The 144,179-nt window shown below is 25.9% G+C and overlaps 7 protein-coding genes across 8 annotated transcripts; 3 read left to right on the forward strand and 4 right to left on the reverse strand.

Moving 5' to 3' along the window:
• Nucleotides 1–8,474: 8,474 nt before the first annotated feature.
• LOC145841350 (E3 ubiquitin-protein ligase rnf168-like) lies at nt 8,475–9,512 on the forward strand. The gene has a single exon (XM_082948712.1). The coding sequence runs from the start codon at nt 8,475–8,477 to the stop codon at nt 9,510–9,512; it is 1,038 nt and encodes a 345-aa protein (XP_082804838.1).
• Nucleotides 9,513–13,569: 4,057 nt separating this feature from the next.
• On the forward strand, nt 13,570–27,987 carry LOC145840592 (uncharacterized). Of its 2 annotated transcripts, none has more exons than XM_082947899.1 (13): nt 13,570–13,739; nt 14,357–14,448; nt 15,664–15,786; nt 16,558–16,679; nt 18,649–18,702; nt 18,986–19,124; nt 19,878–19,993; nt 20,499–20,657; nt 22,555–22,634; nt 23,632–23,690; nt 24,247–24,356; nt 25,767–25,938; nt 27,212–27,987. In XM_082947899.1, the coding sequence occupies exons 1-13, from the start codon at nt 13,603–13,605 to the stop codon at nt 27,322–27,324; spliced, it is 1,476 nt and encodes a 491-aa protein (XP_082804025.1). In that variant the 5' UTR covers nt 13,570–13,602; the 3' UTR covers nt 27,325–27,987. The 2 variants fall into 2 exon arrangements, with proteins under 2 accessions (XP_082804025.1, XP_082804026.1); XM_082947900.1 differs by having other exon boundaries at nt 27,245–27,987.
• Nucleotides 27,988–34,835: 6,848 nt separating this feature from the next.
• LOC145841351 (ubiquitin conjugating enzyme E2 B-like) lies at nt 34,836–35,252 on the reverse strand. The gene has a single exon (XM_082948713.1). The coding sequence runs from the start codon at nt 35,250–35,252 to the stop codon at nt 34,836–34,838; it is 417 nt and encodes a 138-aa protein (XP_082804839.1).
• Nucleotides 35,253–40,993: 5,741 nt separating this feature from the next.
• LOC145840593 (tryptophan 2,3-dioxygenase-like) lies at nt 40,994–47,507 on the reverse strand. The gene is made up of 11 exons (XM_082947901.1): nt 47,419–47,507; nt 46,696–46,762; nt 46,319–46,415; nt 45,402–45,538; nt 44,699–44,760; nt 44,205–44,280; nt 43,928–44,146; nt 43,540–43,680; nt 42,580–42,685; nt 42,183–42,273; nt 40,994–41,494 (listed from the first exon to the last, which is right to left on the reverse strand). The coding sequence occupies exons 1-11, from the start codon at nt 47,436–47,438 to the stop codon at nt 41,314–41,316; spliced, it is 1,197 nt and encodes a 398-aa protein (XP_082804027.1). The 5' UTR covers nt 47,439–47,507; the 3' UTR covers nt 40,994–41,313.
• Nucleotides 47,508–54,393: 6,886 nt separating this feature from the next.
• Nucleotides 54,394–58,101, reverse strand: LOC145840595 (uncharacterized). The gene is made up of 5 exons (XM_082947903.1): nt 57,912–58,101; nt 57,717–57,806; nt 56,321–56,452; nt 55,254–55,352; nt 54,394–55,164 (listed from the first exon to the last, which is right to left on the reverse strand). The coding sequence occupies exons 1-5, from the start codon at nt 58,081–58,083 to the stop codon at nt 55,037–55,039; spliced, it is 621 nt and encodes a 206-aa protein (XP_082804029.1). The 5' UTR covers nt 58,084–58,101; the 3' UTR covers nt 54,394–55,036.
• Nucleotides 58,102–66,856: 8,755 nt separating this feature from the next.
• On the forward strand, nt 66,857–86,456 carry LOC145840588 (5-oxoprolinase-like). The gene is made up of 33 exons (XM_082947892.1): nt 66,857–66,964; nt 69,348–69,439; nt 69,725–69,916; nt 70,681–70,806; nt 71,009–71,115; nt 71,766–71,881; nt 72,177–72,309; nt 73,481–73,593; nt 73,701–73,789; nt 73,906–74,023; nt 74,586–74,640; nt 74,701–74,783; nt 75,149–75,276; nt 75,464–75,576; nt 76,166–76,254; nt 76,603–76,673; nt 77,664–77,821; nt 78,132–78,282; nt 78,485–78,644; nt 78,912–78,999; nt 79,711–79,777; nt 79,939–80,049; nt 80,144–80,245; nt 80,384–80,558; nt 80,654–80,763; nt 81,286–81,513; nt 81,701–81,835; nt 81,964–82,113; nt 83,493–83,567; nt 84,135–84,217; nt 84,419–84,579; nt 85,509–85,609; nt 86,043–86,456. Exons 1-33 carry the CDS (start codon nt 66,883–66,885, stop codon nt 86,184–86,186), a joined length of 3,906 nt encoding a protein of 1,301 aa, XP_082804018.1. The 5' UTR covers nt 66,857–66,882; the 3' UTR covers nt 86,187–86,456.
• Nucleotides 86,457–91,728: 5,272 nt separating this feature from the next.
• On the reverse strand, nt 91,729–93,270 carry LOC145840596 (uncharacterized). The gene is made up of 2 exons (XM_082947904.1): nt 93,146–93,270; nt 91,729–92,888 (listed from the first exon to the last, which is right to left on the reverse strand). Exons 1-2 carry the CDS (start codon nt 93,233–93,235, stop codon nt 92,427–92,429), a joined length of 552 nt encoding a protein of 183 aa, XP_082804030.1. The 5' UTR covers nt 93,236–93,270; the 3' UTR covers nt 91,729–92,426.
• Between the last annotated feature and the right edge of the window lie 50,909 nt (nt 93,271–144,179).

Genomic DNA, 144,179 nt, shown 5'->3' on the forward strand with positions numbered 1-144,179 from the left:
AGTTAACTTTCGTTTTATTTTAGTTTACATTAGATTAACTACCTTATTATGAATCTAAAATATATGAAAAATTTAGAAGTTTTTTAAAATATTCAAATTAAACTTAAAACATTTTGTAAAGTAAATATTATAATATAATAATTTAGACTAAACTAGAATACAAAAAAAATAGATGTAGTTAAAAAAAAAAATTATAACAAATTTGAGTAAAAAAAATAATTTTTGTGTATTTTTTCATAATTTAGAAAAACTGCAACTAAAGATATAAAAATATTAATAGTTTATAATCACTTTTAACCAAAAAATGATAAACTTTTACTCTACCTTACAATACAATCAACATAAGCAACACACCAATTTTTCCCTAAAAGTTCCTTACAAAATTTAATTAAAAAAAATATGTTATATTTAACTTATGCTTTAAATATTCATATAAACCTTTTTAAGTCAAATAAAAATAGACAAACATTAGATTCAATTGTACTTAAAAAACATAATGTCTATACTGTTAATTTTATCAAAGAAAACATCGGCAAAAGTCTACAGAGACTAAGCCTAAACTTTTGTATGCTGTGAGACAAGCTCAAGCTAAAGGTTTGATCATAGCTACTTGATCATCAGACTGCAAGTCTTCAGTAGAGTGAGACCCGGGTTTTGTCTGATTTTTAGGTTGCAGCTGACTCAGGTCTCAGTCTACCGAAGGTTTGTGGTCTGAAGATCGAAATTCTATAATCAAACCTTTAACTTGAGCTTGTTCATTTTGTATATGAATACAAAAATAATGTTTCGTTGATAAAAACATTCTTTATTTGAAAGTTTTGTATTCCCCTACCGCAGGGAGTTTTTTAAATACTGACCGCAATTTGTTTTTCTAAGTAGGATCAAGTTGCTTCTAACTTTTATAAGAATTACTTTTAGCTAACTTACTTATATTGATTTAGCTAAGTTTCCATCCGATCCGACTATTATCTTATATTGATTATCAGAGAAAATAAAAGTATGATTCTGTAAAATAAAGTTTTATATAATAAGAAATTTTAGAAAATTACCAATTTTAAACTTTTAGTTTTAAAACTAGTGTTTCAACAAGAAAAAAAGAAGTGTAAATGATTACTGATAAAATATCAAGTACAAACTAATACATGATTAAAAGAATATATAAGTTTTAAAACTTATTTTGACGTATTAAAACAACATAAATTAGGTGTTTAAAAACTTTAAGTTAAATACAGTTTATAACAACTATTTTGAAAAATAAACCTATTTTTAAATTCATATAACCTAAGAAAATTGTTGTCAAGTTTTTAAGAGGAAAAACTGTTTTTTTTGATTATAGCAAAGTTATTACACGGATTACTATATATTTCAAATTATTTCTTACGTGATTTTTTTTAATTTATAATTTTACCTTCTTATAAAGTGTTACACTTTTTAATAAATATCAAATAAAAACTAAATTGATTTTAAGTCTTTTAAGGTTCTAAACTTCTAACTTTAAATAAATTTTTCAGACGTGTATAACTATATTTTTCAAATTTTATTCTTTACGGTTTATTGCTTAATGTTACAACAACTAGTCATTCTTAATAAAGAACATTATAGCTACTTGAACAAAGTTGCAAAAGTCTTGCAAACTTGGAAAGCTAAACTTGATATTTTTCATTTTATGCTGCCTAGCAAAGTAAAATAAGAAAATGTAATAATTTTTGCTAAATAGCTCAAAAGCTTTAATTACTGATATAAAAAAGTTGTAAACATTGTAAATATTTTTAATAAAGAACTTAAAAAATGTTTTTCATGTCGGTACTAATTTTTCTTTCACGATAATTAGTTTTTTATTTGAAGGTATTAATATAAATTTGTTAAACTTAAATTTAACTTTTTATTTGTTATTTGTCTTAATTTTTTTTCTGGAGTACTTAATTTTAACTGTTAAATTAAAAAAAAAATTAAAGTTTACATAACTAGTTTGTATTTATCGATTAGTTTTTACTTTGAACTGTTTTCTTATGTTATTTACTAACAAGTTTACTCTCACATTTAGTTTGGTTAGCTTTTTTTTACAAAACTTTATTGTTATTTTTTTAGGGTTAAAATTTTTACTATTGTGTTAAGTGTTCTTTAGTTTTTTATAAATCTAAATGACGAATTTAGGGTACAACTCGATGACCCAGACGTCTTTTCGTACACCCAGGTCCTGAAATCAAATTTGTTTGAGAACTTTACTTTATTTCTCGTTTTTATTTAATAAGCTTACCTTATGTTACGACAAATAGGCTAAAATATTGATTTTGGATTTTCATTATAGTAGAGCTTAATTAATTATTATTAATATTAATAAATAAATTTTAAATTTTTTAATGTATATTTTACTTAATACGAAATTAAAAACTTTTACAATTTCTTTGCGAAAGATTTATTCTAGTAAATCTGACTTGTTATGTTTAGCTAGATAGCTATGTAGGTTGGGTGGTGTGTTACTGAATTTTATTTAGTATCACAAACGTATAATTCCCTACGTAGAAAAAGTTTATTTTAAAATTATGCAAAATTTTTCAATTGTAGAAATCTAACAATAAACAAACAGAAAATTTCCAATATAAGATATTTAAATCAAAGCTACAAAAGATCTATAAATTTAATTAAAAAAATTAGTTTGGTAGAAAAATACTATATTTTGAAGTCAAAATTGTACCTCAAATGGAAAAATAAGTTTAACTTTAATAACTCTTTTTTTTTGTCATATACACAGGGTTGCCACAGATTTAGGTTATTTTAGGCTAGTTGGAAATTTATTTCAAACTAAACTCGTGCTATTTTGAAGTTTTGTAAAAGTTCAGGCTAACTCAGACTAGTTTAATATTTTTTTAGAAACTAAGTCCAAATTAAAGAAGTTTAAAAAATTATGTTGAAACTTAATTACAATTGAGTTGATTAATTCTTAATTTTAATTTTTTGACTTTCATTTTGCTTGGTTAAACTCAGAGAGTTTTTAAAGCCCTTATTAACACCCTCTACCATCAGGCCACACCATTGTTTCCAGATTTAATTTAATTAAAAGCAGGGTCATGCTAAATCACTTTTGAAAGAGTCGTGTAATGACAGTTTTTGTCTGTTTATATGCTTAAAATTTTCTGAATGTAAGTTTTTTGTCTATTCAAATGCTTAAAAATTACAGACTTTTTTGAGCAGATTACCAAATTTTGATTTTCTTTCTAAACAATTATTTGACTCTTAAAGGTAAAATGTCAGTAAGTAAAATTTCTTGAAAATTAATGAATTCATTAAAAAAACTTAAGAATATTTTTTATTTAGTTTTAAGTAGTCTGTTGAAATTTAAATTGTTTGTAAATAAACTTAGGTTTTGCAAGGAAAGTGTCAGTATTTGTATTCCAGGCCATGTTGTTTCATCTGGTTATAAAACTAACTTATATTGGACAAAAAAAGGTTAGGGCAGAGTTTTCTAAACATATTTTCTTAAACACCCCTTTGACATAAAAAAATTACCCCTTTTTCTAAATATTGTCCCATTACTAACTAATTACCAGTTTACTTTTTCTTCTGCTTTCCTAACTAATATCCAACTCCCTGATAGCCAAAATCTCCCTAAGAGTAGCATTGCTCACTTTGGAAACATTTCAGTCTAAATCAGTCTAAATTGAGAAACATCATGCTAAATTTGAAAAATTTTGCATACAAACGCTGTAAAAGCTTCACAAGTTACAACAAACAAACACTTGGCATAGTAGCATTAGTATTCTGGCAACTTTGGGCAGCTTTGTTATTGATATTTTAATTTAATAGTTACTACTTGCTCTGCTACTTTATTTTTGCAAATCTTTGAATGTTGATCAATTATTAGGTAACATTTGTAGCTCTTTAATACATAAAGTAATTAAAATTTGTTTGAGTGCTGAAATATGATGATTTCTAAGTATTTATGATGATAACATAACCAGCTTAAATTGAAAAATTAAATTTAATATAATTAAATTATACTATAGATTTTATTGTAAAAAAAAATAGAGGTCTCTACGTTATAAAACTAAAATAAATTTATTAAAAAAAATTATTAAAGAGCTTGTTAGTACTTAAAATTAAAATTTCTTAATAAATATATTTAAAACTTATAAAAAGTGAATTATTAGTTAAGCAATTGGTTAAAATGTGGAGTAAAAACAAAACTAAAAATTACGAACCAAAACAAATTTTAATATGTTTTAAAACCAAATGCAGCAACTTACTTATTCTGTACCAAATTGAAATTTAAACTCAAAATGTTTACAAGTCAGTTTACTTTAAATCAAAGCTGCATCAAAAAAAAAAGTGTTCAAAAATTTAGTCCAAGCCTAGTGTACAAAAAAACCTTTTGGTTATCAAGTTATACACCATGATTCAGTTTAATGTCATGTCCAGGACAAAATGATAGTCATCATAATACTAAAAGTATGTCCAGGCATCATAATACTAAAGGGTTGTACATTGGCATTATATACTTCTATCAGTAAAGCTGATTATTTTTTTATTAAGCAAAAAACCATGCTTACTTTCAGTTCTGCACATATGCTTTTTTAGCTCTTTAAATTATTTTATCTTGATTTTACTCTTTTATAAATGTAATTTAAATACGGTTTACAGTCATCCACTTACAAGAACAAACTGTGTGGATTCTTTCAACCAACTTTAATCAATTAAAAACCACATATAACTAAAAAATATGTATTGCATAAACATGTGCAAATTAAAAAATGATGGCAACTCTCCTCAAAACTATGGTCAATAGAAAGGTTTAGAGCAGTGGTCTTCACGGTAAATCTTTGCACACTAAACTAAAATTTAAAAAAATGTGCATCCTAAACTCAAAACTCCCAAAAGATATGCCTAAAACAATTTTTTTTTCTACATCAGAAACTCCAGAAAATATTAACTATACTCTTTTTTTTCTTTTAACTCATATTTGTTATAGTTTTTTAATCATAAACTCATTCTAACTCAGGCTAGTTTGATGCAGTTCAGGCTCGTAGTAAAGATATAATACCATCACTATAAACAAGGTATTAAGTATATAACATAAAATTGTTAAAACACTGTATTCTAAAATATAGTCTATTATCCTTTAAGTTACATCATTGTATTTAAGTAGAAATTTTAAGTATTTAATTTAGATAATTTATTTAAAATTAACAAAATATCAGGCACACTGACAGGAATCGTGTATCAATAATAGCAAGGTGACCATTTAATTTTGATTTTTAGAAAACCCAATCTGAAATTCAAAAATTTAGCTTAAAACAAATCACTAACACTTGAAGCAATAAACCTAAAATTTTGTTAGAAAAATGTTAAAAGCGTGAGATTTTACTAATTCTTTTTAGAAAAACATTAAAGGTTTTTGAATATTTGTCAAAACGTTTTAGGTGTCTAATGATATAGGTTAAATTGATTTTTTTAATTGTGAACTACTAAATTAAATACATATATGATCCAAGAATTAAACATTCATAAACTAAAAATATATTCTATAGTTTACATTATGCTTTATTATTTTTTGTTTTAATTTGTTGTTTTACTGAAGCTTAATAAAAAATAATTAAAGTTAATATTGTTATCAACCAACATGTCTTATAAGTATTAGGAAATTTTACGTAATAATTATTTAAAAACTAGTTTTAATGTTATATAATGTCTTAAGAATGGAAACGGGTCAAATATGCACAAAGGACACTTTTACACAAAGATAGTTTTACACAAAGATAGTTTTGCACAAGGGGCCACTTTTGCACAAAGACACAGAGGTTTTTTTTTGTGTCACTTTGAACAAAAGTGTCTTCGTGCCAAAGTGACCCTTAGTGCAAAAGTTTCCCGTTGTGCATATTTGACACCTACATCTTTAAAATAGTGATTGTTACCAAGCTAATAAACTGCTGATGTAGTAAACTAATATGTAGAAACTCTACAAAAATTCTTAGTAAGGTTTAATTTGAAAGCAATAACTTACTGTTTTGAATATAGTACTTTTCTATTGTTTTTAAACTTAATATTTATCTTAAGTTTAACCTAGTACATTTTAGATATATTATTTATTTACATAAAATTTAGCAAAGTATCAGACAAACTTTTAAACTACTTTAAATTGTAAATTGATATTAAAACTTTTTGTCTTGTTTTTGGCTTTGGAATAACCTCATGACATAGACTTTAAAGAACTTATTGAGAAAATTAATTCAGTTTTTAGCAAAATAAAATACAATTAAATATTAGTACACTATATTTTAACTGTTCAAAATATAGTTTTAATTGTTTGCTAATAAAAGATCCTAGTAAAGTAACTTCACTGGAATATAAATAAAAACAAATTATACAGTAATCTTCCTTTATTCTACCAACATATGTTTCTGTGTGTCAACGAATCAACACACTTCAACTGGGTTCTGTAAAAAAATAATTACTGTAATGAGAGAATAGAAGCATAGAATAAAGTAGGTGTATATATGTTTTCATTAAAATAAGATATATTCTACAGATAATAGTTATTAATAGGTGAAATACTTAACATTAAATCCGACTGTTATAAAATTATATGATATTTGTAATTATTAAGTCTAAAATAAATAAGTAAGCTAAATTATATGTTCGTAAATTATATGTTCGTAAATTTTGATTTAGTTATCTTTCCTATTAACGTAAGTTGTTTGTTTATATTATATTTTGTTGTATAATTTAGCTTACTTATTTATTTTAGACTTAATAATTACAAATATCATATAATTTTATAACAGTCGGATTTAATGTTAAGTATTTCACCTATTAATAACTATTATCTGTAGAATATATCTTATTTTAATGAAAACATATATACACCTACTTTATTCTATGCTTCTATTCTCTCATTACAGTAATTATTTTTTTACAGAACCCAGTTGAAGTGTGTTGATTCGTTGACACACATAAACATATGTTGGTAGAATAAAGGAAGATTACTGTATAATTTGTTTTTATTTTTTTTATACACTATATTTTATTAATTTTATCAATTAAAAACACCTTTCTAAGTAGGTTTAATTTTAAATTTAAAATGTACAATATTTTTTTTATTTTGAACAAGGAGGACATAATAAAAGGAAAGCTTAAAAATCCTGAATATTAGAAGTTTGACAAAAATATACCTTTATTTGATTAAAATAAAAAACTTTGAAAATTTTTAATTTACACCATTTGTGATTGCATTAGGTTATATAATAAAGGGTTATATTGTTTTTTTCAGGAAAATGAAACTTTCAATGGTATTGAGAACCCTTTATTATATAAGCAAAAAATGTCCCTTTGTGCAAAACTATCTTTCTGTAAAAGTGTCCCTTTGTGCCTATTTGACCCGTTTCCATTTTTAAGACATTATATAACATTAAAACTAGTTTTTAAATAATTATTACGTAAAATTTCCTAATACTTATAAGACATATTGGTTGATAACAATATTAACTTTAATTATTTTTTATCAAGCTTCAGTAAAACAACAAATTAAAACAAAAAATAATAAAGCATAATGTAAACTATAGAATATATTTTTAGTTTATGAATGTTTAATTCTTGGATCATATATGTATTTAATTTAGTAGTTCACAATTAAAAACATCAATTTAACCTATATCATTAGACACCTAAAACGTTTTGACAAATATTCAAAAACCTTTTATGTTTTTCTAAAAAGAATTAGTAAAATCTCACGTTTTTAACAATTTTTCTAATAAAATTTTAGGTTTATTGCTTCAAGTGCTGGTGATTTGTTTTAACCTAAATTTTTGAATTTTAGAGTTGGTTTTCTAAAAATCAAAACTTAATGGTAAACTATATATCAAGCCAAGTGGTTATATTGTTTCCATTATTTTTAAGAATGTTCTCTGAATTTTTATTAGTATGCGTTTATCTATTAACCAGAGAGTTTTAACATATTTAAAATATTAGTATGATAATATAACAATAGTATTAATAAAAAACAATTTAGCAAAATTCACAGCAACAAAGTAAGGTTGAAAGTTTAGAATTATCAAACTAAATAAACATTTTTATAATGTTAAAATAAATATTGTAACTAAATTTTAGATTTATTTATAGCTATATATCTGTAATAGCAATATAAATAAATCTAAAATTTAGTTACAATATTTATGTTAACATTATAAAACTGTTTATCTAATATAAACTTTTACACTTCAAGAGATCAACAAAAATTTTGTTTTACACTCATTATACCTGCTTGCTGAGGAAGCATTTAAATGTACTAAGACCAAAAATCACAAAGAATAATTGAAATTTGTAAAGGAAAATTTGAGAAACTTAAATATTAAAATATTTTCACCAATTTATTTCATTTAATTTTTTTTTAATTAACAGGTTGAACAAATATCTATAAAAAATAAATTAAAAAAAATCTTACTTACAGTTGAAACATTCATTTCAAAATAGAAAAATCCTTCATGGTTGATAAGCCTTCTCTAGAAGATTTAGGCTGTCCGATATGTCTGGAGATTCTTACAGAACCAGTACGTTTATGTTGTGGACATTATCTCTGCAAAGTTTGCTTCGACGGTCAATTTGAGAAAAGTGATTTTCGCTGCCCTCTTTGCAAAGTGAGACTGAGCTCTTGGGCAAGAAGAGTGAAAGGAAATTTTGTGGATAAAGAAAAATGGAAGTTAATTCAAACACTATATCCTAAGGAAGTTGAAAGTAAGCTTAATGGTGAAAGCAGTGATCTATTTATAAAAGGTTGTAGAAAGATTTCTGAAAAGGGAGAAATAGAAGCAGAATACAAAATTAAAAAAACTAAGTTTGAAGAAGAAAGAAACAAAGAAAAAGCTGAACAAGATACAGCATCTGAAAAGCTTATCAAAACCTTGTTAGAAAATGAAAGATTAGCCAACATTCAACTTCAAAAAGATGAGGAGTTTGCAAAAAATCTGGATTCTCAGCTCAATTTTCCTACAAACTTAAGTAATAGTTTTTCTGAGAAAGTTGATAAAAATAGAAGAGTTTCAACTGTCGCTAGTACCCCCACAAGTGCTAGTATTGACAAATACCTTAAACCATCTCCTAACAAAGATTTTTTTAAATGTCTAAAATCACATAATAATTCAGAGAAAATTTTAAAAAATGAAAATATTTCTGCAAAATCTAGTTTACCTCACAATGTATCTGAAGAAGTCATGAAAAGCTTGTTAGAAAATGAAAGATTAGCAAGTGTTCAACTACAAAAAGATGAAGAATTCGCAAAAATTCTAGACTCCCAACTTAACTTCCCTAATAACTTAAACAGTAGTTTTACTGGAACAAACTCTCAAAATGAAAAAATTCCTGCCATTTCAAGTTCACCCAAAAACGCATCTATTAATAAATATCTCAAACCCTCACCTAGTAAAGATCTTTTAAAAGGTATAACTTCAAAGAAAATACATAAACAGCCAAGCTCAAAAGCAAAATTTTTAGGAATTAAAAAGTTTTTTTCTAAACAAAATTAAATTTCAAGTGAAATGTTCAGTATTGAACATTAAACTTATCGAATTTTTTGTTGTAATTTTTTGATAACAAGTATAACTGTACTAGTCTTCTTTAAAAGCAATTAAAGTTGTTTTATTGAATTTTAGTTAAAAACTTATGAAAGTTTGGAAAACTTAGAAAAATAACTTTAACCAATCATTATAGTAAATACTGAGTTCTTTAGCTGTCATTAATATAGGTAAACTGTTTTTTATTTTTTGTTTTTTTCGTTTGTTTCGTTCATTAAAAATGTTAAAAAAATTCCATATCAAGTGATTGAATTAAATGGGTTTTTAATGTACAACTTACATAGTAGTTTAATAAAAATTTAAATTTTATCTACTATATACAAAAAAAAAGTTCTTAATCATACAACAGCTAGTAATATGATTTTTATAAACATATATCATATTTTAGTATTCTCCAACTTACTATTAAATGTGTATAATCCTTATTTTTTTTTTAACTTCATAACATAATAAAAAAGAACATTTTTGATAATTAATAAGTACTTTTAATGTACAGTTTGCTTAAAACTTTTTGAATATTAAACTTTTCTTTAAAATTTTCACGGTTAAGTTTCATGGATTTTCAAAACTTATTGACAAAGTTATGTAAATTGTATTAGTGCTGGTTTCCGTGAGTTGTTTTGTTAATAAAATAAGCTATGCTAAAATAATACTACTTTTAGTTAAGTCGAATCTAATTGTTTAAATATTTGAATGTTTAAATTTTCAGCATAAAACTTTAAGTAAATGAAATAAATTGTAGTTTAATTAATACAGTTTTAGTTTGATTTCGATAAGTAAAAAAGCTACTGTTTTAAAAAGTAATTAAAAAGTTAGAGGTTGTGAATTATCAATACAAAGAAGCGTTAGTACTGTTTTAATTATATAAGGCTTGAGAATTATTGACTAAAAACAGTAACAATAAGCAATAATTTTGGTTCAGATCAGACCCTGTTTCTCTTAATTGTTTTCAGTGTTTAAGTCTAATACAATGTTTTATAAATTATCAAGCACGGTATGTTCATAACAAATATAATAGAGATTATTAAACTGGAAATTAAATAGATGTATTTTAATTTTCAAAACCACTGAGGGGGGCCATACCAGTTAATACTTAAAAATAGAATAATAAAGTTTTATTTTAAGTATAAAATAAAATGTGTAAAATTGTAGTTATATTTTTGTTTTATATATAGTTATTTAGATTTTTCTGTTATATAAATGTAAAAAGTAAGACATCATATTTTACTTTAAATTTTCAAAACAAAACTTGTTTAATTTACAAAGTATACAAACTAGTTCATTAATTTAAGTTTAACTAAAAGTTAAATCAAACCGGTTACTTTTTTAATTAGTGGCTTAATAGTTTCTATTAGTTAAGTATATTTTAAAAATAAAGTATTTAAAACTTATGAAGTATTAAATATTTTTTGATATATCAAAAATTATGTTCATTATTTTCATTCATGTTACAGATGTGCTACTATAGCTGTACTTCACTTAATAAAAACAATATTATTAAACAAGTTTAAAGAATTTATATTGTAAAATATAAACAATCATCAATTGTAAGACTTCTACTTAAAAGTTAAACTAATTATCTATGTTGATTGAGTTTCAAGGTTTTTTAAGTATTTATGTAAACTTTAGCATTTAGTTAACACAATAAAAAAATTACTTATAAATCTAGTTATTATTTGATAACAGCTGTAATAACAAACAATATTTAAAAGCATCTGTTATAACTGAATTTTTGAAAGCTGAGAACAGTAAATTATAAAAAAATTTTTACTAAGTGTACAACTTAGTTTTTTATCAATACGTTTTTACCACTAAGACTTCTTACACCTAACAAAAATTATCTTTTTTAAAATCAGGTTAAGAAATATTTAAATTTAGAGTGTTTATGAACTTTACTGTACACACTTTAAACAATCCTAAACAATATGCTATTCTAAGAAAAAAAAAATTCCAAAGCTTTAAAACATAACAATTGCAATAGATAGATAATAGAATATATAGGCCTTAAAGTATTAACCTTTTAAAAGTAAAACAGGAACAAATTATCACTTAGCAAATTTATTTTTTAACAAGTACTGTTCTAAACTTATAAACGAGATTTTTCACGGTAGCTAGCTTGTTCTAAAACTAATGTGCAAGGTTACTAAAACAAATAAAATAACCTTCCGCTCAGTAAACAAGCTTCTCAGATAAACATTTTTCTTGACTACGCACATTTGTGTTATAAATTAATTTTTTTTATTTTTTTTATCACGCTTTTTTAAGCTAAGTACAAGTGATTACTTAAGATGAAGATTACTGTACTTCAAAGTATAATACAAAACCTGTGTATTTTAAAAATGATTAGTTTAAAATGTTTAAGTATTTTAAAGACAATAAAGTAACTACTATGCGTGAACAAAACATGTTTTATGGTTCTAATTTCAGTCAAGCGTTAAAAATATATCTAATAAGTTAACTTCTTTCTTTTACGACAATATACGTTTATTCAACAAAAATAAGTTGGTTTAATATGTTTTTTAAATTAAACTTGTAAAACAGTACAACCAAACTAGTATACTAAAGTCTTTAAGTACCTTGAAATTTTCATCAAGCTGTCTAAGTTTGGTTTTCTTAAAAGTCTACCAATTTCTGCAGATCATTTTCAACTAAATACTATCTTGATCAATCTTGTTAATGTTTTCATTAATAAAATTATAACAATTGAAAACACACTAAACTAATTTTTGTTTCTTAGATATCTGATCTTTAGTACTCAATGACGATTGACTATATACAGTCAATAGTCTACTGCCTTCCCTATCCGAATTGTTATAAATAATATTGAGTTTAACTAGCCAAGCAAAATAGTTACTTTTTCTAGTTTCTAGAACAAACTTTTATAGACAAAAACTATAACTTGTTTTGTATTTAGATTTATTTTATTTTTCAGTAGTCAACAAAACAAAACATTTCTAATGATAGTTAGTTATTTTCTTAACGACATTTTTTTTGAATTTTATATAAAGAATAAAACTATTAATATTTTAATAGTGTTATTTAATTTAGTAAGGGTTTTAGTTTGTAAACACTACAAATATACTAATAAAAGTAAAAAAAACAAAATAACAGGTTTATAATATGGAGTACCGATATCGATTGTTCGTTTTCTCAATTTACTTAACATATTTAAAAACTTGGTCTACTTGGACATAAATAACTATCAAAATTTCTAGAACTAACATTTTTGAAATGATTAAAAATATTTAAAAATGTATAGTAGTTGAAAAAAAAAAAAGATTATGAGTTATGAACAGTGAATTTTATCTGAAACAATAATAAAACCATTGTATGGTAGATGAAAAGGCCATAATCAGTTTTAGTTCAAAATCTGATAGCTATTTAAAACATAATTAAAGAGTGAAAAAAATTGACTAAAATATTTTAATATTGGAAATAAGTTGAAACAAGAAAAATATAAAAATATGGTTTTGAATTTACATTAAGTCTAATAAAAAGTAAATTTCTTTATATTTCTAAGATCGTGTAACCAAGTCTAATAGAGTTTTAATTTAGTTGTATTTCAAGTTATTTTAGGAAACAAAACTTTATAAAACTAACTGAGATAATATCGCACACTGAATACAAAACAAAAATTAAAACTTAACTATTTTTACTTATCTTTTGTAAGATGTCACACGACAACTATAGTACAAATGTATTAATACCACTCAGAACCTTTTATAATCATCATACGTTTGCTATCTTTATCTTTTGGTTTCTTTTAAAACTGACAATCTACTTGATTTATTAGTTTGTTTATCTATAAGTCAAAATTACTATTGTCATACTTGGTACTTAAGTAAAAGTTATGTTAAAAACGGACTTAAATCAAAACTTGACTATCTTCGCCCTCACATCATTCTATAAAAATGTTAAAAGCAAATAACTTTGGGTTAGTCCCGTATCTGAAGACCACACAAATTATGATAAAGAGAAATACACAAAGCTCTTCATGGTAGTAGTAGTGGAAGTATCAAACTATTTTAGTAAATATTAATAAATGAATGACTTTTCAATATTAGAAATACCAGCTGGTGACAAAGTTATTTCAAATGAAAAGCTTTCTTTTCAAGAAGCTCTTCAAACAGCTCCACCTACAGCAGCCAAAAATCCTAATGTAGTTACTGTTAACACAGAGTTAGTAAGCTTAGTTCCTTTATAGTTTGGTAATTTATACTTGGTTATTGTTTATTTAACTATAATAAAAATCGCTCTTAATATTTGGTCGTAGGACCTGGTGCTCAAAAATACCCATTCAGTTATTGAATTGCACACCACAGATACCTTTTATTTTAATGTTTTGTCCAGAACTAATTATTATTACTGTAAAAATATAGCATTTTTTTCAAATGAACAAAAAAGTTTTACACTTCGGTTAATTAAAATCCTAATAAAGATAAATGAAATAAACCACACATGATGCAACACACTTGCTTTTTCCCAGAAAATTTATATTGTTGCAAGGGGTAGAGTTTGAGACCAATTATTTTTTTACCATTAAAAAAAAACATTAAAAAAAAAAGAAATTATATAGTTTTTGAGATAAAATACATTTTTAGTAATCATCACTACTAGTACTTCTATTCAATTTAAAATTAAGTTAAAAGTATTTTTTATGGCTTAAACAATAGACAAGTTTCTTTTTGTTAAAATCAGTCAGATTTTACCCTTTGCAACAATAACATTTTTGATATCCTTTTAATTGATATACATTACACTTCTAAAGCTTAAACTGTAAAATTAAATAATTGTAGGTTTGATTGCATGTCATGCTGCTGCAGCTATGCTCAAGGAGAAACCGTATCTAGCTCTAAAAATCACACCAATACGAATGCTTCAAATTTGAGTTAGTAATTTTTGTTTATAAATACCTTTGAAGTTAGTTCAGATAAAATATAAAAAATAAATTTTAGCAACAATGATTATTAAAACGAAGCAAAAGCTTTATTCGTTGTTTTAAAACATGATTTTTACTTATTGTGGTTAAAATGTAATTTTTAACACTTTGGGTAAATTAAGTAGGGCTTTAAGTGTAAAACATAAATCAGTTTTTATAGAACATAAATATTTTAATTAACTTTAAACTCCAATACAAATGTATGAACCACAAATTTTTGTTAATTTTCTTGAAAGTTTCAAATTTCATTAAAAATCTATCTACAATTTGGTTAAAAAAAAAATTCTAAAATAAACAATTTTTTATTCAAAAGTTAATAAAAATTTTTCAGTTTCATTATGAATTGTTTAAATTTTAGTAACAGACTAGCTGTAATACAAAAAAATTGGTTAAAAAATTAAAGAGAAGATATATTTAAGTGTGACAGTTATTTTACATCATGTAAAGTTAGGCTATTTACAAGTTTATTTAAACTTCTTGCTACTCTAAAATTAAAAGAAAAACTTTACTTATGTTAAAGTTATTTTGTGATGCTAAAGCAATTTTTTGTATCTTTTATAAAGTTTAACTTTAGCTATGATAAAAACTTTGACATCTTAAGTTAATTTGTTGTTATTCGTTTAATAGCTTTAAAATCTCAGTTATAATTTTTATTTTATTTGTGTTCTACCTTTAATTACATAATTAATAACTTATAAGCTCTTAATAAAATTACAATACTATTTTCTTCAAATAGTGACAACCCTGTTAAGTAAAACAATTTTATTAACAAAATTATTTATACAATGACACACTATATACAAAAAACAAAAACTACATATGAAATTACTTTTACCTTAACTAAGTAAATAGTTTAATGATTGTAAAAGACTTAACTTTTATAAATTTTATATACATTATGAACATAAAACTAGTTAGTACTTCAAATTTTAAGCACTTTAAAGCAAAAGCTTCCAATTTCTAAGTAAAAACTATTTTAAAATTAAAATGTTTATTAGAGTTTTATAAAATAAAACAATATAAACTTTAGGTAAAGGTTTTTGAGAAAACATAAACTAAGCTAAAACGATAAATAAAGATAAAATAGTAAAAATATATTATAACTATCTTTATTTGCATTAATTTTGAATAAAAATTTATATTTATGATGAATATATTTTACAGCCAAGAAGACTTTTAATGCATGTTTGTCATCAGCATGTTATTACATGTTAGTCATTATTTTCACCTTATTCTGTTCTTTTCTCATCATCATTGAGGTATTACTTGACACTGATGTACTTGAAGGTATTTACATTTTGTAGGTTTTCATGAAAAAAGAAGCTTTTTTTGAATACTATCTGATTATAAATTTGATTTCTAATTGATTTAGGTTCTTTTAGGTTTTTGTAACAAAGCACTTGAATTAATAGGTTTAATATTTAATATTAAATGTTTGTTATTTTAATCTATAAAACTATGATTACAAAAGTAAGGTATACACTTTGAAAATAAAATGTATTTAAACTACTTTCTTTTACTAATGAATAAAAAGTTTTTAAATTACCCTTATACTGAATATCAAAACTTATCAATTATTATCAAGTAAATTTTTAAATTAAAATAAACTAACTTTGATATTTTTTAATTTAATTTATAGCATCCTAAAAGTTAAATTATGCAATACTATATACAGTTTTTTTATATAAGTTAATTGGTAAAACCCTTTTAAGTTTTATGTGCAGTAAACTATCTCCCAAATAAATAGTATAAAATTATGTACTAAAAGCAAACAAAATTAATTACAGAATAGCATTAAAATTGGTTTTGAATTGAATTTAAGAAAAACTATTTTTGTTTCATTTCCAATATTAATTAGGAACTCTTTTTTTATCACTAAAAAATTTGTTTACAGAGCGTTTATTATTTTTGAAAAACAAAATATTAAAAATTAATGTTTGTTTTATAACTTTATAATTAAAATTACTGAATGCAGAATTATTGTTGTTATGATGTATTGAAAAAGTTTTGTTTTTTACTTTTAAATAATGACAACTTATTTTATTTTCAATTGCACAGTAACAACTGATGCAAGTTTAGATTCATCAACACCTATACCTGGTGGAAATCAAGCAACTTCACAGCTCTCCACCGTTCTGCACTGGATTAGTTTTACAATACTTGCACTGTTTACTTTTGAAGTTAGTTGTTATACAAAAAACTCCCAAGTTTCTTTAAAGTTTATTGTTTAAAACATGTTACTTGTAATATTTAATGAAGAACTGTTTTGTAGTTACATCTGTTTTTTGAGTTTTTTAAAACTACATTTTATTTTTTGTCAAGTTTAGATATTGATTAACTTTTTATCTAATGAAATGTTTTCAAAATTTCGTAATGCGTTGTTCATTTTAACTTATTTATTTTGTGCAACTTTATTTTAATTGAAAGTTGTTAGCAACACGTTTTGATAACATCACTTGTTGTTATTGAATTTTGTGGTTGTCTGCACAATAAAGTCTAGGCTTTGGCTGATGACTATCACCAGTTTTCTGTTTTTAACTAAAAATAAGTATAAAGTAACTTCAGAAATATTAGATTCTATCTATCCGTTTGCATATTGAACATATAATATAATTAAAAAAACCCATAGAAAAAAGCTGTCTCAATTCTTTATAAACAAAACAACAGATTAAGAGATATTTTGTTTCATTAAAACATTTTCAATTTTGCTTATTCATATAGAATCTATTCAATAAGCAGAATTGAAAATGTTTTGATAAAGCGAAAGATATCTGTATCTGTTGTTTTTAAGAAGTTGAGACAGCTTTTTTCTATTGTTTTTGAAACTAAATTCATTGAATATTCAAATTATTCAAAGCTGTCCAATTTCTAATATAAAAAAGGCAGACTACCTTCAAACCATTCATTTTTGTATACTGTATGTAGAAGTCATTAACTTTTACCATAACTAGTAATGCTGAATGTATATTTTTAAATATAATAACTTCTTATAGAACCAAATTCAGTTTTTAAGGTTCAGAAAATTACAAAATTTGTAAAAGTATTTTTTCTGCGTGTTAAGGGATTAACACGCTTTAACGGAGCTCTGTAAAAAAATAAATAATATAAAATAAAAATTTTAATGTACACATTATATACCTACTTTAGCTTATATTCATTCCTTACAGTATTTATTTTTTACAGTGCTCCGTTGAAGTGTGTTAATCCGTTAACACACAGAAACATGTGTTAGTTAATAAAAGAAGGATACTGTACAATTTGTTTTTATTATATATTCCAGTGAACTTGTTTCGCTAGGAACTTTTGTTAACAAACGCTTAAATTTATATTTTGAATAGAAAAAGTTTTTTTTTTTTGCATTACTTTTATTTTATTGTTGAGTACGCTAAAAATAATATATTTAGTTTCAAAACTTCAAACATTATTAGCTATTTATTTAAATGCATAACAGATATATAAAACACTCTCCCAAGTTTTTTTGTGATAGTTTAATACGTATTTCACTACTTTTCGTCAGAACCTAACAGTAGAACAAATTTAAAATTATGAATGGTTTTTAAACAAAAAAACAAAATGTTAAAACTAACTAAGTAATTTGCGCAATAAATAATCAGTGTAAAGTAATAAATAATTAAACTCAAATACTACCAACGGAAAAAAAGAAAAAAAATACTTTAACTAAATAAAGACACTTTGTAATCGAATTCCTTTTGTTTGCACAATTCTGGTTTCTCTAAAAATATGGAGATAGCCTACAACTTCACGAGATTAAATACACTATTGCAAATACACACTAGCATGTAGATGTTCTTTTACCCTGGTTTTTAAGTGCCTCGAAGTCCGATATAGCTCTTTTCTCAAGAGCAATTAAACTTGTACACTATACAACTTTTGTCTTGGTCTGGTATCGGATCCTTCAACTGAACTTTTAATAACTTTGTTAGTTTTAACTTTTTGTGTTTTTGTTTAAAAACCATTTATAATTTTAAATTTGTTCTACTGTTAGGTTCTGACGAAAAGTAGTGAAATACGTTTTAAACTATCACAGAAAAACTTGGGAGAGTGTTTTATATATATGTTATGCATTTAAATATTTAGTTTGGTTGTTTTTTATTATAAATGTGTTGCTTAAAAACAATATTTATTTAGACACTAGCTCGTGTTTACTTGTGGAGAATAGAAATACTTCGAAATCCTATTTCTGTTAGTTATCTTACTTTACCTTGGAACAATAATGGTTTTTTATGAAAGAAATATTTATATTGCAATAAAAGAATTAAAATACACGTAGTTTAATACCTTGTTTTTTGTTTAAAGTTGTAATCTAACAAACAAACATACTACTAATTTAATTATTTTTCAAGTATCTTTTTGAATACTTATATATAGTTGGTTTTAATAACTCCAATTTTATAATGCAATATATCAATATTTAAAAAAAACGGTTTTGTTACTTTGTAAAAAAATTAAAGACTGTCTTTTACAGTTAAGTGATGCAGCGATTGTGATTTGTTCGTTCGTTGTGAACTTGACAACTTCGCTAGCGGTTGGCACACAATCTCCTTGGGACGCCATCTCGCTCATAATTGTCTTCAGATGCATCAGGGTTTACTCGCTATTAAACTGTTAGTTTATAAATTTATTTAAACAGAGTCTAAGCTATGAAATATGTGACAAGATATCGTTAGTTACAAAGTTTAATAAATTTAAAGTTAAGCAGCAATTACAGCAAAAAATAAATAAAAGGAGAAAAAATTATATTTTGCATTTAAAACTATCCAGTTTTTTTTCCTCAAAAAAAATGTATAGTTGATCATTAGATTTTATAAAGTTTCTATTTTCTTAAGCTATTATTTCTTGTACTGTTGTAAGGTTTTAAACATTTATATGAATAATGTGTACAAAACTGTTTTATTTGTTTTTATTTTGCTTTACCGGAAGTTAGTTATTTGTTTCTAATAAAGTTTTTATATTTAATAAATTATTATGGTAGTTATTAGTTTAAGCTTTGCAATCTAAGTGTGCTTATTGTTTAAATATTCTTAAAACATAAACATATAAAATAAAGTTTTCAGATATTTAATTTTAATTGTGTACAAAATTATCTAAAAATATGTATTTATAATTTTATAGATTAGTAAAACATGTAGTTGGCAACTCACTTGTCTAGAAATTTTTGATGTTATATATAGGGCTAGAACTAAGAATTATTATTTGGAATGTAAATAGTTAGAAAAACACCAACTGTTTTCAAATTTATTTCTATAGAAACTAATACTACACAGTTTTTACAATCTGTTATATAAAGCTAAATTTTAGTTTAGTTTTCACATAAATTAGGTTTAATCAAGTAAAGTAAAAAAATATTAATTAAACAGCAAAAAAAGAATTAATGAAAAGGAATTATTTGAACAATGTAGAAGTTCTACAGATAGATTTATCAAATGCATTACTGAATAGTGTCAAACTCCAAAAACAGATAAAAGATAAAGATGTTAGAGCTGAATACACTTATAAAAAAAGCAAAATAATGTCTTCAATAATTAAATAAATTTACAAAAAAAACCTAAATGTTTATTATTTCAATTAAAGTTCATATTTTCGAACTCTTCAATACTTTTTTACGTTATACATAAAGTAAAGTAGCATTGATAATTAGTAGTTAATATTTTACTATTGATATACCTAATTTTTTAAAACTGTTTTTTTTTTAAATTTGAAAACCTTAAATACTTCTCTCTATTTAAATTATTTTCAATTTAAGTTAGTAAAATTTCAGCTCTACATCAAAACTAACCTTTGAGTTAAACAAGCGATTGCTACTGAGCTATCTTTTTGTAACCAATAAATTTAAAACTGCGCTACAACTTTGAAACTAAGTAGAATTTGGAAAATAGTAAGCTTTAGTTTCAATAAAAAAAATTTAAAATTTGTTTTAAATAAGATTTATTTAATATTTTTGATCTTAAAAAGTAGTATCAAGTTTTTTTTTTTTTTAGTTTGAAATAAAGCAGTACATATCACATCTGAGTGGTGGAAGCTTAACAAATGACGAAGAATTAAAAAGTGTAATGGAGACTTCAAAAAACACACAAGCTACAAGTGACTACCAGAAACAACTAGAAAAAGCTATTGAAATGAGCAAAACTGAGTACAAAGTAATTTTTTTTTATGTAACTTATGATTTAAACAGTAATTCTAAAAATTGTAACAAGAATGCTTAGTTGATCACTTAAAAAAAATTAACACTAGATTTTTAATCACATTTTCATTACAACTTATAAAGGTATTCTACCCTGTATGTTTGCATGAAAAGTGCGAAACTATAGACAAGCTAAGCTACGTGTTAGGTGTTGTAACTTAGTTTAATTTTCTTTTATAATATGTGGTCATATTTTGCTATACATTCATACATAGCTTGATATTTTTATATGACCATGTTAGAAAAAGGTTAAGGTATAAATAAAAGATGTATTTGTAAAAATGGTTTAATTTGACTAATTTTTACGATAAGCATTGACTTTTACTTTTTATAGTATTGATATTAAACAAAAGTTAAGGAACAAACGTTATAATATAAATTACTCATAGTAATAAATGTTGTGTATACATAATGATTTAACGTGCAAATGTTATGTTTTTTAAATAATTGTGCATTTTTTCTGACTTTTTTTCAATAAATAACTAGTTTAGAATTAGAAGACTCAGTTGGATTTTTCAGAGAATAAGTTATCTATTAATAAGCTTAGTCCTTGAAATCTTCAAAACTCTAAAAAAATTATTTATTAGAGACGTGTTTAGCTTAGTAAGCATAAAGTTAAATTTATTTTTTATAAAGACCTTTTTTTTTAATAAACTTTAACTTTAATTCTAAATTCAATTTTGCGTTACTTGTAGGTACTACAAAATTAGTTAGGTCGTATTATTGACACTTAAAAAAAAACTATTTTTGGCTTTTATTTGAAAACTTTAAGTACAAACTACAAGTCAGTTTTTATAGAATTCAAAAATATCATTTAACTTTTGAGATATTTTATTTTTTGTAAAAAGTTTCCGATACAAATGTATGGATCGCAAATTTTTCGGGGTCAATTTCTCGGAAACTTCAAAATTCACTAAAAATCTATCTCCTCCTTCATTTTTCAAGCAATCTTCTTAAAATTTTCATGAAATGTTCCTTATATTAAAAGGAAAAATAATTACTTATGAATTTTAATAATTTAAAAAAATAAAAATTTTATCACAGAAAAAAAAAATTACAATTTTTTTTTTAATTCCAAAGTAATGTTTTTTGTTATTGTATAAAGATTAGACTAAGTTTGAAGAAGATTGCTTGAAAAATGTAGGAGGAGATAGATTTTAAATGAAATAGTCTTTTTTCGCTGTTTTAAATTTCCCTTCCCATAAGGAACCTATTATGCGGCCCGACTTCGACTGGTCATATCTCAAAAACTAATTCGATTTTTTTAAAATAATAAAAAACATTTTGAAGCTTGGAAAAAACTTTATAAACTAAGATCAACTCGTAAAAAGCATGGCTAACCCCCTATCGGCTTAACTTTCTACAATTCTTTTAAACCAAAATTTAACATAAAAACTTTATTTTATTTTTAAAATTTTGTTTTTCTTATAACGGCTATCATTTTCTATTTCTCAAGAAAGGTTTTTTAGAAATAAAACTCTTTATTGTTCAATTAGCTCAAACGAAATCGCCACAAATTAAGATAAAACATTTACAAACCGACACATTCTAACACCATACTTATATGCTAATATTCTAAGAGCGGCACTAAACTAAAGTTTCTAAGATGTTTAAAAATTTTTGTCAACCTCTATGATGTATTAAAATGTATATAACTAATATTTAGTTTAATAAGACAACGTTAGGTGTATAAATGTTCAGTTTGATTACACTTAAATTTTATTTTTAGTTTGCATAAACCTAAATACTTATTGCTAAAGGCTTATATTTAAAACATTTAACTTGAAAAATATTTTTTTAACACCACAATGATCTATAGTGTAGTTTTGATATTTGAAATATTTGTACTTCAGCAAACTGGGGTGACCAATCGAGCGTTTCAAGAATACAGTAGTGACGTCATAGTACACCATTCTGAAGAAGACTATAAAAAGTTGGTAAATTTATGATTTTATGAAATAATTAAAACATGTAAACTGTTATATAAAGTTTATATTGTTATAAGTTGTTATAAAGTTTTAAGTTTTATTATTTTAAAATCTAATTGAATTAAAAACCGACATTTTTGTTCGGTTTCTTAAGACAATTTTGAACTGCTTTTTAATGTTTTTGTTAGAAAAAACAATTATATTATCAAAATAGTAATGTACTATATTTAAAGATTTTGTTGTAAATGTTCAAATCTCGTTTGTAAGAATAGGAGTAACAACATAAAAAATAAACGATAAAAGGGTTGTCTAAGACTTAAAAATAAATTCCGAAAATGTTTATTTTTAATTGGGATACTTTTAAAAACTTTACTATTGTAAGTATTCCAATACTCTTGCTGAACTTGATAAGTAAATTCTTATTATTTAGTAACTTATAAAATAAAAGTCAACTTTAGTTCAGTAATTAGGCGTAATATATATATATATATATGTAAATTTATTCATTATATACCTTTTTATTGTGTTAAACTTTAAATAGTAGTTTTAATATTTTACTATAAACTAAGCACTTTACTTTGAATAAAGAGAAAAATTAAAAATTATATTGAACTTTAAAAGAATTAAAATAAAGGTTAGTCGTTTAAAACATGTATATATATCATAAAGTTTACAAAAAAGTAAATAGTAAAAATGAAAAACTTACAAAACCAAAATCTAAGATTTGTAAATAAAATGAGGTATACATTTTCATTATAAAATAAGTCTAGAGTTATTTAATAATTTTAAAATATTTTTTTCTGCTTATAAAGTTCTCATAAATAAATTAGTAATCTAAAATTTTTTTACAAAAGTAGATTTTCCATTAAAAAAGCTGCTTTCAGTTTTTTAAACAGCATATAGTAAGTATAAATAATCGATAAAAACATTTTTTAAAATGTAGTTTAAAAATTAATTAAGTTAATTAGAAATTAAAAAGTTTCAATTAATGCACCTTTTCAGTTTGAAAAATGTACAACCTGGAACTAGCAATCATTTAAAAGCTTACAACAAATTACAGGGTTAGAAATTTATAATTGTTTTTTTTTAATTTTTACTTCGAACTTTAAAGTTCTATTGCTACAAAATACTTATGTTTTTGATTTAATAAAAATATATAATGTTTAAAGGTTATTCAACTGTTTTGTTTATTAATAAAACTATTTAAAAGTTTTGTAATTTTACCTTTGTAACTATTTTTTTCGTTAAACAACACTTAATTAATTTACATAAGAAAAAAAAAAAAGAATCTTATAATAAAGTTTTAATTATATGCTTTATTTAAAAAAATTGTTTTTAGATTAATAATCTAAAAATTTTACCAATAAAGATTTTGTCTTATCTAATATCACGTATAAAAAAGCTAAATTGTAAAAAGTTGTTTTATTTCTTTTTATTAATAGCGTAAAATAAATTAGTTATAAATTAAGCTAATATTTAAAAATATACAATGTAAAGTAATTTTTAATTTTAATATGTTTTAAAATGTTTTAGTTAAATTTTAGTGTTAAAAACTTAAACTACCTTAAATTTTGTTATGCATTTAAACTAACTAAGGTAAGTTAAGTTTTTATACAGATGATAGTTTTTCTGAGGAAAACGAAAAGTTGATGTTATTTAAAAACTCTCAAAATAACAACAACAATTCAACAGTACAATGTGTTTTGAGTCAAACTGACGAAGCAAAAGTTAGTTCTTAAAATATTTTATTGACATGTTTGTGGGTATATAGTTTGTAGAAAACACTTTTTTTGTGTTTTTTTTTATGTTTTGTGTCTAATGTTGTGTTTTTTTATACTACAACTTCGCAACGTGTGCTAATACTTTCAAAGTATTTTTTTGTAGTAGTAGAATATATATTCAAACTTTATCTTATACTACATTTGAATTAAATATAGAAGTTCGGTAAGTTAGAATTAAAAAAAAAAACTCAAAAAAAGTTTAGGGCACATTTTCAAATTATTAAAACATTTTAAAAGTTTTTTAGATAGAATAATGTTGTACGTAATTCGAGAAATTTATACAAATAGACTTATACGAATTTTAAATTGCAGAAGCATGAACTTAAATTTTTTTAATTTAAAAACATTATTGTACATAAGAGATTGTCTAGTTGTTTGATGCTTATAGTAAGTGACCAGGCTTATAAGAAAGTTCTGTAGATAGTAAACTAAAAAAAGATGGAAGTTTGAGGTCATGCAATTTAGAAAAAAGTTTTATTGAAAGACCCAAAGAGATGAAAAACTAGTTTATTTTGTTGGCTTTCAAATTTAAGGAAACATACTCATAAATTTGATTACACATATCTTTTTTAAGATGCATAGTTTATATTAAACATGTACTTTATAAAATGGTCGAAAAACTCTTTGCAATCTAAACTTATAAACATTAAACGTTTTGTTAAACTCTAAACTTAAATATCAGTTAAGGCTCTCAGTTCTAAATATGTAGGAAATTCATTTATAATTTATAATTTAATGAAGCAACAATAAAATTGCGTTTACTGAACAACATACTATAAAAAATGTTTCTAGAAAGTATTTGTTTTAGTTTTATTTTTCACTTAAAGTTATTGAAAAACGATTTATTTCCAAAGTATTTTTATATATACATATAATACTTTAATGAAAGTTTTAGAAAAATTATTATCTAAGAAACAAAAATAAAAAGCATTTATACGTCTCTTAATTTTTATTTTTAATTTTTTTTGATAACTTTTTCTTCCATCAATATTTAAACGAAAAGTCTGCGACTTGCGTAAACATTAAACATTAAAATGCTTACTTTGTATTATTACATATAAATTTTGCCGGATAAAAGAGGAGAGGATTTCATTATTTAATTTTTTATTAAATGTAGTATTACATAAGAATACTATTAATTTTTATAATCTTTTAAGTGATAATACACATAATGTTTCAATTGTATTAATTAAATGACTTACAATATAGAAGATAATTCATTTTAAGCGTAAATTCTTTATTTAATGTGTAATGTTTTAGTGCCACGCCACAAACTTTTATTCGTACAGACTAAAGTTTATTGTATCCCATCTATTTTGTAAAAACTTGACTAAAATAACAAATAAACATGGTCAGGGCAGCTTGTCAACGCCGAGGAGAAGTGGCAAGCTGGTCAAGTTGCAGCCACAAAAACGACCGACAAACGCCCAGTCCAGGTGGAAAATGCGAAACCTCGATTATTCGGACATCAGCTCGGATGACGAGGGTATCGGGTCGGCTTCAACCAGCATGAAGAATTCCTTGCCTGGTTTGTTTTGTTTGTTGTGGTTTAAACTTGTTCTGTTAGCTTTCATCCAAAAGTTTATGATAGTTCGTGTGGACTGCAAAACGGTAATGTGTTACAAAAATAATTTAAACATACCTAACTAATTGTTTTCGATTTTCAATATATATTAAATAAAAGTATTCTTTTACGTAGTTTTAATTAATTAACCTAGAAAAAAACTAATGTGCTTAATAGTTTTTTTTAAGTTGGATGATAGAACATGGTAAAAAACTTGTAAAAAATAACTAAGGCTTTTTTATTGTTTAATTAAGATTTGAAATTGCGTGTGTTTACAAATTGTCCAACTTAATGAATTTAATATCTAAAGATAGTTTATTTATGCTCTTACGTTAAAGTCCTGTGTTATTCTCAAAATATAACTGAACTACACGTTTTACCTTGTTTTTAAATGCAAGCTTCATAGAAAAAGCTTACATGTTGTTTTATAGTACTTTATTTTCTTAAATTTCAATAAAAAAATTTAAAATACTTTTTAACATAAATTAAGTTTATACAAGTATATATAACAAGAGCTAAATTTCAAAGAAACCATTATCTAGTGTAGTAATTTGTTTTTGTAAGGTAAACTTAAATGTATAAAAACGTTTCGGTAGTTACTACAAAAGTGTTGTTTGCACAATTTAAAAAGTTATTTCAAAATTGTTTATGATCATTGTTTGTTTTGTAAAGGTAAACAAAGTTTGTTAATAAATTGCTTATATTTTAATATTTCAAGACTAAAATTATTTTTTTTCAAGCAAAATCAAGTTTATCAAATGAAACAAAAAATAACATTATTTGTTTTAAGAAGTGTTTGTGAACAGGTTTTTCAAACAAATGTTTTTATGTAATCTGGTCGTGCAACATTCTGTTAACTACATTTACTGAACAATTACGTGCCGAAAAATTGACAAAAACATCAATTAACTATACCTGCAACAAAAAATTATACTTACCTTGATATTTAACATTTAGATTTAAATTTTTAAAAAAGCTCAAAATTTGTTTGATAATGGTTTTTTTTATAAAAGACAATAGTTTGTTCCCAATAAGTAAAAATAATTTTTATTTGATAAGTTATATAGTTTCTGTTTATTTTTTGATGCATATATTAAAATTAAAAGTATTAATAATCTCATTGTTAAAAACTAAAAAAAAGACTATTACGTTAAATTTTATCACAAATAAACATTGTTTTATAAATAAATAATCAAAATGTGTTAGTGCTATTGTATAATACTTTTAATTTTTAAAGCCTCGCATCTAATCAGTATAAACATTTCTGAAGATAGTTCAAAAACAAATGAAGCCGAAAAAAGTACAGAAGGTGTTAATATACCAGTTTCTACAACCACTACATCAGTCTGATGAAAATGAATTTGTTTATTAGCTTGCTTTTGTTGATTTTTAATCAATTTTTTAACGCACGATTAGTAAATTGCATTAACAAAGCCATTTAGATTATATTATTTTCACAGTTTGTTTTTTAATGGTAAAAATAAAAAATAAAATGTTTGCAAGTAGTTTTTAGTCGTATTAACTTGGCTGCTTATAATTATGTATTTTAGATTAAGTGCAGTTTTTTTTGTAATCATAAAAATAATATTGCATTTAATTTTTGCAGTAGTTTGTGATAGAACGTGTATAAAAGCAAATATAAAATTGTAAAAAATTATTTCTTATAGTTTGAAAATTATTGTTAGATGTATTTTACAATTTTAAATTTAAATTAGGTTGAACATTGTTTTCTTGTTTTAAGATTATTTTAGAAAATGAAAAACCCAATTCAATCGCTTTTTCATGATCATTAAAACGTTCTTTGGTTTTGTTTTTTTAGCCATACATTTAATAGAACCTCAAAATTTGTATTTTTTGAATTACGAAATTTAAGAAATCCTATATGTTCAGATAGATGTTTTCATTATAATTTACAAAAAAAGTTTATAGTTTGCTCGCTTAAAATTCGTAGAATTGTGCATTACATTTATAAAGATTTTGCTTTCTTTTTTTTGAATAAAACAATTAATGTTAGTATTTGTGTGTATATTTGTGTGAAGGATTTATATTATCAAAAAAACACAGTATATAAATTTACTAATTAGTATTCTATGATTTGTTATTTCACTTTGATTTTTTTCATATTAGATTATAAGTTATGTGTATGTTTTTATAGGAAATGAAGATTAATTTGTTTATAAAGTTATCATTACTAATAGTTAAAATAGCTGTTTTGTTGGCATTATATATTTTTTACTTCATAAAAAGCTCCAATCCTAGTTATTGCCCTACAGTAATTCCTGTTGTAAAATTCATGTTTAAACAAAACTAGAATAATTTTTACGTAAAAAGAAAATATATAGTAATGCTTATTGTAATTTAATTTTAAATTGTATTATTAACTTTTAATTAGTGATCTACCGGACCCAAAAAATTAGTAATCGGCCAAATTAGATTCCGGATCTTATTTTAAAAATAGTGTACGTCCGAATCTGAATATTATTTAAAAATTAAAATCCAGCAGGATCCGGATCCTGGTTTTATTTTGAAATTAAGATCCAGTCGGATCATATAAATCTCTCAAATTTTTATATAATATCTAATGAAAGTTTCATAACTATCCTAAAATACGCCTTAAGCTTTTATTTTTTGCTGTTTTTATGAACTCTTGAACTTCTAGTGTAAGTTTTATATTTTCTCGTTATATCTAGTGTAACTTTCAAAGTTTTTCTTAGAATTTCTAGTGTGACTTAAAATACTCCCGCAGTATCTAGTGTAAGTTTTGAAACTAGCTTGAAATACCTTTAAGACTTTTTTCCTCTTCATCATGAACTCAAGAATATCTAGTAAAAGTTTCAAAATCCTCAAACATGTCTTTTACATTTTTTTTTTACAGAAAAAACTAATAAACGAATAAAGTATATTCAGTTACCTACCGAATCCTTAACATTAAGATTCAGCTAGATATGGTTAATATTTTAAAAACAGGATTCGGCCGGATCCGATTTTTAAAAAATTAATATCTGGCCGGATCCGAACACTAAGATTCGGTAGTACACTAGTTTTAATAGTATGCCAAAAGTGACTTCGGTAAAGTTTTTGTGTCAGTAAGATACATATACTGTTAATATTAAGTACTTTCTTTTGATAGCTTATAAAACCAGGCTGGTTTGGCGAAAACTAAGTTCAAACTTATTTTTTATTATGTATAAAAATAAACAAAAGGTTGATTTTAAATCTAAGCCAAAGGTTGATATAGATAAAAAAAACTTTAATTTTACTATCTTGTAGAAATTTCATTTAATTATTGAAAACTCTTTATACTGTAAGCTGATTATAACTAAAATCAGGACAGGTTTGTTTTGCACGAGTCGTCAATTTTGCACGGAGTCACTTTTGCATTGACGGTCAACTTCGCACAACAAATACATCAAAAGATAAGCCATTATAAATTTAACAGTCTATGTATAAAAGCAGTCATCAAATTTTGCGATAAATTGATCTATATTATTATAAAGTTTATTAGAACCTATATATCTACCCAATTAGAATATATACATTAGAACTTTTACAACCTTTGAAGAAATTTAAAAGAAATATAGTTTTGTAGATCTCTAATTATAGTCTATTGGATATTTATAGCATTGCGCGAAATAGTAAACGAAACTAATAGGTAGCTTTTTTAGAGTATTGTTGAAATTTAAAGGCAATTCCCCTAATATTTGATGAGTCAGCAAAATAAAAAAGTTTTTTTTTCATATTTTTTTTTTTATTTATTTGAAACTTATTTTTTCGATAAATTTTAGACATGTTTGGGTAAGGTGGGTTAGGGATAAGGGTAAAAAAAAAAACTATAATATTTGCTGACTCAGCAAATATTAGGGGAATTACCTTTAGATTACAATCGGACCTCTTTTTTTAACAACTAGAATCACCGGCTGTTAATAAAAAGCGTACAAAAGTTTAAACGACTGTACACTTTATTAGTATAGTATACTTAGTTAAGTACGAGTAAAAACTAGTATAAAAGCATTTCAAACATGAAAAATTACAGATAAAAATGTAGGTATTGTATGTTTAAACGTTTGTTTAGTTATTAATCCTTGTTTTTAACTTTTATATTTTTTCGAACTTTGAGCTTGTATTCGAGAAATGGTAGTTGAGTAGGAAGCTGCAAAAGCACGAAAGAGCCTTTTATCAAAAAGCTTTTCCAGTTGTTACATCGACTTATTGTTGTTTCGGAGTTAGACAAAGCTATAGAATACGTAAAATTTAAAGTTTTACTAATAAAAACGTATTACCTTTTTTGTTAAAATAATTAGAAGTTATACTACTTAACAAACAAACTTAAGTGTGTCAGAACAAAATTTATCAACGTATAACCTATTATGCTTCAAGTAAAAAACAACACAAGTCAAAAGACTTTAAGTTTATATGTCTATTCGGTCTTCGAGAACTAACCCCTGTTGTATATTACTACCCTCCCATTAAAGCAAAACTACATTTGGATTAAGTAAAAAAAAAACCACCCAGGGTCATTATTTTTGCTTGATTTTTTTTTTCGTTTTTTTACTACCACTGTTACCCCCAACCCATACCCTTGGTCGGTTTTTTTCTTTTTATTTATTTTTTGTATTTTATTAATTTAATGTTTTTTTGTTTTATCTATTTTTAATTCCTTTTTAATTTTTTTATCTTTCACTTTCACTGTTACCCCTGACTCTTACCCTTGGTCGGTATTTAAAAAAATATTATATATATTCTTTTCGTGCAAAATTTTCACCAGTGCAAAATTGATCAAAGTGAAAATTATTTAAAAATAGTTGTTTTTTTGATAAAATATATCTGAGTTCATTATTCTTACTTGTTCAAACTTTCGGGGTTATTATTCTTACTTGTTAAAAGCTTGGGTCATTTTTATACTTGATCCCTACTTTTTTTATAAGTAAATAAACTTAACAAATGAAATTACTAAACAATATTTTAAGGTTCTTGTAAAACGAATTGTAAAGCAGTGACACTCGTATATATGTAAAGATAGTAAAAATTGATAAAGAGTACAAACACGATAATACAAATCTAAATTCATAAAATCAACAAAGAATTTATTCTTAATATGACGATTAAAAACTGATTCACTCTATGGACGGACAGCAAGCCCGACTGCTAAACATTATAAGAGTTGCTATAAAAAAAGTTTTTTTTTATGATATGTGATTAAGGTTCCTTACTTAAGTTTTTTTAACAATAATTCTTGGAAATAGTATTGTTTTCTTTGAAAATAGAGTATTACTACAAATTAAATTTCATTGTCTAATGACTTACTTCAATTTAAATATATTTTACTTTTTCTCATGATTTTTAAAAGGTAATAAAAGGTTATAAGCAATGAATAAAGATAAACAAAATGAATCATTGTTTAATTTTCTGTAATAAAATTTTTTTCGATAAATTATTTTTAGGATAGTACATAAAAAACTGATAGAAAATTACACAACTTTTTCTAAAGCGACCAGCAACACATTTTTATAAAATTCCAAAAGTTATTTTTTAAAATCGTATGCAGTTTTTTAGTTCATTATCTAATTCATTGCTTATAAATTTTTATTACACTCTTTAATAAGAAACTAATATTTCATTTCAAAGCACTCCGTTATGAAACTATAATTCAGTTTATTTGTTTATTGATTAATTTAATTTATTAATTAATTGTTAGAATTCTATTTGAATAAGATTTTTGTATATAAGCACTGACGAGGTCTTTGACCGAAACTGAGTTTGCATTAAAAAGTCTTGAAAGAATTTATTAAATAGTACTCTTTTATAAATATTATTAAGAAATATACGTAACAATAATCGAACTTATTTTCGTTTATTTTTATTAATTAGAAAAAAGTTCTCGTTAAAAATTTCAATTTTTGTTTTAGATATTTTGTCTGTTATTTGAAAAGAAATTATGCACACTCTGTCTCCAATGAAGCACTTGTTCGTTTGCAGTTTTTTCATGGGCGTACTGTTTCAGTTTTTGCTTGATTAAAGCTATGTGAAAACCAGTAAAAGAGCGTAGATGAGCAAAAACTCTATCTTATGAGACAGGAAAAGTTTAGTTCATTAAGAGCGGTTAAAATAAAAGCTGAAAACCTTGAAAAAAAGTTTCGTGCTTTACGTAAACTGCAACCTTTAAAAAACCATGACATTAAGAAAGCAAATGGTGGTAAACTGGGAAGCACGTCCTATAAACCTCTTCCTGCGTTAGTAGATCGACTTAATAGAAAAGAAAGCTATTGCTCCGTGTCGTGTATCAAAAAGTCTCACTGTGAAAACTGTTTGAAAACTCATAACTTTGTTGAAGACAAGTCAGTCTCAGATTACAGAGATGAAAGAGTTCGAGAGCTTCTCTTGAATTTCAACCGTAGATGTTTACGGGATAGTAAAATAAAGAAAGCAAACAACAACTACGTTGTAGAGAAAAACGAAAATAATCAAATAAGTACTAGTTTCAAAACTGTAAGCAATTATATAAACAATTATAGTGATCCGCGAAAAAAAGCAGTTTCCACATTAAAAAAGTTTCAAAAGTTAGCAGATGATGACGATTTTTTTTCCGAACTGCAAAAAGCTCAAGACGCTTCGAAAAAAGCATCAAGAAAGTTTAAATATCAAAAACTAAAAACTAAAGTAGCCCTGCCGCCGATAAGACAAGAGCCTTTAAAAAAGACTGCTAAAGTACCCATAGAATTAAATAAAGTTAACATAAAAACTTCAAGGGGTTCAATTAATCGTCTTTGTAGAGTTCAACAACCGAAAGTGATAATGGCGTTAGAAGACAAAACGGTTTTACAAAGTGAACGAAGCTTGACTGTTCTACCGATGTTGGGTAAAACCAACTTGAAGCGTGCTTCAATGGTTTCATCTTATCACGTGACAAATAGCTGGAAAGATTTCACGACCACGAAACCAATGCATGAAGTTTTGTCTGATATAAACTCCAAATTTAGTAGTGGGAAAATTTGAAAATCAGAAAATTTAGAAAACAGACCATATTAATGTTTAATTATGATTTATTGTCGTAACTATATCTTATTTGCTTACAGATTTACTTTAGCAATTTTTTGAAACAAAAATAAAGGTGTACAAAAAAAAAATATTTGTCATATTATCATGTTTTAAAAGTTTTAATATGTAATAAAATGTATGAAAGAACTTCATTTTGTAAATTCATATAATTCAGTTGTTTTATTTTTTATTTTTAACTTTTAACGCTTATAAAAACAGGTTACTTTGTGGTTTACTTGTTTATTAGCATTTTGAAACTTTAAAACATAATAGCTACTTAAACTTAGATAAGGTTTGAAGTTCTTGACTGAAATCTCGGTGAAATAACTTATATAAATATAACTTAGTTAAATACCTACAACTTTTTTTGTTTTAATTTAAGCTTAAATCTACATAACAATTCTAAAGCGTTTTATAAAACACTCGTTAACTTTTGAAACTATAAAAAATCTCTCTAAAATGTCTTTTGCCAGTTTACAAATTAATTTTGAAGTTCATTAACAGAATAATGAAGTTTTGAAGAATTTATACAAAAAAAAATCTAGTATGCCTGATAACTTGGTTTTTAATTGCAGCTTATCAAAATTGCATCAAAGTAAATTAAACAAACACAACTTAACAACGATACATCACAAGATAATAAACGGAGTATATTCTAGTACTTAAAATTAAACCATGACTCGTAAAAAAGAACGTCTAAAATATGGAATTTTTTTGCAAAGTTGTTTATGTGGGCTACTACTAAGAAAGTTACGTAATAAGATAATCAAAATATTTTCTATGATGGTTATAGAAAAAATATGTGTAGTTGTGTCAAACTGCACCTATATTAAAGAGAAATTCGATGAAATCAGTTTTTATCCTTTTGAAGTTTAAATAGATAACACAATTTCAAAAGAACTTTAGCACTCGTACACTAGCTCGATTTGTTATATTTTATAATAGATTTGTGAAAGCAATTCTTAAACCCAAATTTTTTAAGTATTTTTTTTTCAACTTACGGGATATAACTAATATATTCAAGTATTTTATTACCATGTAGCTATATAATTCTCAAAGAAAATTCACTAAAATAGCTTTCCTTTCTAGAACTTTATAAAAAAAGTGTTTTCTATTATATGCCTATAGTGAATTAAATTTGCTGATAAAGCTGTAAGCCCTATTAAGTATACCTTTTGCTTACATCTTCAAAGATTAACTTGATTTAAGTCGAACAGCAATTTTAATACCGTATAATTTTGCTTATTCTAACACCAAATATCAAAACATTTTGAGCGAGTTTATTTTTGACGTTCAATTAATAATGAAACTTGTTAAAAAATAAAAACTTATTTAAATGCAATATAAGATATTTATTAAGTATTTATGTTCGATAATATTATGCTACTTATCACATTATGCACAAATTGTAAATATTTAGTTGAAAAAAAAGCATGTTTGGTTTTACTTAATAAAATCTTGAATATAATTTTCTTATTAACTGAACAAAACTTTAAATGAATCTATAAAAAAAAACTATAAAAAAATTGCTAATATACGATATTTAAAATAAACTAATAGATAGACTAACGAGACATTTTTGAGGTTTATTTTTTATTAAATTCATACAACTTTACCATTTCACTAACAACTTTACCCGTGGCCAGTTATTTGACATTAATTTTATTTACGTGTTACCTTACTTCACAGATATTAAATAAGCACACCAAAAATAGTAATTGTTGTTTCACACAAATACATGCTAAAAACATAAACACAATTAAACAATCGGAGGTTTGAAAACAAACCATAATTTTCAGGCTTATTTTGAAAATATTACTTGTATTTCACTCCAAAGCCTTTCTTTTCCTTCCAAGCCTTACAGACTCAATAGTAATTAAACTGCGCACTTTCAGGAAAATATCATCAAACTTAAAGCATTCATCCCAACTTCCAAAAAAACTTTCAACAACTTCCCCGGTTTCTTCGTTCACGCTCCGATGCGAAACTTTGGTGACAAATTTCACTCTGGGGGGTTTCGCGGGGTAGTCATCGGGAAACCTGAAGACCAACTCGAACTCTTTCAGCTGCTCCTTTTTCGCGTCAACCGGTCCCGTCATCGTGACCCGAAACGTCTTCCAGTCACCGCTCGAGCGTCGCATCGTGATGTCATCTGTGACGTAGTACGTCGGTTCGCCGTCGTAACGAGCGTACGACGTGGTGAACTCGTCCAGGTCTTTCCGGATTCGTGCCTCGAAACTCATTTTTAACTCGCTGAAAAATCAGCAAACTAGTTGTTGTTTATTTTTAGACAGGAAAAAAAAGTTTTAGAATTGTTTATGGTTGGTTATGTAAAGTAGTTAACATTTTAATTGGATGTTATTTAACTTGAAAAATTTCAAAAACCCTTACACTTTAAACACCAAAGGTTATTTGATTTTTTTTTGTGTAGACAACACCTTATTAATTTAAAAGTCACAGGAGATTGATTTATCTATGCAGCTTATGTTAGGATTAACTGGGATAAAAAAAGAAAACAAAAAATATTCTAGGAGATAAAAGATAAAATACTTAAGTGAACACTTATGACTATATTAAATGTTTTAAACAACAATTTTGTTTTCATTGAAGTTAGTTCACTCTAAAGAAAGTTTTAAATTATGTATACCAGACTGACATAAATATATACTAAGTAAAAAGTTGGATAAAATAACATTAGTGTATTTTAAACATTAAATGCTTTTTTTAGACAGTATGTGTACTTACATACATATTTCTATTATTATCTTTTGTTTTTATAATCGAGAATAAGCTTTTTGACTAAATAATAATAAAAAAATAATATAAAATAAATTAAGTATTATTTTGGTTATATACTGTTATCATAAAAGTAGCAGCTTCTGTATTAATACCAAGCTTCATTAAAACTGTTGGTTTTAAATGTATATTGTTATTTTGAAAATTAGTATTTAGGTAAACTGTTAATTAAAAAAAAATCTGCATACCAAATAGTCTGACAATTAAATATGAAAAAAGTTTTGAAATAAAAATAGATTTAGTATAGCACTCTGGTATTTAAAAATTTCACTTAGTATATAATAAGAATATACAAAACTTTACTTTTTTAAACAGAATGTTTTACATTCGATTAAAAACATAAATTTGTTATTATAATTGATATCGGTTCTGTATGACCTACTTTTATAATCAAAGAAAATAAAAATTGGATCAAAAACATAACTTTAAGCAAAATGTTCTAAATACTAAAGTATACTTACAAATCAATTAATTTTTTTAGTTCACGTTGCAGAAAAAAAAGAACTAATACTTTTTTAAAACATATTTTTTTCTTTTATCTAAGAATCGATGTTTTCATCTACATAACAACTTTATCACATAGAAAAACTACATTGAGACTTAATCTATAAATTTTCAACAGCAAATGTTAGAGCTTTTGTAAAAACTTTGCGTTTGAGGTAAAATAAAACAAAAAAAAATTAATAATAACTAGCTTCAGTCAGTAGATCATAACCGAAAGGTTTTTTCGTGCACAAGGTTTTTGCACAAAATATTTTTGGCGTTTTTTTTGTCGTTCAATAAACATTCAATAATCAAGTTGTTTACTCTTTTGAATATTTAAATTAAATTTGTTTTAAAAACGGTTTATAATAATATATATCTAAAGGAAGTGTTTTACAAAAAAAAATATGTAAAACATATCTTTAATTAGATACTTAAATGTTAAAATTAGACTTATAAACTTTTGTTTTAGGACATCTTAAGAGTAACTACCGCAGGTGTAATTCTTTTATGAATACGTTAATACAATTTAACTCCTTTAATTTTGTAACAAACTAAATTTTAGTAAAAAAAATAATTGTAAGTTTCTTAATTTTTTAAAGTAGTTGAATATATTTTTTCTATATATATTGTAATACTAGTCCTTGGTAAGACATTAAAATGTACCAGTGGTGTATGACTCGATAACCGAATTGTTTCTTTTGTACACATAGTCCTTGGACCAAATACTTTGAGCACTTTTTTGTCGTTCAATAAACTAGAAAAAAAATGTGGAAAGCAACTTTAGAATTGTTTTTTATTGTTATCGTAAACAGATTTCTCATTCTTAACCTACCTAGTGTAAACAAAACACAATCTATGTTTGTTAAATTGAAGTTAAGAATGTTTTATTTAAAACTTTGCAAATAAGTTTATGAGTAAATATTGAGTTTAATATCAATAATCAAGTGTACTTTTTCGTTACAGAAAACATTTAGCATAAAACTAAAAATTGTTTTGAGAGTTAGAATCAGTCCCGATCTACGCGTTGCCAAATGTTTATTATCATTAATTTTAACTTAAAAATAGCGTCTAACTATTGAATTAACTTTTATCAAAGTGTAAAAAGACTCTGAATTGTTACATCCTACAGACCTTATAGCCTGTGGATTCATAAAATTTAAAAGGTTTATTATTACATTTTACTTAACATCATCAGTTTCTCAGCAAACGAAATTAAATCAGTAGTCTATGTTAAAAAAAAAAGTACTAAACAAAAAGTAATAAACAATATTACCAGGTGTTGGTTGTAGTACCGGTTGTTATGTTGAACGCTAAATGAGTTGCAAAACAAGTAAAAAAATCTTTGTCATAACATTGTTTCTAGCTATGTTTAATTTTATAACTTTACTTTTATTAGAAAAAAAATTATAAGAGAAAACATTTAACACCAAACGAGCATAAAAATTATTCCATAAAATGGAAAACAAAGTACAAGTAAAAAAAAATATGTTTCGTTTATTACTTTGTAACAACTGTTTTTTTTTTACAGTTCTACAAATTTGTTGATGAACGTCGACTAAATCAGTGACTCTTAAGTTTTTCAATAGCTGATAACAGTAAAAAATTTTGAACACTAGATATATTAAACTTATTGTTTTTATTAAACGTTATACTTAGTTAGATAATATTTATATTGTACTAGCTGTTACAAAGTAAATCTATATTTTTTGGGAACTAAAAAAACAGCTATTTAGGTTAGCGTTAGAGTATATTCAAATGTTAACTAATGTTGAACATATTTTCACAACTCATTAGAATTTATGTGCCTATAGTGCACAAGTGCATACTTTAAAAATCACTGAATTAAGTAACGGACAGTTTTAGAAAGTTATGACAAATAAGTACTAAGTAACCTTAAAGTTCCTAAACGAAAAGTAAACACATTTATAACAACTTTATCAGAGAAAGAAAAATAAAATTAATTTTTTTATAAAAAAATATATTGTATTAAAGACACTGGTCAAAGATACATTATAGTCTATATCATGCGTTAGAAATCTTTGTTTAAATGCTAAAATTTTTAAGTCTCAAAATAAGTTTTTTATAAAACGACAACAAATATTAAGTAACGTAAGTATAAAAAGATTAAGCATCTAAAGTAAAAACATTAAGTTCACCAAAAATAACTGTAATGTTTTGTCGATAAAGTATACGATGTAAAAATCAGATATTAATTTAAACAAGTTGGTACATAAAATCTGGTTTGTGAGCAATCGTAAAGTTGAAAAAAAAAATACTAGAACAAATCATAAAAACTAAACATATAATATTATCTTACTAAGACACTATGGATAAGCGAACTTGAATTATGATTGAAAGTTTATTTTTTTTTATAAGACAAACTCTTCCTTAAATAAAAAATAAAAAAATTCATAAACTTAGTTAACTTTAATATAGTTTATAGTTATATTAATCCAAGTACCACTGTCTACAAAAATCTAGACGGCCTTAGTCGTTTAAATTAAAGCACTGTAAAACATTTTCTAATTTAAAGAATATATCAACATAACTAGCTACTTTTTTTTTGCTTTAGGAAATATTCTAAACTTGAAAATTTACAAAAAGAAACATTCACATCATATACACACAAAACTTAAAATAATTTAGATAATTAGAAATTTGTTGTATAAGTTTCTTATCAATTGTTTAAAGGTAGTTAAAATTGTCTTAAAACTTATAAAAGTATTTTGGTATCCAAAAGTTACGATTATTCTTTTAGTTTCAAACCATTTAGTTTGAATAGCTAAAAAAGCTTTTTCAACATGCATATTGTAAAGTACAAACATATTCATACTTAATGACGTTTTCTATAAAACGTTTTACTTTACAAAAACAACAATGTCTATGTTAGTTTGTTATCTTTAAATCGTATTCTAATTAAAGTTTAAACTACTGAGTTCATTGTTTTTTTTTAAGTATGTAATATTATAGTGTAAAGTTAAATGCACATATCTTTAAGATTTCTTCAGACACTGTAATTTGCATAGTTTACGTTTGCTATCCTTTACAAAGTTATTTTTTCGAAATGATAAACTAAACATTTCTAACTTCAACAAGTATATTTTTGAACTATAGCTACAATAGTACTTGATTGTCACATTTGTAGTTTTTATATTATATAAACTTACATTACATAACTTTTTGTATATTATATAACCAGCAAAACGTAGTTAATATTTTATTAGCTGCATAGATAATTAAAATAAAAACAGCTAAAATCTAGATTGAAATACTACCAATCTAAAAATGATTTTTTTTAGAAACACTATAATCTATAAGTATATTCCAACCTAAAATTTTCAAAAGATGCCTGTAAATAAGCATTTATTTAATTCATAACTTTAAAAAAATTACTTAAAGAACTATACGAAAAAATGAAATAGAAAAATATACACTTGAAACTATAAAGTTAATGGTAATTTTTTTTCTGTAAAATATTTTGAACTTATTTATTTAGTTGTTTAGATCAGGTTGTCAAAACGTGTTCGATATAACACTCTTGAAAGCGATTTTAGTTATAAGGGGTTATAAATAGTAAAGTTATGCATAAGAACTAATACAAAAGACAATAAAAAAAAATTCCAATGGGGCGATTTTGATTAAGAATTTGAGAAACGCTGGCTTAGATACTAAAATTTATTTATTTATTGACTTTTATTTAAACAGAGTTTGGTTTTAGCGAATGTAAAGGCGTGGAAAACTAATTGAAAGATGAACTGTAGTACACTTACAAAGACAGATATCTTAATTAGCTCGATTTCGGTGTATCAAAAAAGCTAAAAATTTAGGTGCATTAAGTTTAGAACTTTTATAAAGAATAAAAATCCGATCAAAAATAAAAACAGCAAGACTTCCCAAACTGTCTTATCTGGCTGTGTGGAATATAAACTACTTATCAAAATGTCTACCAATGCATATGAAATAATATTCGTTCCAAGTTTTTTAAATAAGTTACGTAATAGCGAATTTATTTAGGAAAAAAAGGTTTGTATGGTAAAAGTTAGTAAGACTAGGTTAAAACCAGGAGTATGCAGACTTTTATAAGTTGCAAGCTACTAAAAAAAAGTTGTTCGCTGCCTTACTCTTTGGAAAAAAAAAACTTTTCCGCAGGCCAAAGTTGTTTTAAATATTCGTAGTAATCAATAAGCTACAAGTTTGACAAAACAATCGTTATAAACATAGTTGTTTATTGCATGACAAAAAAAGCGCTTAAAATATTTGGTAAAAGACCTGGTGCTTGAAAAAACCTTTCGATTATCGAGTCGCGCACCACTTGGATACCTTTTAACGATCATCTTGTCAAGGATTAGTCAACATATATAAATCATTAAATAATAATTACCAAACTTAGACCCTAATTGTAAGTAATTAATAAAAAAAAAATGTTTTGAAAAGTAAATTTTTGACTAAAAAGATTTAAACTTAGTTGACTACAATTTGCTGACCCCTAGTTTTAACTGAATAGGTAGTTGGTAACTAGTTTGAATATTAATATCATATAAGTTTCTAGATTTTTATTACAACAAAATATAGTTTTTGCTTTGTTAATGATAACTAACTTTATATTTATTCTAAGTTATTTTTTATATGCTGCATGATTATCGCTTGTAGACTTGACTGCTTTATTTATGAAACTTTAGTTAAACAAGAAAAAATACACTGATAAAAAACAAAAATTTTGTTAAATTAATAAAACTATACATAAAAATGTTGTCAATATTTTTTTAATTGAATTTATGAACTAATAAAAAAGGTTATAAAACTATTTCCATTTACACCGATTCACTTTATTTTTCTTTAAAAAAGATTTTTTTTTCTTACTAATAGTCACACTTCTGAACGGAAAATTTACAACTTATTAAATATTTGTTAACACAACAAAAAACTTTAGCAGTCGTCAAACATCAATAGTCAAGTTTAAAAAACAACAACATTGAGATATCAAAGCTTAACAAAGAAAGACATAGAGAGTTTTAAATTAAGTTAAAAACTTGCTTTCAATTTATCCATCCAAGTGGAAAACTGTATTTCGTTTTCACTTGATCTTTCAAAGTCGTGAACTGACAAGCGTCTTTCAACCGCTTTGGGTAAAGCTGGTATGAACTGTTTTGGGATTAGATATCCGGAAAGTTTTGAAAAATCAATAAACACTTTGTAGCGGTCTCTAAAAATATATAAGTTATTCTTTTTTACATATTTTATATAAACATACCAAAAAATTATTCTCTTTTTACATAAAATAAAACATTAGTTTTAAAGTAAAACTGTAAGTTAGATTGTTTTTTGTTAATAAGAAATTCCAATCTGTTGCTATTAAACAAGTTTTAAAGAGCTGCTTTATCATAACATAACTACTGTAAGGTATAACAATTACTTTGCAGGTACAATTTTAGGTTCTATACATAAAAGGCAATATAATAATTTGTGTTTAATTTTGCTAAAAGTACTTTAACGAAAAAATAAATATTAAACTATGAACTTCACCACACGACCAACAACAACAGCATCAGTGAAATCCCATGACCAGATGTTGGTTTGGTGTTGCTGGTCTTGTGATGAAGTTATTGATGTGAAAAGTACAAGTTTTATTGATGTTAGCTGGAATAAATACTGCGTAAAACGAAAACGTAAAACAAAATAAAACAATCTCTTGACTATAAAGACTAATTAGTTTAATTTAGTACTTACGAAACATCGCATTTGTTCTTAACTGGTAGTTTGTTTAAGTGAAAGTTTAATTTGAATATAACACTCCAACATATGATATTTAAAAAAATCATTTAAATAAAAAACTTATACCGATCCCCTAACAAACTTTTCACAAAAATTTTAACCAATCACTTGTTACTCACCCGCATGTAGCTTTTAAATATTGGTATCCTGATGAACCGTAGGATCCAGAACCAGTTCCAATCATCTTTTGCACCATACAAGTATGATTAACTGTAAGTTGAAAATTCAACAAAAGTAGTCCAATTTAAAAAAAATTGATGTAACTCTTCATATTACTTAAGTTTCAAATATTAACAAAACTGTTTTGGTATTAAGCAATAATTTTAAGTAAAATATTATACACATTATAAAATTGATTTAAACTAATCATAAAAAAAACATGAGTTTTTTAATAAAAATATTTTTTACACAGCACATAAGACTTTACTAAACACGTGAGGTAGTATTTAAAAAAGAACTTTTCTAAATTGAAAATATAACACATTTTTTGTTAGTTTAATTTATTATTTTTCTCACATCTGAATTTGCAAAACTGAGAGTCAAGCTCCATAAGGGTTTGTATAACTTGGTATGGAACATGGAAGCGAGGCTCTTCGTTGTAAGTTAATATCATCAAAGCCCCCTGAAAAGCAAGCCGTCTAAATACATCGTTTAAAATACTTGGAGTTTTAGTACTGAAGCATTTATTTTATGCTTTCAATCAAATATTTTTAAACGGAGAAATATGTAAAAAAATTGCTGAGTAAATTAAAATAAAACAACTACAGTAATAAATATATATTTGTTACATTGCACACCTTAAATTAACTGCTTCCTAAATAAATATGTTTTTTTTTGTTTTAAATAAGGCTAATCAAATAAATGTAGAGTTACATTTTAGAAGTAGACTAAATTTGTTAGAAGGAAATTTGTTGAACAAGTATCCATTTATATTTTGATACTTAAGCTTTAACGATTCACTCGCTTTCAATTATAAACAAATGATTAAAGCATAATATTTTTTAAATTTAAATAAAAATTAGTACACTTAAAAACTTTGATGACAAGTTACGTTATTATTTGTTTTCAAAAAAGTATTTAAACGTTCAAATTTTTATTTCAATCAAATTTTTCTATCTGATACCAAATGAAAAAAAGAGTTATTTATAAAATATTTGCTTTGCTTATACTTTAAGTGTGCAACATGTAAGTTTTTTAGAAAACTTTTATTTGAACTAATAATTTTTATAGCGAAAAAGACAAATTGTAAAGCCAGTTTTGATTTTCATTAATATACATTCATTTCTATAATTATTTAATCATTTAGAAAAAAATAACTTTAGTATGTAAAATAGAATTTTAAATATAAAAATAAAAATTAAAAATAAAAAACTTTAATCATAATTCAAATAAAAATAAAATGAAATTTATTTTCAAGTATTCAAATTCAAAAAATACTGTTGTCATAAGTTATTGAAAACTACAATTGAAACAAACTTGCATCGCCTTATAGGAGAGACTTCTATCCTTTCTAGCTAATAACTCTTCATATGAGCTTTTGCACAAAATCGGTTTGAATAAATCTTTTGTTTTATTGACTATGTCTAATAACTCTGTTTTTTCTTCACCAATCTTTGTCTTAAAGTATTCATAAAAAAATAAGGACTTTAAAAACATACCTTAATTGTTTGTTAAACAGTATTTTTCTGATTAAAATTCTTTTGTTGTTAAAAACAAAAACATAAGTCTAACTTAAAAAAAAAATCTAGTTTTACTTTTCTAAAAACTGTTGTCCGCAAAACTTTTAGTTTAATAAAGATATAAATACGTGTCAAACATCATAGCATTACGTACTCTCTCAATTACAACTTAAGTTACAGCCTACCTCAGCTCTTTCTTTGATAGCATTTGTGGAAGACTCGACAGAGTCTCGAAATCTGTCAATAAATTTGAAATTGTCTTCTTCAATACCTGGTGTTCTACTTAACCAATCATTCACGTAATCAAATAAGGACATTTCGCTGTTATAGCTTTCCAAAAGATCTCTGTCTTTTTTAATAAACGCAGTTCTATAATGGTTTCCTTTAACGGAAATTCTTATTTCCTAAAAATAGGGATAGTTTAGGATTTTTTTGCATAATTATTAAAAAAAGCTAACTAACTTCTTTAACTCCCAGCCTTATTTCAAGCAGTCTAAACTGGAGGCTTTGAAATCCAGAAGCGTCTTCAAGAAAGTTTCTTAAGTTTTTTTTTTATGATAAATTTTTATAAACTGATAGGGTTTACTAAAAAGACCACTCTGTGAATGTCCTTGTATTTTCTTAACAGTTCTTTAACTGTTATAGCTGATATATTTAAATTAGAGCAAAACTAAACTATTTTATAACAACTTTAACCTTAGGTTAAGTACATAAATATAAATTACCTTTTTTAGATTTAAATTAAATGTCTTTTATTTCGTATATAATTTTATTTTTAGACCATAAAAACTCGTATAACAAAAAAAATATAATTAATAAAACTATTGTTTTTAGTTTTAACTCTAGGCCGACAGTATAACAAAAATAAATTCTATATTTTTATATAATAGTGTATAATCTAAATAAACTTAAATATTACTTTTAATTATGTTCTATAATACAGTGTGAACTTTTACCTGAAGTCGTAAAACTGCCGGGCTGTCATTGTTTCAAGAACTGCAAATTGACCATTTATGAGCTTTAAAATTCAGTTTGACGGTTATAATAAATGGCTAGTTACACACTACTACTAAACTAATGAAACTAGACTAATGCATATTTGTAACTACTTAAAACTACTTTAATTATAAATTTAACGAAATAACTGTATAATAAGGTTTTGATTGAAAAAGTTTTATTTCATATATTATCTACTTAAAATCAAGCAAAAGTTAAATAGAAAGTTTAAGCTCGTTTAATACTAAGATTACGTAAAATTAAACTTAAATCTTTACAAAAACTTCAATATGAATATTTTTGTATAACTTTGTGTAATTTAATCAAATAACAACAGTTTATTATCATATTATTATTAATAAAATGTTTTTTCCCAGTGAAATACTTGTTATCTAAAGTATTTAAAAAGATTCAGCTAAAGTTATTCAAACTTTGACGTAAATATTAAAGATTTATAAATAAAAACTCAAATTTAAAATACTACTCGTGTTTTAAAGATGTTTCAATTTTGATTTTCTAAAACATAAAAAAAGGTTTACCTAAATGTTTTTAGTTCAAAGCTTTTTTGGTTAGTTTAAGCAGGTTATATACAAGAAAAACTATTTAACCAACAACGTGCTAAAGTTCAAAATCACAACTATTCTTAAGATATGAGTTAGAAACCTTTAATATTTGAACAATCCTGTTAAGTCTTGATATAATCTTGATCATGTTTCTTTCTTGAACGTTGTCGTTTTCACGAAAAATATCAAACATTGAGTCGATTTCGAATAGAATTTGTTTGAACCAAAGCTCGAAGGCTGATTAAAAAAATAGTAAAAAAGTTCGATAATTTCATGAAAAATAGATACAATCTACAAAGTAGAAAATTATTTAAGTTTTTTTTTTAAGCAGGTAGTAAATATCTACTATTTTACATTTTATCGCTACAAAAATTTAATAAGCAGTTTTAACTTTAGAGAACTACAAAAGTATGTTTAAACTTTAAAGTTATTTTATTTTAAGCTTCACACAAATATTAATAATCGAGCAGGGAAGGCTAGAATTCAAATATAAATATTGTGTAGTTTTGAATTATGACCATAAAAGTTTCATAAAACAAATACAAAGTGCATTAGTTTTGTAAAGTGCACTAAAATAGTGCTATGTATTATATTGACAACAATTTTAACTCTGATAACTCAAATTCTGTCAATTTAATTCTGAAAATTTAAACTTCTACACTTAAGTTTCTGAGTTACTGTAAATTATCATAACTTTTAAAATTCAATTTTATTTATATTTTTAATTTTTTAGTTGTTTTGCAAGAATTTTAATTTTTTTGAGTGAAAAATAGTGAGTCTTAACTAAACTTAACTTATTAGAAAGTTTAAACTTCTTAATAGGGGTGCAACTGAAAGTTTAAACAAGTTTAGCCAGCTTAAAACATCCTTCCTGGCAATAAATCGCTTATGAATCTTTTTTGACTAATCCTCAAGATAAATAAAATAGTTTAACGAGTCAAATTCACACTTTATTTTTAATTGTAAGTTTAACTTTGTTAAAACATTAATGAAATTTGTTACATAATTATTAAACACCTTGGTGAGTGATTATGAACAACATTTCTTCATGTACGATTTCGCTTGTTTCCTTGCTTCTACTGAGTGGTTGCTGACATGATAGCAGCTTGTCCAGCTGAATAGTTTGAACAAAATTTAAGTTATTTCTTCATGTTGAGTAGTTTAAGTGAAATTCATTAAGTTGTTAATTAAAAACTGATAGTTCGGTTAAGCTGATTTAGCGTATTTTTGCTTTCTGTATTTCTGTACATTTGGTAACATTGAATAAAAATAAATAATTTGTGTAAATGAAAATTAACACAGGTTGAGAAAATATAATAAAATTTAAGTAGCAAACATTTTCTTAAAACATATTAAATAAGATTAATAAAAGTTCTAGTATACAAAAAGCTTACACAAAGATATCTGTCATAAGTGAGCCAGTTGTCTTCGTCATTATCCTTTGATATTTTTCTACTTTTTCTATTAAAATCGTTAACTTTAACATCTTGCTACTAAAAATAATTGCTTTAGTACGTTATCTAGAAGTATTAAAAGAAAAAGGCTTTTGTTTTGTTTTTGTATGAAACGCACTAAACAACGTTTGAGTTCGATTTATCGTCTAAACGGAAAGTTTAAATTAGTTTAGTTTAGTATAATTCTTTCAACAAACCAATCTACAAGACTACTTATGAAGTTTAATAACGTCAATGGAACCTTAAAATGTATAATCTAAATGAGTTTAAAAATTACTATACTATTCTAAATAGCGAGAAATATATAAACTATATAAATGTATTAATATATCTAACTGTAAAGTTATGGTGGTTATTATCAATAAGTGACTTTTATTTTGTTTTTTCTTCGATTATTTTAAATATTACCTATAGTCTCCACACAGTAGTTTATTTCAAGTTACGTTTTTTTTACTAGCTACTTTCAATTTTTAAGTTTACATATACTTTTTGTAAATAGAGAATTTAACTAGTAAGTTCTTTGCTAATGTACAAAAGTTTCTCGTAAAAACCTTAACTGAATTTAACAATGTTAAAAAAAAATTACATGTACAATAAACCAAAGTCTATTGATATAAAAATTATGATCGATATAAACATGTTTCATTAAAAAAATTCACTAACCCTTTAAACGGACAAGACATTATTTCAAATTAGCAATCTGCAACAATCAAAATGAAGTGTTTTAAAATCCCTCATAGCGTTTATATACTTTGTTGTATGTCATAAATGCGGTTGTACAGAATTACGTACTAACAATATATACACTAGATAGCTGAGTTTAAGTGTAAAGTTGTTTTAAACGATTAGACTGGGCGGGGTGGAAATATTACATTCCAATTGGCTCTAATAAACAAATCTCTTGCGAAATCGGAAAGTGAAACGAACTGATTCATTATAAAAGAGAGCTTAGTATTGCTGTATAAGGTTATATAGTGTAAATGTTTAAATATAAATTTACATTATAATACAAAACAACAATTAGTTTAGATCAGCTTTTTTTGCATTTTCATGCTTTCAAAAATTTTAGTTTATACACTGTATACAGCATAAAAAATGTTTACACAATATTTAATATAATTAAGTTTTTACCGTTCAAAACCCACAAATTTTAAAATGATTTGTTGTAATTGCGCTACTTTGTGAAATTTATCTCGTGATAACTTTTACTTTCTGTTTAAATAAAATCTGAAAGTTTATGTGGTATTTTGATCAGTAATTTAGATGATGAATAAGAATGAGTATTTTTTGAACAATAAGTTTTAGGTAAAAATTTATTATTAGAAAGTGTTGAATAAAATATATACCTGACTATATTGCAGTTTTAATCTTCAAAAGTATTGTTTTTTCAACTCACATATTAACACTAAACACTAAGTAACACAAGTATAGATACTACTTTTTACTTCTAAAATACTTTTTTCAAATTTATAGAACAAAGTGTTAACTATGTTGTACATATATCTATGAAAAATTAAAACTTAAACATAAAAGTTTAAGAATAAATAATATACTTTGTACAAGTATACAACTTTTACTCGGTCACTTGTATTACTATATTAGTATACTATACATTTTAAAACTACGTAAGAGACTACATAATAATGACGACATATGTATAATAGAAAATAATTAAAGTTTGGTATATAAATTTTAAAAGTTAATTTAAATTAGGATTCGTTCAAATTATTAAAGTTAGAAAAGTTTGCAGATTTAACGAGATAAATTAGTTATAATACGTAAAAATTTTAATATTATAAAAAAAACAAGCAATTTTATTTCAATCAAAAGTAGTTTTAGTATCAAAACAAAAACTTGTGCGTGGTAAAAATTACAAGATATTTACACTAATATAAAACCTGAATATTGTGCAATATAAAGAAATTTTTAATTAAGCATCATATCATACTTTTGTAAAATCACATGATTTTAATTAAATTAAACCTAAAACTGTTTTGTCTAAAAATGAATAAACCACTGGATTTTCGAATTGAATAAATTATGATCTAAAGACACACTTCTGAAACAATCTTTAAAATTTATAAATTTTCATCTTAAATATTATTTAAAATTTGAGTTATCATTTTAACTTACTTTAAAAACAACAACTGTTAAGGTTTACTTCTCTAATAAAACTAAATAATTAATTTAAAGTATATTATTTTGATATTGTATATAATGAATAATATTTACTCAAAAATAACTGTAACTTTTTATGAAAAGTCTAATTTTTTTTGCAAGCGATAAAATGCTGACATGGCTACTTTTTGATTAAAAAGAGATCACCAAAAGTTATTAATATGTGTTTTCATTAGAATAGAATTAAGTAAGCTCCTAATCTGCAAAAAATAAAAAATATTGTTGAGTTAATTTTTTATAGACAATAATAAAATAACTATAAACTGTAATACTAATAAATGATTTAAATCTTTAAAAAAATACTAATATTTCTAATATGTATTATTCAAAAATATTATAAATTGTTTTGTTATATTAAAAAATGTTCATTTATTATTGTATATAACTAAAAAATAAAAACTCTTAAGTATATTGAGAATATTTAATGACCAACATACTATAATTTTAAAAACGTATAGGGCATATGAGCTGCATAATTTAGGAAATTACTTTAAAAATAAAACACTTAAAGGTATACCGTCTGCTTTTTTTAAAGAAAGTTTTGACAACTTTATAAAAGCTCTATTTATTCAAACTTTAAACTGTACATTTTTTGACTCAATAAGGGTTTCCAAATATAAATTTTTTAATACTTCAAATATATTCACAAAGATATATGTTTTAAAAAATATAAAGTAATTTAATACTTTTAACTAGTAACTATATAGGTCACACAAACTCCCTAAAAAAAATAATTAGAGCTGTTCTCATCAGTTGAACACAATGCTAATATGAGATAAGATTTAAAACTTGTATAGCAACAAAGTAAATAAACAGTAATCAAAAACGTAATAAAAGGACAAAAGAAATTAGCAACTATTGAAACTAAATAAAATTTTGTTTAATTACAAGTCCTGGACAAGACGTTAAAAGGTATCCGTGGTGTGCGACTCGATAACCGAAAGGTTTTTGTGCACCAGGTCCTAGATCCAAATATTTTGAGCGTCTTTTTTTGTCGTTCAATAAACTATAAATTACAAAAACTTACCTCTAGTTACAGAAAGTTAATAAAATTACAAAACGTAAATTATTTAGAAACAGTATAATCAAATCTTAATACTGAAATAAAATAGTTTTACTTAATAAAATACAAATAGATTATCACTTGAAAAGGAAATATAATGTTTTACTTCGAAAATGTTTGTGTAAAATCATATAGAAAAAAAAGAGTAATTAATGTATATACTTGCAAACGGTATTTTAAATTTTCAAATACTTTCCACAGGAGTATAAAATTTAATAAAATCATATTAATTTTGTTTATAAATGGAACCGTATATATATACTAAATATGCAGATTCCATATTGATAAAAAGTGTTTATTTGTAAAAAAGTTTACACAAAAAAAAATCAAAATTGTTTTCGTCTTTTACGATTTTTGTTGTGAGTTGTAAGATTTGACTTCAAAAAACATGTAGTAATCTCATTAAAAACACTTTTTTTTGTTCAAAATAGAAAATTGGCATTAAAACTTTTTACGTTTTTCACGTACTACTTCAAAACTTTTCAATATCTAGATAAAAGATCACAAAAAAAACACTGAATTTAAAATTCTTTAAAATAGTAAAGTATAAAAACATAAACACTATAAGTTATCAACTATAGATAATTCTAAAAAAAAATATTCAAAAGTGTAAATATTTATGATAATAAATCGTATAAAAGTTAGTTATTTTTAACAGGCAAAATAATACTTTATATTGTTAGTACTACAAACTATTAATTTGGCACTAAAATAATAAGCTGTATCTATGTTATTATTGCGACTAATGTTGAAATAAAGATTCTAAAACGTTTATTGTTTCTATGTTGAATAAAAAAAAAATGACAACTATTCTAAGTAATTTTATTTATGGAATTGGCTTATTTTATGTAATTAATTTTCTATGTTTTATGTTTAACATTATTTTTGTATTAAAGTAGTCAAAGTGAACTATGTACTTGATATTTAAAAAACACAATTTATTGCTAAATGCGTAATATCGGTATTTCAAACCTAATGCTAGTTAAAATCTTAAAATGTAACTTGAATACTAAGGCAAGTTTGCAATTAACACGCTTTTTTATTATTTTTTAATTCTAGATAGTTTTTGTAAGAATTTCGAAGAGAGTTAAAGATAAAACAAAAATTGTGCTTAACAATTACTTACCTTAATACTCAATTTAGCTTAAAAATTATTTAGAAACATTAGATTTGAAAGACTGATATTGCATCGTCAGCAATAAACTAATGCAAAATTATATATTGCAATAATAAGAACTAATAAAAAAAACTTGAAAGATTGAAAAAAGTATTACAAAAAAAACTTTGTAACATCCTTTTAAGTAGCATTAAACAAAAATGAAACATTATTTCTGTTTTTTAGAAGCGTTTTCAAAAATTAAAATTTATGTGGTTAAAAGTATAACTATTTTCTTTTTGTTTTTATAGCGTAATAAAACTTTCGCTTGACCTTTTAGTTTAACAAACTTAATTAAGTCTTGTTTTGGCTGTTTTAATAATTAAAGATTATAGAAAAAAAAACTTAGCATTTGTTTCTATATGCTCTCTTTTTAATTTTTATTCTAAATTTATTTTTGTTAAGCTAAAGTATTACATCTGCCGAAATTTTTATCATCTGTTTTAGCTAAAATATAAAAACGTATTAATTAAATATTAAATACGTTTATATGGCTTTGATTGTTCAGAGTTGTAGATAAAAAAAAATAATTCATAGTAAACTTAGAAAGTAAGTAGTTATCAAAGCTATAATACTTTTGGTTATACAGCGAAGTATTTTTTTTTTAATTAGAAATATTACCCTGAAACACATTGCTGAAAAATAAAACTTATTTACGTCCATGGACATTAATGTACAAATTTTTTTCCGGTGAATAACTTATTTAAAAAATGTAGCAAAACACATTTCATTTTTTTTCTTAAATTTATTTGAGCACTTTGGAAGTAAGTCTTGTCAAAAATTTCACATTACTAAATTAAACTGAATTAAAGTTAAAATAAAACTATACAGTAGTTTAAAGTTTTGAAGTATAAAACAAAGCAATAATAAAGTTTAAAATTAACTAAATGCTTATACTAAAGAACTTTGCTGTACTAATAAAACGTGTTACATTAAAATAATAATAAAATAAAACAGCGATAGAAAATAAAATAAAACTACACTTTAAAAAAAAATTACGCGAAATCAATTATTTTAAAATTACTTAATAAAAGATTAAAATTTTAGTAAGGTATACGAACTTTTTCTGCTTACTTAAACGTTGCCTTAAAATTTTAAATGCATAACGCTTCTAGAATATGTAGCTGAAAAGTTCTCTTTTTTATAATTTTTCGCACACTCATGATTGTCCAACAAATTTTGCCCAATCGCCGAGAAGTGTTTTTTGGAAGGTTTCTCCGAACGACCATCAACCAAGCTTTTCAAGATTTCCGAAAATATCTATCTAATTATAAGTATGTAAAAATTATAAAAAAGAGAGTTTTTCAGTTTTAGCGAGAGCAGAGAACTCTTTTCAGCTACATATTCTAAAAGCCTTACGCATTCAAACTTTGAGGCCCAGTATATGTAAGCAAAAAAAGTTCGTGAACCAAACTAGACTTTTTAAATCTTTATATTAAGTAATTTTAAAGTAATTGGTTTCGCGTAATTTTTTTTAAAAGTTTACTTTTAATTTTTTATCGGTGGTTTATTTTAGTTTGATTTTAACCAAACATGTTTTATTAGTACAGCAAAGTTGTTTAGTATAAGCATTTAGTTAATTTTAAACTTAAATATTAAGTCATTTTATATTTTAAAACTTTAACTTCAGTATAGTTTTATTTCAAATTAAATTCAGTTTAAATTAATAAGATACAATTTTTGACAAGACTTACTTCGAAAGTACTCAAATAAACTTAAGAAAAAAAAGGAAAGGTTTTAGGTGTATTTTTTAAATAGGATATATATGTCTAATGTTTCAAAGTTTAAGAATACGGCTCTGATGTTTTAACATAAAGCAACCGTTTGTTGGTATGATCTATAACATCAGCCTTGATTTAAAAAAAAGTGTAAGGTAAATCTTTATTTCATACTAGATAAAAAATGTCACATAAGATTAGTATTTTATTTAAATAAACTTAATTATTGCGAAATATTCGCGAATTAAATGAGGTTGACTCCTCCAGCCCGTCAAGGATTAATTTGTTTACATCTCGCCCGCCGACTAAAAACGTTGCCTGCCCAGCCCAACAATATATGTAAGTAGCAATAGTTAAAGTTTCAAAACTACCTACATTTCTTGATAATATTTAAACAAAGTCTGTCATTTTAGAAGGAGATCTTTCTCCAGCAAAAATGCGAGTAGCTTTTGTTAAAAACTTCTATGAAAAGCTACCATCAGCTTTTAAAATACTTCAAAATGTTTTGAAAAAAAACTTGCAAACAACATAAAGTCTCTACTATACTTAAACGACAAGCTACACTAACAGACTTGTTTTCAAGAGCATCCGGGTCTGAATAAATTTTAATTGAATTGTTTTTTGTTAAATATCTAAGTTTTAATACAGCTTTTGTATATAGTTTTTTGATTTATGATTCAATCATGGGGCAGGCAAATATAAATTTTGATGATCAATGTTTACGTTTATATAAATTTTAACACAACTATAATAAATATTTTTTATTCTTATGTTTTAATTATAGGTTATGCAAATGTAAATTGCACTCTTCTTTATTATGTTAAATAAACTGTAACATGTTTTTTAAAGTATAAAATTTGATACATAATTTATGAGTTCAGAACTTTTTATCTGATTCCTTTAGTTTTCGCTATATGTATACTAAATACAAAATACTGCATTAAAATAAAATACTACTACTACTTCAAGTTAATTACTTTTTGAAAATTAGTAACAAAAAAAAATTTGAACATAGCGTTTTTTAGTTAAGAAATGTGTACTCAACCGACAGGATAATGTTTAATAAATCGATTGTATGCTTGTTATATTTTTATAGTTTTAACGAATTGGTTAAACTTGTGTAGCTAACAGCCGTATACCTTTTTTAATAGTTAAACTGATTTTTTTCTTTATGTTTAAAATAAAAAAATATCTATGCTTTGATTAAAGTACCTCAATTACTTACAGAAGATTTTAACCCTATAATTCTTTTTGATACTTTTATAAATTTGTATTCTAAAATTTAGTTTTATTACGCGACATACAATTTAGTTGAAAACGCGGATTAATACGTTTGAAATATTTTGGATTACAGCTTTAAGATTACGTTTTTGATTTACTAGATGGTCATTCTACGTAAACTAAAAATATTAATGAAATTAATTTTTAAGTTGATTTTAAAACTAAATAGTTTCGAATTTTTTTATACATTCGAGGATTACGACAAAGTATTTAGATATTGAAAGTTTCAGATTTAATTCAAAGTAGATATTTTTAATTAAGTATAGATATATTGTTTAAACAAAAACCAAAACATTACAAATAACAATAAGAAGCTGAGGTAAAAAGAAAGTTTAACTGACATTTGAACATAAAATAAGTTACTTTGATTTTAAATGTTAAGTTTAAGTTAAGTACATAGCAGATTAGAAAATTATTTAAAAATATTTAATAAACATTTAATATTACAACAAGTCTATATTTTTTGATTTTATAAAATTAAAGGTACAAAAACTTATGAAGTAGTTGATAAATTTATATAAACAACTTTTTTTAGATTAACTAAGAAAAAAAATAAAATATATGTAAAGTTCTAATAGGTTTCTTAATTTCATATTGTCAAATGCTTTTTTTGACAGATTAGTTAAAGACTTCTAAGTATAAGGCATGTCCTTAATTTTTTTATGCTAATAAACATTTTTCCAGTGTACTTATATTTTTGTTTGTTTTTTACTATCTAAAAAGTATTGCAAGTAAGTATTAAAAAAGTTTATATTAATTAAACAAGTTAACTAGCTTTTTAACAACAACATTTATTTACCTTTTAAAATGATAAACTTAAATATAGTTACTATAAATATTTATTTGTTACGCGACTGTTATGAGTATAACTTTTAATATGTTTATTTACTCTTTGCCGTATGACAGGCAGTTAGCTACCATGCATTGATAGCAGTCTGGATGTTTGATTTTTATCTGACGCGGTCCTACATCGGACGGACAGTTTGCGCAGTTTTGCTGTTGGCATTCGTTTCCTGTTTTTTTTTGTTCGTTTATACAACCTTATAAAATAAATTAACAACATTTATAAAACCATAGCTTTACTAAAGATGCTTGAACGAACCTTGTTTGAAACAGCTGTTTTTGCAAGTCAAGCACGAATTACCTTCGTTCTGTCTGCAATTCTTTTTACAAATCTTCCTGTCGCTTACTGAAGTTGATGCTGCAACATATTTCAATATATTAATTGTTTGAACTTAAACTAAGGGTAATCTTCAAATATGTTTTAGATACAGTTTAAAGACATGCATTCAAAACAATATTTTAAGAATAAATAAGTTTTGCATAAATGTAGTAGTTAATGTAAAATTTTAAAGAAAATATAGCAAATTTTGAACACTTTAGACTGCTCTGATAGAAAATCAGTGAAGAATTACCTCTTAAAGCTTTAAAAACTATTTTACAATAAGTTTATTTTTTTTAATTCTATATAACTAAAAGTATAAACTCTTTTGAAATAGTTGGTGAATTTATACGAACAGCTTTTTTAAATTAACTAATAAAAAAGAAGTAAAATCTATGTTAAGTTCTAAGAGGTTTCTTTAATAAACATTTTGAAAAGCTTTTTTTGACACATTTGTAAGAGATTTCTAAGTATAAGGCATGTCTTTACTTTTTTTATGCCTTTAGACTTTTTACCAGTGTACTTATAGTTTTTGTTTGTTTTATTGTATTTATTTTTTAAATTAAAAAACAGCACGTATATCTTAATTTATAAATCTAAACAGTTTAAAACATAAACAATACCAGACCATAATTATAAGCTTAAATTTCTTTTTCGTGTTTTAAAAACTTGTATTAATCTATTTGATATTTTAAAGCTAAATATTATTTAGATTCAAATTTACAAACAAGAAGCCCTTTATAAGTTTGAGACATCAAAAATATACTTATTAAAACGTTATCAAAATAAAATTACTACCCTAAACCTATTAAGAAACTGAGAAAAACTACTTCTCGAATTACTGGTGATAGATAATTGTTGTGAGAAGATTGCAGCTTATATAAAAAAATATTTTTCAAGTAAAATATCAGTTCTTTTTTTTGAATTATAATAAATCTAAAAAGCAGTAAGTTAATAGAATTAAGTAATACAATAAATGTAATATCGAAAGTACATATATTTTTTACTTGTTTTGCATGTTTTTTTGCACTCTTTGAAAGTATTGCAATCATTCATACATTTGATAGCACAGCCAACGCCAGGCCATTTTTTTGCTTTGTTTTTAGGCATTTTTCGGTTTACTGGTAAAGTTTGGTTTGCTGAGAAAAAATAGTTTTGTCAGAAATTAAAGAAGTAGCATTATACCAGTTCATTTTATTTTAATTAAAAAAAAAACAGTATATATAATTAATTATACACATCACTAAAGTAAATATGTCTATGTATTATCACCTAAACAAATGAGTAACGCTATTCAATGTTGTTTTACAAAGTTTTATTGCAACGAAATGAGTTATCAAATTTTCATGTAAGTTGGATGTTATAAGTTATTCCCAAAAATAACAAGTTTTTTAATGAAAACCTAAGGAGTTTAATTAGGCCGGTAAACTGCAGCCCTAAGTGAAGGCCTGCAACTGAGCTAAATGGAGTCAACAAAGCAAAAATTTCTAGCTCGCCACGTGCTTATTAGTCAAAACCCTAGTAATCTAAGAGAAAGCTTAAAACTTTTAATAACAACAGTTTTCAAACGTGTATTTTTTTGCATTAAAGTACATTGTAATATTTTATGTTTATTTTATTACGTGTTAGCTTCTATATATGCATATACATATATTCAAGCCGAATATAAAACTTTTGTTTAAAAGTTAATTTTTATATAAAAGTTTTTTTATTAATAAAAATTACTGTGGCCTTAGTAGAATTTTTTTCTGAATATATGTTTTATTCCTCCTAAAAGGATACCGATCCCTGAATTAAACTATCAGGTTCTGACTGAATAAAAAAACCCATTTTCATTATAAGTAAATTTATGACTTTACAAAAAAATATTTAAACTTTAATTATTTTGAAATTTAAATACTTTTAAAGTTTCATATAAAAAAAGTTTCTTTTTTCAAAATTAAGGTGAAATGTTAAATTAACTATTTAAAACAAATATTAATACATTAAAAAAATGTTTCATCAATAAATTTGTCACAACTTAGTTATTGTAAGCTACGACTTTTTTTTACTATAAAGACCACACATTAATCCTGTAATTTGTACGTTGCTTAGTATTTTTTAAAAGCAATAAGTCTTGTAAAATGATATAAACTAATTTTTAAACTTATTTAAAACTCAAAAGCTATTTTAGATAAGTACAAAAACAATCTTTATGTTGTCAGTTTAAAATAAACACTTTTCATTTAAAATGAAACAAAATTAGGTGTCTACTTTGAAGTTATAACTAACAATATAAATAATGCTTATATTTAGTGTTACGAAACAGCACTAGATGTCAAAAAAAAAACAGATTAATTCTATTTACTTCTAAGAGCATAAGTGTAATAAGTTCTATAAAAAAATACAGTAAAAATTTCAAACTTTCATTTTTACACACTTGTGAACAAGTACAGTTAGTTGCTTCTTTTCTACAGCTCTTTTTGCACGATAGCTTTTCATCCAATCTGGACTCTAGTTATGTATTTTTTAATGATACAAATTTATTTATTAACTAAACTCATTATTAAAAGTAATACACTTGTTAAAAATATGAAATTAGTATTTCTGAAATAAAACTTGTTTTGCAGTCTTTTTTGCATTCTTTAAAAGATTCACACTCTCCTTCGCAAACGAAACGGCAGCCTGGTTTTTTTTTGTTTTTATTTTTTTTCCATCCTCCAGCTAAGGTTTGGTCCGCTAAAAAAGTTGCTACCAAAAACAAACAGATAACTATTGTAAAATGTTTCATTGCAGTTTTTTACTTAAGAAACCTGTAGAAAATAAAAGCTGGTTAAAAAAAACTATATTCTTTGCTTATGTGAGAGTATTATTCCAAAATAGTTTAAGATAGCAGAAGGTATACTAACTTTGGTTAAAAGACACCAAATGAAACTTTTCCGAAACAAAACAAACTTATTGCAACGTCAATATTAGGTGCAATGACTTCCTTTAGTAGCGTGATTTATGCCTCATTAATTCTCATTCAAGTGTGCAAACACTGTTTTTGCAGCAAGCTTAAAGTTAATAACTTATATTTTTCAAGAAAGTAACCAATAAAGCTTGTTTTTAAATTTTCTCAAAGACGACTTTTTTATGCGTTTAATCTAAGTTTGATATAAAGACAATTATATAAACAATATTTTTGTCACAAAAAGTCTATGTATAGTTTAAAAACACCTTAACTCACATAATCAATTTCGCAGAAACATAGGTATCTATTTATTTACCATATGCAACTTAGAATAAATGTATTTAGGCTTCTCATTTTTTTTTTAAATTTAAAAAATGTTTTCAAGCTATATAAAATTTATTTTCTAAGTTATAGATGTGTTTGAAAACATTTAGTTGAAGAAAGTTTAAAAAATATATTAAAAGTATTATGACTCATGAATATAGGATTTAAACAAATACGATAGTTAGAAAATAGCAAATCACATCAAACTTAAGTAAAAATATAATATTTCTTGATGTTTTTTAAAAGCAATAAACAAAGATCTCTACTTCTAAAAAGAGAATCAATATAGTTTAATTTTTTCAAAATTCTATTAAGTAAGCAGCGTTTGGCTAAATGAACCCATTAGTATCTTTACTTAAGTCTAGTTTGCTATATTCTAAATATCGTATTAGTTAAAATCCTATAATCAATAATATATTGAATAATTTAGTTTGTTAAAAATTCTCTATCAACTAAACATTTCTAAATTTATTTATCACTTGAAAAATAAACTTTGTATAATTTTGAAAACGTTTGTGAAACAAAAAAAAGATTAATCTAAACACATTTATTTATGTTTGCAAATTGTACATGAATACTTACAAAAACCTTCCTATAAAAGTACATATACTTCTAAAAATTTGAACATAAGTCACTCATTTAAAAAAAGGTTTATTAATTAATTTCGTTTAGCGCAACCTCAGAATAATCTTGCTAAAAACTTATAATATTATAGTGTAAATTTAGTTATAAACAATAATTTTGAAACTTCTAGCATAAAATAGTTACGTCATAAAGTATAAAAATCTGTTTAAAAGGTTTAAATTAGAATTGAGTTAATACTTAGCTGATTTGAAATAATTTATTAGACAAAATTGACGAGTGTGAAGTAGCTGGAATAATTTTTTTTTAAATGTCCAAACTTTGGATCTAATTATTTTCCTTATATTAATAGCTAATTAGAATTTTTTTTTATTCTAGAGAACGGTCCTTTGTCTAAAAACTATAAAAATATTTTTTTAATTGGGGTTTTGGTTTTTGAGTGGGGCCCCTTAGAAAAAATTGTATTTTTTTATTTATTTTTTATTTTTTGAGTTTGAGTAAAAAAAAAATTATAAAAATTTTTTTTTAACTTCTTAATAACATGTTTATAAACGGCTATAATTTTTTTTACTAATTGTCAATATTTTGTACAGTTTGGCCTTAATTGGGTTTTTTTATGAACTTTATGAATTATGAACTCAAACTCATAAAATAAGAAAATTCATAAAAAAAACCGATTAAGGCCAAATTGTACAAAATATTGACAATTTGTAAAAAAAAACTATAGCCGTTTATACAATTATTATTAATAAGGTTTATAAAAAAAAATAATTATAATTTTTCTAAAAAAAAAAAACAATTTTTTCTAAGGTGCCCCACTCAAAAACCAAAATCCCAATCCAAAGATATTTTTTTTAGTTTTTAGACAAAGGACCGTTCTCTAGAATAAAAAAAAAAGTTTTTAATTAGCTACTAAGATAAGAAAAATAATTAGATCCAAAATTTGGACATTTAAAAAAAATTTATTTCAGCTAACTTCACACTCGTACAAAATTGCTATAACAAAAACATTTAAGAAATTTTTTACCTGTAACCAGTAAATATTACGGCAATTATCAACAGAGTTGAGATGTTTCGCGCCATCAATAATAATTAATGAACTTTACCGCAAGATCAACAACAACAGCATCTGAGACAATCCTACGACCGGTTTCGTCCTAATTAGGACTCATCAGGCAGGAATAGTCGCAATAAACCGATGTTGTGATCTTAACCAAGCGGGCTTAAGTACAAAGTACTGAAGCGACCGTTTGTAAGCTCAGTACTTTGTACTTAAGCCCGCTTGGTTTAGATCACAACAGCGGTTTCTCGCGACTATTCCTGCCTGATGAGTCCTAATTAGGACGAAACCGGTCGTAGGATTGTCTCAAATGCTGTTGTTGTTGATCCTGCGGTAAAGTTCATTAATTACTCAATTAAATAAAAAGACACATTACAAAATACGACAAAAAACGACAACAATAATACTATAAACACGCTATTTATAAAGTTTTAAATTGTAAAAACCTCTTTGTTTGCAAATTTTTGGCTCGCGAGTTCTAATAAACAAAGATTCTAGAACTGAGAGATGGTAGGTGTTTCTCGCTCTGGATAGAATTTTGAACTTACTATCTAGGTAGTTCTCAGCGCAAACAGGGTTGTTGAGGAGGTGATAATAGATAGATGACTGTTCGCCTTTAGACTTCACGTCGTTATTAAAAATAAACCTTTTTAGCTTTTTCGTGACATGCTGCTCTCGCCTGACGTGGAAACGTTAGGCATACATATACTTCTATAATATACTTAGGAACCATATACTTCTATAATAACAACCTTAAATTTTTCAATATTAAGTGAAAAAAAGTAAACTTTTGTGCCTTATAGACATAAAGTTGTAATATATAAACTAAATAAATAAAACCCTAAACAAATACTTTTCTATATATATGTATAATAAAAAAAAATAAGTTTTATTAACAAAACAATGTTTCACTAATTTGAACTAAATCAAACGAGATCATCAGTTGAATAAAATCTTATAGTTTTATAAAATCTATGAGATCTATTTGAATAAGATTATATTCAACTGATGATCTTGTTTGATTTAGTTCAAACGAGTGAAACATTGTTTTGTTAATAAAGTTTAGCCAGTATTTATATCAGCCAATCATCAACAAAGTTGTGATGTTTTTCACCATCGATAATAAACAATGAACTTAAGATTAATTGTATATTAATAAAATAGAATTGATGAATCTCCTTGTCATTTAGTCGAAAACCTTTATTATGATTTATAAAGTAAAAAGTTTACAATATATTTACATGTATATAGTATATACCAATACGTTAACTTTCAATAAAAAAATCATGTAGTAAAAACTTACAACTAGGCTCTAAATTTACTATTTACTCATTACTAGTTATCTATTATTGTTAATTTTTTGAAATTAAAAAAAAAAGTGTTTTTATAACTATTTCTACAACTGTTTTAAAATAGTGACCCCCGCGAAAATGTTTTTTAATAAAATGCATCCGCCTTGAGAAAAACTGGCCCGCGGCTTGTGAAAGGCTGCCGCCCCCTTATTTGGTAACGAAATGGACTTTACTTTACTCATAAGTTAAAGAAAACTAAGCTAAAAAAATACTTACTAGTATGAAAAATAACTTATTTATAAAAAAAAACGTTTTAAGCAAACTTTGCTAAAACTTAACTATTTTAAAGTTTTTGACTTTTTTCATTATTTATTATAATTTGAGCTTACCGTTTAAAAACCATCAAAAAAAAATATATACTTAAACTATAACACCGACTATATATTTAGTTTTATACAATATTGTTGCCAGTTTTAAAAATACTCTGACAACGTTTTTTTTTCAATTTTTATAATCTACAACAATGTTTTAATCAAATATAAATCTATTTTAATAACTCTAGAAAACTTATGGGCTGATAATCATTAGATACAAAAATACCAGCAATGACTCATAAATAGCTTATTAGTTTTTTTTATTAATATTTTTTTCACTAAGCAATTTTCAAATCACTACAATAATAATAAGCTAAACGACAAAAATAGTGTGCATATGTAATCGTTTTTTGAATAAATTATTTTAAAAATAAAAAGATTGTAATTGTTAAGTACATATTTTTAGATTGGTTTTGAAATTCAATACTGATCTGGCTAAAAAACAATTGTGTAGATTTAATTATAATTTCCATACGTTTAAAGTATACATACATGTGGTTTTTGTAAATTAAAATTTACTGATTTTAGAATATTCTGGTTTTCATAATAATAAGCTGGATATCAGCTAATATCGGCTCTACGTGTTGTGGTCAAAAAACTAAAATTGTACAAAATACACAACACAAAGCAAAGACAAACACTAAGTTATATCATATGATCAACTAAATTATAATCAAAGCTGACAAATAGTAAGTGAATAAACTAAAAAACATATAAAACAAAACAAATAGACTTCATCCTGATCTATAATTATTCGACTGCTTCAGTTTCTTAGATTTTTTTTTATCTCATTGTAAGTTTTAATTAAAATAGAATAGTACCATTTGTCACGGTCAATAGCAAGTTATTTTTACTCAACGGTGCTGTGCTAACATTCAAGCTCTTTACGTCGCACTTGCAAAAGTTATTAAAACGAAGTGTTGGACGACCGCATCTTCCAATTACCAACCCGATCTTAACATAGATGTCGCCCATTATCATGACTAAGCCACCGAAGACTGCGCACTCTCGTACCAGTACGTTTCACCACTTCAAACGTTGGTGATTTTTTCTAATTCCAAGAACACGTTGCAGGTGTCGTAGGTTTTGTTTTCCTGCACTGATCCGATAAAGTTTACGCTTTATTAATGTATACCAGCGTACTGCGTACGCATGCAAAATAAAAGCTAGTCTTTGTTTAAAATCTTAATTTAGATTATTCTAAACTCTTGCAGATAGACGAGCAAACGTACCTGACGCCTTATCTATAAACTTATTAAGCATTTTCTGAACATCTTGAGCACAATAAGCTACAAGTGCAGTATTATCAACAAAATACCATCGAAGGTTTTTACCTAATACTTAATTAGTGTTGCACTATTTTAATCTTTTTCTAAATTTTATACTTTATTTTTACACATTTTTTATATCTAGGCTAGCTTTTATAAAGCTTTAACTAATACCGTTTCTGAAAATAACTAGAACTCACATAATAATAAATTTGTATTTGTATAAATCAGAGCACTGAAGTAAAAACATTTTTTTTCTAAATTTATTAAAACAATTGCTAGTTCTTAATAATCTATAAAAGTTAATCTCAATTTTTAATGTTAACTACGCTTTTAATTTTTTTTGTTTTATTGGTTTTTTTTATTATTTTTATTGCATTTTTAGAATGAATGAAAAAAAAAGTACACCAAAAAACGCAACTAAAAATTTATAAGTTAGAAAAAAAAAAAGAGTATAAAATTGTAGTTACGATACAACCAGGGGCGTGTCTAGACTTTTTTCAAAGGGGGTTCACAATTTTTTTTGTTCTTAATTTCCCGCTTAAGTACGCATTACTTAGGTATGCACTACCAGTTAAGTACGCAATATTTAGCCGAAAAACTCTGTGTTTAAAACTCTTTTTTCAAGTAGTAATGGAAAAATATTATATATTTTTATTTATTATACTGTATTAAGTTTAGATAAATTTAAACTAAAAGAGCCGGAAAAAGTTATATTTATAATAAAAACATTTTTTCAAGTACTTAAATCTATAAAAATTAAAATTTCACTATAAAAATGGGTAATTACTTAGGATGATGTTGCGCCAATATCAAGCTGAAATTATATTAAATTCAATGTTTTTTACCATAATTACAGGCTTAAAAAATATGTTTTATAAATACATAAATAAAACTTATTTATCATAAACCAATAAAACTTATATATTTAATTTCTTTTATTTTTAAAATAAAGCAAATGATACAATAACTTATATACATTCCTATACTCTAAAATAAAACCAATCAACTATTTTAGATCGATAATATAAATAAGGTTAAAATATTGATTTTAAGCCTAAAGTTGTGGTTCAAAAAGATATTAAACACAATATAATTTCAGCTTGATATTGGTGTGACATCATCCTATGTAATTACCAAAAAATGTTTAGACTTTTACAACATAATTAAAATATCTCAAAATTATAATTGAATGTTTGCCTGATGGTGCAGGGATTCTAATGATGGTTTTGAAATCTCTTTGAGTTGAAAATTAAAAAATCAAGAATCAACTTTGTGGCCAACAGATATACAAAGATAAAACAATTTGAATAAAAATATTAAAATACCATTATATGCTAAAAGAATAAATTTCCAGGTGGTTTAGTTGTCTAAAGATGATTTCAAAACTCTCTGAATTGAACTTTTCTAGGTTCAAACCTAGTTGGTTGACACATAAACAAACAATATAAATGTTTAAGTACAAACACAACATTATTATATAACAACATAACACAAAAGCTTCACACCATATTATTATATACAATAAACTAAGTAAAATTAAACTTTAATGATTATTTTGGACATTTTTTAAGTAAAATTGTACTTACTAGTTCAAAAGCAATACTAAATCAACAGTTGTTTAAACTAATTAACAATTTATAATGGGAACTAAAGGCATTTTAGTAAAAAGTTTCCTAGAAGAAAAATGCTACTTTAAAACTTTTACCTATTATGACGTCACAATTAAAATTTAATTTAAAATCTATTTTATTGCTGCAACGTCTTTCAGCTGGGCAAAAAGGAGTATTTTTTGTTTAGGAAACTTTTTTTATCTTTCAGTGTTATGAATTCAACATTCATTATTCAAAGTTTATCAAATAACCAAAACAAAGTCAATAAACAACGTTTTTAGTGATATTCTAAGAATCTTTTTTTTTTTCTTTTTTTTTTTTTTCATGGGGTTCACAGGAAACAGGAAACCAGTCAAAACACGCCCCTGGATACAACTATCTTTTGCTTTATTATTTTGAATAAATAACTTTAATTAAGAATATGCTTTATAACTTATCATAAGTTGAAGCCTTTATAGAGTTCAAAATGAAAAAAATAAATTTTTAAAAGTAATTATAAAACGAATAATAAAGTATTTTGTTGTTGCTGTTCTTTAGCATTTATAACTTTTTTAGTTAAAAAAAAGAAATAGAAAAAAGAAAATATCTACAACCAAAAAGTGTTTCGTACATCAGGTGCTAAAGTTCTTTTTCTGTGCTTTTTTGTTGTTCAATAAACATTTAATTAACTATTTAACTGTAGAATTTAGAAAAAATAAATAGGACACAGTAATCTATCAACTAATAGGAGATTGATAATAAATTATTAATTAACTATTTTGTCTTCAAAGTATTTTTAATTATTCTAATTTATACTCATGGTGTTGCTGTTTTGTTTACTTTCAAATAAGGGAATCTCTTCAATTTGAATAGTTTGAGAATGACTGCAAACTTGCAAACTGCAATGAACCCTTTACAATAAACAAATAATCATATAACATGTACATTTTATAATATTAAAAGTTAAAGTTGTTAGGTGTTGAAGATTTGTTATTGATTTTTTTGTTTTATTAACTTAAAAGAACTTTGTAAAAAGTTGGCAGTTAAATTAGTTATACAAAGTTCTAAATTTAGCCATTTTATTTTTTTAATCAGTTTTAGGGGGATTAAAGCTGATCTTCAAATAACAACAAAACAATAAGTGAAATAACGATTTCAGTTGATTACTTCAAACTAAATCATGCAAAGCAACAAAGAAACATTAGTGAATGTCTAATCAAAACTTGCATATTTATAAACACATTATTTAGTATGTAAATCTGTTTCTTACCTGTATTTCTATCATTAGAACGTTTAATTAATGTTGTTATTTAATGTTATTTTTAGGTTGCCACTGACTTCAAAGTACTCTGACTGACCACCTCATACTTGTTTGGGTTTTTTATAAGCTCTAAGCTGGTTTACATTCTTATTTTAATAGCTTAAATTAATTTCACTTTAAAAACAAAGTCATGTTTTTGGTTAACAACCTTTTGACCACAAGTTAATGTTTAAACTAGGGTATAAAAGCTTGTCTTGTAAATAAAAATTTTACTATTACATATTTAATAACCTAAAAAAAATATTTTTAGTTTTACCTATAATTAAAAGCAGGCATTTGATGACTTAGTTTTTTGTTTATACATTTAAGAATAGTAATCCTGTATATTAAAACTAAAAATTTTATTGAGTAGCTTCAACTTTCATAGATTGATTTTTAACATTTGATTACAGTTTAAATTTGTAATTAAGTCTAATTACACAAGCCAGGGTGTTAATTTTATCTAGAAATACACAAAAAAGCAAGGAATTTTGTACAAAATCAATTGAAAAAGCTCAAGTTTTGAACAATTTTCTTATGTAAAATTATTAAATTTTTGTTAGATAACAAATAGCTACTATAAACTTTAAAATATGTATATTATTCATATATATTTTTTCAGAAAACACTTTTAGCGAATCTTTTCAGTAAATATTTTTTGGTAAAACCTTTTTTTTCACCTTAAATTAAATTGGACAAAAAAACTTCTACTTTAAAAAACCTGATAAAGTAATTTTTTTTTAACTAGTGGACATCTTGACAAGAAACTATTTTTTTTAACTTCAATTTATTGAAAGTTGTTAAAACTAAAATTATTTTAGCGAAATATTTTGTAAAATAAAAAAATGGAAATAAGTAAAGAAGATAAGTTTCAATTTGCAATAGACAGAGGTGGTACTTTTACTGACATTTATGCAAAGTGTCCAGGTTTTTAAATACATTTTTTTAGTTTATTCATTTGATTTTATATAACTAATAGTTCACTTTTTCAATTTATTTTATAAAATATGCATGGAGTTTCATTTAAAGTTATTTATAGTTCTAAGAAAATCTAAAAACAATAAGTTGAAGTTTTAGAAAATTATTACCTTTAGTAGTAATTAAAAATTTTAATTACAATATAAATTATAATAAATATATATATTATATTTGATGTCTTTTTTAACCGCAATTATAGGCAAAAAATCAATGTTTTCAGCCTAATATGCTTAACCTAAAAAGATACTTTCTTTTAAACAAGCTATATAAATACTTAGTAAGAAATACATTTTTTATAATAAAGTAAGTTATTTAATCAACTTTATTTCACAATATCATAATCAATACATTTTATTCTATTGATATAATCGCTTTATGTTGTCAAATAAAACTGATTAAATATTTAAGTTTTATTAGTTTATTATAAATGAGTTTAATTTTATTTATTCATTCATAAAATAAAATTTTTTAGCCTAAAATAAGGTTTAAAATGACATCAAATATATTTTCAGTTTGATATTGGTGCGACATCATCCTAAGTAATTACCCACAAATCTTATAAACAATAATAAATAATAAAGTTGTAAAAAAAAAGAACACATACAAATTATTTCAAGTAAACAAGATATTCATCAATAGTTTATTTATTCTACAAATACTTCCTGAGTTCTTACAATAACAGCTCTTTTGTTTTAGTTCAAAAAATTTTAACTGTTTAGCTTTTAACAAATTACCTTTTTTTAAATAACTTTAATTACTTAGGAAAGTTTAACATTAACAGTAGTTTTTTAATTGTATTTTATGTAAAAATAAGTATACATTTTTATTTTTGTCCTATCTTGTTGATATTATCTTAGATTAATATAGAATATGAATCAATCATTTATAGTTTCAGTTGTTCCTATAAAAATGTATAACGTTTTAATAGTTTCTAAAATTAAATTTCTAAATACAAATTAGCTTATTTTATTCAAAAAAAAACAATAAAACTGATAAATTCTTTAGCTGTTACAAAAATTAAAAGTTAAGTAATTAAGACTAAGTTTATAGTTCATTTTTTACAATGCAAAAAAGTTAGTCAAATAGTTTTTATACTGCTTTTTTTTTAGTACTTCAGATAAATTTTGTATTTACAAACTGGTGATCATATTTGATAAGACCATTGTGATTGCAGGGCAAGCTAAGGTACTTTAAATACAGTTATACCTCCTAATTAACTGTTTCATTTCGGCTTGTTTTTGAAGTTGAAACATAACTACATATCAGTTATAAATTTCAAATTTTATTAACAATACAATGTTTCACTCGCTTGAAACTAGTCAAACGAGATCTTCAGTTGTTTAAAACCTGTTAAAATTTGTATAATAACATGTAGGAAGACAATAGGCTAAACTCGAAATAAAAGAAATTTTAAAAAATTAAAACAAAAAACTGAATAAAATCTAAGTAAAACTTAAAGCTAAAAATACTAATATATGAAAATTATAATGTTATTAGGTTAGATTTAGAAAAATGTAAGTTACTTAATAATTGTGTAGTCTTAAAACTCAAACAAATAATTAAAACTATTATACTAACATTTAGCAGCCTTGCAAAATTTGTAAATATCTAACAAAGAAAACAACTCTTCAACTATATATATTCATATTATGTTAAATTTACTCGTTTAAAAAAGTTTGACTATCGTATTGTGACGTAATTTCGCAAGGCTGCTAAATGTTAGTATAATTGTTTTTTTTTTTTTTTTTTGAGTTTTAAGACTATAAAATTATTAAGTAACTTACATTTTTCTAAATCTAACCTAATAAAATTATAATTTTCACATATTAGTAACTTTTAGCTATAAGTTTTACTTAGATTTTATTCAGTTGTTTGTTTTAATTTTTTTTAATTTCTTTTATTTTGAGTTTAGCCTATTGTCTTCCTACATGTAGTTATACAAATTTTTACAGACTTTAAACAACTGAAGATCTCGTTTGACTAGTTTCAAGCAAGTGAAACATTGTATTGTTAATAAAATTTAAAATTTACAATTGATCATTCTCCTTTTATTTAAGTTGAGAACTTTGATTGCCATCTTTAAAGTATAAAGTACACATGACATAACTACATATTTTATAATAAAAAACAATATTTGATGTACTTAAAATAACTCTTTATCCCATATGAAGTCATCATGCGTTACTCCTCGAACAAACTTTATTTTCAAAGAATTTCATAGAATTTCTTTATATGTAATATCATTAGTTTAAATTTAGTACATATTCTTATATAGACAAAAATTCATGTTACAAATAAAATAACTTATATAGTTATTTATCAAAAAATTTAGGAGGAAAAGAGTTAGTGTTAAAGCTTCTTTCAGAAGATCCATTACGATACAGTGATGCCCCAAGAGAAGGTATTCGAAGAATTTTAGAACAGGTACATTTTAATAAAAATTACTAAAAATTACTTAAATAATATCTTTTTGAGATGTTAATTTTAGTATCTTTCCCTTATATTAAAAAGTTTTTGCTTTTAAGCAAGTACAATTTTTAAGACCTTAACCATATATATTCAAAAGTTTATTGTTCTTTTAGCGTAATTGAAAACTTTTCAGCAAATTCTTTATATATAATAATATATATTTTATGAATATTTTTTAGTAACAATTATAATTTAGCTATACTAACATAACTGCTTTTTATGCGAAATTTTGTTTAACAGGAATTAGGAAAGCGCTTTCCCATTGCAGAGCCTCTTGATACAAGTAAAATAGATTTTATTAGGATGGGGACAACAGTTGCCACCAATGCATTGCTTGAAAGAAAAGGAGAGCGTATTGCCCTTGTTATCACAGAAGGATTTTCTGATCTGCTTTTTATAGGAAACCAATCCAGGCCAAAAATATTTGATCTTGTTAGTCTTTTTTACAATTTACAACTTTTAGTAACTAATTATTTTTACAAAATTTCAAAACAAAAAGTATAAGCCATTACAATTAAAGTAAATTTATGATTTTCAAATGATTTAATTAGTAGTTTATAAGCTTTTATTATATATATTTTTAAACTTTCTAATTTAAAAGATTTCTAAAAGTTAAAATTTCTTTAAACTTTTTTCCTTCAAAGTTTTACCTTTTTATAAAAGGTAGTTTGATAGCTTTAAATATAAATTACACATTTTTCAGTAAGTTATGCATACTGTTTGCTTTTAAAATAAAACAGTATTGAACTTAAATAGATAAAGACCTATAAGTTTTTATGTTTTAGTTTATTTTTCTTTTAAAATTTGCGTTTTCAATCTTTACATTTGATTCTGTTAATTTGTTTCAATGTTTTATCAACATTTACCTATGTAAAATTTTTGAAAACCTAAACTAATAGTTTTTTTAAATATATATAAATTTTAGCTAGTTGTAATTTAATTTTCATTAAAAAAATAATTTTAATTTTATACTTTTTTATGCTAGTTTCTTAACTTAGTACAAATTGGTTTTTAGTATATTCTTTGTCTCATTGAAGTTATCGTTTATAACAAAATAAATCTATATTTTGAACTTACTTTTCAAGATTTTTCTTTTTATGTAAAACTTATGTTAAGATCAATAATTTTTTACAACTGGAATATAAAATCAATAAAAATATTTTTATATAAGCTATAGAAAAAGTTGTCTCTTTCAGAAAATTGAGCTACCCGAAGTTTTGTATGAAGAGGTAGTTGAAGTCAGCGAAAGAATGGTGCCTTTTCAACAAAGCTGCAAAATGAATATTGAGAGTACTGTTTATGAAGGAAGTACTAAAGAAAAGGTAATAAAAAGCAAAATGTGTTAATGATCATTTTATTAATTTCTTTAATTATACGTTTAATTACTCATTATTTCTTAAAATTTACTTTGTCTTTTGTCAAGTGTTACTTTTAACAATGTTTTATACGAAACAATTTTATACTAAAAGATTTTTAAATTTATGTTTTGTCATGTTTATAACTACTTGAGTTTAATATTTTAAGTTGATGAAACTGAAAAAAATGAATGAAGAAAAGTTATTCCATGACCTTCAAATCGTCCACAATAAAGGAATCAGAAGCTTAGCTGTTGTACTAATGCATTCTTATACGTATGTTGAATTTCCAAAAAAAATTAAATAAATAGTTTACAATATTTAAAAAAAATATTGTTGAAATTCTCTTGAAAACGTAGACTATTATAACTACTTTTTAAAATAAATTTTTAGTTTAGTTATAACCTATATTTTTTTTTACTGTTGTTAGAAATTTTAAGCTTTTCTCACAGCTCATAAGATTCTGTGTTTAGCTCTAATAATTTTTGGTCATGTTTTTTTTGATCTTATAATTACTTAAGCATAAAGTTACTTATTAAAACTTAAAGGGAGCCAAGCTACTGCTTGTAATTAATGCTTTGTTAGTTGTTTTAAAGTTTTTAGTCAAAGATTCTAGTACTTGTATGTGTAAAGTTTTAAATTAAACCGTAAAGTTGCAATCTGTCCTCAGCCAGACCAAGCTGAACCTTTGGGTTTTGGGTCACCAACATCCTCTGGTTTAACAACATTTTTTTTTTAAACAATAAACTATTTAAAACACAATATGATTTAAATTTTATTTTTCTAAGAAATTTTAATGATTTTAAATTCTTTTAAGCAATATAATTAAGTTTTAGTGTACTTTACAAATATCAGAACATTACTGTTTGTTGTTAAATTGTTTTTGTAAAAAGTTTATAAGTCGGTTGCTAATTAAATGTTTCAAGGTACCCGGAACATGAGCTACGAATAAAAGAAATAGCATTGAAAATGGGCTTCACCCAAGTTTCTTTGTCAACTGAAGTTATGCCTATGGTTAAGATTGTGCCTAGAGGTTACACTGGTGAGAAAGATTACGATAATAACTGTTACAAAATTCTATGTTACGCATTGAAATATCTAGTTTTGTTTTGTGTGCATTTTTAGTTTTGTACATTGAAATTACTTATACTTTATAATTTATTTTAATCTGTACCTAAAAAAGTTGTAATCTTTTTAATGATTTAATTTTAGTTGATTTACTTTATTATTAAAAATCTACTAAAGCTCGCTTATTGTATGAAAAACTAAATAAATATTTTTATCTTCCTCATAAATGGAAATTAATAAAGTTATTATTACGGCACACTTACACACAGCATGCGTCGATGCATACTTGACTCCGTGCATTCAAACTTACCTGAAGAACTTCAAGTCGGGTTTCGATAAAAACCTCAGCAAAGTAAATTTGCTTTTCATGCAGTCAGACGGGGGGTTGACTCCGATTAACAAGTGAGTAATAAACAGAGTTATACTTTTTTTTTGTATTTAGTAAGATCGAGTAATAAGTAAGTTTTATTGAATATACGGAGATAATATTAACTTATATTTAATTTTTTTTGGTTGAATTATTTTTTGCATTAAGCAAGACATTGTTTTTTTATCAACTCTTGAAAATTATATCAGTATTTAGTCTCTTTTCCAAAAATCAAATATAACTTCTGTACTTTAAACGTAGTTCAAAGTTTGATAGAAATGCTGTAAAAGTATGAATATGTTTAACTTAAATTACGAGCATTTATTTTCTTGCTAAATTACCATAGTGTTTTAACGAAATTGTATTGTTGTTTAGTATTATAAAATAAATATTAGTGTAACAAAACTTCTTTTTGCTGAAATTTTTCAAGTAATATTTAATTAAAAAGCTTTCAAGATTCTAACGAAAAAAAGAGTCATTAATTAGGTATTTATTGTACTTGATTTTAACTTTAACTTTTTATTTTGGCTCAAATTTACTAACCAGCAACTTAGTTTAAATTCATATTTTCAAAACAACATAATAGCATTAAAATTGTATCAGGTTCTTTAGATTTTTATCTATTTCTTAGTAAATAAATTCTTAATCTTAAAACAACAAATTAAAATTAAAATATCTTTCTCTATATATGCATGTTTATTAATAATTTCTTCACCTTATACATCTTGTTTTTCTAAAAAAATATTCCATTAACTTTAACGTTAAGATAATAAATTGATTATGTTTTGTTTCTAAAGTAAATATTTATTTATTTTCCATGACTTTTAAATATTTTTTACAGAGTTTAGTTTAAATACTGATAAGCTTATTTAGCAAAACACTGTTTACTTAATAAAATTTAGAAATTATAAATTGTGTTCTTTTTGTATTTAGATTGAAAAAATTAAATACGAGTGCTTTGATAGTTTCAAAAATTATTTAATTTAAGTTTTTTTCATACTGTTAATAAAAAATGTTCATAGTATTTGTTGTGTTTATTTAACCATTTAAAGTTAAATAATTCAAATAACAAAGTAATTTTACTGTTTTGGACAAGCTTATCTTCCTTTGTCTTTTCTTAAGATTGAATATCGTACAAAACCTGAATGCTTCAAATATTAAAGATTTTCTTATAAGAAAAATAGTTAGCAGTATATGCTTTGTTAGGTTCAATGGAAGCAGAGCAATATTATCAGGCCCAGCTGGTGGTGTGGTGGGTTACGGGGTGACCACGTACAACCCCCTTGACAAGGTCCCCGTCATTGGCTTCGACATGGGAGGTTCGTTTTACAAGTGCATTGAGTGTACTTATGAATTTTAAATCGATGTTTAATTAAAATAAGTGAGTTTGTGCGTCATTTAATTTACGTTACTTTCTTCCTTACAGGCACGTCTACGGACGTGAGTAGGTTCGACGGTCAGTACGAGCACGTTTTCGAAACAACCACGGCCGGTGTGACCATACAGGCGCCGCAGGTAACATTTTATCAGAAACCATTCAGAAGTTTTTATTCGTTATAAAAGCATGCACCCAAATCTGAAATTTTCAGCACAAGTTTTTGCATATTTAATACAAGGTAATTTTTGCACAGCTGGACATTAACACGGTTGCCGCCGGCGGAGGAAGCATGTTGTTCTACAGGTCGGGACTGTTCGTGGTCGGTCCCGAGTCGGCCGGTGCCCATCCCGGACCAACCTGTTACAAAAAAGGTTGATTTCGCTTGTTTCAATGAATTTTTTTTTTATGTAACTGCTCCACAAAGTTTGTTTGATGTGTTTGAACAAACACAAAGTAGCTTAACTTGAGATGTTTTTTATTGACACATATTTATAAGTTTATCTTGTTGTTATTCAGCAGTATTTCGTAATAAAATATTTTTAAAATGAAATATACTTGTATAAAACCTTACCATTTTATAATTTCAAAAACTCAACTTTAAATGTAAAACTTTTTATTTCAGTTTAAAGTTATTAGAAATAACTTTAAAGAAAGTTTTAGTATAAAATTGATGAAATACAGGGTTATATTTAATAATATATACATAAACAACTTTTAGTTAACATGACATTCATTTTTAAATAGTAATAGTAATTAGAAAATATTTTAACATAACTAAGTTAGTCTTAAAAAATTATTATTTTTTTTTAATTTTCTTCAACGTAATTTCTTATGTAAACTTTTGCTACGCAACAAGTTTTTGTTGATTTTAACAACGCAGCCTACTTCCACAAGTGAGCCAATATTTGCTAACTAAATATTTACTTTGCATAGGAGGACCGCTGACCGTCACCGACGCGAACTTGTGCCTCGGCCGTCTGCTACCAGAGTAAGCTCGTACTTTTCTGCTGTTGATTTAACTTGATACTAATAATTTTGTCGTGTACAGTTTCTTTCCCAAGATATTCGGACCCAATGAGGACGAGCCTCTCGATTACAAAATAACCAGAATCGCGTTCAAAGACCTGACAAGTTAGTAAACATCAGTTTCAAGCTGTGTTTTTAAGTGAATGATTTTGAAGTTTGTATAGTTTTACGTCGGGTAGCTTTGATCTTAATTATTTTCATATTTATATGTGATATAGAAATTTGTAAGCTATTTTACAGTGTAGAAATTAAGTAAATAAATTCAAACCTTAAGGTATATTTATATAATAATAGTATATATAATATAATAACAATAATTTATATACATATATAAATGACTTTTACTCGACTACTTAATTTGAATTTTATAAAACTATATACTCTTTAATTGTAACTATCTATCAAAACAAAACATGCTAATGTCCTTCTTGTAAAAACTATACAACAACTTTCACATGTACAATTTACAGAAAGTGTAAACCAGTACATGGCTTCGCAAAACGCCCACCACGCCGACTACACGATTGAAGACGTGGCGATGGGATTCATCAAAGTCGCCAATGAAGCCATGTGCCGACCGATAAGAGCTCTTACCGAGGTTAACACCTTACAAAACTGCACCAACGTCAAAAACATTATTTTTACTTTATACAATTTACTTATCGTACACGAATTTTTAAGTGAGCATCACTTAACAAACTAACACTACTCAACAGTAGCTCATTTTGTGCTATGATGGTTGTACATGATTTAGTTTGAAAATAAAATATAATTGTTGCTGACAGGCGAAGGGGTACGATGTGTCGAGGCACGTGCTCGCATGTTTCGGTGGGGCGGGAGGTCAACACGCGTGCTCGATCGCCAGAATGCTGCAAATGAAGAGGGTTTTCATCCACAAGTTTGTTGTTTGTTTCATGTGTTTGTCGGCATGCACAGATTAACTTCAGTTTTGTATTAATTTTTAACTTTTGTTAATGGGTTTTTATATTTATTTTTTCCGTTTAGTTGCATTTTTTACGACAGCATATTAAAATGCCTGCGTAGGTTGAAATAGGTGCTTAAACTTTAGTTCCTATATATAAGTTGATGAAGGTGTAAAAATATATCTTTACATGCGTTGAATAAACAAAACTTTAATAATTTTTAAGGTTAAAAGTTAGTTTTAGGTTATACTCATAACTGTTATATAATTTCTGAACAATATTTTGACAGATAACTAATATTTAAAACAAAAAGTTTCAATAAACTTTTCCTGATTCAAAATGCTCTGGTTTTATTAGATAACCACAAAAAGATAAAATAAATATATTCTATGGTTTTTTAGTTTTGAAAGTATACTTATAAAAAACACCTAAAGTATATTATATCTTGTTTTATGAATAATGTTTACTTTATTATTAGTCACTTTTTTTTTGTTTAAGCATTTTTATTTGTCTAACACACTTTAATCCTATAACAAAAATACTAAAAAAATTACAAATTTGTAGATATTCAGGAATATTGTCAGCTTATGGGATGGCGCTTGCTGATGTAGTTCACGAAGAACAGGAACCTTGCGCGTGTATTTACAAGAAAGGTTAATTTTACTCTTGCTGCTAATATTCGTTGTTAGAATGAACTAATAGTTTTTTTAGCTTTTGGTACTTGCTATTTTAGTAAATGACATAAAAAGTTTAACGTTTTTTAAAGTACAATTTTATGTATTTATATATATGTATTGTTTATTAACTTCAATGTCTTTTTTATTTGGTTTTTGTTTAAAGATTTTACAAAAGTGCGTACAAAAAGTATAAATACTATAAAAACCCGTTGCACCAATATAAAAACTGTTAGTAAATCTGAAACAAATTAAATAAAAAAAGAATATTAAACTAGTTTAGAGTAAAGTTTAATAGTCTGTTTAATAATAACTAAATTAAAACAGATAATATGAATCATATTGACAACAGAATAGATGCACTTATGAAAAAGTGTAAGCTTGATTTGGAAGCACAGGTTTTTATTTGTCATTTTTTCAGTAATGTTTGTTTTCTTGACGTGTTTGCTATATAATTTAGATTTTAGAAAATGTTCTGACAAAAAAGTGAACTTTGAATTTACTATCTAGGAAAAGTTAATACTTAATGGGCAATAGCTGTACTGTACATTCATAGCAAAACTTATAAAAATATCTCATATATATGCACTTAAAGCCAATGATATACCGGACCCAATTAGTTAAAAGCCTATAAGTTATTTTTTTGGTGAAAAGTATGTCTTTAATTTCAATTTAAACACACTTAATTTATAAGAAAAAGTCCCATGAAATGACAAAAGCTCTAAGCAAACCACCATGCATTAGCTAATTTATATGATTGATACTTTTGCGAATTGTAACTTTAGTGTATTTTTAGTTTACAAATACTTATAATTTTTTTTTAGTGTTTAATAAAGATTACTTAAAACTTACATTTTATGGAACATTTTTTCTTTAATTTTGTCATTAAAGTCATGTTGATTAATTAACTAAAAATGTTTATTCGTTTCTTTTGATGATAAACCTGAATTTGTTCATGTTTTTCCTTTAAATTTAAAGTTTCAATAAAACTAATATAACTAAATCAGTTTTATATATCAAAGTTAGTTGTATAGAAAATATATAAATCAGTAATTATTTATCTAGTTTAATTGCTTTTCAAAAAATAATATTATGCGATAAACAAGTAAAAAATTATGTTTGGAGTGCGACTTAATATTAACTTAGTTTGACTTAATACAAAAAGTTTAAATTAACCAGATTCTAGTTTGTTGATCCGTTAAATCACTATTTAAAACTTTTCAAAAATTGAAAAAGCTTTGATAACATTCTATAAACCACAAATTTTTAAAAGACTGTAAACTTTAGTTCTTTATATTTAAACTTTTTGTTGAATGTTTTACTTTAGTAAGCATCAAGTCTTTATAACTATTGCTAAAAAATATGAATAACTTTGTTTTAAACTCAAGGGGTTCGACTCAGCGCACCAGAGCACGGAAGTGTACTTGAACATGAGATACGACAGAACCGATTGCGCTCTCATGTGCACCGGCATCCCAGTCAAGCTCATTGATCGCAACTCAATTGTTTCCAAATTCGGAGACTTTCTGTCTGTGTTTAACAAAAAGTTTGCTGTTTTTGGTTTTTTAGTAGTTCGTTGTCTAAGATGACGTTGTAAACTTTAAAAGTTAATAAAATGTGTGTAGGTGTAATCTATATACATGCAGATAAATTTTTACTTTTAAGCAAATTTCTTGAAAGTAAATTTAATAGTTGTGGAGTTGGTAAAGCACAATTTTAATCTTTGTAACTGAACTTAACTTAAAATTATTTACGTACTTCAACGTTGTACAAAAAATATTGATACAAAGGTCAAAGATTTTTTTATATAATTTTATCATATTGTATTTTAGAAATTACATTTCTTCTTTAAAAAGGTACAAGACGGAGTTTGGGTTCGATATTCCGAACCGAGCAATTGTTGTCGACGACATCAGAGTTCGCGGGATCGGATCGCTGGAAAAAATTAATCATTCAACTTCACTCTCAACTTCGAACGTTTCTGTCGACAAACCCAGATCAATAACGGTACGTTTTATTTTTTATTTTTGAATATGTACTATTTAACCCATTTCCAAAAGTATGCTTTTTACCAAAAGATTTTAACTTATTTTTGTATATATACTGTGTAACAAAGTTATTTTGTTATTAAACTTTAACTAACAACTTCGACTCAAACCGTAAAGCACAATTCAAGACGTTTTTTCACTTAAAACTCAACCAAACGCAGGTGACAAAATGTTACTTCGAGGGCGGGACGCGGTGCACGCCAGTTTACAACTTGGAGCACCTGATACCGGGTCACGTGGTTGAGGGGCCGGCAATCATCATCAACAACAACTCCACCGTCCTCATCGAACCGTTCTGCACCGCCGTCATCACCGATCAGGGTTTGTTTGAAATATAATTTGTTTGTGTACTAGTTTGTCTATAAACATAAAAATGCTTGGAAAAAGATATTAAACCGAATTCATGACTTGTGATCAGCTCAAAATTAGATTTTTTTTGTTTTTAGTTGTGATGTAAACAATTTTTGTTTTACATACAAGTACTTGACAGTTGTAGAGCTGAATAAGTTTGTAATTAAGACTGTGACTAACTTGAATAAAAAAAAAATATTATATGTGGTCAGAATTATTTAGTATGGCTTTTATCAGGAAATATCGATATAACGGTAACAATCGGCGAAAGAAAAAATATCGGCAGTGAAATGGATCCAATACAACTCTCAATATTTTCTCATAGGTATGTATTAAAAACTAAATTAGTTAATGTCTATCAGGTAGATTAAATAAAGTAGTTTTGTGGCAAGTTTCTATAGATAAGTTAGATTTTTATTATGTTTACAAAATTATAAATAGTTAGATTCATTTGCTTATTTTTATTACAAAACACTTTTTAAAAAGTGTTGATTAATGTTTTACATGTTTTTTTTCATGAATGTTATATATATTAATTTATTTGTAATAGTAGTTTGGTAATAACTGATAACTATTCATAGGTTTTATAAATTAATATAACTTTATTTAATCAATTTTTTTTTAAATTGTTATCTAATATATAGTTTTAAGTAAGCAATAGTTTTTAGCTAAATTCTATCTTTTGCATTTATTTTGCATATAGTTGGTATTTAAACGCTGTAAAATAATTTTTCGTTATCATATATTTTTGTTAACCAATTTCAAAAAAACTCTAATAATTTACCAAACTTCATACTCAAACAACTAAAATCACCCCTAAAGTATTTTGTTTTAGTTTATTGTTTCGAATTTGTATTATTGTTTAACTTTTATTCTGAAAATAAAAGTAAAAATGGTTTAAAGTAGAGTTCAATTTGTAGATAAACTCTCTAGTGGATACTGTAATTTAGTTTAAAATATTTACAAGTTAATCAAATTTCTTTTTTTTTAGTAATATTTTTTATGTTGAATAATTTATCTAGCAAATTTGTAACAGATTTATGAGCATAGCAGAACAAATGGGTAGAGTTTTGCAAAGAACTGCTATTTCTACAAACATAAAGGTTTTTTTTTTCAGAATTATGAAGTATACTTTATATTACACCAAACAAACTAAAAAATATTTAATTTAGTTATTTTATACATATCACACTTAATGCAAAGTTAATGAAGTTTAAACCTTATATAACTACTGATCATAAAAAAACAAATTCCCCCTTCACAGGAAAGGCTGGACTTCTCGTGCGCCCTGTTCGGTCCGGACGGCGGTCTCGTGTCGAACGCCCCCCACATACCAGTTCATCTGGGCGCCATGCAGGAGGCTGTCAAATATCAGGTTTCTTGTAATAAAAAGCTTAATTTAGTAGCATATCGGTTAAAACCTTGTTATATGTTTGTGCAAAGTACGAACGAAAATATTACTGCAACAGATAAGAGTGCTCGGTCCCAAACTGAAGGACGGCGACTGCATTCTTTCGAACCACCCAGTTTCAGGAGGCTCCCATTTGCCCGATTTAACTGTCATAACTCCCGTGAGATTTTACATTGAATTGTTTTTTTTTTTTCTGCTTTAAAAAGTATGTATAGCTACATTTAGCAGACCTATTTTTTTATTTGAAAAACCATATTTTTCAAGCTTAAACATGTTAAACAATAAAAATACCTAAAAGGTGTTCACTGAGGGTGGCAAAACTCCCATATTTTTCCTTGCCAACCGCGGTCACCATGCTGACATCGGTGGGTCGACACCCGGATCAATGCCTCCCAACTCCAATCACATTCAGCAGGAGGGAGCTGTTTTTAAAAGCTTTTTGCTCGTAGAAAATGGTTCTTTTCGAGAAAAAGGTATATTTAACTAAATATCTGGTTCAAGTCCTGTTTTTAAATAGTTTAAATGAGAATTAGCAACGTTTTTTTATTTTTAATATTTTTGTTTACAGAAGTGACTGAGGAACTCCAGGCGCCACGCAAATACCCTGGCTGCAGTGGAACGAGAAATTTGCACGACAATTTGGCTGACCTCAGGGCTCAAGTTGCTGCCAATAAAAAGGTAATGTGCTTCTGATACTAAAAAAGTCCTGTAAAATGTATTTTAAGACCAACAAACTGGATGTTAAATAAACTGATCAGTAGTTTTATGATTGCTAGTAGAGCATTGTACAAGAAGTTTAACAACTTGATAGACTATTTTTGGTTTGGTAGTATTATTATAATTAGTTTAAAGTACTAAAAAACATTAGTGAATAGATAAGTAACTTACACTATTCATAAATTTATATTTAGGAAAAATATAAAACTGTTTAAACAACTTCTTGTAGATGATATTGTATATATATGTTGTAGTTATAATTAAGATTTCATATAAAACACATATCTTTCTTTTAGTAAAAAGTTAATACTTAACCACGGAACCTTACGACAAGCTACTTATTACATAATATGTTAGTTGATTTTTAATAAACATAATTTGAACAAACATAGGTGTAATTCCGTTTAAATAGAAAAAGTGTAAAGTATAATACACTATCCTTACCAAATAACCTATTAAATATCTATCAAACGGTACTGACAGGGCATCAGCTTGGTGCTGGACTTGATAGCGTCGTACGGCCTGCCCGTGGTGCAAGCCTACATGGGCCACATACAGGACAACGCGGAGGTGGCGGTGAAGAACCTGCTCAAGAGCGTCGCCTTCGTCCACTCGCAGGCCTCCAGCGGCAAGCACGTGGTCATCAGGGGCGAGGACTTCATGGACGACGGCTCGAAAATATGCCTGTCGGTCAAAATCAACCAGGAGCAGGTTGCCTTGTTGTTTGAAGTACTTTAATACTATATTGTACCAAAGCTTTATATTATAAAAAAAAAACCTTTTTAGACAAAGTTTTTTCTAAACATTAATTGGATTATAAAACTTAATGACATTTGTTATTAAGTATCAAATGATATCCTCATGGTCAGTAATGGTTTCACAACATTTGATTTTGTAGGGCACTGCAGTTTTCGATTTTACCGGAACATCACCCATGGTGGCCAACAACTTGAACGCACCACGAGCCATCTGCTACTCCGCCATCATCTACTGCCTGAGAAGCATGGTTGGTTACGACATACCTCTCAACCAGGTTCGATTTTTTATCAAAACTGCCTATATAGTAAATTATTTAGTAATAGATGTTTAAGCTTACGTTTTGTAAATATACTATTTAGTTTTGGAGATTTTTAATTTACAAAAAAGTGTTTAAATAACCAGGGTTGCCTAACACCGGTTGAAATAATAATACCGAAGTGGTCGTTGCTCGACCCAGAAGAAAACGCTGCGGTCGTCGGCGGCAATGTCACCACGTCACAAAGAATCGTTGACGTCATAATGCAGGCGTTCAAGGCCTGTGCTGCCAGTCAGGTTAGCTTTTCAAGATTATTCACTAGCATATTCTAATAAACCTAATTATTTACTAAACTATTGCATAAGATAGAATTACAGTTACTTGAGTAAAATTTTTCTGTAAAATTATTGAAAAATCAAAAGTAGTTTACCGGCTTAGTTACTGTAAAAAAAAAAAAAAAGCTTTTTTGCTACCTACTTGATTAGTCAATACAGAAGTTATACCTTTTGTCTTTGCTAGCTCTTAGAGTGAGTGTATTGTTATAAAGTAATTCCTGGTCGGGCCGTGAACAAAATTTTTTCTGTTAAAGACTAGCTAGAGTGATTATTTTACTAAAAACAAATAACTACCTTAAAAATTTAGACATTAGTTTAAAAAAAAAGGTTTTGAATAATACCTTATTAAGAAACACTTCGTTTTATATATAGATCGATCAAAAAATATTTAGGATTCTGATCATGACAGTATTTATCTCAGCATCTTAAAATTCTGTTGAAGTTTTTCGTCTACTTATTTTTATTTTCTTTTCAAGGCTTTTTAATTAGGTTTATTACAGCCTGACTTTATTGCACATTAACAAGTCACTTTGTACTAGATTTTTTTTTGGAATTTCTTACCTCTGTTATCAGACAACACTGTATGCGTTTTTGGTATTGATTTGATTTTGTCCTTCGAAAACGATATTTTTAGCTTCTGAAAATGATTAGACTCTTTAATTCTTAAGAACAGTAGCAGATCCAGGATATTTGGGCGTTTATTTATGAAAAAAAAAGTTAAGCTTATCGTAACACAAATGTAGAGGTAATTAAACAGGCTGATATTATTCCTTTAAGTTATTTTGAAGTAATGAAGCAAATTTTACAATATGATAAATGACTGCATTTCGATTTCTTTCTGAGTATGATTCAAAAGGTTAAGTTTTAAACAACGGCCTGATTTGCAGTGCATACTTTTGATAATTTTATTGAAACAAATTGGATTAATTTCAAATTTGTAGAGAGTTTATACAAAACTATTTAAAGGTGCTGGTTATAATTTTAACTTAATCTGTAATTTTTCAATATTTGCACATTTTTCCTTCCGACATTTACTTATTTTACAAACGAGTATCATTGTTTGAAATTTCTGTCTCAAAAATGGACAATTGCTAATGTTAATTTAAATTATTAATATGCCTGAATAATAATGAAATAATAAAGGTAAATTTCAAAAAAATTCTTACTCATTATTGTTTTCTTAATTTATATATTGTTTTAATTGTTTACTAAGACATTGTATCTTTTTTTAGCTGATTTAAAACTAGTTAATACTATAAAAGGCTAGGCAAGCGTGGTGTTTATTTTATGTTAAAGCACGTTAAAATCAGTTGTAAATAATGCAATACCTATTTGTACAGGGATGCATGAACAACATAACGTTCGGGGACGAGCAAGTTGGTTATTACGAAACAGTGGCTGGAGGATGCGGCGCTGTGAGTTGTTTATTTTAGTATTTTGTTTCTAACGACAAACATATGTTTTATATCATATGGTAAATACGTTAAAGCCAGCTAATGTTTATTTTCTGAAAATAGTTGTTTTAGAATTTGAGAAAAGTGGTCAAGGCGCAAATGAAACAAAATGTTTATAAGCAGTTTAAATTAAGTTGTTTTGTATGAATCCGTCTAAAATAATATTTTTTCACGGAAAACTATGTGCTAAAGTTACTGTTAGAGAAAATCGAATGATTAATTTACGAGGGTAATTTATACAAAAAACAGTTGTACGTAGCGTATTTTAATACTAGAAAACAAAAAAGATTAACCACAAACTAATAAAAATTACACCGAATAATCGAATAGAACAAACGTAGATTAGAAACCTGTAAAAATATGCATTGCATACTCTTTTGTATTACTTTTGAAAATTATTTAATCTTATGGTCCTCTATACTTTTATTACTTCGTAGGTTTAGTTAAGATGTAAGATAAAACACATCAAGTAGATTTTAACAAATTTTTATAAACTCACACGTTATCACAAGCACATGTATACTGCAGGGTCCCTCCTGGCACGGTCAAAGCGGAATTCACAGTCACATGACAAATACAAGAATAACTGATCCAGAAATATTAGAGTTAAGGTAAGCGGTTTTTCGAGGTGACTGTGCGTACTTAACTGTTGGTTCTAAAATATCACTAAAGTTTTTAAACTAAATTTAAAGACGCTTTGTCAAAGTTCAAAGTTAATTGAAACTCTATTGCTTGATTCTTAAAATAAAATAAAATTGACTCGATAATTTAGGAGTGTTTTGTCACAACTTAACATTTAAAAAAAAATCAAGGTATCCATGTATTCTGAAAAAGTTCCACTTGAACAAAGGCACGGGCGGCAAGGGAAAGTTTAAAGGGGGTGACGGAGTTATTCGAGAGATAATCTTCAGGAAACAGATGCAGTTGTCCGTGTTGACGGAAAGAAGAATATTTTCTCCGTACGGATTAAATGGTCAGTTGAGCTTTGTGACTACAAATGCTTTGAACTTTATTGTGTAAAGCTTTTTTTGAGTATCAAACAGTAGTTAAAAAAACATAATAAATTGTCTGTTTACACTTTAAACTCGAAATTTTCATAGTATTAGAATATATTTAGTTTTATAATACAAGTATTTAGTTCAGTATTAATGCTCAGATGAACTAAATATTCTTAAAACGATGCATTTTAACTGTGTTGTGTAAACTTACTATATACGTTACTAACAAGGATGTAAAAAAGTTAAATTTGTAAAGATAGTAAGTTTGTAAAAAATACTTGTGCTGGTCGTTTTAACACGACAGGTAAGTGGGAAGTCTGCTTTTTTTAACAAAGATTCTAACAGGTTGTATTAATTTAAACAAAACTAGTTTTTACTTTTGTTTTGGTTTCCAAAATTAAGTTACTTAAAGATGTATTTGTATTTATACGTCCATAACTTATTTGTTTTTCAAAAACAATCGATATACTATTTTCATAGTTTAGATTTATGACTTTTTCTTTTTTCTCAGTCAGGTATGACTGTTTTATTTTGGATAAGTAGGCTTTTTTTACTGCTTGTGTTATTTTTCTACAATAAGTTCTGCTTTTGTTTTATTTTATTAAAAATCCTTTAGTATGCATTAATAAGCTAATTTGTAACAAAATATCATAATGAAAATCTAAAGTTTTGAGTATTGTGTAAAACTAAAGCTTTTATAACAGACATAAGAAAAACTTAAGATTATATATAAAATATTAAACTACAAACTTTTTTCACCATAAATTAAAAGCATTGTCAACAAAAATCAAACACTAATCAAGTAACTTATAACTTTCTTCATTGTTGTTTGACTTGTATCAACCACTGTAGGCGCTGGTACATCGTAGCTGGTATTATTTGTTTAAATTCAGAATTGTTTTAGGTGGTGAAGCCGGTAAGACCGGGTCAAATATGCTGGTTCGCGCTAATGGTGGCCCGCTTGTCAACTTGGGAGGAAAAAACTCTGTAAAAGTCCAAGCTGGAGTTAGTTTTTTTTTTTTTTGCTAAATTAACAAAGTTGTGGACGTTTTATTGTACCATAAAGTACTTATAAAGTCATAAATAATTCATTTTGAAGTTTTATTATAAAGTGTTTTTGTTTCAAATAAGGGTTGTAATATTTAAAACATTCTAGTTGACTAGTATTTAGATTTTCTTAGTGTGTTATTGTGAGACATACAAATTTATTTAAAAATACATTGCAAAACAACCCTTAAATATACTATACAGTCCTTTTTATGTAAATAATCATTCTGCAGTAGATTACTCTATAAACGTGTTTGATTGCAACTTCTTTCTATAATCATTATTTTATCAACAATCTTTTCAAACTTCCTACAAACGGTTCGAAGCCGGCTTCTGGGCAAAATAGTAAGAATAACAAAAAATTAACACTTGAAATTATTCCGCTCCTCAGGACTTGTTCAGGCTGCAAACGCCCGGAGGGGGAGGTTACGGGAAGGTGGAAGACAAAAGCGAAACTGAAATCAAGAGAAGGAAGTTGTCGCACGTGAACAGGGGAAGCTTGTACGACTACACTTCCAGACAACATTCTCATTGATGCGTCAGTTTAACTCAAAGCAGCATTTTAAGGTACTTGGCCTCACTTTTAAGTTCATTCACTGTTTAATATTTTATCATTATTTCTGTATTTTTTTTACTGTTAGAAGATATCACATTATTATTTATACATTTTAGTTATTCTTAGAAGTTATTTCATTATTTTTTTCACGTTTTTACAACCTTATATATGCAAAAACAAATGTATTTACGGTTTTTATATATTCATATTTCTGAAGTCATAATTAGAATCTGCAATAAACTATTTTTCCGTGGGAATTTTCAAGAATAAATGAATTTAGTCGTTTTTTGCTTAAATAAGATAACAAAGTTTAATTTTTTATATTATGTTTAAATTATAATTTCGTTTTAAACGTATTACATTCCTTTCAAACCATTCAAAATCTACGAAAAATAACTTATAGAACTTGCTTATTTTTTATATGTTATAGTTTTTTATTTGAACATTTTAAAGCACTAATATTAGACTAGCAACATAGTGAAGCCTAAACAAAACCCAAAAAGCAATATTATGTGTAGACTTAGTTTATAGGCTTTTTCAGAATAAGTAACTATGATACGGTTAGCTGTAGCTAAGACCATAGTGGAAATAAGGTTTTTATTAACTTATCTTACTGTTTTATTTTACACATCTAAGCTAAGCTACTGGTTCCTTTTTATATTCTAAGGTATTTTTTAAGGTACAAAAATTGAAAACATAAAGTTTTATAGGTTCCTATAATTAGAACTACAAAAATAAGCTGTTTTCTGCTAAGGTTTTAAAGCAATCGTTTTTAAACTTTTTAAGTATACTCTTTTTAAAATAAAAAAGTAATAACACTTTAGTACTATCCTAGTAAAAAATATTTTAATTTAAAAAAATATCCTTAGTTCTAGTCATAAAGTTTTATAATGAATTTGCCTACTTTTTAATACTAAGACAATTTTGTTCCAAAATCAAACATAAGACACTTTGTTGTTATTATTGTATTGTTTAGTATAAATGTTAGACTCAAGAATCAAAATCTGTACCACTTAAACAGGAAACAACAAAAGGAAAAATGAGTTTGTCCCAACAATTTAAGATAAAAAAAAACATAAACAAAGTTAAATATATAAAAAACTAATTAATAAGTATAAACTTATTTGTTTAAAATAAAAGGTGATTACTTAGTACATACAAAAAAAAAGTAAATGCCTATTTATAAGAAAGTACAACTAGATGATTTTCTAGATGCATTGTTTTATAAGACATAAAACATTTGTACAAAATTAATAAAAGTAAATTAATAATCTGTTGGGGGAGGCGTAAGAAAATAAAAATGGTCAATATTATAAATGAAAAAATAGGAAATTAGTAGATAATTTAGCTTATATAGATTTTTTATTTGAGGAAAATTATTGAAATTTACTGATACTTAGAGTATTTGAAGTATATCTTTTTAGTTTTAAGCGAAGATGTTCCACCTTCCCACACGATACCACATCCTGTGGTAATTTGTTCCATAATTGCTTTGTAAAAAATAAGACATTGCCCTTGATACCTAACTTTAATAAAAAATATGTGATTTTTCTTATTAAATATGTATATTTCCTGTGAGTTTAACATCTAATTTATACGTAATGATTTCATAAAAAAAGTAAAATTTATGTGTTTCAAGTAATGAACCTTCATATGATTTAAGTAAATTGGTATATAAAATAAAGTGGTTATTTTTTTGGTTTTTACTTTTGAAATAAAAAGAGACTAGACTGATTTTACTTAAAAATCTAAGAAAAATATCAAACGCTGGTTAAATTTACTATTTTGCTAAATTTAGGGTACAATTTGCTTAAACAAACTTTTCAAGTGTCTTAGTATTTTTGAATAGTATTAACTTAAATGCAAATATGAAATAGATTAAACACAAAACAGCCAGCAAAGTTTACTTGCCACAGGATTGCATCTTTTTGAGACGAAAAAAACTAGACCGAGTTTATTTAAAACCTACAAAAAATTGTTTTTGCGCCCCTGGCGCAATTATTTTACGTAATTATGCGGTGCTTATAACATATTTTATTGTATTTAAAAATATGTGACTTATAAATATATTTTAGAACATTTGCATAAGAAGATTAAGTTTGAAATAAAATTAATATAAAAAAAAAAGATAACTTTTAACTTAAAAAAAAGTGACAAAGCGCCGCTAAAAAAAAACAAATATTTTCTGTTTGTTGTACTATTGGTGTATGAAAAGTTTTATATAAATGCTAACCTAGTATTTTAAAAGTTGTTTACTAGCTTAAATATATCATAAAACTAAAAAGAAAACTGAGGTATAAAATTATTTTTAGTAGCTAAGTTATCTACTGTAAAAAAAAAACACTGTTATTTTGATATGCTCGTTTTTTTAGTTTACCACTACTTCACACATTTTAAAACCACTTTTTTTTGGTTATATAAGCTTTAATTTATTTTTAAATTAATGAGAGCGGGAGTGTAAATATGTTTTTTCACGATTTTTTTCTTAAAAAAGGCTATGAAAAATATGTTAAATTCTTTTAGTAAAGCTAGCTGTGAGGCAAAATGTTTACGTGATAAAAGTATTTACAACTGATTCAACTTTTAATAAATTTACAACCTAACAAAAATATGGACTTAAAAATATCAAATTATTCTGAGAATGAAAAAAAAAGAATATATGTAGTAGTTATAGCAAAAAAGTTTATTTGTTTTTGTTTTATATATTAGTATTAAGTTTTAAAATACTACAAACAACTATTGATTAAAAATATTATAAAATGTTGTATTGAAAAAAACTAGCCGCAAAACGAAAATTTTTACTTAATAGTTTATTTTAGTTTATAAAGTTATCTTTGACGGTACAAGCTAACTAAAAAACGAATGTAAAAATGAATCAACATAATATCATAAGTTCTACAACTAGTCTAAATTTCTCAAAAACTAAATAGACCAACAGTTTTTTTTTAATTCGTATCTAGCTGGATTTTGTTGTACTCCTCTGTTTAATCAGTTTAAAAAAACGTGTATAAAGCATGGGTCGGCAGCTTCTTAAAAGTCGTGGACCAATTTTCTTAGAAAGCATGCTTGCGGATGCTTTTGTATAGAAAAAGTTTTCCGTTGACCAAAATTATTTTAAACAGTTGTAATCGATGTAAAGAGTAAAAATGTAAAAAAGTAACCAAAATAAAAATATTAGTAGTTACTTAATAAAGAGTGCAATTTTTACTTTTACCATAATAGCTTGATCGCAAAATTTTGCTTTCTGAACCCGCATTCTGCTCACGGGCTGCAGTTTGGTATAAGGCATTCTTGCTATATTTATTTAAACAAGTGTTAATTGCCATAAAGAAAGAGTATATGAGCACGCTATTGACTTATAGAGTATATAGTATCACTAACACACTGAAATTTTATTTTAGCCCAGGGGTCGGCAAACTGCGGCATGCAAATCAAGTGTGGCCCTCAAAGCTAAAAATCTGCGGTTCACTAGATACTGTTCAGCTTAAAACATACCTTTTAAAAACAAAAATAAGAAACGTTTTTGTAGTAAAAGCTTGCAATTAGACTCCTTATCTAATAATTCTGTTTCCATATTATTTCTTATTAATCACATTTTTGATTCAAAACAAAGTCTTTATTTCGATTACAGCAAGTATCTTTAACTAACTGTCTCAGAAGACTTTTTATATAGTGCGGCTCGGGAGTAAACTTTTGTAGGAAAATTGGCCCGCGACCTATAAAAGACCCTGCTTTAGTGAAACCTTGAAGTGTAATAACTAGAGTTCTCAATATAGGATCAAGGAAATAAAAACAAATGTTTTGTTTTGAAAAATTTCGTTATAAAACCATACTTACTCTACTAGAGATTTTCAGTTATAATTAAATTTTTGAATTTCAAACAAAATAAACAAAATTATCATTACACTTAAGCTTAATTTAAACTTATATGCTATATTTAAAACTAATAAAAACATTTTAAAACGTTAAAAAAAATTTAACAAGGTTGATAGTTAAAAAATAATAAAAATGACTAACAAACTACGATTTTTAAAATTTATAACTAAAACTGATAAATATGTATTTAAAATTAGAATGTTTATTTTATTAAAACCTACTAAGTTTTTAAGTTATGTAATAAATGAGAGTAGCAACAATATAAAACTATTTTTAGTTAATGTAGTTCTATTTAAAGCGTTTGCTATCTCCATTTTTATAAATACCGGTTTTATTTGGTTATTTATCTCTCAAACTTAGTGTAGGATTCTCAAGTTAAAGTCGTTTTTTAAATTTTTAAGGTTTATTGATAGTTTTTTACATTTTCATTTCGTAACCATGACCGTACCACTGTATCAAAAGTACCTTTTGTACTGTAAATGTAGTTTATTTGCTTCATTTAATAGTTTTACATTGTGATCAGAACTTTTGGTATTTTTTCTTACGAGTATATCTATATTACAACAGAAATCTCAAACTAAACTATTAGTTTTTATGTCCTACTTTGTTTGGTATTGTTCAAAGTTTTATTTAATTATAATCTTATATCATTAATCATAATGTATGAAATTTTATAACCATGTATTTTTTGTTCTGTAAGTTGTTTGCAATGCCGTTTTTTTTTATGTTTGCCTATAAGTTCTAAAAAAAATTATAACTTTGTTTGAAATGTTTAACACAAGGGCGGTTTTATTTTACATTATCTAGTTTTATTTGAAATTACTTAACATCTTATCTTGTGTAGGCGTATGGGCAGCGCGTTCACTGTTTTTTATTTTAAGAAAGTTTATTTATTTTTCTATCATTGCTAGTAGGATTTTTAACGAACTTAGGGTGAAAGGAACTATTGTTTAAAGGTAGTTTATATAGTTTTTTTTTGTGTTCATTGTTGGTAAATAAAGGTTGCGTCTGAAAATTTTATAAACTAATAACAAATAATGTTTTATATATGTTTTGATCGTTTTTTTTTCATGTTTTTAAAATCCCGGTTGTTTCTTTGTTCAATTATAATATGGCAATCTCTTTGTAAACTCAATAAGTTTATACTTGTTTACATACCTTGTGGTATGGTTTTGTAACATAGAACAAATGTAAAAAATGAAAAGTTAATCATAATAAACTTAAATTATAATTATATATGTTTCTATTTATTTAAAAAATATGTGTCAAAAAAAACTTATTGGTATTGTCAAACATCCAAGTATACTTTAAGTGTTCATAAATACTTACTTTTTAAATAAAACCGCTGATAATTTACCATATCAATATTGATAAAATCAAACTAATGTTTTTCTACTATGCGAAAATTCGAAAAAGAGTAAAGTATAAACACTAACAACTTATTTTCGATTAGTTTTTGTTTAAGTCTTTTAACTAAATAACCAATATGTTTATGAATATTTAGTGCCAAAAGGCTGAACGTTTTTTTCTACAAATTGCGATGAAAATAGTAATTGTACAACAGTTAATTTATTAATAAAATAACGAAAAAAACTGCTCCATAAGAAAATACTTGTAAAATTTTTCTAATGTGGCTTATGGTTATTATAAAATGCATAGTAATTAATTTCATTTAGTCGAAAAATAAAACTGAAGTCATTTTCTGTTTGATACTTGTCAAAAGATTTATGAAGAATTAAACAAAATAATTAAGCCTTAAAATAAACAAATGGATTTATTTAGTTTTGTAATGTGCACAGAAAACTTTACACTCATGGACAAAAACATTAGAAGAATTCAATGTTTTAACACATAAATAAGTTAATAAAATTAATAATTTATTAACAATACTTAGAACAAATATAAGACACTTTTTCTTTACTATATTTAATTATAATAAAATTCATTCAAAATAATTGTTTCTTTAATCATTAGAAATAAAACGTGGTAGCTTTTTTTTGTAGGTTTCTTGAGTAAATAGCAAACTATTGTTTTTAAATAACTTAAACATGTTCTTAGAAATCATTATCGACAAGTTAAAAAAAATCACTAAGTCATTTCATAATGGCATTTTGTATAAAGGCATTTTCATAAAAGCTTTCAAAAAAATATCTCTTAAAATTTTTCAGATAATATAAAATCTTAACAACTTTTAATATATCATTACAAGTATTTTATCAAAAATATCATTTAAAAAAAAATTAATATGTGAAAAAATCATTATAAATATCAAATCATTAAAATTAATCATAAGTAAATAAAATTGGAATTCCATAATTTAAATATCATCAAATAAATTAAATTTCATTTTTGTTGTTTTCTCTTTTCCATTTCAATGAGGGCTAATCTTCTAGCCTTTTGCAATTTACAATGAAATCTAAAACAGCGAAACATCACAAAGAAAACCTCTTCTAGAAAAACAGCTTCATTGCGAAGCTTTGTAATGTCTATTTCTTGGTTAATGTCGTAGCCTTCTATTTTCTTCATGATTTCTTGAAAGTTTCTTATGTTGAAGTCGTACCCGCACTCTTCTTTAGTTTTAGTGTTGTTCAGCTGCCAAGGGGAGTACTTTGGTAGAACTTTGGGTTTGTCGCACCACTTCACCCGGTTGTAGAAGACGAGCAGTTCAGGACTTATCTCGCCATGCTTCCTTCCGTTCTTCTTTATGAACATCTTTTTTGGCGGTTTGTTTATTGTCCTGCTGCTTGTTTCAAGCTGGTGGAGACCTTGCACATACTTTGATACTTTTCCTTGTTTTTCAGCTTTCTAGTAACAAAAGAGTTATAACTTTTTTATAAACAGTTTAAAAATATAGATATACAGCTGTTGCATTGTAAAAAAAACTTAAGATAAAGGTAAACTTTACAGGAAACCAATGTATTTTTAAAACAAAAATTTAATATCTAACACTAAGAGTTTATGAAAATAAAACACAATTGTGATAAAATGGTTAAGTAATGCTTAAATATAATTACGAACTTGAGGTGAAACATTTTGAAATATAAAATTTTTAAGTAACTTACTATTTGTTGTTCAAGTGAGGTTATTGGATTGAAAATAAATGAGGGTGGAACGTTATCATCCAGGCTACAATCTGAGTCTGAATCACTCATTTAGTTGAAAAATATCTAAATATATTCATCAAATAAACCTTTTTAACAATTTTTTACTTCAAAAAATTACACATTTAGTTTTAAAAGATAAATGTCGAACAATAAATCTATACAAAATAGTAAAATTGATTTTAGTTACTACAAATAAGTAAGTTCAAGTAAGAAAATAAAACACTTAACATTGCACAAAGTTTTTCATTGGGTACTACTAAAAATTTAAGTTATCAAATTATAACCCAATAAAGAATTTAGTATAAAACTGAAGAAACACCATTAAATAAATTCATATTTTCATTCAAATTGTAGTTGAAAGTATTTAGTTTTAACCTAAAACATTAGATGTACATATCAAAAAAAAAACACAAAAAAACTGATAATAAAGTTTAATACTTTTTTATTTAATATCTAACTACACAACATATAACTTTACTCATCGAAAACACAACACGGTTTATTATATTACTTTGTTCTATATTTTTCTTCTGCAATACAATACTTATTGCATTATTGAAATAATTAGTATTTGTTGCTTTGTTTAATTTAGTTCAAACAGCTTCAAGCTTTTTATTTACTTCTACTTATGATTAAAAACATAAGAAACTACTTTTTCTAATACTTTTACAAGACATATGTAATACTAAAAAGTTATATTCTACAATATAAACCTGGTAACATTTGTAGAGGACTTAAATGTCAGTATGGTTAAGGTTATATTTAAATTTATTTAAAGTTTTCTGATTTTATTCAAGATATTTAGGTGTGATTTTCTAGAGTATATTGAAACTAAAACAATAAATATGAATAATAATTAAAAATTAAAGAAAAGTTCACAGAAGTTTTGTTTCAACTGTTTAATTTTAAATGCTGGTAGGTATTAGCAAAAAAAATTTGAAACAAAAAAGTCACAATAAGATTACTAAACTTAAATTAGGGTCTTTAATGTATTTAATTTTATCAGATTTACTTTGCTTTTTAAGCAGAAATCCAAGCTGATTTACAAACACTACTTTGAATAACTTTGTCATTTAAGTAAAGTTGAAATAGGTATTATAAATAATTAAACTAGCAGTAAGGAAAATAGCTATATTAAGCTACTAATTTATTCAAAAATTGTATAAAAAATTTGTTTTAAAATGATTAAAAAATAATTTCATTAAAGTAAAAAGAAAAACTAACTTAATCAATTTCAAAACTTAAATAATGTAACAGCAGTAAGAAAATAAAAAGAAAAAGCATCCCTTATTATATTAAGTATTATTAATATTAAATAAATCTTTCAAGAAAAACCTTTTTCATGAAGTAAAATAGTTTTTCTACATAATTTATAATTTAATATAATTTATAATAACTAATAATCATAAACTGGCTCTTCGGTAAAAAATACTTTAAATGCATTTGTTTTAGTGTCCAAAAAACAATAAGACTCTGTTCTATGTATTTTTGATGCTTAATTTAGCAATTTGGTTTTTGGTTAATAAAACTTTAAGCTGTTTCACTACATCTAATTTGTTTTATAACTCAAAGCTAAACAGGTACAATCTAATTTTTATACTTGTATTAGCCATAATTAGCAATAAAAAGTTGTATTCTACCTGATTGTTAGAACGTTAATGATTTTAGAGCAGTTATTTTCATATAAGTAAGATAGATAAAAAATAATGCAGGTTGTACCTTTCTAGTAAAAAATAAAAAACAAGATAGCACCAGAGAATCTACATAGTTGAAATTAAAAAAGTCAAATTTTATACAGTGAATAAGTTCGAGTAACTAAATATTTTCTTTTTTGGTAACTGAGCCAACTTTGTAACTTATAAAAAAAGCAAAAAACATATTTAAAGTTAAGATAAGCCTTTTGGCTTAGTTGAAATTGAATTTATAAATATAGTTAGAACACACAGCAAAACTTAACAACTTATACAAAAACTAATGTTAACTTTGCTTATCTCAACCATGACCATCACACTCTTAAGAATACAAAAAAAAGGAAAATAAAGTTACTTTTTTAAGTATTTAAAAAATTCAAAACACTAAACATTTTAAGTATATATTACCTGTGCAACAGTTGTTTTTTTTTTTTGCTGGTCAAAATCAGACTGGTCAAAATATTTATCTGCTCATTTTGGACTAGAATTTGCTTTTGTCTAAACTGGTCAATTTTTCAGCTTTATATCCAAGTAAATTTTGACTTCTGATTTTGACCAGCAAAAAAATTACTACCTGTTTAACCTATTTTTGATATATTATAAGATTTAATCTTGAAATATTATTAAACTATCTGAATACATTTTTCCATCTTCAACTATAGTAAGGTCTACTGTATTATTAAACCATAGAAACTTCAAAAAAAATTTTAAACTTTGTCTGCTGTAATGTAAATACAAAATTCAGGGTAGAAAATTGTTTTGGTCAGTGAGCCAGATTTGCCAGGAATAATTTAAAGCACTACTAACTGTAGTATAATAATAATTTACTAAACACTAATGTGTAGTGAAAAAAACACAAAATTAATTTAAAGATGTTTTTATAACATAAATCTAATGTTATTTGATTCACAGAAGTATTTTTCAATCTAATAACATACCATGACCAGATATTTGTTGATGATTTTTTAAGTTTTTTCAGGTTTTATGATATTCTTCAAGGTTATTGAAAGTATAAGTATTTTTGTTTATTTTTAGTACAATATTACAATTATAAAAATTTAAGGTAAATAAGTGTTACAAATAGTAGAAGGATATTGAAAAAATATTTTAATGCTACTTAAAACTTATAATTAATATATAAACTCTAAATAATTTAAAAAAATATTACATATAACAAATATTTATTTTCTAATCTAAATTTTATAACTTTATATCAATATTGTTCAAAATTCCAGGTTTTTCATAATAAAAAAAAATTAAATCTTTTTTTTCTGTTTAAGTTTTGAAATTCAAAGTTAAATAGGTTAAACGGTCACCTTGTATATTGTCCACTTCTAAACTAAACCAAGAATACTACATTGATATATAGTTTTGATTTTTTGTATAAGTAATCAATATTTAAGGGCATAGGGAGGTAAACTTTTTTCACAATTTGATCTTATTTTATAATTTCTTACTAAGCTACAAGATGCTTTTTTTGGATTTAAAAAATTCAAAATAATTTTTGAGATATAGCGGCATAAACAGACTATCTCACTAAAAAACTATCTTCTCCTAAGTTTTTTGAGATAACTACCTCAAAATTTCAGGAAAAGTTCCTTGATATTTTTAGAAAATTCTGTTGGAAAATTCCTCCTATGCCCTTAATTTAAAAATATCATATTCTAAATATAGCTATTACAATATGAAAAGTCATTCCTTTTGTATTAAACATGTTACTTAAAAACATTATAAATAATTCTACTTTATGTGTTAGCCACTTAAGAATAAATTCAGTTTGCATTAAAAATTTATTTAGAACTTTAAATTAAAAATTCTTAGGGTACTTTAAAAATCAACAATCACAAAGATAAACAAATTAAAAATTAAAATCAAAACTATTAAAGTATCAAACTTTTTGTAAATTAGTTTAAATAAAATTTAGTATTGAAAAATGTCCAATTCACACAAGTGTACTTTTATAACAAAAAAGTATAATAAAATTAGCTAAAAATTTTGAGGTCTTAAAAAAATATATTAACAATGTTTTTTTCTAAAAACAAACACATTGTTCAATAACTACGAAGTCTATGGAATGTATTGATATATGTTTTATTTAGTTTAAATAAAGTTTAATATTTATATAACTCCAATTGTCACATGCATGTAATAGCATATAATTGGCTAAATATTAGTATATTTTAATAGCGTAATTACTCATGCGAAACGTTAGATGTTTGTTTTTGCATAATCTTAGCCCAAACAGATCCAATCAAAAGCAATATGTTAAATCACATGTAAATTATCTTCATTGAAACTGTAAATTTTTATATACCAAAGTACTATTTCTTTAAGTATTTAAATACTACTTGAAAAATGTTAACTTTATTTTATCACAGCAAAATTCATTTTAAATTTTTGAATACTGAAATTATTTTAAAAAAAAAAGCAAAAATAAAAATGAGCAGGAACGGATTTAAATTAAACTAACCTAATTAGTTTTGCTGGTTATACACACGAATCGGGGCACACGCTTTTTAACATTATTTGCAGGAATTTTTTCCTATTTGTATGATATTAAATATATATTTACTAACAGGTCCAAATAACTATTTTAAAAAGTAAAGACATTGTTAAGGTACGCACTTTGAGAGGTACGCACCCGCGTAAGTACGCACTATTTGTTTTATTTTTTTTCTAACTATTTAAAATTGCTCTGCGATACGTATTTAAAATTAAATATTTATAAACTTTTTACAGGTGTTATCAGAGACGTAGACAATCTCTTTAAAGCAAAGATAGATAACTGTAACTACTAGTGACATTTTAACTACGTTTGACATTTTTACTGTATCAAAACTTTATTTTCAAATAAATAAGAGTTATTGCTTTTATGAAAAGTGTATTTGATTAAGACCAAATAAAATCAAAAAAAAAAAAGTTTAATAATAAGTTTAAATTAATTTAGTCAAACTCGTACTAAAACTGTTTTAAACAGAAAATTAGTTATATTCATAAATGGATAAAAATGCAACTATTTAAAAGAAATGAAACTCTAAAATATAATAACTTTTTAAGTTTAAACTACATATTAAATAAATAAGTAAACAACTTGAGTTTAATTTTCAAATTTGATTCATCAATTTTTGTCAGGAAAAACCTTAATCAAAGCGGTACAAGATTTAATTAAACAACTATAATACAACAACTAATTTAATAAATAAACACAAATTTATTAAATACAAGTTTTTTAAATTAACACTAAACGAGTTTAATTCTTGTTTTTTGTTTTCACACAATTAAGGTTTTATCATTTTAACCACTGAATCGTATAACAATAATATATAGCATAAATTGTTTAGAATAATTTTAATTTTATTCTTTTAAATGTTAACAAACTAAATCAAACAAAAAACATTAGCGAAAATTATCTTACAATGCTGAAATCTGGATTTTTGTGGGCTGAGAGACTAGCTCAAGTTATCATAAAGTTTTGATTTTACCATTTTAATTTTTGACCAAAATTAAGACAAACTTATGCTTTCTAAGAAAAAGTAGTTTTTTTAATATAAAACTCCACTAAAACTTATTAAAAAGTGTAAAATTAAACAAGTATAGAATATTTTTGATGGAAATAAACAGATTAATCTACTAATTAGGTAATGATATTAACTTAATAAATAGTTTTAATATATGTTTTTAACAAGTAAAGAATAAGCTAAACATATTTAACTGTACATCTGTATCAAGACTTAAGTCGGGGAGCTACACACCAACTATATACTTTAATATTTTTTGCTTAAAACAAAGAAAAATGCGTTATCAATCATTGAAAAAAATTTGATTTTTATGAAGTTAATTAAAAAAAAACATACAAAAAAAAAAAACACAATGTAGAAACCTCGTCAATGAGCTTTTTAAGTGCCTACTAAAATTAGATCTAAAATTAAAAATTTCATAAGACAATTACTTATTTAAGATGAGTAACAAAAGTATTTATACACATATTTAATAGGAAATATATCACTGAGTTGATTCATTATTAACTTAAAACAAAGTTTTAGATTTTACTATCCGCTCCGCTGCTGTGGAGCCAATAATGTAGTGCAAAAAATGAAAACTATCAAACTATGTTTAACTATGTTTTTAACATAATTGAAATAAAGACAAAATTATAAAAAAAATTAAGATTTTTCAATCAAAAAGTGATGTAAAATATAAAATAAAGATTTGGTACAAAACAATGATCTAGCTTAATATTTTATTTCTTTGTTTAGAATAAAAGCCATAATGTTTAGTTTTTATAGGCATTCTAAAAAAAGCCTGTCTATATTATAATATTAGTTTTAGTTGGTTTTTTAACAAATAAAACCTAATTAGTATAGTTAAAAGACTTAGAAAGATGATAAGAAGAATTAGAATTTCTATATGTAGAAGATTAAGAGTTAAAATGTATATATACAAAACTGTTTTCTGTTAAAAAATCCGTGTTTTTCTTTTTTAGCCTTATTTGTATAGTTGTCACAAAACTTCATTAAACTAATGATGATTAGTTTAAATATTTTTAACAAAGTGTTTTAACTGAAAGTTTTTAAAATTGAGTATTAAAAGTTAGCCTTAATTTAAATGCTTAATATTGCATCTAGTATATGTAAAACATTCTCTTATTAGAACAGATACATTTAATGTTTTTCATTTATTTTTTAATTTGTACATGGTAACTTTGTTAATCTTACTTATCAAAAAACAAAAAGATTTACTTTCATAGTTTTATTTCTTTTAAAATAGCTAGTTAGATTTTTTTTTTAGAATTAAATTATTCTTTAAATATTAATCAATAACTAAAAACTAGAGCTTAATGTCAGGTGTTGAAAGATTGTTGTATGATATTATAAGATTTTATAAAAAAAAAATTAAATTAATACAGAGATTTAAAATTTTGTGAAAAATTTCATTTAGTATTTTTTTGTTAAGTTATTTTTGAAATACTTTTTTAGCTCTTACATTTAGTTCCTGTATGAATGTCACATAAATTTTCACTTTTTTATTAAACTTTAAACTATAAGAAAACTTACAATGACCATAGAAATTTATAAATGTAATTTACTTTTCCTGGCTAGTAAAAGCTACTAAACTTTATCCAAAAAAAGTAGACAGTATAAATTTAATTAGTTTGTTTATTGTGGTGTAATGTAAAGTAAACCAAATAAAAATATTATATAATGTTTCTTTGGTTTTCAATAGCACTACATACAACATTTAAATTATATGTTGTGTTACATGTTTATAACTTGAATGAAAATATATTGATTTTGTTCTTTTCAATTTAAACAACTACAAAGTTTATCTAGTTTTATACATTTTTTAGTTTTTATACAACTCTTATTTCACACTTTTTTGATTTTGCTATAAAGTTTGTAGTTGATATTGATTAATCAATTAAAACTTTTTATAAACATAGTTTGTATATTGAAAACATTAGTTTAATAGTAAAGGCTTGTATACAAAGATACTTTGTGTGAACTTTTTAAACTGCTTTTAATTGGTTTGTTTATAAAAAGTTTTAGTAAAAACATTTCTATAATCATTAAAAACAAAAAGTTTGTTTTATAATACTTTATTGAACAAAAACAAAAAATTGCTCAAAACTTTTTGGTTCAAGGACCTGGATATACAAAATGACCTCTCGGTCATTGAGTTGCATACCCAACTTAATCAAAATTATAATGAGCTAAAATTTACAGTCAAAATTTAAACTACAAAACGAAAAGCTCAATTAAAAATGAGACTATTAAACTTTACAACATTAAATATTTTTACTAAAAAATTTTCCATGAAAATAAAAATATTTTTTATACAACAGTATCTAACATTATACACACAAAAAATATATATTGAACTCTACATTAAAAGGTAAAGTTTTAATCTGAATTTTTTTTATTTTAAAATTTTTCAATATCTTTAAAAAATAATTTAACCCTTTATATGATTTTAAAAATCGAGAAAAAAACAAATTAAATTAATAACTAGTTATGTACCGGACTTACTATCCGGGTCCGGGTCCGGCCGGATATTGCCATATTTTCTGATATCCGGATCCGGCCGGATTCTAATTTGAATAAAAAGTCTGGATCCGGTTCCGGCCGGATTCTAATTTGAAAAAAAAGTCCAAGTCCGGTTCCGGCCGGATTCTAATTTGAAAAAAAAGTCCGGACCCGGATCTAGTTAGTAAAAAAGAGCATACTGAAAAGTATTTTTTCAAAAACAAACCCTGTGTAAATTAATAAGAGTCATTTTCGTCAGTTAAAATTGAACACCTACCGTGATTGGCTCATTTCGTACACGTGACTAATTTACATTTGTTTACATTTAAACTATGGAATAAACATTTCATGAAATTCCATAAAAACCTTATTCTGACTCAGGCTTGTTTATACTCTAGTTTTATTGACTTAAACAGTGGCAACCCTGCTAGTTTGAAAATTTTTGGGAATTTTAGAAAATCTTGGACTGCTTCAGGCTAGTTTAGTTTTTTATAAAAACTCAGGCTAGTTTTCTTTTAGATTTTGAATGAGTTTGAGCTGATCCAGTTTTAAATATTTTGTAATTTTCTAGTGTATTTTGTTCAAGAAATTGATTTCAGATTTTTAATTGTAAATAACACCTAAATTTTTAAACCTTGTGGCTAGCTGTTCTACTTATTATTAGATAATTTTTTTTTCAGTTCCAAAAATCTCATTCTGACTCAGGCTAGTTTATACTAGTGATGTACCGGACTCACTATCCGGGTCCGGCCAGATATTGCCATTTTTGTCTGATATCCGGTTCCGGCCGGACTCTAATTTGAAAAAAAAGTCCGGATCCCGTTCCGGCCGGATTCTAATTTGAAAAAAAAGTCCGGATCCGGGTCCGGTTCATCACTATTAATATCTAAATTTGAAGGTTTTTTTTTGATTTAGCTCTATTATTTACTTATTTTAACTTATTACAAAATAAGTAATAATAAATCAAAGCGTGAACATAAAAAAAATATAATAAACAAATAAAATAAAGCTGCAAAATTTAATATATTTTGTATTTTAAAAACATGAGTTTATTAGTAAAAGCTTGTAAACAAAGATATTTCGTGTGAACTTTTTAAATTTCTTTTTTACTAATTCAAGATAAACTTTTTTTTTCTAAATGATTTTTAAAATGTAATTACAACTACAATAACATCCTACTTTGAACAGTGAAATGTTGAAGATGTAGTTTGAAGTTATTCATAAAGTTCAGAGTTAGTTTTATTTTTTGAAAAAATCAATCTGATATCTAATTGGTTGTAGTACTTCTTCCTATTAAAACCAAAACTTCATAAAAACAAAGCAATCTATAGTAATATTTCTATAAAACAGGGTTTCCAAAAGTATCACTCCCTTTGGATGATTTTAGTAAATCGGGGACTAACAACTAGTAAAACGCAAAGTGGGGGTAAAGGGTAATTTTAAACTCTATAATTGACAATAAGTGGACTATAACTTGAAGGGTGGCTAACTTACTTTATATGTTCTAGGGTTTTGAATGAAAGGAAAAAATATGTTTGTTTATTTTATACAATAATAATAAGCGCAACAAATAATTAGACATTCTGGTGTTTGTATTGAAGAGCAAAAAAGGTATTAGGCATTACATATTCTTATATGGGATGTTTGTATTATACACTAGACATCTGGGGTTTGTAATTAGTGAAACCATTTTTTTTTTTGTAAAAAAAAAGTTTGGGAAACTCTGCTTTGAAAGAATAAAATAGCGTTGGAATAAATACTGAGATAATTAGATAAAATAACTAACTATATTTTAAATATACATATTGTGTCTACCTTACATATATTTAAACTAATATAAAAATGAATTGTAATTCAATAGTAAGTTTCAAATTACTTAAACTTTACGTATATGCAACAACAAAATAGTAAACAATTAACATTATCAGATTATTTTTTAAAATAGTAAAGATATGTTCCTAAAGTTAAAAGTTTTACTTGTAGCGAACTATCAGTATTCTGTCAAGAAACCAGGGGCGTCGCGTGGGGTGTTGCACTGCCGCAACTGCACCACCTTGAAATTTTGTAAGGAAAAAAAAAGTATCTATAACGTTTTCGTTATTTTTTAAACGAAACCTCTTTTAAAACTCCAATTTTGAAAACGACCATTTTACCCACTTCACTGCCGCAAACTCTTAGCTGACTGCCGCAAATGAACTCAAAAAAGCAAAATTTCTTCAAGAATTACCGCAAAATCAATATCTTGCGGTAAGTAAGCTAAGTTGAAAATTCCCTAAAACAGGACTTGCTTAAGTATCATCTACAAGCTATTGTAAACATAAAGTAAACACAAAGCTAAGCTACTGCAAAGTGCAAAGGATTAAGCTTAAGTTTATGTACCCCCATGATTTTTTAAATTTAAGAGATCACTTCTATTAAAAAGAAACAATAAAAGAACAAAACTTTTCATAAACTACATATTTTGAAAAAAATAGACAAAAAACCTAAATCACCATAGTCTTAAAAATTTTTTTTTTATTTAAATCTGCATACATAAACTTAACTATAACTGATTATTGTTATCATAAAGTTAATAAAATATTTAATTGAATTATATTTAAATATAAAATTTGAGTGCTGAAAATAAATGTTAAGAAGTTTATTATAAACTTCTAGTTTACTCTTACAGAAAAATAATTTAGATTTATATTAAATAAAAATTAGTATTATTGATACAGTCACATATTTAAATAAAGTAAATAGCTTTAACTTAGAAATTTTGATTACTTAGAGTAGTTTAACATTTTAGGAGAATTTAGTCTACTTTATATGACTTTTGGTTTAATATTTTTATTAACAAAGAAAAAATTTTAGATAAAATTTCTGAAACATGGTTGCCTTGCCTCATAATCAGAATAACTTAGAAATTAAAAAAAAACTAAAGATGACCCAAGATAAATTAAAACAGACCAAATAAGAAAAATATTCAGGCTGACTAAAGCAGTTTTAGTTTTTACTCTGAAAATAACAAGCTCATTTATAATTAAAAAATAAGTGTTTTACCCCTATGGCCACATGAAAACTAACTAACCAATTTTTTTAATGCTATAATGGTTACATATTTATAATTTATCTTCAAATTTCTTGAAAAGTCAACAGCCTCACCAACTAAACTTAAAAAAGTTGAGCTCCTGAGAAAAATACTGTCATCAAAATGAAAAACAAATTAAATTTAAATAAAGAAAAGATACCCTTAAAGAACTATTGAATTTCAAACCTCCAACAAAAAAACATTAAGTTTAGAAAAAAGTTAATAAAAATCTAAATGTTTGTAAAAAAATTGTGCAAAATTTTGAAGGGTAAGGGGGGGGAAGGGGTGTATAAGCTCTTTTTTCATGTTGTTCTTATTTTAACGTATTCAGAAAGCTAATAGTTACTTTTAATAAACTTGAAATTTTCAATTAAACTTTTAGATACAACTGGTCAAAGCCAGAGAGTACAATGATTTATTATACAAGGAGCAAACCAAAACACCAAAAAATACAATTTTACTGAAAACCTATATTATCCATAATTTTTAAAGCAATTTTTATCAAACTTTTTATCCTACTTTTTAGAAAATTTTATACACTTTTGTTGAAGGGAAGTTTTAAATTTTAAAGTATCAATATATATTTTTATATATACAAAAAATAATTACTTTTGTTATAACTTTTTTTTCTTAGTGTTTTGAATATCTATTTTAGCAAATTGTTTTGTTTTATAAAAGAAACATCTAAAGATTTTAAGGCCAACTTATAAAAAAAAGATATTATTATAGTGATTTGATTTATTTGTTGTTCGAGTTTATATTATATTAATAAGGATTCTTTTGTACCTCTGACTGTGAATTACCATATCTCAAAAATTAATATGATTTTTTTATATTGATAAAAGATGACTTTTAGTTAAATTCAAACTGTATAAACTAACTTCATTAAAATAATTCTAAAGTAGATGATAAAATTGTTATAGAAAAAAGACTTTATTTAAGATAAAAAAGAGTTTTAAAGTAGGGGATTTTTTAAAAATTCTGCACCACTTAATAAAAATACCACGCGACGCCACTGCAAGAAACCATTAACCTATTCAAGTTAATTGAATAAATAAATGTTTAAACCAACAGCTGCATAAGTAGAAAAGATTAGTATTCTTAATTTAATAAATAGTTCAAGCTTGTTTAGTTACACAAAGCATGGGTGCTGGGTCCCCCTCTTCAGTCAAAAACTTCATTGTTTAAAAAATTCCTTTATAACATAGTTTTTTAAATTTTATAACAACATCATGCGTTTTATTAACCTTTTTAAAATTTTATTTATAAAAAATAACATTAAACTACTTTTGTTTTGGTTTAGTCAGCGTATTTTAGCAAATTGTTTATTTTTGTTGCACAAGGCTTAATACAAATTAGATCTGTAAATTAATTAGTCAACTATTTAATGTTTATGTTGCGCTAACACAAAAAAGTCAATACCGTTACATAAGCTTTTGAGGTTAAAATCACTCATTTGAACAGATAAATAGCTACAAAGCAATGGAATACAAATGCAGTCTGTGCTCTGACAAGCTGTTTTCGCCAAACAAAAACATTTCCGTTGCCCCAAGCTGTGGTCACGCGTTCCACGAGTCCTGTCTGGAAAAGTCCGCAGCCACAAGCTGCCCGAACTGCAGCGCAGGAGCAGTTGAAGGTCGGCAGATGCGCAGAATATACCCGGATGTCTCCGACGAGCTGCTGATCCGCTCTCTGTTAGATGAAAAGCAAAAAGAAGAGTTGTGCGAGCTCGAAAGGGGAAAAAGAAAAGTCATGGTTGGCTTGATTGAAAGTTTGGAAAACCACAAGGTAGTTGAAAAGTATTTAAAAAGCTTCGAAAGAAGCAAAAGAGAATTGCAAGAAAAAAGTCAAAAAATGCTTTTAAAAAATATTAACCTGTCAAGTAAGCTGAGCAGTAAAAGAAAAAGTAAGGAAATTAAAATCGAGTGGGAAACGTCAAGAAGTGATTACAGAAAACAAATATTACCAAGTAACTCAGTTAAAGATTGTCCGAGGACAGAGCCTTTATTTTGCAAAGGTTTGTTTGCTATGTTCTTACAGTGTTTTGTAATTGAATTATTTTACAACCATTTATAGGTAATTTTTTTCAAGTCTTAAACAAGTTCTGTAATAGTATTGTTTTAAACATGAGTTCAATTTTAACTAAGAAAAAAAATGTTTGATATTCTATTTTCAAAAACTCCAAAACGTTTTATTTTAGAACTCCGTAACCTACAAGAAAACAAAAATGATTATGACATCAATGCTATAAAAGACTCAGATGGCGTACTGGATAAAAGTTCGAACAAAATGCCAATTAATCGAGGATTTTCAAAAGATACTGAGAAGCAGCTCGCGCATTTTGACGACTGCCAAAGCAAAAAAGACGAGCTGCTGTTGAAAACTATCGTGAAACTTTGCAAGGCAAACCAGAGTTTGAAGGAAAAAAACGAAGACATTGGACGCATAAAAGCGCGACTGAAAAAGGCTCAAAACGGCGTGGACAAGTGGAAGAGGTTCGGCGCAAATTTGCGGTTGGAAAACAAGGGCTTGCTGGAGAAGCTGCAGTGTGCTGACGGCCCAAATGCCAATTTATTTGCAGAGTCACCTAAGAGAAGAAAAGTGGGAAAAAACGAAAAAAGCGCTGGTTGCGAAGGTTAGCATTTTAAAACGTATTCCGTTTTAAAAGTAAACGGTGTTGTTAAAATTTAAAATACAGTCCAATACAGTGTAGCTTCATAAAACTTTAACTGTTTTTAAGACTTTTAAATTTAGAACCTAGATTTTTTGCACAGAACCAGGATCAACGAACGACGGCGTCAGCATCTACACGAGCGGCGGCTGCATTCGCCAAGACCTCACCTCACCAATGCAGATAGACACCGATGCAGTTTACAAGCTGAACGTTAAACGCGGCAAGTGGGAGGAAGTGACGCCGTTACGCATGAGGAGTGTCACGCACCGCTGCGCCCTCCTAAAAAGCACTCTGCTGTCGATCGGCGGGGCGACAGCCGGTTTTGGTTTTAAAAGCAGCACCGAAGTGACGGCAATCAGCGAGCTCAGCGCCAAGAGTTCCGTTTTTCCCGCCATGCTCGTGGACAGAGGTTATTTTGGGATTTGCCAGTTTGCGGGTTGCGTGTTCGTGGCCGGTGGAAACACATCAGAAGATGTAGCTACGGCCGAAAGTGAATTTTACAGCTTCGAGTCGGGAGAGTGGATCAGGGTGGCGCGCATGAAAGAAAAAAGGTGCTGTTTAACTCTCTCCTATTTCCAACAGAAAGTGTGGGCCGTCGGCGGGTACGAACAGGCAGGCGTGGCATCGTTCACGGCGGAAACGTACGACTTGGCCGAAAATAAATGGACGACCGTCGCCGCCAGACTCGTCAAAGGACGATATGGTCACGGTTGTGCGGTTTTCAACGAAAAGTTGTTCGTCGTCGGCGGCAGCGACGGACCGGAGACATTTTCTTCGGTTGAAGTTTACTCGAGCGTGACAAACCAGTTCACTCTGTCGGTCGCCCCGATGACCGTCGCCCGCTTGTGTTTCGGCTGCTGCGTCGCCGACTCGCGTTTGTACGCAATCGGGGGATGTACTGACACCACAACGAACGCACAGACTGACCAAGTCGAGGTGTACGACTTTGAGAAGGACGCGTGGGCGAAAGGTCCAAGCCTACCTTTAAAACTGCATGCATTTGGTTGTTGTTCGAGCGAGCCCGAGCGGTAGTTTTGGCGCGCTTTTTGGCAACAGCATTTTTAACAGTTTTATCTGCACGTGGCACTTTGCCGGTGGAAAAAAACTGCTAGAAACTTTCTAATAAATTTTGTTGTAAAAAAGAGGTTTTCACGGTTTGATTTTTATTGGTAAAAACTTTTTTATAACTATTTTTTTTACAACCAAAAAATACTGTTCTAAACTTAGTAGATCTCCAAAATCTGGGTAGCTGCCAAATTTGCACGAGTCTAAAAAATTGCACGTAGTGACAAAATTGCACGAATTCACAAAACTGCACGAAGATACTTTTGCACGAAGACACTTTTGCACGAGGGGATAAAACTACACGAAGATACTTTTGCACGAGCAGATAATTTTACATGTAGTCATTTTTGATGGTTTTTTTTAAATATTTATATTGATTTTAAATTTTTTATTTAGTTGTTATTTTTTTTATTTACTATCACTTTTACCCCTAACCCTTACCCTCGTTGGTAATATTTATATATATATATATATATTAACCTTTTTTTGTTTATTTTTGTTATAATTTATACAATCACAGTTACTTTAACCCTTACCCTCGATCGCTAGCTTTTTTTTTCAATTAATTTAAATATTTTTTATTTTTTTATTTTTACAATAATTTTTATTAGTTATTTTCTTATTTCGATTTATACTATCACTGTTACCCCTAACCCTTACCCTATGTCAGTAACCTTTTTTTTATCAAATTATTTTTTAGTTTTTCTTATCTGTTTTTTTATTTTTGTTTTTTTTTACTCTCGTGCTAAAATTTAACTCGTGTAAAAATGACCCTTGGTGCAAAATCTTCTACATGCAATTTTTTTCCCTCGTGCAATTTTAAGCCCTCGTGCAAATTTAGCTTCGTGCAATTTAGTAACCTCGTGCAATTTTGTCTTCGTGCAGTTTAGACCCGTTCCCCTAAAATGTATTGTTTTGAATATTAAGTTTAAGGAGATAATTTTTTTCATGCAATATTTTAATAGCTGGTTAAAAAATTATTTAAGTTTTCATTTTTGTTTATTTGAAACACCGGGTTTCAACTAAATGGTTGATCGGTTTTAAACTAGTTCTTAGAGAAGTAGAATGCAGTAGGATGTGTTAAACTGGTTTTCTTGAGCCTCGGCGACCCCTAAAAAATGAATTCATAAAAATTTTAATTAGTTTAGTAGACTTGTTAGTGCAATCATTAATTTTTAATTATTAAATATAAGTGTATTGACAACCAAAAGCCATAACTATATGTAAACATTTGATGCACTTAAAAAAGTTTTACTTTTGTGCTGTGCGCTACTTAAAAGCAGCTGATGTTAGTTTAAACGAAAATTTCTTTCTAATGTCATGTTTAATTTAAATATGTGAAAGCCTATTCGTAAAAGAAAGCTCTTAACTAAGTTATGCACTACTTTGTAGCTAAGTATTGTGTTTTACTTAAACTACTTAATTGTTAATATTGAATCAAACATTTTCACTTATAAATTATTCTTTTGTGAAACAAACTTTAATTTGAGTTTTTATATAAAGCAATTTGAAATTGGCTTATAATAAAGAAAATTTTGACACACTATTTTGCATCACACTTTTAATATTTTTTTGAGGTTTTAAGATTTAAATTTTTACAGTTTACAACAACTCGACTACAACATTTGTACAGTAAAACTTAAATATGTTCTTTTTTAGCATTGAACTCAAAACATTTTATCTTAATTTATCCTTTAAAGATAAATTAATAACATAAATGCCAAAACCAGTAAATATTCATAGTAACATTTAAATTTTTACTAGTTAAATTAAATTATTTAAAAACGAAATAGATTATCTGTTGTCATTATGTCCATCAAAAAATGTTGTCTTCTTATAGCTGTCTTAGTTCTTGTTTTAAACTTGTTTTTTTTTCAATTTTAGCCATAATTTAATGTCTACTCACGCTATCCACAAAACTAAATTTCTTAACTTTTTTTCAGTTTTGTTAACTAATGATATCGTTGAGTAAGACCTTGTTTGTGAAGAAAAAAATTTAAATATTTAAAAATTAAAATTGGTAAAAAACTTAGAAAGGCTTTATATTTTAACAGTAGTTTTCCGGTTACATCTAAATTTTACTTTTATTGTAGAAAAAGCTTAAAATTTGATCAAAAGCCTGTAAGGTTTTAAAACATGCTTTATTGAAAGTTGCTTTGAAAAATCCATTATCTAACAAAAATAAATTGTGCTAACCTTTTAAAAAAGCCTTGACGTGCCTCTGGAATGTATTGTGATTGTTTAGAGAATTTTCGTAACTAATCCTTTGAAACCAAATTATGTTATTATTGCAAATATCTAAAGAATATTTTTACTGTTAGTTTTTTTTTAAGTTTTGTGCAAATAATTTCTATGCACAACTACAGAATTTGAAGAACACTGATTGCATATTCTAAAATATTATCTAAAAAATTTGAGCAAAAGCTAAATAACATAATTTTGTTTTAAACTGATGTTTACTAGATTGTACATGTTGATGCCAACCGTTTTTATTTAAAAACTAATAATTGTTATAAAACCATGAACTTTTTTTTTTCTTAAAGTTTAAACTTTAATTTTAACAGTTTACAAAATACCTGTTTCGGACAAAAAACATGTTTACATACTCAATCTGTAAAACTTGTTTGTGTTTAATATATATTTTAAAGTGTTAACTTGATAAAAACTACCCTAGTTTTTAAAATAAGCTTTCATGTTGTATTAATCTGTTGGTTTTACATAGAATTTCAAACGACTTATTGCTTAAAACTGCTGAACTGCAAAACTGAACCAAAATTCAAGATGAGCACAATTCTGCACTTTGACATAAGCTTTACAATAAACATAAGTTTACTAAAAATTTATATTGGCACTAGTATTTTATTCTAAATAGAGAGTACATTATCAAAATAACTGTTTAGGTGAGTATTAACTAAAACACTTACATTTATAAAAACTTTTACTGCCATATTTAATAAAGTTTAAATAATTATTTTACAAAATCAAACTAGTATAAAAGATAGCATTTTGTTACAATTTTAAACAAACATATTGCAAAATATTTATCATGTTTAAAAAAAAAATAAATTTTTTAAAGTTTTTTGAAAATACATTTAAACTTAAAAAGATTACTAAAAAAATATTTTTTTTAATTATTTTTAGAAAATATATTTAAAATACTCATTTTTAATTTAAATGATTTTAGTAAAGAAAATTAACCTTTAATAAAAGCTTATTTACTATCAATGTATTAGCCTTTACTTATATAGTAATGTAAAGCTTTATTTGTTAAAAGTGTTACGCCGAAAAAAAGCTTATAATAATTAAAAGCTTTTAATCATATTGAATATAAATAATATTTGTTTTTATTAAATTGCGTTTGAACAACTTTTGAAACTAAAATATGAAAGAACCAAAAGTCTTTAATAAACCCAAATTTTGAAATTTTTTACAAAAAGGACATCTATAAGGTATGCACTTTAAGGGGGGTACGGTATGTAAAGCAAAGCGAGTAAAAAATATTTAGATGTTCTTTGATTGTTTATTAAACGAATAAAGCTAAATGAACAAAACTGTGATCTTTGCATGATAAACGCAAATACAATATTTTTTTTTAGTTTTGAATTTTTTTTTATATTGAGGCTGCTTTTTTGTAATTTCAAGTTATATTCACGGTAATACAGACCAAAGGTTCTGATTCTTATATATAATTTTTTTGTTTTGTAGTAAGCATTCTATTATAAATTAACACAAAATTCTGTTTTTAGGACCATTTTTTGAGGATTTCTAAAGCAGTATTTTGAAGACTAATTTTGTTTTATTTCTTATTAAAAAAATGAAAGTTTTCAGCGATAAAAAAAACTATTGTTTCACAAAGATTGTGAAGAATTTTAGTAAGTTCTATATTGAAAAATAACGAAAACTTGGTTACACTCAAAATCTACTAGATCTAGGTCTGGTTTTTTATTAAGGTCCTGCTGGATTCAGATCTCTTTTTCAAAACAAGATCCGGATCTAGTTAGTCTAATGTTTAAAAAACTAGTAAATTATACTTCAGTTATTTTTATGTCATACATTTATCATAGGAGGAAAACTTATCTAACCAATTAACTAGATCTACAAGAAAAACCTTTTGCAGGCCAGAAATATTAGAAAGTAAATCATGGCTGGCTGTGTATTTTTTGAAAAGTTTTAAGTTTTTGTTTGTTAAGTCTGTAATCCCAAATATATTAAAATAAATTTAATACACTTTAAAACAACATTTGTTATAAAAAAGGTCTATAACAGAATATTTACACATGCTAAAAACTACATCGCACGTCTGAGGTATCTACTTAGCGGGCCTGATCCAGTCTACGGGTCATACCTTACCTATCACTAACTGAGAATATTGGAACACTCTAGCTAATAATTAGTTTAAGTTAGATAAACGGTTTTCTGGTTTATTAATCAATAAGTAAACGAAAATATTTTGCCAACATTCTTTTAAAATATATTTATAACTGGCTACTATGTTTATATTTCGTGTATTGTTTATTTATACTACTTTTACACAAATTTCATGCACTTTTAAAAAAACTTTTCCTTTTTGTTTGTTAAAGTAACTAAAATAAGTTTTTTGTATCTATTTTAAAACACTCAACAAGAGAACTCAAAATGTATTCTATTTCAATTAAAACAGTATTAACAAAGTAACTATACTTACGAATTTAAACAGACATAAGAAACAAATTTAGCAAACATGTTTGAAAGAAGCCAAACCTTTTAAGTTTTCTACACTATAATAAATTTCGTTCAACTAATTTTTTTTTTGAGGATATGTTTTGTAGTACTTTTTAATTTTTGTTTGTCAAACAGAAAAAATACATTAATTTTTATATAAAAAATATAGTTTTACTTCTATTAAAATTAAGTTATACTTAATGTATATTGATTATTTACCCTGCTATTATTTGAAATGTTTTTTAAATAATGTTATTTATTTTATTTTTTATTGTTTTTTTAATGATTACAAGCATCAATCACGTCTTAAACTAAGTTTTTTTATGCATCAATAAATAATTTTAAAAGCATATATAAGAGCTATTTTTTAATGTTTTGATGAGCAGTTTTATTATTATTTAAAAATGTTGCTTTATAACATTGAAACCAAATAATATAAAAGATAAAGAATAGCTTTTATTTTATTATTATTAAACTGACACTAACAAAAATAATAAAAACTTTAAGTTATGGACAAAATAATTTATCATGACTTATTAAATAACTATGCTGGAAGTGTAAATTTTTTAGTCTAAAGTTTTTTTTTTAAGATATTTATGTAAAACATTGCCTACTGCTCAAAACAGAGTGCGTTAAAAATTTCTGAGTAAAAGACTGTACTTTTTTTTTTACTTTTACTCCTATTAGTAGAGCTTTCTTCAGTCATAACGAACTTATAAAGTTACTAATCTAACAAAGGAGAAGCGTCCGCAAAAGTCTATGTCAAACAAGTTTAGCATGTTATGTACGAAATGCTACCTTATTAAGTCCAACTACTAGAAAAATTGCCTACTCTGTAATCTTAAATTAAAAAGTGTCCAAAGTTTATTATCTGAGGAAGAAAAATCATAAAAATTTAGAACACTGCATACAAAGTTTATTGGTTTGTCTTGAATCGATAGAAGTAAAATCACTACGAATCAATCAGCATACTTTTATTGATTACATATGCCAATTATAAGCAATTAGAAAAGTTACCTTTGTTTTAAAATCATTTCTGGGCACTTATAAACCATATGTACACATTTTAGATACACTAGTATAAGCCAAAAGTCACTCGTAGAAACTTTGATTGCCAATAACTTAAAATCAGCTAGCAGTGTATTCTTGAGGGTGGGTGCTTTTTTTTAAAAACTTTAGTACTTAAGCCTTTTTATTTTTGCAATAAAGTTTAATAACTTCGATTAAGTTAGAAAAATTTCTGTGTGTTTGTAAAATTTTTTAGTATACTGTTTTCTTTTTCTACGTTAATTGTTGATTTAATTTTTAGAACTTGATTTAGTCTATAGTTTGATTTAATTTGTTAGCAGTACCTTTTTTCTATAAAAAATAAGTATTTTTTCAATATAGTCGATAATTATTTTTGGTCTGTTTATTGTTAATGAGCTAGGCGTTTTAGGATTTGAATTTTGTTGATTTTCAATGCATGTAATTTATTGATGTTGGATGCTAAATATAAGTTTTGTATTTATTTTTTATTAATCTATAAGTTTTTAATTAATTTCATTGCGTTTCCAGAATTTAAATGATACGAATTGTTTATGTTATCTTTCTTTTTTCGCTTCTAATTTATGTGTTTTTCAGATAAAGTGGCCCAGGTTTTGATGTGTTGGTCCATCGTAGGACAATAAACTAACAACAATAGTTATAATTAACTTTGTTCTTTTTGCTATAAAAAGATACAGTTTTGTTATTGAAAAAATATTTAAGGAACTTTTTATGAAACAATTTTTCATAGAACAAGTACTCCTTTAAAAACTTCTACTTGAAGAAAAAGCTTTATGTAATAGTATTTTAAATTTATTTTATGCACATCAAACAAATACCAAATTTGAATTTTATTTTTTCATAAAACTTGTCTACCTTTACTTTAAAAGCCAAAAATAGTGTTTTACGTAGAAAACAAACGATTGAAAATGTTGTCGGTAACTTACGTTAAACAGCTTTGAAATAAAACTAATATTTTGTGATTTTTACTTCTAACTGAAGTTTTTGTGAAACACAAGACGCGAAGTTGTATGTTTATTTGTATTTTTTGTTCTAAAACAAAAAAATCAATTTCAACCTTAGCTTTAAAATCTTAAAATTTTATTTTTGCTGGAAACTAAACTCATTTTAAAAACAATATATAAGCATTTAAGCAAAACTGTTAAAAAAGGCTTTGTATTTTTAAAATTGAAATGCAAGCTTTCGTGATAGTACATGCAAATAAACCATTTTCAAAGAATTTTTTAGAAAAACCTTGAACAAAAAACTTCATTAGGTGGTTAGAATGAAGCTTGATGTTATTGATATGCAATGATACCAAGTTTCGGGTAGTTGTAAAAGCTAGATTATTTTTGTTTGACTTGTTTGCCACTAAAAAGTATCTGTTTATAAATTTTAAACTTTTTTTAATACCTGCCAGCATGTAATTGGAACAACCAACAACATTGTTAAGATATTTTTTTTACAATTTTACTTTTATTCATTAACCCACCGAGTCTTAATAAGAACAAATTTAAGGTTAAAAAGAAACAAAAAACACGTTTGAATTCATAATAGTTTTTTACTAGTTATAAGTTGCATTTGTATTCTGTGATTAACAATAAATATTTTATTACTAGTGCGTGCTTTACTTGGTTCTTCACTAAAAGCAGTTTTATCTTATCAAATAAAAAAATTTAACAACAATAAATCAAAATAAAACTTGTTACTCTTTACTTTTTTCAAATAAGCAGTCATGCAAGCAGTTCACATTTGATACAATTTTTGTCGAACCAATGTTTATCAAAAAAATATTGTATAAGTCTGCATCGTAAAAAATTCGTAATCGTAAACATTTTTTTTGATCATTAAACCAGGGTTTACAAAAATTTTTTCATTAGTCCCTATTGAAACTAGAAAAGATCCTTAAGTAAGATTTTTCAAAAACTAATTATCACTGTAACACTTCAACAGTGTTTTTCGCAGTCGAAAGCGGCTTTTATTCTTTCTTTTCTCTCAAACTATTCAAACCACTTAAATTCAATGAGAGCGCTGTTTTGTGAGTTAGTTTTCAGTAGTGATGTACCGGACCCGGATCCGGACTTTTTTTTCAAATTAGAATCCGACTGGAACCGGATCCGGACTTTTTTTTCAAATTAGAATCCGGCCGGAACCGGACCCGGATGTTTTTTCAAATTAAAATCCGGCTGGATCCGGAACCGGATTCTTAATACTCTAAGTTTTTAGTAATGTAAGTAGTATAAAAACTACTATGTACGATAATGCTATTTTATATAAGTAACTACTAACTTAGTATAGTCGTGTGAAGTTTATCTTTTATGTGTTCCGTATACTTTTGAATTTTGAAAAATTATAGTTTAAAAAAATTTAGACTAAAAATATTAATGTGCTGCTAAAATAATTAAATAATAAGTAAGTTTATGATATGTTATTAAGGTCTAGTTAAGACCAACACTTAAAAATAGTAGCTAGTATGTTTGCTAATTTTCTGAACAATATTTACATTTAAATTTTATAAAATTGAAAGAACATAAGAAAAACTTGAAGTAGAAAGAACAGTAAAAACAAACTTCAAATTGAAAGAACAATAAAAAACACTGAAATATCTTTTTTGCTAAACTTATAAATTTTCCATGATTTTTGGCAACCAGAATATCACCTAATTTTAGCTAATATCAGGGTTGCCACTCTATGATTCAAAAAACTAACCTGAGTGATTATAAACTTTCCTGAGTCAGAATTGGTTTTGGAAAATCAAAAAAATAATAACTTTAAGCTAATAATCAGTAGAAAGCTAGCCACAAGGTTAAACATTTTAAGTAATGTTTACAATTAAGGCTATAGAGGGGTTAAATACTTTTTTTACAAGTTGATCTTATTTAATAGAATACTATCTTAGCTACCAGATGCTTTTCATAACTTTACAAATTCAAAGTAGTTTTTGAGATATAATCGGTCAAAGCCGGAGAGTTTTATAGGGACCTAATGGAAGGCGCAAGCTAAAAACGCGGAAATATCCATTTCACTAAAAATCTATTTCCTCCTAGGTTTTTTAAGCTAGGTACCTCAAATATTGGAAAAAGTATTCCTTACACAGTTTAAAAGCTTTTGAGAATTGAAATTTACAAATTTAAGGTCTAAAATTCAAAAGAACACCTTTTTTTGAAAAAAGGGGACTTTTTCTCAAAATAAAAAAATTTCCTTCACTCAAATGACTTAAAATTCAGTAAAGAGTAAACTGTGAAAATTTGAATAAGATTGCTTAAAAACTGTAGGAGGAGATAGATTTTTAATGAAATGGTTTTTTTCGCCTTTTTAGTTTGTACTTTCTATAAGGAAGTTAATGAGGTGGCCGGCTTTGACCTCTTGTATCTCGAAAACTACTTTGAATTTTGTTAAGCTGTAAAAAGTATCTGGTAGCTAAGGTTAAAATCTATCAAATAAGATCAACTTGTAAAAATCAAGGTCGACCCCCCTACAGCCTTACCAATCTAAAATCAATTAAAATCAAGTTCTTGAACAAAACTAACTAGAAAATCACAAAATATTAAAACTGGAACATCTCAAACTCATTCCAAATCTAAAAGAAAATTAGCCTGAGTTTTTATAATAAACTAAACTAGCCTGAGGCAGCCTTAGATTTTCAAAAATTTCCAAAAAAATTTTCAAACTAGCAGGGTTGCCACTGTTTAAGTCAAAAAAAAAAAACTAGCTAGAGTGAGTATAAACTAGCCTGAGTCTAAAATTACTTTAATCTAATAATCAGTAGAACAGCTAGCCATAAAGTTGCTAATTTAGTAGTAAAGTTTTTAATTTTACAACATAGGTAAATAGTTGCATTACTGAAATGTTTGTTTCATAGTTTAAATGTAACAAATGTAAATTAGTCACGTGTACAAAATGAGCCAATCTCGGTAGGTTTTCAATTTTCGAAAGTATTTTCTGACGAAAATGACTCTTTTTAAATTACACAGGGTTTGTTTTTAAAAAAATACTTTTCTGTATGCTCTTTTTTACTAATTAAATTCGAATCGGCCGGATCTCTGTTAGGATCCGGCCAGACCCGGATCCGGACTTGTTTTTCAAATTAGGATCCGGCCGGACCCGGACTTTTTTTTCAAATTAGAATCCGGCCGGAACCGGACCCGGACTTTTTTTCAAATTAGAATCCGGCTGGAACCGGATTCGGACTTTTTTTTCATATCAAGATCCGGCCGGAACCGGATATCAGACAAAAATGGCAATATCCGGCCGGATCCGGACCCGGATAGTGAGTCCGGTACATCATTACTTTTAATACAATTTCTTAAAATGCAAACTTAAGCAGCAGTGCGAACTCATTACTTGCACATTTAATCGACTGTGCGAACTCATAAAATTCTCCATTTAGAAATAATTATTAGTTTTATAAACAAAAAACTATAATTTTTGAAAGTAGCTTTTCAATCACCTAAAAAACAATAAAGGAGTTTGTTCTGCTTTGATGCAAAAGCTATAGTGTAAGTATTTAGTCATGAAAAAGTTTATTTTCATAAACTGGAAATTTGTGAGTAAAGCACTATACTATACGTTTTTAACAGTAAGCTAAGCATTCATTGATATTCAAAAAAAAGTTAAACTTAGCTCTTGGGCGATATCAAATGGTTAAAATATTTTGTATGTCAAGTTTTACTTAAAAATAATGTAAGGGCAAAAATAGCTATAAAATTCTGGCAACTGTGTCTCTGAGTAAGTCTCACACTCTTGTTTTTATTACTTTTGTATATGTTTTTATATATTTTTCTTTTTTATGCAAAAGGAATTGGTTTTCTATTTTGATTTTGTAAATAAAAATAGTTTAAGTGAATAAGTAGGGTCTAACTTGATACCAAAAGCGTTTTCTATATAAAAATCTTTCAACCATATTTTAAAGTGGCGAATTTTTTTTGTGTTTAATAAACTACTCTAATTTTATAAGTTATTTTATTTAATGTAACTCATATCAATCTATGCAATTTTCGAATCCTAATGGACTCACAGGTGAACCGCTCATTTCCAACCCGCGATCATTTCCCAACCGCGATTAAATCCCACCCGATCTAATCTTCTTGGTCAAATCCGAGAACTGCTTACCGAACAAGGGTAAGGGTTAAGGATAACAGTTATAGTAAAAAATAATAATAAGTATAAATAAATCAAAAATATTAGAAAATAAAGGAATAAATAGAGAAAAAAAAGTTTTGAGTGGGAATTGTCAGTATACCAACTCACAGGTAGTAATCTTTTAAGCAGAATCGTTACAAATTTAGTTTTTTTAAATCAAGGATTTCTAAACTTTTTTTCCCTTATATTTGTAGAGACTATAAAAATTACAATCTAAGTAAAAAAAACGAGCATAAAGTTAATTTTATAGGAAAATTTATAAATTTTTTAAAAAACATGAAACTTTAATGTCGATTATTTTCCTTATCTTAAAAGCTATCTAAAATTTTTTTTTTTATTTTAGAGAACGCACCTTTGTCTTTTATTAAAAAAAAAAACTTTTTGGTTTGGGGTTGGAATTATTTCATGGGGTCCCTGCAAAAATAAAGGTTTTTTTTCGGTTTTCTCATTATTATTGTTTAGAACCAAAAATAAATATTTTTTTAAATTTTTTTTTTTATTTTCTCTTATTTTGCATGTTATTTAAACTCTTAAATGTTTATTTTATGAATAATGTTAATATTATTTACGATTTGGCCCAAAATCAAAATGATGTATATTACACTATCATTTGCCTTGGCCATTTTCTAGATAAAAAATTGATAAAAGGAAAAAACAAATTAATAAGAATGTGAATTACAACAAACTTAATTAAACTAAAGTAATTTAATCAAATTTGTTGTAATGCACATTCTTATTAATTTGTTTTTTCCTTTTATCAATTTTTATCTAAGAAATGGCCAAGGCAAATGATAGTGTAATATACATCATTTTGATTTTGGGCCAAATCGTAAAAGATATTAACATTATTCATAAAATAAACACTTAAGAGTTTAAATAACATGCAAAATAAGAGAAAAAAAAAAAAAATTTAAAAAAATATTAATTTTTGGTTCTAAACAATAATAATGAAAAAACCAAAAAAAAAACTTTATTTTTGCAGGGACCCCATGAAATAATTCCAACCCAAAACCAAAAAATTTTTTTTTAAAATAAAAGACAAAGGTGCGTTGTCTAAAATAAAAAAAAATTTTTTAGATAGTTTTTAAGATAAGGAAAATAATCGACATTAAAGTTTCATGTTTTTTGAAAAATTTTTAAATTTTCCTATAAAATTAACTTTATGCTCGTGTAAAAAAAATCTAACGATTTATGACACCTAAATGTTTAAGTTTATCAACTTATAGTTAATCAACACAACTATCGTTGTTTAAACATATAAATTTAAACAAAACAAAAAAAATCAATACAACTTATCAAAAGAAGTTTCACAAGTTTTTAATTAAATTAGTTTAATTTTTAGCTTCATAGTAAAAGTGACTTAATAAAAACACTTAAAACATTGTATACTTTTCAGACTCAAATTTTTTTAGCTTAGAAAACTGCAAACCTCTTAAAGTTAGTTATTTGAATTTAATAAAAAACTGTTCGTTTGTTCAAGCTTCCTAAAAATAAATTTATATATCTTATTTAGATTCAAAACTATTGAGCATTAGAAACTTTAAAGCTCTTGAAGTTTTTTTTTTAATTTACTAATGATCGTTTGCACAATTATTTAATAAATAATAACTTTCAAACTCAAAACTACTTATATAACGTAATTTTAGAAGTGCTTGAAACCAGTTAGTTTTAATTTTAATTATTACCACTCGTATGTCGAGTAACTTTTAATAACGTAAAACAGTAGTATAAATTTAAGATATATATAAATTAGTGATCTACCAAATACAAGATTCGGAATCGAATTCAGCCTTTTTTGACTCGGATTCGGGTCTGGCCAAATCCTAAATTCGGAAATAAGACTTGGATTCGGATCCGGCCGAATCCTTATTTCAAAATAATTTTCGGATTCTAATCCGGCCGGATCTGAAATTTTGAATCCGGTAGACCACTTTAAATTTTTTGAACTTTACCTAGTTGTTCGTCAAAAGCTAAATGAAACTTAAAACTAATTAATGATTTCACGCTTGTAGATAAAACAGCGCTATTTCACACTTGTAAAAGCTTTCTCAGCTGTAATTTAGAGTTTTGCGCACAGTATAAAAACTATGAAAAATGTACTTTATGGAGAATATACTTTTATGATAGAAGCTCATTATTTATTTAATTGACGATTTTAATTTATGAAATATATGTTATAACTTCATACAATTTAATATTTTATTTTCAAAACAATGTTTTAAAGAAAAAAAATCTCTTAAAAGTAAAATCTAAATTAATTTTTAATAAATTGTTATTTTATTTGATGTTCAATTTTTTGTAGTGAAAGGTTTTTATGAAAACAAAATATTAAAATAATTGAAGTTATATCAATATTTTTAGCAACAAGTGGAGAATTTAATTGCTATTTATCTTTAAAAACAAAAGCTTTAAATAAATGATTTGGCTAAATTTATACTGTTTTTAGTGCCGAGGTATAGTTTACGAACACCATATATTTTTAAATAATTTGTTTGTTAGCTTATATTAATTTCAGCAATCAAGAGTTGCTACACACTCAGGGTACTCAGGGTAAAGCAAGGTAGTTTTAAATTTTAGAAAATTTTAGGGAGTTTTAGGGAAACTCAGGGTATTTTGACTTTTTCTAAACTCAAGGTGACTCAGGGAAGTTGGAACGTTTTATAAATATCTCAGGGTAGTTTTAAGACTTTAAAAAATCTAAGGCTAGCTTTTTCATAGGTTTTGAATGAGATTTAGTTTCAATACTTTGATATTTTATGTTCAATTTTGTTAAAAAACTTGATTTTTATTGGTTTTAAAAAGTTTTAAATTTTTTCTAAGGATTTGAAAATCTCGGGTGACTCAGAACAGTTTAATCAAATCAAAAACATTACTACAAGTTTTAATAATTTTAAATCTACTTATATTATAACTGTATAACATCTAACTGTATCAAAACTGTCCATCCAATTATATCCAGTATCAAACTTTAATAAAAGTGTGGTAATCTACCAATATAGCTGCTGTTGTACAGTAAGTTGTATTGGTTTAACAACAAGACATCTTAGTTAAAGAATTAAAGAGCATGAATCAAAATTAGTAGAGAATTTCAGATAAGAAAGATGATATACTGGTTAAGGTTATAAACTTATTTCAACGTTCATCTATTGCAGAACATTTAGTTAATAATTCAACTTGTGCATACAGTTATAATATAAATAGATTTAGAATTATTAAAACTTGTAGTAATGTTTAAATTAGAAAAAATTTGTATTTTGTTAAGGAAACCTGTTTCATGTAAGCAAAATTATTTTGACTATACTGTTTGTTTATTTTCGTAATACTTTATAAGGATTGTTTTCATTTTATTTATGTTTATTTTTACTGTAGATAAATAATAACGTAGGTAAACTTATTTGATTTCAACTGTTACTAATTGCTTTTGTCTTTTATGAATCTCTTGATTACTTTATGATTACTTGGTTACTATATAAGTTTGTCAAATCTTATTACTTGTTAGCTTTGTACTCTGCTGATGAGAATTGCTCGAAATATATTTAGTGTTTTATAATTTGTTTGTCTTGTGTAACTTATTGTATAAATACTGGTCACTTATGATCCAATATTTAAAAGAAAATCTTTAGAAATACAATTGATATCTAAAGAGTTGTTACATGCTTTGTTTATGTCATTCACAAGAAACATGTATGTGGAAAAATTTGAGGACAAATTAATCATATATTTCTTTAACCGCGCATTGGTTGAATGAAAATTTTGAGTGCAAACATCGTGTTTTGCATTGCCAGGAAATGGAGGAGAAGCACACTGGCCAAAACATTTGTAATCACATTCAGGATTTGCTTAGTAATTGGAATATTACCGTGGATCGTGATCAATGCAAGAAACATTAAAAATACAATATCATTGTTAAAACATCGTCTGTACCCTGTATTATCCATACGCTTCAGCTAGTCGTTAAAGATTCATTGTTTTGGGACGACCGTATAAAATTGCTATTAGCAAAGCTACGAAAATTAGTTTGCCATTTCAGCCATTCTTCTAAAGCGAGTGAATTGCTAAAAAAATCCAGAGATATTTTGACCACGCACAAACAAAGCAAAAAACATTGCTTCTTGTTCAAGATGTGGATACAAGGTTGAACTCAACATATCTTATGCTAGAGATACTGAAAAAGCTAAAATTAAGTGTCCGGTACTATGCGGCTAACTATAAAAACGATCAAGGTTCGATTTTTACAGCTAAAGAATGGCAACTGCTTAATTACATTATTCTACTGCTCCAACTATTTTTTGTAACAAAGTAGTGTAGTAAAAACAATGCATTGCTCTCAAGCGTGAAACCGCATGCAAGATTACTGACGAAGTTTGTTAATTATTATAAAATTTTAGAAGAAGTATCAAATGTTTGTAAAAATTTATCTAAAAGTATAGGAGAGAATTGCAAAAGAAAGTTCTATACCAGGGGTCGGCAGGCAGTTGGTGCTCGCGGGCCAAATTTCATTTTTCCAAAATCTTCGCGGGCCGCAGTTTTATTTTTAGTGATACTAACAAAAAAATATATTTTTATTCAGTTTATTATTTTTTAAGACTTCAAGCTACATATAGAATAACTCTTTAAATTATACATATTTAATGAAATAAAATTTTCATAAACTAATATACTCAAGACTTGATAACTATGTACTATCTTTTAAAGTTAATAAGGTTTAACTTAATATAATTTTTACTTTACTTACAACCTAACTCTCTATAAAAACCAAGCTTTAAAACCATCTATAAGTCACTTTTATATATTTTTTATATTGTCTTGTCACCCATTTTTTCATATTAAAAAAAATTTTAACTGGTTAAAATAGATTTTGTGTTTTAAATAATTTGCACTATTAAAAAAAATCAGTAACAAGTTAACTAAATGAATTTAATACTTATATGTTATGTAGAAAAATATAAGAATTTTTAACATATTTAATGCTTGAATACTTAAATAAAATACCTTATAAATAATTAATTAGTCTTTTACATGGTTCCCACTTTGATAGCAAAAATTTCTGAATTACATAAAGCCAGCCTGAGTTTATTAAATGTTAAAAAAGCCAAAAACTTGCTTTGAAAAAACAAAAGCTTTAATACTTAGCTAAAGTATCATCATAAAAAAGTACAAAATTTTTAAAACGAAAAATAAAAATTATACTAAGTAAACTTCACTACAGCCATAAAAAATATTCTGAGAATTCAACGATTTATTCAAAGTGTATGATTAAAAATTTCACACGTACACCTAAGTTTTCTAAAATGTCTTAAATAGGTTTAACCAAGTGTGAGTTTTTCAACTTGTTTATTCGTTTTGCAGCCCTGTTTTAAATAAAAATCATGAATTATAGAAGATAATTGTAGCAATAACTTATTGCTTTATCTGCAATAAAATATTTCTTTTTAAACAGAATATATTAGAAATATAAGACGATTTATAAAAATCAAGAAACGTTAATTAGGAGTTGTTGCAAGAAACGAAAAAAAAAACAAATCGCTTAAGTCACTTTTAACAAAGCACACTATCACTTTCAGTAACTATAAATTTATCAGAAAAAATAGTCAAGGTGAGTTATACAAAAGCTAAAATAAACACTTTAAAGGAGACACCGTTTAGAATTGAAAACTTTTTTAAAGAGTTTGTGTTGGTGGTAGTAAAAGTTTTGTGTTAATTTCTTCAATGACAACAAAAAGTCGCTTTTAGGCAATTTCTGATATTTCAAATTCAAATAAATCAAATTAGGACTTAAATCGATCTATTAAAATCAAAGCAACAACAAATGCTGCTCATCTGAAAACATTTATTTGAGGTATTTTTACTAACTTAAGTATTATTTCAAATGTAGTTTAAAAATGAGCATCTTTGTACATTGATGTGCGTAGAAATAAATTAAAAACACACAGAAAACTTATAAAAAAGTTATGTCAAACTAAAAATATTTGTGCTATTTTTAACTCTTAGAAAGAATGTAAACAGTTTCAGGGCTGCCAAAGGTTATTAAGAAACTTTTTCCAGGTTTTCTAAATTTATTCCATGTTTTTAAAAGTGCTAGTTTTTTAGTCTATTTTTAGTATAAAATTAAGTTTGAAGTAAAAAAACTGTCTAAAATAGTATAGCAAATTAAAAATATACTGTTAGTCGACTTTAAATGTGTTTTTAAATAAACAAAATTGTTGAAAAAAAGAAACGTATTATATGATAGATCTTTTGTATAAAGTCGAAGTTTGATTACTTTACATTTAAAAATTGTTTAAAACACTTTTAAATTATTTTTAAGTTTAACTATTAAGTTTTTTTTGAAAATTCTCAAGTTCCAGATTTTTAGCCTAAATTGTCAAGTTTCAAGTTTTTTTTTTTAAATTCAAGGTTTTTTGGCAATAATGATTGTTCACATTTATATGTAAACAATAATAAAAATTATATTCCCAATTATAGCAGCTGCAAGACTTAAAACTTAAGATATATCATAATTAAAACCAAAGCTGTGAAATGAACGAAACATACATCATAAGTTTACTCTGCCACTTTTCAAAGCAAAAATCCTGCCTGACTGATCAAAAAACTATCGTTACATTAAAAAAAAAAAAAAACAGTTTAAGTCAAAAACTGAAGAATGGCTAAACTTGCCTGGTATTCGAAAGGTTTATAAACTAGCCTGACTTAGTCTGAGTGTGTGACATAGTTAAGTTATTTATTTACTTAAATTTAAACAATTTTGATTAATAATACACAGACTCAACAAATTTATCATCCCGAAATCTAGTTTGTATTAAATAGGTATTTCCAAAAAAGATCACTTGTGTGTGTGCAATGAAATGCAAAGAAATTAACTTAAATTGCTAAAAAGTATTGTTTGTAAAATTAAAATTTATACTGAACAAAAACTAATTTAGTTATGTCATATTAACTGTTTTAAATATGTCTGTACACTCTTAGATATTGTATGTAAAATCAATTATAATCGCAAGTTATGCTTAAATTGAACTTAATCTAACTTAAAAAATGTTTTAAAATTTGTCTAAGAATAAACATTTCTATACATTGGTGTGCATAGGAATTAAATTAAAATGCACAGAAAACTTATACAACATTAAATATGTGTTAAAATCTTAATAAAACAAACCATATTATGTTACTTTTAATGATTATGTGTAGACTTAAATATAGTAATAAAATACCTTAGGTGTAAGTTACATACAAAACAAAATGTATAAACTGTAAAGAAATGACATTTTTGTTAATTATTGTGCATTACTTTTGTACACAGGGGAAAACATTTGCAATTTGTTCATTTACTTAATAGGTGTTATACAAATAACTTTTAAGTACCTAAAAGACTGTTTTTTTCTGACTATAATTTGTTATTGTAAGAAGAAAGTTATTATAAAACAGAGAAAAAAACACAGCACGAATGCTAATCTGTCTTTTTTACATTTTTAACCCTAAGCAGTGAAGTGTTTTAATAGTCTAAAAATTTTATACAAGAAATGAAACTAATAAAGTTTAAATAAACTACAACATTTTTACCATAAAATTAAACTTAGAATATATTTTTGCTCAGCGGGCCACATTTACATGCTCGCGAGCCGCAGAAATTTCTTTCGCGGGCCGCATTCCATTCAAAAAAAAATTGTGCTCGCGGGCCGCAATTGGCCCGCGGGCCGCAGTTTGCCGACCCCTGTTCTATAACAATGACAACAACTTAGACCTGGATGACAACGAATTACTGTTAGTCACAACAGCTGTTGATCCACAATAACGACTTTCCGCTTTTCATTCTAATCGAAAAAATAATGCTAAAGAGCCGCTAAAATTAAATGTTAAAAAGCATATCTGTTTCGAGGCTGATCAAAGTGGTAATTAGTCTTATATTGCCACCAGAGAAACCAAAATCACAACCACTTTGTAAGTTTTGATCCGAAGAAGTTTTCAACTTACTATTATTTGTTTAAAATAGAATCAAACACAGCTATACAGGAGGACGAGCAACAGGATATTATTGATATAGAAATATTAAAACAGAAATATAGGGCTTTTTTGCTGCAGAAAATTTGAGTGCAGAAACTGAAGAGGATAAAATCTTTAACTTGTTTAACTTGAACAAGACAAAATACCCACATTTTGCCAGCTTTGAAAGCAAATATCTTGCTGCACCATCATCTTCTGTGTATTCTGAAAAACTATTTTCTGAAGCTGGTAATTTGTACGAGCAAAAGTATAATCGATTGCTTCCAAAGACCGGCGAAAAACTTTTATTTCTCCACCATAGCTTGAAAAACAAGAACAGTTTTTTGTAGTATAACAGAGACATCTTTTGCATCTTTAGTTCTTTTTATATTTTTAAACAGTTGCTTAACTTAATTTATATTTCTTTTCTGTAATGGTAAAAGTGTAATCCGAAGGAGAATTAAAAAACTTTCAATTGCAACTGTATTCCTATTCTTTTTTAGGCGTTCACTATTATAGTTGGTATTATATTTCAATTTTTTACAGCTCTATATATCAATTGCACTTTGTTTTATAAATAAGAACACTTCCTAAAGTTCATGTTCTAATTCGTTTATGGTAACAATAAAAACTAACTCTTAAGTTAAACGTAAAATGTTTCAACTTTGTTTTATTTGTTTTCTGCTTAAAACATGAATTAAAGTCGATACATAATTTTGCATAACAAAAATACAAGTTAATTGTTTATGTTGCTTGCATAGATATCAAAATATTGAAACTAAGTACTTGAGTATGAAGCTTTTTTTTTTTTCAGCATGAAATTTGCTTTTTTGTTCGCTTTTAAAATTACTTATTGTTAAAGAAAAATGTATTTATTTATTAACACGTTAAAGGTATTTACTAAATAACTAATAGTATAACGCGTAATTTTTATTTATAAAGTTGTATTGTATTAATAAAGTTATTACAAGCAGCTTAAACCTTTAGAATTCCAATTATTTAAATATTCGGATTTGACCGGAACCAAATTTCTAAGTTGAGACTCGGATTCGGATCCGGCCGAATCCAAAACTTGTGGTTTCGGTAGATCACTAATTATAAGTTACAATAAGTTTTACTATGAGTGTTTTGTACTAAATAAATATGTTGACTACCATTTGTTGTGAACTGATTATTTGATTATAATTGTGCAGTTTTTAAATAGTTTGATATATGCTTTTTGTGAAATGTGTAAATAACATGCATAGTTTAGCAACGTATGAACAAGGTAACTACAAATATAAAAGTTAATATGTACCAATTTTTTAAAACAATACTACCACTAAACTTTAAACATAAGTAAAACATTTGTAAAAATTAAACATTTTGTATCTTGAACTATCAAGCAAAAAATAATAGTTCATAAAAATTAAAGCTTTTATACTTTAAATTAACATAAAGGTTCGATTATATCACTTCAATTATCAGAACAAAAGATTTTCGGCTGCGACTGACTGGCGAGTTTCAATAAGAACGAAACCCGGGTCTCTAATAACCCAAAGCTTGTAGTCAGATGATCGGAGTGGTAAAATCAAACCTTTCTGTTAATTTGAGCTTGTCTCACGGTAAACGTAAGTCCAGGCTTAGGCTCTATTAGACTTTCGCCGGTGCTTTCTTTGAATTTGATCTTAAAATGGTTAAAAATTTTCATGATTTTCCGAAAAATGGGAAAGTAATTGAAGTATTGAACTTCGAGCTGAAAGTAAAAAATATGTATTTTTAATAATAAAAGTACCTACAAGAATTCATACAAAGCATTCAATCGTAACCAGGTAATTTAAAAATATCTGTTAAATTTTCTTAATGACGTCAGGTCAGATACTGCATTAAAGATTCAATTTGAAATGCAAAACGTAATCAAACAGTAAACATTTTGTATACTTATACTTTTTGTTTTAAAGAACAACATGTTTGATTATTTTAACTCCACAAGGAAAGCAACAACATTCTAGCTAGAATCGCAAAAACAGCGTTCAACTCTGCAGAAACAAAACCAATTGTGGAATGCCAAGGAACTTCTGCTAGCTTATCTTCTGGGAAGATAATTTTAAAGCTAAGCAAGTTAGATAGTACTGTGTGGAAAGTCTGTGCTCCCTTAGCAAAGAAAACTGAAAGTTCTGGTAAAAAATTCATCACTTTAGATGAGAATTTCAATCCCTCAGCTGAAAAGAACAAAGAAAAAATGGCTATAAAAAGAAAAATTAATGGTAATAACTTGCAAGTTGGTAGATTAGAAAATGATGGAGTTCCTTGCAAAAAGCGTCGCGTTCTCATAAGAACAATCAAGTCTAACAAGAAATGGGATGTTAGCGTCATCTGCGAGCCAAAAAGTTCAGTTAGAAGGTCAATTAGGTTGGCGGCAAAAGCTGTAAACAAACAGAAGATCGAAGATAGTGCTGTAACTGACTTCAATTGTTCAGCTGTTGTCAGCCAATCTACAGTAAGGAGAAAAGATCAGAGTTGTTTGAAAGCTTGCCCTCACAAATCGAGCAGACGAATTCAAAGCTTAAGAACGAGTTCAAATGTTCCAAGTTAGTTTAATTTGTTGCATTGTAACTTAATTGTTTTTATAAGTATTATTTGTTTTAGTTTACTTAAAAAAAGCGAAAATAACTTGTTGTTAAAATTATATTGACTTTAATTGTATAAATTTTATTTTTATATTAAAATTTTTTAGTTGAAATATTTTTTATTTAAATAATAATAGTTATGTAGGAAGATGAATAGCTTTTTAAAGTCATTAAAGTCATTAGTTTTTTAAGTAAATTTAGGTTGAATATTTCTAAAAAATAAGTTGTTTAGTGTTTGGTTTTATGGTAAAGTATAAAAACCTTAATACTCTATTTTTTTTAAACTTTAAAAGGTAGTATAAACCTAATTATTAACTTAACTTGCAAGTATAATGTACTAGTAAGAACTTTTTAAATTCTTTTTAATAATAACTTTTAAACCTTTCTTGTAATAAATAATTTTCACTTATGCTAAGTTCATTAAGTTTGTTTTTGAAAAGTTTTTGCTCATATGAAACATGCTTTATTGGTTTAAATTTTTCCTTCGTTATTTTATTAGTACAGGTATAATAGTTTGAAGATACTATTTATTTGAATTAAAGCTACTTTTTAACTAAATTATTTGACTTAAAGTTAATTGTAATACATACATAAATGATTGTCTCACATAATTGATTAGTCTTAAACTGTAGTAGTTTTTGTACTAATTTCAAAAACTGATATGAACGAAATAAGTATTATTTAAATAAGTTTAATTTTAAATGAAAACTTCTCAAAAAATAACTTCCTTTTTGTCTTTGATTTTCTTACGGTATTAATTTTTTAAGGTATTAGTTTTATTCTTAATAAATAATGTATTTTGTTTAATTCTAAAACATTTATTTATTGCTTTTATTACTTGAAATTTAAAATAAGATTTTTAAAATATAAATTTAACCTGAATGCAGATTTAAGTAAAAGATTAAGTTAAGTATTGGTAGTTTTTGTCCAGAAAAGTTAGTTTAGTTTTGTTAAGTATAAACAATTTGAATTTTTAGACATACTTATTTGTAAACGCAGGTAACTAAGGTTTAAAGGATATTATATTATAAAAATCTTTAAAAAAAATGGTTCTAAAGCCTTTAAGAATTTTATAGCTCTCAATGAACAATTCATAAGTATGTTAAGGCATCTTAAAAACATAAAAGCAGTTTTTTTATTGATAATATATACAAAAATTCTTTAGTTAATTAACATTTCTAAACTTTTAAATTTTTTTAAATGTTTCAACAGAATGTATACTTTAGTAAATGATTGATTTTAATTTGCTATTGATATACAAAAAAATATCTTATTTTTAAAGTAAAATTTTAATAAACCTTTTTTATTCGATTATTATAAATTTAAATAAATTTAATAACAGATTCTGTAAGAATTGAAATTAAACTCAATGAAATAGTAAATGACAGAAAAAGTAGAAATTCAAGAAACAATTTCTACACCATGATTGTTTTAGTGTTTTTATTTTACTGTAATTTTCATCCAATAAATTTCTTGAATGCTAATGATCTTGTTTTTGTTAATACTATAAGATTTTTTTAAACTAATATTGTTTCAGAAGCTTTTATAAAAATAGTTAACTTCTGCTGTTTTAAACAAAATAAGATTTCTATCAGATTTAAATAACTTGGAAATAAAGCTAATAATTACTAGTTAAAAAAATATAATTTTAATTGCTAATTGTTTATTTATTAAAACGTTTACACTTAAACTATCTACCTTATATAATAGTATTTTTAGATTTATTTTATAAGAATGACTTACAAAATATTACAACCAATCTTCTTGAAAGTTATGATAATTTTGTGTTTAAGACCAATAAACAGAAATTACTCTTGTTTGTTGAGGTCAAGTACTCTTTTAAAAAAACTAATCGAGAAAACAGTAAACTTAAAAATTTATCGCTAAAAAGAAAATAATTAATTAAATTTAGGTAAAAACATATTGTGCATGTAAGCAATCGAGATCTGAAAATAAATGTAGTGTAAGTGTTTTAGTTAGTACTCACCTAAACAGTTGTTTTGATAATGTACTCTCTATTCAAAATAAAATACTAGTGCCAATATAAATTTTTAGTAAACTTATATTTTTTGTAAAGCTTATGTCAAAGTGCAGAATTGTGCTCATGTTGAAATTTGGTTCAGTTTTGCAGTTCAGCAGTTTTGAGCAATAAGTCGTTTAAAATTTTATGTAAAACCAACAGATTAATACAACATGTAAGCTAAATTTTATAAACGAGGGTAGTTTTTATCAACTTAGCACTTGAAAATATATATTGAACACAAACAAGTTTTACAGATTGGTACGTAAACTTGTTTTTCGTCCGAAACAGGTATTTTGTTAATTGTTAAAATTAAAGTTTAAACTTTAAGAAAAAAATTAAAACCAAAAAATAAAAATAAAAATAAAAAAAAAAAAAAATTTTATAACAATTATTAGTTTTTCAATAAAAACGGTTGGCATCAACATGATACAATCTAGTAAACATCAGTTTAAAACAAAATTATGTTATTTAGCTTTTGCTCAAATTATTTAGATAAGATTTTAAAATTTACAATCAGTGTTTTTCAAATTCTGTAGTTGTGCATAGAAATTATTTGCACAAAACTTAAAAAAAAAAACTAACAGTAAAAATATTCTTTAGACATTTGCAATAATAACATAATTTAGTTTCAAAGGATTATTTACGAAATTTCTCCAAACAATCACAATACATTCCAGAGGCATGTCAAGGATTTTTTAAAAGGTTAGCAGAGTTTATTTTTGTTAGATAATGGAGTATTTTTCAAAGCAACTTTCAATAAAACATGTTTTAAAACCATACAGGCTTTCGATCAAATGTTTAAGCTTTTTCTACATTAAAAGTAAAATTTTGATGTAACCGGAAAACTACTGTTAAAATATAAAACCTTTCTTAGTTTTCTACCCATTTTAGTTATTTAAATTTTTTTCTTCACAAACAGTTTCTTACTCAACGATCTCATTACTTAACAAAACTAAAAAAAAAAAGATATTTAGTTTTGTGGATAGCGTAAGTAGACATTAAACTATGGCTAATACTTAAATTAACAAGTTTAAAACAAGAACTAAGATAGCTATAACAAGACAATAACTTTTGGACATAATGACAACAGCTAATCTATTTCGTTTTTTAAAATTTAATTGAACTTGTAAAAATTTAAATGTCACTATGAATATTTACTGTTTTTGGCATTTATGTTATAAATTTATCTTTAAAAGATAATTTGAGATAAAACGTTTTGAGTTCAATGCTAAAAAAGAACATATTTGAGTTTTACTGTACAAATGTTGTTGTCGAGTTGTTGTAAACTGTAAGAATTTAAATCTTAAAACCTCAAAAAAATATTAAAAGTATGGTGCAAAAAAGAGTGTCAAAATTTTCTTTATCATAAGCCAATTTTCTATTGCTTTATATAAAAAATCAAGTTAAAGTTTGTTTCACAAAAGAATAATTTATAAGTAAAAATGTTTGGTTCAATATTAACAACTATGTGCATAACTTAGTTAAGAGCTTTCTTTTACGAATAGACTCTCACATATTTAAATTTAACATGACATCAAAAAGAAATTTTAAATGTTAATTAACATCTGCTGCTTTTAAGTAGTCCACAGCACAAAAGTAAAACTTTTTTAAGTGGACCAAATGTTTAATATATAGTTATGGCTTTTGGTTGTCAATACACTTATATTTAATACTTAAAAGTTAATGGTTGCACTAACAAGTCTACTAAAATAATTAAAATTGTTATGAATTCATTTTTTCGGGATCGCCCAGACTCAAGAAAACCAGTTTAACACATCGTACTGCATTCTACTTCTCTGAGAATTAGTTTAAAACCGATCAACCATTTAGTTGAAACCCAGTGTTTCAAAAAAAAACAAAAAAATAAAAGCTTGAATAATTTTCTAACCAGCTATTAAAATCTTGCATGAAAAAAATTATCTCCTCAAACTTAATGTTCAGAACAATATATTTTAGGGGAACGGGTCTAAATTGCACGACGACAAGATTGCACGAGGCATCAATATTGCACGAGAACAAAATTTGAGAGTGTACAAAATTGCACGAAGCTGAATTTGCACGAGGGCTTAAAATTGCACGAGGGAAAAAAATCGCACGAAGAAGATTTTGCACCAAGGGTCATTTTTGCACGAGTTACATTTTAGCACGAGAGTAAAAAAAAACAGAAAAAAATTACAGAAAAGAAAAACTAAAAAATAACTTGATAAAAAAAAAAGTTACTGACTGAGAGTAAAACTTAGGCGCAACAGTAATAGTACAAATCAAAAAAAGAAAATAACTAATAAAAATTATTGTTAAAATATAAAAAAAAAATAAATTAAATTAAATAAAAAAAAAAGCTACCGACCGAGGGTAAAGGTTAGCGTTAGAGTAACAGTGATTGTATAAATTAAAACAAAAATAAACAAAAAAGGTAAAAAAAATATATATTTATAAAAATTACCGAAGAGGGTAAGGGTTAGGGGTAAAAGAGATAGTAAAAAAAGAAATAATAACAAAAAAAAAAAAACTAAAATCAATATAAATATTAAAAAAAAAAATCAAACCGTCAAAATTGTCTACGTGTAAAATTATTTGCTCGTGCAAAAGTATCTTCGTGTAGTTTTATCTCTTCTTGAAAAAGTGTCTTCGTGCAGTTTTGTGCACTCGTGCAATTTTGTACGCTCGTGCAAATTTGGCAGCTACCCAGATTTTGGAGATCTACTAAGTTTAGAACAATAAATTTCGGTTGTAAAAAAAACAGTTATAATAAAGTTTTTACCAATAAAAATTCAAACCGTGAAAACCTCTTTTTTATAACAAAGTTTATTAGAAAGTTTCTAGCAGTTTTTTTCCACCGGCAAAGTGCCACGTGCAAATAAAACTGTTAAAAATGCTGTTGCGAAAAAGCGCGCCAAAACTACCGCTCGGGCTCGAACAACAACCAAAAGCATGCAGTTTCAAAGGTAGGCTTGGACCTTTCGCCCACGCGTCCTTCTCAAAGTCGTACACCTCGACTTGGTCAGTCTGTGCGTTCGTTGTGGTGTCGGTACACCCCCCGATTGCGTACAAACGCGAGTCGCCGACGCAGCAGCCGAAACACAAGCGGGCAACGGTCATCGCAGCGACAGACAGAGTGAACTGGTTTGTCACGCTCGAGTAAACTTCAACCGAAGAAAATGTCTCCGGTCCGTCGCTGCCGCCGACGACGAACAACTTTTCGTTGAAAACCGCACAACCGTGACCATATCGTCCTTTGACGAGTCTGGCGGCGACGGTCGTCCATTTATTTTCGGCCAAGTCGTACGTTTCCGCCGTGAACGATGCCACGCCTGCCTGTTCGTAGCCGCCGACGGCCCACACTTTCTGTTGGAAGTAGGAGAGAGTTAAACAGCACCTTTTTTCTTTCATGCGCGCCACACTGATCCACTCTCCCGACTTGAAGCTATAAAATTCACTTGCGGCCGTAGCTACATCTTCGGTTGTGTTTCCACCGGCCACAAACACGCAACCCGCAAACTGGCAAATTCCAAAATAGCCTCTATCCACGAGCATGGGAGGAAAAACGGAACTTTTGGCGCTGAGCTTGCTGATCGCCGTCACTTCGATGCTATTTTTGAAACAAAAGTAACCGACAGTCAACCCGCCGATCGACAGCAGGGTGCTTTTTAGAAGGGCGCAGCGGTGCGTGACACTCCTCATGCGTAACGGCGTCACTTCCTCCCACTTGCCCTGTTTAACGTTCAGCTTGTAAACTGCATCGGTGTCTATCTGCATTGGTGAGGTCTTGGCGAATGCAGCCGCCGCTCGTGTAGATGCTGACGCCGTCGTTCGTTGATCCTGGCTCTGTGCAAAAAAAATCTAGGTTTTAAATTTAAAAGTCTAAAAAACAGTTAAAGTTTTATGAAGCTTCACTGTATTGGACTGTATTTTAAATTTTAAGAACACCATTTACTTTTAAAACGGAAGATCTTTTAAAAAGCTAACCTTCGCTACCAGCGCTTTTTTCGTTGTTTTCCACTTTTCTTCTCTTGTGTGACTCTGCAAATAAATTGGCATCTGGGTCGTCTGCACACTGCAGCTTCTCCAGCAAGCCCTTGTTTTCCAACCGCAAATTTGCGCCGAACCTCTTCCACTTGTCCACGCCGTTTTGAGCCTTTTTCAGTCGCGCTTTTATGCGTCCAATGTCTTCGTTTTTTTCCTTCAAACTCTGGTTTGCCTTGCAAAGCTTCACGACAGTTTTCAACAGCAGCTCGTCTTTTTTGCTTTGGCAGTCGTCAAAATGCGCGAGCTGCTTCTCAGTATCTTTTGAAAATCTTCGATTAATTGGCATTTTGTTCGAGCTTTTATCCAGTACGCCATCTGAGTCTTTTATAGCATTGATATCATAATCATTTTTGTTTTGTTGTAGGTTACGGAGTTCTAAAATAAAACGTTTTGGAGTTTTTGAAAATAGAATATCAAACATTTTTTGTCTTATTTTAAATTGAGTTCATGTTTAAAACAATATTATTACGGAGCTTGTTTAAGACTTAAAATATAAATGACCTAAAAATGGTTTTAAATTAATTAAATTACAAAACATTGTGAAAAAATAGCAAACAAACCTTTGCAAAATAAAGACTCTGTCCTCGAACAATCTTTTATTGAGTTACTTGGTAATATTTGCTTTCTGTAATTACTTCATGACGTTTCGCACTCGATTTTAATTTTCTTACTTTTTCTTAAACTGCTCAGCTTACTTGACAAGTTAATGTTTTTCAAAAGCATTTTTTGACTTTTTTCTTGCAAGTCTCTTTTGCTTCTTTCGAAGCTTTTCAAAAACTTTTTAACTACATTGTGGATTTCCAGAATTTCAATCATGCCAACCATGACTTTCCTTTTCCCGCTTTCGAGCTCGCACAACTCTTCTTTTTGCTTTTCATCCAAAAGAGAACGAACCAGCAGCTCGTCGGTAACATCCGGGTATATTCTGCGCATCTGCCGACCTTCAACTGCGCCGCAGCTGGGGCAACTTGTGGCTGCTGACTTTTCCAGGCAGGACTCGTGGAACGCGTGGCCACAGCTTGGGGCTACGGAAATGTTTTTGTTTGGCGAAAACAGCTTGTCAGAGCACAGACTGCATTTGTATTCCATTGCTTTGTAGCTATTTATCTGTTCAGATAAGTTATTTAAACCTCAAAAGCTTATATAACAATATTGACTTATTTTTTGTGTTAGCGCAACATAAACATTAAATAGTTGAACAATTAATACACAGGTCTAATTTGTATTAAGCCGTGTGCAACAAAAATAAACAATTTGCTTAAATACGCTGACTAAACCAAAACAAAAGTAGTTTTATGTTATACTTTATAAATTAATTTTGAAAAAGGTTGACTAAACGCATGATGTTGTTATAAAATTAAAAAAACTATGTTATAAAGGACTTTTTTAAACAGTGAAGTTTTTGTCTGAAGAGGGGGACCAAGCACCCATGCTCTGTGTAACTAAACAAGCTTGAACTATTTACCAACTTAAAAATACTAACTTTTTCTACTTATGCAGCTGTTGGTTTAAACGTTTATTTATTCAATTAACTTGACTAGTTTAATGGTTTCTTGACAGAATACTGATAATTCGCTACAAGTGAAACTTTTATTTTTAGGAACATAATTTTACTATTTTGAAAAATAATCTGATAACATATAATTGTTTACTATTTTGTTGTTGCATAAACGTAAAGTTTAAGTAATTTGAAACTTACTATTAAATTACAAATCATTTTTATATTAGTTTAAATATATATAAGACAGACACAATATGCATACATAAAATATAGTTAGTGTTTTTTATTATTTATTTCAGTATTTATTCTAACGCTGTTTTTAATCTTTCAAAGCAGAGTTTTCCAAACTTTTTTTTATAATCGCTTTTTTACAAAAAAAAATTGGTTTTACTAATTACAAACCCCAAAATGTCTAGTGTATAACAAAAATTACCCATATAACAATATGTAATGCCTAAGACCTTTTTTGCTCTTTAATACAAACACCAGAATGTCTAATTATTTGTTGTCCTTATTATTATTGTATAAAATAAACCAACATATTTTTTCCTTTTATTTCAAACCCTGGAACATTTATTGTAAGTTAGCCGCTTTACTAGTTATAGTCCACTTATTGTCCAAGTGTTTAAAAATACCCTTCACCCCCACTTTGCGTCTTTACTAGTTGTTACTTTAAGACTTACTAAAATCGTCCAAAGGGGGTGATACTTTTGGAAACCCTGTTTTAAAAAAATGTTACTATAGATTGCTTTATTTTCTATGGAACTTTAGTTTTAATAGGAAAAAGTACTATAATCAATGAGTTATTAGGTTTTTTTTTCAAAAAAAACAAACCCTGAATTTTATGAATGACTATAAACTACATATTTAACAATAATTAATTTTAATCATATAATACATTTTACAATAGGACTTATACTTTTTTAACTGTACAAAGTAGGATGTTTATCGTAATTGTAAAAAAATTCTAAAATCATTTAAAAATTATTAAGTTTATCTATAGTTTGTATATTAAAAACATAAGTTTATTAGTAAAGGCTTGTATACAAAGATATTTCGTGGGAACTTTACAAATTGCTTTTTAATTGATTTGTTTATAAAAAGTTTTAGTTGATTTAACAATATCAATCACAAATTTTATAGCAAAGTCCAAATAGTGTAGAATAATTATTATAGAAAAACTATAAAATGTATAAAACTAGATTAACTTTGTAGTTGTTTAAATTGAAAAGAACAAAATCAATATATTTTTATTTAAGTTAAAAATATGTAACACAACATATAATTTAAATGTTGTATGTATGCTATTGAAAACCAAAGAAACATTTTATAATATTTTTGTTTGGCTTACTTTACATTACACCACAATAAACAAACTAATTAAATTTATACTGTCTACTTTTTTTGGATATAGTTTAGTAGCTTTTACCAGTCAGGATACATTTATAAATTTCTATGGTGATTGTAAGTTTTCCTATAATTTAAAGTTAAATAAAAAAGTAAAAACTTATGTGACATTCATACAAGAACTAAATGTAAGAGCAAAAAATAATAATTCAAAAAACACTAAATGAAATTTTTTACAAGTTTTTAAATCAATGTATAAATTCAAATTTTTAAAATAAAATCTTATAATTTCATACAACAATCTTTTAACACCTGACATTAAGCTTTAGTTTTAAATTATTTATTAATATCCAAAGATTTCTAAAAAAAATCTAATTAGCTTTTCTAAAAGAAATAAAACTATGAAAATAAATCTTGTTGTTTTTTGACAAGTATGGTTAACAAAGTTACCATGTAAAAAATACAAAATTAATGAAAAACATTAAATGTATCTGTTCTAATAAGAGAGTGTTTTACATATGAATGGTTATACTAGATGCAATATTAAGCATTTGATTTAAGGCTTACTGTTATAACTCAATTTAAAAAACTTTTAGTTAAAACATTTTGGTTAAAATATTTAAACTAATCGTCATTAGTTTCATGAAGTTTTGTGACAACTATTTAAAAAGGCTAAAAAAGAACAACACATATTATTTAACAGAAAACAGTTTTATAAATATTCATTTTGAATATTTATCTTCTACATATAGAAATTCTAATTCTTCTTATCATCTTGCTAAGTCTTTTAACTATAATAACTAAGTTTTATTGGTTCAAAAAACAATTAAAACTAATTATATGATATAGACATGCTTTTTTTAGAATGAAAAAATGCCTATAAAAACTGAACATTATGGCTTTTATTCTAAACACGGAAAAAAAAAAAAAAACTAGATCATTGTTTTGTACCAAATCTTTATTTTATATATAACAGCACTTTCTGATAAAAAAATCTTAATTTTTTATATAGTTTTGTCTTTATTTTTAGTTATGTTAAAAACATAGTTTAATAGTTTTTTTTTGCTTTACACTATTGGTTCCACAGCAGTGGAGCGGATAGTAAAATCTAAAACTTCGTTTTAAGCTAATAATGGCACAACTCAGTGATATATTTCCTATAAAATACTTTAGTTAGTCATCTTTAATGAGTAACTATTTTGTGATATTTTAGTATAAAATCTAGTTCTAGTACTTAAAAAGCATATTTATAAAGTCTCTAAATTGCGTTTTTTATCTTTTTGTATATGATTTTTCTTTATTTATTTTTTATGAAATCAAGTTTTTATCAATGTTCGATAATTCTTTTTTGTTATAAATAAATAGAATAAATAGTTGGTTTATAGCTTATTTACTATAAGGTCTTTTTATACACCAGGTCCTTTGACCAAACATTTTGATCTTTAATTTTTCATTGATTTTTTTTTCGTCTTGAATATTTTTTTTTCTTTTAATTTTTTACAAAAACTGATGCATGAAATTTTAAGTTTTAACAAGCTAACGTTTTATTCGTATTCAGAAATATTATTCTTAAAAATCTATAAGTCCCGCACTATAGCAAAAAACAACTAGATAATATCATCAAAATGGCTTATTAAAATCATTATAAAAAACCTATATGTGTAAAATTGAAAAAAAAAATCTTTAAAAATTTATTACAGAATTTTTCCTTTTTAATTGATCTAGAACAGGGGTCGGCAAACTGCGGCCCTCGAGGGTAAAATCTGCGGCCCGCGAGCACGTTATTTTTTTGAATGGAATGTGGCTCGCAAAAAAAAATTGCGGCCCGCGAGAATGTAAATGTGGCCCACTGAGAAAAAAAAATATTTTCTATTAAATACTTTCCGGTAATTTGGTTTAATTTTTTTTATCTCGTTTTAAGTCCCTCTAAAACATTCTAAAAGAAATAAAAGACTTTACTGATTTTGCATAAAAATGTGAAAAAGGTAGATTAGCATTCCATGTGGGTTTTTTTCTTAGTTTCATAATAACTTTCTTCTTACAACAGGAAGTTTTTTCCAAAAACATGAGTATTAAGAATGCTTAGATTTAGTAAGTTAGTTATATAATACCTATATAGTAAATAAACTTGCAAATGTTTTCCATTTTGTACAAAAGTAATGAACAGTAATTAACTACAATGTCATTTCTTTACAGTTTAGGTTTTTTAATGTTTTTTATTTCTGAGTTTATTTTATAGATGATTTATTACTAAACTTTTTATTTGAGAGTGCACAAAAACATTTAAAATAACATAATAATTAGAAACAAAGTTTATTTTATTTTAGTTATGAAACTTTTTGATTTTTTAGAAGTTTTCTGTGCATTTTAAATTAATTTTTATGCACCCCAATGTACAAAGATGCTCATATTTTAAACTTTTTTTTAAATTTAATAACTAAGTTAGATATAGTTTGTTATGCATTATTTTCTAAGATTATTGTTTCTACGTGTAATATCTAGGTATGTACAACCACATATAAAACAATATATATACATAGATTAAACTAGTTATGTTAGGTATATATGTTCATTTATCAACCAATGTCATTTGCAAATTTAGTTATTTTTTTTGCGTTGCATACTAATATACACAGTAGCTGTTTTTTGGATCTAACTATTTAATACAAACTATATTTAGAGATAGTTTGTTTATAAGTTTGTTCAAGTGTTCAAATTCAAGCAAATAAACAAATCAATGCCACTAACTCAGTCTATGACTATTTGAAGAATTCAAATCTCAGGCCTATTTATTAATTTTTAGTTTTTGGCTTGAATTACTTTTTGTATACTAAAATATCAGGCTATTTTTTAGTCACTCAAGCTGGCTTTTTTGGTTTAAAGAGTGGCAAATTAAACTAATGATATTGTTTTTTTTGATCTTCAGTGTTCGTTTTTATCATAATATATGTTAAGTTTAAAATCTTGCAGCTGATAAATTTGAAGTAGAGTTTGTATTAATTTTGAACATATATGTGTGAACAATCAATGTTGCTAAAAAAACTTGAAACCCGGAAAAGCTTGAAATTTGTCAATTTATGTTAAAAAATCTGTAACTAACTTGAATTTTTAAATTTTTTGAAAAATTCTAGAATTTAAAACATTCTATAAATGTAAAGTAGTGAATTTTCGATTTGACACATAAAATCTACTATATAGATATTTGTTTATTAAAAAACAAATCTGCTTAACAGTATCCATTTAACATTGCTATGTTATTTAAAAAGGCTATTTATCTTTAATTTAATTTTATGCTAAAAATAGAAGCAGTAAATTGTATTTTCAATAACTTTGTATTAGTACATTGCACCTTTGCTTTTAGAATATTGTTGCTTATTGTTGTGCTTTGCATTGAACCAAACCTATAAATCCTTATAAAATGATCAAATTTAATAAAAGTACCTTTGTAAAAAATTCTCAGATGAATCAAAAACAGTTGCCAAACACACAGGCTAGTTAAAAAATCTGTAAAATTCAAACTAGGTCAAACCTTTTTAAAACGTTTTTTAAAAACTCAGGTGTGTGAAAAACTATTATTTCGAACACTTCGAAATCTCAGAATATTTTCATGACTGTAGTGTAGTTTACTAATTGTTTTGTTTTCTTGTCTACTTAAATATTGTGTTCTTTTTTATAATGACAATATTTTAGTTAGGTACTTCAGCTTGTTAAAAGCAAGTTTTTAGCTTTTAAAACTTTAACAAATTTAGGTGCGGTTAACTATAACTCAGACATTTATTGCTTTTAAAGTGGCAACCATATATAAAACTAGTTAATTACTAATAATATGTTCCAGCATTAATTTTGTTAAAGAATTTATTTTAGCTTTTCTACCCTACAAATAGGTATTAGTTTTGTTTTGTAAACTAGTTACTTAATTTTTTAATAATTTAAAACTATTTAAGACGCAAAAGTTATTTTTAAGTGTAAATACTTTTTAAAATATGGAAATGTGGTTAACAGTATAAAAAATGTATAATTTAGATAAAAAATGTTTTTCAAGCTCGGTTTTTATAGAGAGTTAGGTTGTAAGTTAAATAAAAAAATATCACGTTTGGCTTATTAAGTATTTAAAAAAGCACATAGTTTATTAAAACTTAAATACATTTGCAATGTAATTTTTTTCTAAAAATAATAATTTAAATTTAAACTATATGTAGCTAAAAGTCATTTAAAATAATAAAGAAAGTAAAAGTAAAAATTTCTGTAGTGTGACTATTACTAAAAGCAAAAGATTATTTAAATGTCACTAAAACTAAAACTGCGGCCCGCGAAGATTTAGGAAACTTGAAATTTGGCCCGCGAGCACCAACTGCCTGCCGACCCCTGCTATAGTTGGTATTATATTTCAATTTATTACGGCATCATGTTATTTTTGATTGCGCTTTTTTTTATAAATATGAACACTTGCTAAAGTTTATGTTGTTAATCGTTTATCGTCACAATAAAAATTAACTCTTAAGTTAAACGTAAAATGTTTTAACTTTGTTTCATCTGTTTTCTGCTTTAAATATTTATTAAAGTCGATATTTAATTTATTTTGCATTTCAAACATACAAGTTAATTGTTAAAGTTGCTTGCATGGATATCAAAATATTGAAACTAAGTTCTTGTGCATCTAGCTTTTTTTTTTTTAGCATGACATTTGTTTTTTTTTGTTTGCTTTTAAAATAATTTATTCTCAAATAAAAATATATTTATTTAATCACACTGAAAAGTATTTACTAAATAAGTAATAATATAATGCGTAACTTTTATTATAAACTTGTATTGTATTTACATTACAAGCAGCTTACAGCTTCAGGATTCCAATTTTAAAAATATTCTGGTTCGGACTCGGATTTGGCCAAATCCTGATTTGATATAATATTCGGATTCGGATCCGGCCAAATCCTAGTTTGAAAACAAGACTCGGATTCAGATCCGGCCGAATCCAAAACTTGTGGATTCGGTAGATCACTAATTATAAGCTACAATAAGTTTTACTATGAGTGTTTTGTACTAAATAAATATGTTGACTACCATTTGTTGTGAAATGGTTATTTGATTATAACTGTGCAGTTTTTAAATTGTTTGATATATGCTTTTTGTGGAGTCAGGTATAAATAACATGCATAGTTTAGCAACGTATGAAAAGGGTAACTACAAATACAAAAGTTTGTGTGTACCAATTTTTTTAAACAATACTACCACTAAACTTTAAACATAAGTAAAACATTTGAAAAAATTAAACATTTTGTATCTTGAATTATCAAACAAAAAATAATAATTCATAAAAATTAAAGCTTTTATACTTTAAATTAACATAAATGTTCGATTATACTTTTTCAATTATCAGAACAAAAGATTTTCGGCTGCGACTGACTGACGAGTTTCAATAAGAACGAAACCCGGGTCTCTATCAACCGAAAGTTTGTAGTAAGATGATCGGAGTATTAAGATCAAACCTTTGAGCTTGTCTCACGGTAAACGGAAGTCGAGGCTTAGGCTCTATTAGACTTTCGCCGATGCTTTCTTTAAATTTGATCTTTAAATAGTTAAAAATTTTCAAGGTTGTCCGAAAAATGAGAAAGTAATTGAAATTTTGAAGTTTGAGCTGCAAGTAAAAAATATGTATTTTTGATAGTAAAAGTATCTACAAGAATTCATATAAAGCATTTAATCGTAACCAGGTAATTTAAAAATATCTGTTAAAGTTCTTTATGACGTCAATTCAGATACTGCATTAAAAATTCAATTTGAAATGCAAACGTAATCAAACAGTAAACATCTTGTATACTTATACTTTTTGTTTTACAGAGCAACATGTTTGATTATTTTAATTCAACAAGGATAGCAAACCATATTCTAGCTAGAATCGCAAAAACAGCGTTCAATTCTGCAGAAACAAAACCAGTTGTGGAATTCCAAGGAACTTCTGCTAGCTTAGCTTCTGGGAAGATCGTTTTAAGGTTAAGCAAGTTAGATGGTACTGTGTGGAAAGTCTGTGCTCCGAAGAAAACTGAAAGTTCTGGTAAAAAGGTCATCACTTTAAATGAGAATTTAAATCCCTCAGCTGAAAAGAGCAAAGAAAAGTTG

Source organism: Thalia democratica, chromosome 7 (genome assembly GCF_965202585.1).
Source record: "Thalia democratica chromosome 7, ktThaDemo2.hap1.1, whole genome shotgun sequence".
In the NCBI taxonomy this organism is placed as follows: domain Eukaryota; kingdom Metazoa; phylum Chordata; class Thaliacea; order Salpida; family Salpidae; genus Thalia; species Thalia democratica.

Coding starts and splice junctions, on each gene's coding strand:
- LOC145841350 (XM_082948712.1), top strand. CDS start 8,475: ATGGTTGATAAGCCTTCTCTAGAAGATTTAGGCTGTCCGATATGTCTG.
- LOC145840592 (XM_082947899.1), top strand. CDS start 13,603: ATGAATGACTTTTCAATATTAGAAATACCAGCTGGTGACAAAGTTATT. Junction 14,449..15,663: donor TACGAATGCTTCAAATTTGA/GTTAGTAATTTT, acceptor TATATTTTACAG/CCAAGAAGACTTTTAATGCA. Junction 25,939..27,211: donor CATGAAGAATTCCTTGCCTG/GTTTGTTTTGTT, acceptor TAATTTTTAAAG/CCTCGCATCTAATCAGTATA.
- LOC145841351 (XM_082948713.1), bottom strand. CDS start 35,252: ATGAGTTTCGAGGCACGAATCCGGAAAGACCTGGACGAGTTCACCACG.
- LOC145840593 (XM_082947901.1), bottom strand. CDS start 47,438: ATGTCTTGTCCGTTTAAAGG. Junction 44,147..44,204: donor TAAGGCTGGGAGTTAAAGAA/GTTAGTTAGCTT, acceptor CCCTATTTTTAG/GAAATAAGAATTTCCGTTAA. Junction 42,686..43,539: donor TCTCCTATAAGGCGATGCAA/GTTTGTTTCAAT, acceptor CTTGCTTTTCAG/GGGGCTTTGATGATATTAAC.
- LOC145840595 (XM_082947903.1), bottom strand. CDS start 58,083: ATGAAACATTTTACAATAGTTATCTGTTTGTTTTTGGTAGCAACTTTT. Junction 56,453..57,716: donor ACAAGTGTGTAAAAATGAAA/GTTTGAAATTTT, acceptor ATTTTTTCTCAG/CAAACCAAACTTTACCAGTA. Junction 55,353..56,320: donor CAAAAAAACATGCAAAACAA/GTAAAAAATATA, acceptor AATATGTTGCAG/CATCAACTTCAGTAAGCGAC.
- LOC145840588 (XM_082947892.1), top strand. CDS start 66,883: ATGGAAATAAGTAAAGAAGATAAGTTTCAATTTGCAATAGACAGAGGT. Junction 71,882..72,176: donor TGTGCCTAGAGGTTACACTG/GTGAGAAAGATT, acceptor ACTTACACACAG/CATGCGTCGATGCATACTTG. Junction 83,568..84,134: donor TGGCTGGAGGATGCGGCGCT/GTGAGTTGTTTA, acceptor TGTATACTGCAG/GGTCCCTCCTGGCACGGTCA.
- LOC145840596 (XM_082947904.1), bottom strand. CDS start 93,235: ATGAGTGATTCAGACTCAGATTGTAGCCTGGATGATAACGTTCCACCC. Junction 92,889..93,145: donor CCTCACTTGAACAACAAATA/GTAAGTTACTTA, acceptor TTTTGTTACTAG/AAAGCTGAAAAACAAGGAAA.